The sequence below is a fragment of the Sceloporus occidentalis genome, unplaced genomic scaffold (genome assembly GCF_023333645.1).
Source record: "Sceloporus occidentalis isolate IW3139 unplaced genomic scaffold, rSceOcc1.0.p SCAF_25, whole genome shotgun sequence".
Taxonomy (NCBI): domain Eukaryota; kingdom Metazoa; phylum Chordata; class Lepidosauria; order Squamata; family Phrynosomatidae; genus Sceloporus; species Sceloporus occidentalis.
In genome coordinates, this window is record NW_028317005.1 from 8,361,916 (window position 1) to 8,506,094 (window position 144,179).

At 41.0% G+C, this 144,179-nt stretch overlaps 6 protein-coding genes and 1 non-coding gene across 7 annotated transcripts; 2 read left to right on the forward strand and 5 right to left on the reverse strand.

The window, feature by feature from the left end:
- Positions 1 to 14,460: 14,460 nt before the first annotated feature.
- LOC149300364 (acrosin-like) lies at positions 14,461 to 17,295 on the reverse strand. The gene is made up of 5 exons (XM_089485315.1): positions 17,223 to 17,295; positions 16,734 to 16,851; positions 15,570 to 15,835; positions 14,977 to 15,122; positions 14,461 to 14,658 (listed from the first exon to the last, which is right to left on the reverse strand). The coding sequence occupies exons 1-5, from the start codon at positions 17,293 to 17,295 to the stop codon at positions 14,461 to 14,463; spliced, it is 801 nt and encodes a 266-aa protein (XP_089341441.1).
- Positions 17,296 to 18,824: 1,529 nt separating this feature from the next.
- Positions 18,825 to 19,406, forward strand: CUNH3orf80 (chromosome unknown C3orf80 homolog). Its single transcript, XM_089485316.1, has one exon. The coding sequence runs from the start codon at positions 18,825 to 18,827 to the stop codon at positions 19,404 to 19,406; it is 582 nt and encodes a 193-aa protein (XP_089341442.1).
- A 9,674-nt stretch (positions 19,407 to 29,080) lies between these two features.
- On the reverse strand, positions 29,081 to 67,419 carry LOC149300366 (intraflagellar transport protein 80 homolog). Its single transcript, XM_089485317.1, has 19 exons — positions 67,383 to 67,419; positions 66,326 to 66,547; positions 65,638 to 65,748; positions 64,040 to 64,108; positions 63,169 to 63,278; positions 62,794 to 62,883; positions 60,289 to 60,426; positions 43,403 to 43,582; positions 42,473 to 42,591; positions 41,364 to 41,438; positions 38,254 to 38,417; positions 37,691 to 37,755; positions 36,660 to 36,795; positions 35,969 to 36,116; positions 34,623 to 34,794; positions 33,040 to 33,129; positions 32,781 to 32,953; positions 32,071 to 32,194; positions 29,081 to 29,194 (listed from the first exon to the last, which is right to left on the reverse strand). The coding sequence occupies exons 1-19, from the start codon at positions 67,417 to 67,419 to the stop codon at positions 29,081 to 29,083; spliced, it is 2,337 nt and encodes a 778-aa protein (XP_089341443.1).
- Positions 67,420 to 71,315: 3,896 nt separating this feature from the next.
- Positions 71,316 to 91,693, forward strand: LOC149300367 (structural maintenance of chromosomes protein 4). Its single transcript, XM_089485318.1, has 23 exons — positions 71,316 to 71,433; positions 72,271 to 72,449; positions 72,693 to 72,884; positions 73,892 to 74,068; positions 79,428 to 79,592; positions 80,524 to 80,651; positions 80,789 to 80,929; positions 81,018 to 81,168; positions 81,260 to 81,424; positions 81,549 to 81,782; positions 84,266 to 84,451; positions 85,026 to 85,187; positions 85,771 to 85,996; positions 86,095 to 86,174; positions 86,274 to 86,426; positions 86,609 to 86,735; positions 87,395 to 87,584; positions 88,110 to 88,254; positions 88,653 to 88,826; positions 89,537 to 89,719; positions 90,731 to 90,963; positions 91,121 to 91,304; positions 91,517 to 91,693. The coding sequence occupies exons 1-23, from the start codon at positions 71,316 to 71,318 to the stop codon at positions 91,691 to 91,693; spliced, it is 3,870 nt and encodes a 1,289-aa protein (XP_089341444.1).
- A 3,832-nt stretch (positions 91,694 to 95,525) lies between these two features.
- On the reverse strand, positions 95,526 to 96,680 carry LOC149300368 (tripartite motif-containing protein 59-like). The gene has a single exon (XM_089485320.1). The coding sequence runs from the start codon at positions 96,678 to 96,680 to the stop codon at positions 95,526 to 95,528; it is 1,155 nt and encodes a 384-aa protein (XP_089341446.1).
- Positions 96,681 to 105,119: 8,439 nt separating this feature from the next.
- Positions 105,120 to 116,587, reverse strand: LOC149300369 (importin subunit alpha-3-like). Its single transcript, XM_089485224.1, has 17 exons — positions 116,519 to 116,587; positions 111,834 to 111,878; positions 111,607 to 111,696; positions 111,110 to 111,139; positions 110,978 to 111,030; positions 110,568 to 110,663; positions 110,089 to 110,174; positions 107,890 to 107,976; positions 107,627 to 107,796; positions 107,154 to 107,198; positions 106,933 to 107,064; positions 106,555 to 106,683; positions 106,280 to 106,384; positions 106,124 to 106,195; positions 105,778 to 105,940; positions 105,493 to 105,587; positions 105,120 to 105,218 (listed from the first exon to the last, which is right to left on the reverse strand). Exons 1-17 carry the CDS (start codon positions 116,585 to 116,587, stop codon positions 105,120 to 105,122), a joined length of 1,566 nt encoding a protein of 521 aa, XP_089341350.1.
- On the reverse strand, positions 107,279 to 107,574 carry LOC149300370 (small Cajal body-specific RNA 7). Its single transcript, XR_016272320.1, has one exon.
- Positions 116,588 to 144,179: the final 27,592 nt, after the last annotated feature.

The following is a 144,179-nucleotide window of genomic DNA, read 5'->3' on the forward strand; positions in this document are numbered from 1 at the left end:
GAGATGCCGGCACCGCAACGGAGTCACGGAGAGTAAGGGGCGCCGAGCGGCTGCTGAGAACTTCACGAGCAACCGCTCGGCGCCCCTGCCCGGGACTTAGATTAAAGTATCGGGTTATTTAACATGAATGATGTTAAATAAAGTTTAAAAAAAAAAAAAACGATGTTTCAAGTTAAGTCCCGGGCAGGCGCCCCTGCTACCATGGCGCTCTGTGCGGTCGCACAGGTCGCACACCCCTAAAGCCGGCCCTGAGTTTTAGTGAAGAATGGCAAAAATGGTATAATGGTATAAATGGGATATTTGTCAACTCTAACCAACAAGCCTGTTGTATTTTCATCTGCGTACATGACCATGGCATATGTTAAGATTTCATATCACACTGTAATAAGGCCCATCACTTTATCAGACAAGACCATCTTTAAAGTATCAATTAATGTGTGGTTTGTTTTGGACCACTAGAGACAAAAATGCTATTATTTCACGCTAACCTTTTCCTACCCTTTTCTTCTTAGCCTCAGTTTTATGTGTATTCTGATATAGCTTGCAATTTATTGCACGTCTGGGGAGGAGGATAATTAATATTTAATTACTTTAGGTTACTCAAACTTTTGTGGAGCAATATGCTCCCCTCTCATGAGTCTGAATCTCTGCCAGATGTGAGGGTTCTGGATGTCACCCAAACAGAGACTGGATCTCCCCAAAGGGCTTGCACAATCCTGCATGCTCACATGAAGGCAAAGAAAAATGGCATTGCTATTGCCAACAATCACTATTGCCAATAGGCTACTAAACAATGCTGAACAAGGTCACAATACATGCTAAAGAGTCCGTGCTGATTGACAATAAACAGGATCTCATTATATTAATTTCGACTGTAATAACACAAAATCAGAGGGCTGACATTTCATCCGCCTTTGGGTTGAAGGTATTTACTATCCACCAGGCTGCATCTGATTTGCGATACCAGACAGTCTAATGGGAAATCTGCACATGACTAGAAGTGAATTGAAAGCTTCCACTTTCACCATTGGTTCTGTGTATTTCCCAGTTCAGTGGAATATATCTATGTTCCAGAGCCCACAGTCCCCAGGAACGAGTATGATGCACAGATACTTGACATAGGTTTCAGTGCTGCACAATAACGTAACCGGGAAGTTACATCACAGACCTCAACAAAGCCACAAATTACTTGCTATGCATGGCTTGCAAAATCTTTCCACTGACTTCATGAGCCGATGGTCTAGCTCTTAAAATTGAAATTGTTAAAATAATTATCTGGCCAAAAAATTCTTCTTGAGGACCCCTTTACGATTGCCATTGAGGTCATCGGAGTAACAGCATAATATTTTTCCAAAATTGTACTTTTTGACAAATTGTATATATTATGACAATACATATATCACATATATTATCACAATAACTATTTAAAACAGTATAGCATTAACCAAAGCATTTTCTGTACATACATTATAAAAATACTTAACAAGGTAAAAGACCTTGCAACCACAAAATGGAAAACTAATAAAAAGCTAGCCAAATAGGTGAGTCAGTACAAACATTATGGAAATCTGAGAGAGCGAAAATACTAATAAGGGAATTAAAATGTCATCAAGTAACAAAATATAATAATAGGGAATAATTATGATGAAAGGACATATGCATGTTAGCAAAAGGGCAGTTATTTTAAGGCAAAAATACATTTTCTCTCTGAGACATGGGAATTTGTCAATTAAGTGCTGAAAAAAATCATAATGTATTAACCATGTGGCCCAGGTTCCTACTTTTCAGGATAATATCTAGTCCTGGAATGAAAACGGTGAGATCTGAGCAGGGATCTAAAGAACACACTGACAACAGAATATGGATGGGAAGGAAGGAGGGCTGTGTCGCGGAAGCCTCTGGGCCCTGGGCTCCTGGAGGGGCCTGAAGGCCAGCCTCCTCCCTACAGACTATTGGCCTTGGAAGGGGTTCTGTTTTTGAGAAGGTGGGTTCCGTTTGGACTATTTCTTCGCCCTGGTACAGAGTACCACATTTTCCCGGTTACCAGAGACTCTAAAGACTGTGGAGCTCAGACACAGAGTTGGGGTACCTTCAATTTGGGAGGGGTTTTATGTGTGGTGTTTTACTTGCCGTCAGGTCAGGACATGCAGGACAGAGACCTCTATGGCCAGTATTTGCACCAGGATCTGATATCCAGCAGGTTTCTGCCAGAAGTCAGGGAGCTGCCCGTGTTTACCGTCCACCCACAGACTACAATAGCGACCCCCTACTGGGCTGAGGTGGGCTAAGTGCAAAAACTAAGCCGTGTGCAAAGGAGGGCCTGATTGAGAATTACCGTATTTGCTCGATTATAAGACGAGGTTTTTTTCAGAGCAAATGCTCTGAAAAATACCCCTCGTCTTCTAATCGGGGTCGTCTTCTAATCAGACCTCAAATAGAGGTCTGATTAGGAGACTAAGATCCAGATCCCCCGCACCGCTGCAGGGGACCTGGATCCTCCTGTCTCCCCCCCACACACACACACACACACTTACCGGTGCTTCCTGCTGTATTGCCGGGGCAGCGGGTTGACGTCTACGCGATCCGCGTAGACAACGTCCGCTGCAGCCGGAAGGAGGTGTGGCTAGCAGCGGGGGTTGTCTGCGTCCGTCGCGTAGACCTTCCCCGACTGTCAGAGATCAGTGCCACACCGGTGCAGGGAACTCTGATCTCTGACAGCCGGGGAAGGTATCCGCGACAGACGCAGAAAAACCCCCGCTGCCAACTCCACCTCCTTCCGGCTGCAGCGGAAGGCGACGTCAACCCGCTGACCCGGCTGGAAGCACCGGTAAGAGAGGGCTGAGGGGAGAGAGGGGGGAGAGAGTGTGTGTGTGTGTGTGTTAGTTAAATGGGGGTATAGGGTGTGTGTGTGTGTTAAATGGGGGCATAGGGCATTTCTGGAGTGGCGTTAAGGGGGCATTTAATAGAGCACTCTGCCTCCTGAAATGCCTTATACCTCCCTATATGCCACTCTGCCCCATAATATGCCTTTTAACCCCCTAAATGCCAGAGTGGCATATAGGGGTATAAGGCATTTCTGGAGGCAGAGTGCTCTATACAATGCCTTTTAACTCCCTTAATGCCATTCTGCCTCCTGAAATGCCTTATACCTCCCTATATGCCACTCTGCCCCATAATATGCATTTTAACCCCCTAAATGCCAGAATGGGATATAGGGGTATAAGGCATTTCTGGAGGCAGAGTGGCACATAGGGGGTCAAAAGGCATACCATGGGGCACAGTGGCATATAGAGGGTTAAAAGGCATATCATGGGCCACAGTGCCATATTGGTGTGGCAAGCCTGGGGGCAGATGTGCGTAACTGGGGGACAGGTTGGAAAATACAAGAAATAAAAACAAAAAAAATATTTTTCTCAATCATAGCTTTTATTAAAAAAAATAGTTTACATGAATTAACATTTACTGGTAAAACTTTTTTCCTTTGGGGTCGTCTTATATTCAGGCTTTTTCTTTTTTTCCTACGTTAATATTCAGATTTTGGGGGGTCGTCTTATAATCAGGGTCGTCTTATAATCGAGCAAATACGGTATGTGTGTTTGGCGGTTACTATCATATCTAAAATTACACCCTTGTACTGTTTAAGTACCAGTGTGTTTCCTATTAAATTCAGTCCCTGATTTTACCCTTGTCTCAGCTGATGTTTCTTGAGGGGAAGGCAGTAGGGTGGACGATAATAAGCAAGAGGTTCAGCGATTGGAGTAGCGGAGTAAGTTGACTTTAGCGGATATACCCATTCAGGGTACCGTGATTCTTTACAGGCTGGGCATGAGAGCATTTGGCCCCTGGGGTGGTTTGAAGTAATGATGTTGGGCCACTACCCAAACCTTTTCCCGGTGTTTGGGTAGAATTCTACATCTAGCCAATGCGATATTTAAAATAAGAAGTACTTTTAGTGGCATTTCTGTGTGAATAACCCCCCAGGCTTAGATGTAAAAGGAACACACTTAGGTCTGATATAGTGTGTTGAACCATTGAAAAATGTTGGCCACTTGGGTTGGATATTGAGAATCAATGATGGTTAAAATTTTTGTGATGCTTCATTTCAACCATATATTTTATATACATTCCTTACATATAGAAGATACACAATATAGTGAACTTGCATGTGAACGATAAATTATTTTCTTGCGGTTACGTGGTGTAGAGTGGTTTGTGTAGAGAGGCGCTGACAGGTTGAACATTTCTTCCTGCTTCACTAACTTCTACAGCTGGAGGAAAAGAGGTTTTCTACATCTTCTTGACACACACAACAAGTGGCTGAATCTTGGTTACAGAAGAATTATGATGTTTCATCTTAAATTGTCCTTTTGAGCCACAATTTGGAGATTTGTTTCATCTTCTTGTGTTTATGTAGAAAAAAAAGAGTAGGATTCAGACAAGATCACCTCTTGGGACAGTTATTTAGAATGTCAGCTTGAATAGTTGTAGAATAATTGGATAGGCTGGGCAATACATTTGCAAAGTAGTGATGTCAATTTTTTTGCACACTGTAGCGAGGAGGTTCCACTGAACAACAGATGACCTGGAAAATGTTTTGACTTATTATCCCTCAGTGAATCATGGAAATAGTATATATTTTCTTTTCTCCACTTAAAATTAATCAATTTTCTTAATTTGATACAGATGGTAGAAGTCTTTATGGCAAGCCCACACAATGTGGATATGTCACAGATAGAAACTAAAACCACGTGTGTATGTGTTCTCACATCAACACAAGAGAATTGTCAAACATAATTCAACAACGTTTCATACATTGGCTGTACTGATGTACAGTACTCCCCGCTCACTTCGCCTCCAACCGTGCCAGTTGCCTGCAATGTCAGTGAGAGTGACATCCAACATCAGCAGGACCACCTACCTGCATCCTGAGATGTGAAGGCTCTGGGTAGCTGATAGAAGATAAGCTCATGTATCTTCCCTTAACAACTGTATCATACTTTATCTCACAGTACTTACAAAGTGATAACCTATATACTCTCTCGCCCATATTCATAGTTACATTATCATGTTATTAATCCGGGATGTAGATTAAATATTGAGATATAAAATCACCATATTTTTTACCAGAGTAGAAAAATTATACTTGGGCAAGGATAGTTTAAATATGAACAGAAATTATATATATATATATATATATATATATATATATACAGTATATTTATATATAGTCATTCATTTACTGCCCATATAAAGCAGTCACGTTACTCCATCTCCTTGTTTGCGACTTTGTGTGGGTTGTTAAAAGGAAATAAATGGAAAAAATAAAAAAATAATATGCTTCTATATTTGATGCAGAATACAAAGAGTAGGCTGCGAGTCGGGTTATGCTGTAAATAACAGTGCAGTGAAATCATACACAAGAAACCCATGCCTGTGTTATTACTGTGTCTTAAGAGAGACTGTGGTTTGGTATAAAGTCTCGGGGAAAAATAATTTCTTCAAATTCTATGGTGCCTGATGCATTCGTTATTGCTGTAATGTATTAACCCTGGTCTACAGTAGATTGGCCTACTTTTTTATTCCCTGACTTCAAGCTCACATTAGAGAGATTTCGGCCCTGGAGCAATCATACAGGAAGGGCCTCTTCTCTGGATTTCTTGACTTTAGCAACCATTTTTTCCCCTGCTTTTTCCCGTCTTGTCTTTTCTCTTTTCTGTTCTATTATTTACTCTTTTTTGTTTTAGTATTTTGTGCTCCATCTCTTTTTTTCCATAACACTTGCTGACATCTTTACTCACTTTTTTCTATATTCTTCCCCTTTTTCTTGCTTTTCTGCCTTTTACATGATTCATCCTCTTTCTAACTTCTATTCTGCCCCAACTTACACATACATATACACGCAAACACACATACACAGGAACAGGCGAATATTCGTGGAATACGAAGATTTTTTTCCCCACGAAGATGAACATGAAGAGTTGACAGGCACCCAAGTTTTATATTGTCAGGGTTTAGTAGATGGAGCCCTGGATGCAAAGCTGGATATAAAGGTAAGAGTCAGAAGTGAGGTACGGGTAGGGATCGAGCGTAATCGTGGTCAAGACTAGCAGAGGGTTGTAACTGGAGTAACTGGAGCTTGGCACTGAATGGGTTAAGGCATTTGACTGATGCTAAGTCCAGTAACATTTGTTCACACCTTTCCTTTTGGAGCCAGAACCCAAAATAAAACTTGATTACCCCATGCTGGGTATTGTCACCTTGGACAGGAAGGGATTCCTGTGGAAGAGTGAAAGGCCAGACATCCTGGCAACATCTCCCTGGGGTGTGGAGACAGGGTATCAATAGACACAGGGTAAAATTATTAAATGTATAATGTCCAAAATATGATGGGTACATAACTTTAGGGCCCCATCGTACATTGCATCCTTATGCCTGCGACGTGCTGGTCTCAGGGAGACTAAACACGCCATGCAGGCATGACCATAACAAGTGTTATGCGAACGTGTCCTTGTGCCAACTGATACAGGTGCGGAGTTTGGTATGAAAATGATCACTAGGACCAGAGAATTATGATGATCCTGGTGTCATAATTATGCCACGCTCAGCCGGCGTCATATTACATATTTTATGATCCCAGACCAAAGATGAGAAGATATAACCCCGCCTTCAGAAGGTCATAGTTCTGAACCCCCTACTCCCATCCCCTTGCTCAGGTAACAGGAAAAGGGCGGTCTTGGGGGGGGGATAAAAAGGTGGGCAATTGGTAATGGAGAGAGAGCCTGTTTTTACCATCTCAGAGACAACATCAAGGCTCCAAGGAAGTATGGTATGATACTCTGTTTTATCCCTTTTATTTTACACTGTTTTGTACTATCTATGTCTATGTCTCTTTTTATATGCATTTTTATGTAACAGCACTGTGACCCATTTTATACTCAGATTAAACATTTTTAATCAGTTCTGTCTTTGTTCTCTAATCGAATTCAGCCTGGAGATAGCCTTTTGTATACATATAAATACGTCACGTTACTAAGCGGTTAACTATATAGATATCAGTTTGGGGATTGTGTAGTTATCGCGGTCTGATTGTTTTTGGGTAACCTAAGACGCCCGGTTTTAAAGTTCTTGGTGGTGGCAGCGTGGTTTACACTGGGAGTTTTGGGGTGACTGGTTGGGGTTGGTGGTGGTTGCTTGGTGCCCTGCGGGGAAAGTGACCAAACGCGCCGGAAGTCTGGTTGGCGTTTAACCCTTGGTACACCCATACTCCCACGTCGCGGCTCGGCCGATAGCCCTGCCCGTGACAAGGGTCAGTTCAGGCAGCGTAGGTTCACAAACGATATTCAAGCAAAGGGTCAGAATCCATGGAGACAAAAAAGACTGCATAGAATGTCACAGTAATTAGTATACTGAGAGCACAGTACGTCTGAGCAATTTGGGTAAGGAGAGACTCAGTTTTATAAGGGGGAGGGAAGGGCACAACCCTCTGACATCATCATTGGACCTAATTACCCCATCTGGAGTGTCCCACCTACTGTCCCTTTAAGAGGCCGTCTTGCGTGCGCGCACGGGCACACAAGGGGCATGTGAGACACGGAGGGCATTCCTCCATCTCTGCCTGGACGGCCCCCCTTGTGCTCCGAGCGACCCCGGCGTGGGGTAGAAGGTCGCGGCACCGCCATCGCCCAGAGGGACAGCATGGAGAGGAGAACGCGGCACGGGAAAGAGTAAAGCTTGGCGGTGGGGACCTGTAGTGATGTCCGGATCATGAACGAATCGTTCATTTGATCCGGTTCTTTTTAGTGATCCGGATGAATCAGTTCAGTAGACTGAACGATTCATTTGTAGCGGTTCAGTCTGTGAATCATTCAGCTGTAACCTGATCCTAGAGCTGTGAGTCATCTGCAGAGCACTCAGACACAGACTCTGGGGTCAGGTTACAGCTCATTAATTCACAGAGGAACGATGACTCATAGAGTCAGAGAGTCGTTCAAAGATTCGAATGATCCGAAGACTCGAATGATCCGAAGACTCGAATGATCCGAAGACTCGAATGATCCGAAGACTCGAATGATCCGAAGACTCGACTGATTCAATGATTCAAATGATTCGAATCTTACAGGGATCCGGATCTTACAAGGATCCGAATCTTACAGAGATTCGAATCTTACAGAGAATGTTACTGATACCATACTTTTATAAATAAATACACACTGCCCCCAGGATTTAGATTCCCCTGAGTTTGCCCCCCTTTACCTATAAGTGCACCTACAGTTAACTTTATTAAATTAATTAAATTAACCCTCAGTCATCAGAATAAAATTAACCCTTATACCCCATCAACCATAACTGCCCCTGAAATTAACTGTAAAGATCCCATTAACCATAACGGCCCCTGAAATTAACCCAAAGACCCCATTAACCATAACGGCCCCTGAAATTAACCCTTAACACTCCATTAACCATAACTGCCCCTAAATTAATTGCATGTACTCCAGATAAATTACCTAATAAATTGGTATGGTTGATGGGGTCTTTAGTGTTAATTTAGGGGCAGTTATGCTTAATGGGGTGTTTAGGGTTAATTTAGGGGCAGTTATGCTTAATGGGGTCTTTAGTGTTAATTTAGGGGCAGTTATGCTTAATGAGGTGTTTAGGGTTAATTTGGGGGCAGTCATGCTTAATGGGGTGTTTAGGGTTAATTTGGGGGCAGTTATGCTTAATGGGGTGTTTAGGGTTAATTTAGGGGCAGTTATGCTTAATGAGGTGTTTAGGGTTAATTTAGGGGCAGTTATGCTTAATGAGGTGTTTAGGGTTAATATGGGGGCAGTTATGCTTAATGGGGTGTTTAGGGTTAATTTGGGGGCAGTTATGCTTAATGGGGTGTTTAGGGTTAATTTGGGGCAGTTATGCTTAATGGGGTGTTAAGGGTTAATTTTGGGGCAGTCATGGTTGATGGGGTGTTAAGGGTTAATTTTAGGGGCAGTCATGGTTGATGGGGTGTTTAGGGTTAATTTAATGGTGAGGGTTAATTTAATTAATTTAATAAAGTTAGTTTAAGGTGCAGTTGCAGGTAAAGGGGAATGTAAATCCTGGGGGCAGTGATTATTAATGTATTATTTATAACAGTATGGTGATATTATCTGACTGATTCGAATCCCAATGAAGGCAGAGAGTCGTTCAAAGATCCGGATCTTACAATGATCCGGATCTTACAGTGATCCGGATCTTACAGTGATCCGGATCACTGTAAGATTCGGATCCCTGTAAGATCCGAATCTTTGAACGACTCTCTGCCTTCATTGACATCACTGGAGGCAGGGGGGAGGATTCATTGAGTAATGAAAGGGGCGGGGCCCATCGTTAGTGTGCCTGCACGGAGTTACTAGAAAACAGTAACTCCTGTGAGTCACACTGAGTGATCCGAAGATTCGGATCATGAATCGGATCATTTCAGTGAACGAATCGAAATGATCCGATTCACTTTAATGATCTGAACTTCCCATCACTAGGGACCTGGCAAATATATACACACAAATACATACACACACAAGGGGGCGTAACAATAGTTGCGACCACTTGTCCATCCCTTTAAGGCCGGGAGAGCAGTGCTAGTGAAGATAGATGATTGCCACATGTTGTGTAACCCGATCGAATCGCTGCTTTCTCCACTAATCTATCCTGAAAGAACCTGCCTTGGGGCGACAAACTACCCCTCATATGAAAGTGCCGCCAGGTTCCCATGGACCCACTAGGACCCATGTAAACACCTTGGTGCATCACTTGTCTAATCTTTTTTTTTCTTTTTGCCTTTTAGAGGTTGACAGACACACATATGATTTTACTGTAGACTTTGTGTAGACTTCTACACAAAAAGGCTTAGAAATGATACCTTTAATACTTTTAAACATTCCTATTTCTCCGGGCTTAGCTCATTTTTATAAATACAACTTTATCTTGACTTTACCTCTCTTTTAATCGATCAACATTATTTTCTCCCAACAACTTGCGGGTACAGGAAAAAGCAGCACTGATTTCATTCCAATATAGATCAGTAAAGAAAAATATTTTTTTTCATTAAACCCTCAAATTAAATATTCTGTAAACGACTTTCCCATTAAAACAATGTATGGAAAATGCATTCTGCAAGGCTGCTCTGAAATAACTGTTGAAAACATGGTTAAACATTTCATACATTGTTTTTAATTATCCCTGAAGATTGTAACTACTGGAGAGCAATGTGGAGCATGATAGTGTTATATGAAATCAATTTATAGTAATAAATAATAGGATTCTCCTGTTAGTCCAAGCAGAAAGTTTTAATGGACTCTGCCGTGTTTTAGCATTTTCCTTATTACTCAGTTCATCTATACGGCTATAATCACAAATGCCAGCTTCACATGGTAGGTGTCCTGGTTTAATAGCTTTCACTGTATTCATCAATAAAAGCGCTGCATATAGGTTATGCATAAATCAGGCAACATCAAAATATTAATAACTTTTTTGGGCCGCTACTATCCATGTAGACTGGTTAATCCCATTCTAGAATTTTATGTGTTTTTTTTTTTTTATTTAAGACAAAAAACATAGTTTAACATAAAAAACACAGAAATAAAAAAGATAATAAGAAACCGAAACACATAGGAGCTCCAGGGCTTCCGCATCTGAAGATTAACATTTATAGTCATACCTAGCCGTGTCATTATGCGTAGTCTGCAGTGTTACTGTCAGTGAGAAAAGATCGGCCTACTGAAGGGCAAACAGACTACAGACATCAACATAATGAAGAAATGGCAGGAATACGTTGGATTAATGCCAGGCTGTACAGTACGAAATTACACCAAAGAGTACACGGAAACCACAGAGGCCCAATACTGGCAGAACAAGGCTGTTTGTGAGCTTTCTAGCTGAAGCAAGCATTGGTACATACAGTATACCTACAAACAAACATTTTTTGTTTTATAATCTCAATAAGATTATGGAGGAGAGGCCATGACTGGTGCCATCACTCTCCCATTTTGGTAAAGACCGGTGATATGTCTCATGCTTCTTGCTGGTTTCTTAAACCAGTACTATAAAATGAGCCTGGGTCAAACTGGGTCAAAGGTCTATACCCTTCACATACCTTTTCTTCTTCATCCCTGTCCTCCGGTTTTTTTGGCCTTGTATTTACTTCTGTCAAGGATTGTTATGGGTCAATACCAATGGGCCAATTCCACATCTCCCTTGCTACTATTTCTATAGAGTAGCAAAAAAGCAGTAACATTACGTAACCCTCTTAGTGCTGCTTTTATGATTACTCTATATTCTTTTTTGGTGAACGTGTTGGTGTAGAAGATATTGAAAAGAGAGGCAAAGCAAATAACATAAAGCCCAAAATCTCCTCCATGTATTTATTTTGTGTTAAATTTGAATAGGGGGCTTCTTACTCCTATACCTGGCCATTAGGCTTTTCACTGTGGCAGAAAGCTATGGGTCCTTTTTGAAAATAACAGTAAAAAAAATTCTCTCTCTAGCGCTTTCTACTGTCAGGGGAGGGCTGGCAAGAGGAGCATTGTCTGTTTGCTTGTAATTCTGCATATGGCCACCAGGTCTATAATTTCAAAGACATTAACCAGAGTTTAAATGAAGACTGGGTCCTCTCTGTGCTCCTTGCATGGATTTTCTACTCAATTATTTTCTGGAAATGTGTTTTAAGCATTATTGGATTGATCATATAAAAGTTTTGGGATGCTTTATTACCAGTAAAATTGCACCCTCCCGCCACCTCTACAGCTAACGCACAGATGTGTGGCTCTGTATATCTAAAAGTGAACATTTAGAACCAAAATGGGAACCAAAGTAAACATTTGGCTATAAATACTCGGAGGGGTAACTGATTACCCATGCTTAAAACTGTACTGTGATTCAAACCCCAGGACACCCCTGTGACATGTACATATACAGCTCTACATGAGTTAAATCTCTAATGGAAGAAAAGCCGCATTAAAACCATTAATAACCGTTCAATGGCCTTCATACATTTTTAATCAGCAGTGAATCCGAAATACTGAAAGAATATCCCAACATCAAAGTATATTTAAATCGTGGCCACAGGGAAAGCAAATAACAGATCAATTACTTAAGTACAAAAAAAAGCTATTGAATTTGTTTAAGAAAGGGATGTGATGTATAAGTTGATTACAGTTATACATGTCTGTGATAGAGGACTATAAAAGAATGAAGTTATTGAAGTTATGTTACTGAAAATATATTCTGACGGGTTGCTACTGCAAAGACCTACTGCCCTTTAAAGAACTATCCTCTGTATACAACATAATTAACAAGAGCATTGGTGTTTCTTTCTATTTTGCGTGTTTTGTGTTTGGCAGGATCTCCAACACATCTCTTACCCTACAATACTGATGTATAAAGCAGCTGCCTAGTGATCTGAGATGGTAGGGGCATCATCACCATGTTCTCCCAAGTATTAGCAAGCATGCGCATCATGCTCCCCAGGACCAGTCCTTCTCCAATGTACATATAGGAGCTTCTATAACACCCAAAGCCCCCAATATCTGCTTCATGTCAGCCAGTCATTTAATCATGTAAATCTCCCCCCTAGATTTAGTAGTTTTAATCCATCTTTTCAGCTTCACCTATTTTAGTTTACCTCCTGAACCTTTTTTAACTCTCTTAAAAAGCTTTACAGTTGTAGCCAACCTCCTAATCCATAATTGAAGCCACCTTTTTAGATCCACCTCTATGTTATCATTTGCCTTTCTGTTTGTTTCGTGTTTTTTTTTTATTTGGATTTCTAACAGTAAGTAAAACAATACGCATCCAAAATTTATTTTACTTACTCCAAATGATATCAAAGTCCAAACACTGAATTATATGGAAAAGATCAGTCACTTTAAGAAGAGAAAGGTACAGCGGTGCTACCGGCAGTTGATAAAGTGGTATTAATAGGGCGGATCTTAACAAGCATTTAACATTGAACAAGGAGGAAGGACACTATACTGTAAGAGAACAGCAACTAAAAGGAATTTTCCCCAACTTTAGGGAGAACTCCCGCAATAGGTTTTTACTAGTATCATTGAAACCCAGTTTGAAATTTCAACTCATTTTTGGGAAATCGTTAGTCCAGCTTGACACCTTTTATTGGGCTAACATTAAAAAAGATGTAAGAAATACATCTGAAGTTACCGAAGCTTCAAGGGACCTCTTGTCGATGGTGAGCGTTAAGCTGCATAGAATGACTGGAGTGTCCCTTTAAAATGTTTGATTTTTAATGACACTTTTCCTTTAAGTGCTGTGATATAGGGTAGGGTATAGGTTTATGACAGCACACAATTTAACATTGCTCCCACCAGGCTGCTGCTATAATATATATATTATTTCAACTTAAAGCTTTCTGAATTTTGCTCTATATATTCCAAAAAAATAAAGCAACCCATTTGGACAAAGCAAAGGTATTTTGCCAACAAGCATACACGTGATCATTTATGTGCCAATAATCAAGGAGAACAAAAACACCTTTAATAATCCCTGGACCATGGAAGAAGCAAATGCTATTTTGTGTAGAAGAGTGTAGGCTGCAATAATTTGCTGGGACAATCACCAAAGTCATTCCAGTGCTGAGATCCAATTGCAATAATTTCAGACTGTGTCTACAAGTGGTGAGTAATGTTAAGAACAATCCTGCATACAAATATACAGGCGTCTCATACCACGTCCTTTGCGGTAGCTCAGAAGGCAATCCAATAATATCCATGGTCATAGACGGCGTTTGGACTGCTATCTCCTCTGGTTATTGGAAAACATATAGTAATGAAGAAAACCCATAAAGTTAAGAGATTGGAATAAATAAGAAACATGGGTGATTTACTGGAAAACTTTCTTACTATATTAGAAATTTCTTATTATTCTAGAATGCTCTCCTTTTGAGAACAGGTGGATACATGCAGTAGAAGAGAAAAGACAGAGTTGAACCATCTAGTCTCCCTTTTTTGAATCACATATGTATTTATTCTAGAGGTGAGCCTAGTGTCAGCAGTACCCGGTTTCAGTGCAATAGCCCTTGGGTGTGCCTAGTGTGCCTAAATTCCCTTCATTTGGAATAGCTAATGTGGATGAAAAGAAGAGCAGCCAGAGTGTAACATTTCAGTAGCCAGCCGGTACCTTGCTACTTCACAAAATCATGACTACCACTAATGCCCCTGCTTGATTCTCTTATCCTCTTAACATTTTCTGTTCATCACAAGTACACGCATTATCGATGCATTTCTATTTATTGTTTTGCTAAGCTATACAATATATAACTGATTACTGACATGCTATACTGTTCTGTCTTGGAAAGAGATTGCTCCAATTTGCTGAAAAGTTCTTTCTACATCTGGAGCACTCTAGAATGGACCAGTTTTGCATTTTTTTTGCTGATTTGGGGCGATTTGGCTGTTTTGTCAACGAACCTTCACATCCTTATTTTTTATAGTTTTTAGATTTAATTTTCGTGTTGTCTGAGATACGTTTAAAAATCCACTTGAGGTAATACTGAGTAGATGTGTAAACGCCAGGACGTTGCTTCTGACCACAGCCAGAGCCCCAGCTGGTTATCCCGACCACAGTGTAGAACTTAGCTTTCCTTCTTTTGCACATCAAAGGTCCTCCACTGTCACCCTGCGTGAATCAAAGGAAAGCAAGCGATCCTTAAGAAGACTCTCGATAATTACTATACATTAATTGGACAATAATTAGATCCAAGAGATCTCTTTTGTTGCTGCTCCTTCCTCTGTTCATATCCTATCTTGCCCCACCTGTCTAAACTGACATCCATTCCTCGCATTTCCTTTAATGATAATTAAGAAGTCTTTACTTCTTTTCTGACCCATGTGACTTGTGAAAACAAGCTATATTATCTCACAGCTGTTTTGTGAGACATGTGCTGTCCGGGGTGTTTAAAAAAGTATCATCACTGAGTAAAAAAGAATTGATTACCTGGCATGTATCAAAAGTTCCCTGTTCATATCCTGCACATAGGTTGTAGTTACCCACGGCTCCATTGTACCAGTTGGGCTTGTTGCAGCGTTCCACTGGAAAGAAATTCACTGGAGCCTCGTGAAGGATATCTGATGGTTTAATGGCTGAGAAGAAAAAAATACATCAATTGTATGGCTGCCATCAGAAATATTGGGGCCCAGTACAAAACATAAAAAAACAGTGCCTTTTCCTCGTCCTACTCCATGCATCTCCAACAAACTTCAGAATAGGGCCACCAGGCCCTAAAGCTTGCATTGGGGCCACCAGACTCAAAAATCCAGAAAGGGAACATCTGGGCCCCAAAGCCCCCTGTCTGCCCTGGCCATATTCATAGGTAATGATGGAAGCCCATATCGAATAATTGGATACAAAAAAATCAGAGTAACTGCAGTTTGAAAATATACCAGAATAATAAAAAATGGGCGTATCTAGAAATATAGAATTTGACAAAGAATAAAAACCATTCAGTCCATTTTAGTGTACTAACCGGGAAATAAATACACAGTTCTAGAAAAGCAGAAAGTCTATACAGATGTATATAACATGCTTACATGTTTCATCACGAGCTCCCCAGCCTGCGACGTAGCAGTCGGCCATTTTGCTGAGAACGGCTTGTTCGGCAGGAAGGCACGCTGGCTGAGTGTATTCAACAAATACGATTGGCTGATTCAGCCTGAGCAAGGCGATGTCATTCTGTTCCAGTTTAGGGTAATATTTCTCATGTTCAAACTTTTCTTGTATAGTTCGTATCTGAGTGTTTATTTCTTTACTTGAGAGCTGGTTGGCGCCAAACACAAGCCTCCACGAATAATATTCACTGATTAAACCAAAGAAAAAATTATTTGTGATCTTTCTTTATTGGGTATTAACATATATTAAAGAAATTCTTCAAATGAGTAGCGAAACTCTTACCCGTATGGGCAATATACTGTGAGATTTCAAACGGGTGCAGTCGTGCAAGTCATGTCTCCCCCCTTTTTACATATACATATATATATATATATATATATATAAATATTCACCGTCGATGGAATTTACAATCAGTTGGTTTTTCATTTATCTTTTGTGATTAATAATTAAGGCTAGTATTTTCAATATCGGTTCCTATACGGCAATCACTTGTCTATGATTAAGCCCATATTGGTGAAACGCGTCAGACGCAGATTCTCAGTCTTATGTCTGCGTAGAAGAACAATAAAGCTTTGTGGTTTTAAAGGACGTATTGGCGTCTTTGCGTAATTGTCATTCGGAGTGCGCTGCATAATCTGCTCACGTTGTTTCTTTCATTAACATATATATTATGCCATGTTTTGGGGGATTTTTTTTGTCAGGACTCAAAAAGATAAACTCCCATTAGTTTAATGGGGGGAATAAGAATAGTTAAATCCCTATATTCAATATCCTGAGCAGACAAATGAAGAAATACACTAGACGGCTAATTCCACCCGGCATCCCACCATTGTTTTTGAGTGGACCCTGTGCTCTATTTTTGTGCTCTGATTATTCTGAGAATTATATGAAATGTTTCTATAAAAAAATCCTAATTAGTTGTAATACAAAATGCGCAGGTTCTCCATCTCCTAAACTGTTACAACTCTGCATTGTTTCTCCCGTAAAACAATTAAGTGACTTACTTGCCGCGATCCTTGAAACAATGGGCAGCTGTCAGAACCCACAAATTATTCAGGACGACACCGCCGCATAAGTGAAAATACCCTTCTTCACTATGCTCCTGAATACTAACCATCCAGGGCCAGTTACCGGGCTCCGAATTCTTTCCCCCCACCACGCGGGAGCCACGGAAATCCTCCACTAGTGGTCTGTTTCCACAGACTGAAATAAAAATAAAATGTTTTAAGGTAAAATAACACATGCTGCGAACAAATACAATAGAGGCAGAGAGAATTTTAATACAAAGTTGTTTTATTCTTCCCATTTTTTCTTTAAGTTACATTGTGACAGATGTCTGGTCCCATCCTCAAAATCCCAAACACAAGCAGAATATTTCACCGTATAATAAAGAAACAAAACAGAAATGCGTTATCGCATGTTAGACATGTAAGATATTATATATTATTGTGCATAGTCTTGGTTTACAAATATCAATTACCCATAAGAACAAACATGTTATTTTTCTCATTGTTAACTTTGATGTCATGTTAAAATAACACGCACTTTCCCTCTGTAATGAGAGATATACTCACCTGCATGTTCAGAGCTCTCGGAAGCACTGAAAAGAACTCTTACAAAAAGAAAGATCAGGTATAGCTGCTTCATGCTTAGACCATCACATTGAAAAGCTATGTGCTTATTAAACAGAATATAGAGAACATATACCTGAGCGTATTATGACATCATTAATGCAGAATCAGCTAGGAGGCCACAGAAAGATGTAAGCGTGAAACACGGGCAAATACTTTGTAGGAAAAATAAAGGAATAAAAAAAAATCACAGAACTGTAGAATACCACGTAATATTAATAGCACACAAACTGCTTCTTGAGCAAGTCTAATAAAGCATATGTATTTTTTTAGTATAGAACATGTAGTGGATCGTATATGTACTGGCAACACACACTTTAACAGCAATGAATTGCTATAAGGGCACTCAGGATTTCTTGAATATGTTTACTGTGTTTGTCTATATTACTATTTCTGGGAGTCTGCTTCATGTATCCACTACCCTTTCTGTAAGTAAGTAAGTGGAGCATATCATTTACATGAATGTGAACGCGTGACCTGTTCTGTGGCAGGGGTGCCTGGGACTAATCCTGCTGATTTCATCTTTTTTATTCTGCAAATGCCCGTCACTCATTATATATATATATATATATATATATATATATATATATATATATATATATATATATATATATATATATATATATATACAGTATAATGTAGTACATGTCCCACTAAGCTCTGCTAGCCAAGGCTTGTAACCATGACATTTGAGTCAGGACCCCACTGTTTTCATGAGGCAGCAGTAATGCCCTTTGGTGCCCGTTGTTTAAATGCACTAACTGCTGGATCTCTCCTGCTCTGCACTAACTGCTGGATCTCTCCCCACTCTGCCCTAACTGCTGGATCTCTCCTGCTCTGCACTAACTGCTGGATCTCTCCCCACTCTGCACTAACTGCTGGATCTCTCCCCACTCTGCACTAACTGCTGGATCTCTCCCCGCTCTCCACTAACTGCTGGATCTCTCCTGCTCTGCACTAACTGCTGGATCTCTCCCCACTCTGCACTAACTGCTGGATCTCTCCTCGCTCTCCACTAACTGCTGGATCTCTCCTGCTCTGCACTAACTGCTGGATCTCTCCCCGCTCTCCACTAACTGATGGATCTCTCCTGCTCTGCACTAACTGCTGGATCTCTCCCCGCTCTCCACTAACTGATGGATCTCTCCTGCTCTGCACTAACTGCTGGATCTCTCCCTGCTCTCCACTAACTGATGGATCTCTCCTGCTCTGCACTAACTGCTGGATCTCTCCCTGCTCTGCACTAACTGCTGGATCTCTCCTGCTCTGCACTAACCGCTGGATCTCTCCTGCTCAGGGTGAGCTGCTCTCCACAACTCCATTCATAAGACGATCAAGTTGTCTGAGTCCAAGGTCACTGGAACAAAGAACCCTAATGTGAGATGAGCCTCATCCTCCGCTCCTCGCCCCAGAAGGTAGCAGCAGCAGCACACGGCTGGGGGCAGCTATCCCGTGACAAGCTCCCCTCCCGGAGGGCTCATTAAGAGGATGTGATCTGGCTGGTGGCACCTCCGAGGTGTGCGGGCTGCTGCTGCAGTGGGGAGGATGGTGCGCTGTTTTCGGGAAGGGTCCCTGGTGATCACAGGGGTGCTGGTGTGGTGGGATCTCCTGTCCGGGTCCCAGGCCAGCTGGAGCTGCGGGGATCTGCTGTGCGGAGAGAAGGAGGGCTGCTGTGTGTTCGGGAACGTGAGTCACACCGAGATCAGATGCTGCCAGCTGCCCTTCCACACTTTCCTGGACAATGTGGGCTGGTTTGTCCGGAAGCTGTCCGGGCTGCTCATCCTGCTGGTGCTGTTCGCCATCGGCTACTTCCTGCAGCGTATGATCTGCCCCAGTCCCCGAAGATATACTCGGCGGCAGCAGCAGCGGGGACGCGACGGCCCGGGACTCCTCAACGAGACCAGCTCGCAGGACTCGCTCATAGACAGCGTGCGGCGGCTTCCCGAGCACGAGCTCCGCGTCATCTCATCGCCGGTCTTCCTGCAGCTGCCGAGCTACGAGGAGGTCAAGTACCTCCCCACCTATGAAGAGTCCATGAGACCCGGACAGGTCATCCTGCCGGTATCGCAGGTCCCCGTGTACACCGCAGAAGACGACAGGGGGCGAGGATCCCAAACCCCCCACTGACACGAAAGGGACCGGGACCTCTGTGATGAACAGCATGCGAAGGTGATCGCTAGCACTAGCACTCTCATCAACCTCAGCCAGTAAGAGCAGGGCATGATAGGAGTTGCAGTCCGCAGCAGTTGGCATGCCAGAGGTTACCTATGGCTGATTTACACTAATTCTTCCTTTGGTACCCCTTCACCCCCCCCTATATACTCTGTTTACCCTCCTCTGCCCCAGGGCTTTCTCTGCCATCCTGCAGACCCCCTCCCCATCTCTTCCCTCCATTGTCCTGCATTTCACCCAGTTCCATATTACTCCATATTGTCCTGCGATGCCCTCTGCTCTCCTCTGCTCTGCTCTAAGGCTGGTCTTTATGGCAGATTCATGAGTACATCTCAAAGGGTTAATGTGCTGTAAATGAAGTCATCTTTTGGTTGGTTTTGTGTGCCAGGCGTTGCATGTTCCAGCGCATTCAAAAGGTACCTTGCGTTTAAAGGGGACCTATTTAACCCGAATGAATTGAATGTGTCATTCGTAATATAGCCGAGACCCAACTTGCTTCTATTTCCCCGTTACATGTCTCTGCTGCAGTGCTCTGGCCAGTGGGCTCCCTACTCTTTGCATCATTCTGCTGCAGAATCCCCGTTCCCCACTTTCTTCTGCATTCTCTGCGTGCTCCACCGGCGTTCTATGATGAGCTTATTTTATGGCGCTCGGCCTGCTTCACCTACCCCGTTATACCTTGCTGTAAAAACCCTTACAGTTCAGGGCACTGATGGCTCCCGCAATGCTGCAGAGCAGGCAATTTCATCATTTCATGCTTTGCCTCCTTCCCCCTACCATTAAATACATGTAATACCCTCCAAATGCTCTTCCATGAATGGACTGCCAGCCTTGGGCAAGAGTTTTTTGCTTGGTTTATTGAAAAAAAATCCTTGGGCAGCAAAATATAGAGAAGCCCTTTGAGTTTTCCCCCCATCGGGTTAAAGACCCAGCTTCGCAATACCAATTGCTGACAGTACCCTGTGTCAGTGGGAAAACTATACTGGACTTTGATGGGATAATCAATAAACTCTTCCTAGAAACCTGGATGCTGACTCCGGATAAAGTGACAGTGAAGAACATACTATCCGTCATACTACACCTTGAGTGTTATATACAACCTATATCGCAAGTGCCTGATCAAGATATGCTATTCCGTCTTGTATATAAGCACTAACCTTATTGCCCTTCATCAGGCTGGACAGGAGCTGTGGGCACTGTCGACTAAGTGCGGGATGCAGCGCAAGGTACTTCGGATCCGTTTACTAGCATCACACCCTAAGTGAAAGTATGATGGTAAACGCCTCTGTGCCTTAAATCCAAGTTTTCTTTCTTCAGACACAACACAGAAGCCATAACCTTTGCAGCATGCGCGACTAACAGCTGTGACAGATAGGATATAGACCATATTTACACTTTCTAATGCCTAATATTTCGCACTTTCAGAATTGTTTATTTTTTATTTGCATCGTTAGAACAAGATTCGTGATTGTCAGATGTGTTTCTTTGGATAGTCACACAGAGAAGCCAAATGTAGGGCAAATATATTTTCTTGTTATGCAGCGTTCAGATGGGATGACCGCAGGACCTGTATATGTCACATTACTGACCACACGTGGAACATGCTCCCCTGTCATATACATCCCGCAGACTTCAGGACAGAACTTTAGATTTGCCGGACAGCTACATGTGACATGTATAGGTTAGTTGGAAAAAGTACCAGATTTGGTCACCCTGGCAGACTCTTATGCTTTGATGACCGGACATCCTCTGTCTCCTACGCGATATGAACTCTGAAGGGTTGCCCGACGGCTGATGTTGTAAGAGATTCTGTTTATATAGAAATTATCAGCAGCAGACGACAGAGAAGGTTATCAGATCAGCCAATTAAAGAAACATCTATGAAGTTTACATGTTACAGTGCAGTGAAACAAAAGGATTTGCCTTTCCTGACTTCTTCTATTTTTGCTTATTTGTCACATTTAAATGTTTCTGATCATCCAACTCATTTTAATATAATACAAGGATAACCTGAGTAGACACAAAATGCGGCTTTTAAATGATCATTTTATTTATTGAAGGTAAAGAGTTAATCAATACCTCTATCACCCATGTGAAAAGGTAATTGCCCCCTAAACCTAATAACTGATTGCTGTTGTTGCCTCCAAGGACAACACAATCAAACGGCAATGGGTCTTTTTTATCGCTTGTTTTAAGTCACCAACTGGTCGGGAGCAGAATTCATGGTTCCATCATTTATGGCCAATTGACCAGGTCCTGAAGCAGTAAAGCAGCCCCAGAAGATCACACTACCACCACCATCGCGTTTGACTGTTGGTAGGATGTTCTTATTGTAAAATGCTGTGTTAGCTTTATGTCAGATGTAACAGGACCCGTATCTACCAAAAAGTCTACAGCAATGGTTTTCCCCTTCCAACTCTCCCATGGATGCCGTTTCTGCCCGGCTTCTTTCTTATTGTTGAATTGTAAATAGAGACCTTAACTGAGGCAAGTGAGGGCTGTACTTCTTTACATGTCAGTCTGGGTACTATTGTCACCTCCAGGATGAGTAGTCCATGTGCTCTTGGAGGAATTTTGGTAGGCCGACCACTCCTCAGAAGGTTCACCATTGTTCCAAGTACATGGAACATTTAAAAACTGCGTTCTGTGTTTGCTCAGGTTATCTTTGTCTAATATTAAAATTAGTTGCATCTTAAACATTGAAGTGTGACAAATATGCAAAAATAGAAGACATCGGGAACGGGGGCAGATCATTTTTCCCAACACTGTACATTCCAGCCCTTGACAGGTGCTTCCCATTGGTATGTACAGAATGGGGTCTCTGGCCTTACAAAAGCTACTTAAGAAGCGTATGGAAAAAACAAGTAGCATTAGGGATTTCTATAAGCGTTTTAGTCATGTTTGTTTATGTTTTGAGCATTTTTCTCACAGATATGGAGTGTGCCAGCGACTTGAGAGATACTCAATGGTAATCAGAGAGCTGCCGGTAGCTTGAGAGTCATCTGTTAGAGACCCAAAACTGGGGTTACCAGCGTTTCCCATTATGGAAAATGCATTCTGTAGGGTTGCACAGAAGCAATTGGAGAATTGTTTAAATATCTATACTATGCAAGTTTTTTAAATGCTGCTTCAAAGATGACTTGCTCCAGAACCCCCAAAATGTAGTTTTTTTTAAAAATTTGTTCATACCGAAACAAGGAGCTATTTTGTGAGCACAATGGTTTTTAGAATGACCGTAAACAGATTGCGAGTATTTGGAACACAAACACAAAATGGTCTATTCACTAAAGGGTGAAACGTCTTCAAAGTCTACTTACCCGTTGAACTATACATTATACTGGGCCAGCTTGGCAAAGGCTGCCACTGTTGGCCCTTCATAATGTATAGGGCCGAGAAGAAGGGGTTGACACACTACTCACCTGCAAACTCTCCTTTTAGTGAATAAACCCCAACGTGCTAAATGTGGAAAAAAGCTGCTACAGCGATTGCTCTATATATTAAGAATTTTTTACAGTGTTGCTTTTAATAAATATGGTTAATATTCTTTTTCATTTATGTATAGAGAGTAATATAAATGATATTCATATCAAAAACTGTTATTATGCCTCCTCCAGCTCAAACTAATGGAACGTGATTAGATACTCTCAGTATTAAACTTGTCACTTCGCCCTAAATGCTTTCACTTCTTGGGATATGTTCTTTTTAAGTTATTTATACCCAAATAGCAGTTATGTGATTAGGAGTGTTTCTTAAAGATGTCTGGATTTCTGTGAGGATTTTTTTAAGTTATTCTTTATTCAGGTGCCCTGCTGCCTTTTTGATCCCCATCTTGTCAACCATCTCCGTATTGTCAGGGCGGCCTTATGTTTCAGAAGATGGAAGATAAAAGATCTATTAAGCACAACATCCAGGTTACAACAGTAGTTGTAGAGCAGAATGATTATATTGTTTAGTAGGTGGAACAGTACCTTAAATTCCACCCAAAGAGAATGAAATGTATTGGAAAGACTATCGTACTGTTTCCATGTAATTGATGAATGACATGGGCTCCTGTGGACCCTTAATGAAAATTCCCCCCCTGCTTTATGGAATAATATATATATTGAGAAGGTGTTGACCTGTCTTAGCTACTGTGTTTATACTCACAGAGGGGCATTAACTCATTAACTACAGTGGTCCCAATAACGTCCTAGGTGTGATGAAGTAACTGATTCCTTTGGTGGCGCCCAACCAACCACCAGGTTGCTAAAAGTGTTCAAGACAAGATGGCCGATGCATAGACAACTTCCTGAAGGATTGAGTTACGCGGGACAGATTAATCTTTAGTTAATGAATATTAACTATCCTGTAGCCGACAGGAGAACATTTTAAGATAAAAAGTTAATCAGATTTCTCTCCGGTAATAGGATGTCATTCTGTTTTGCTGGGTATTGTAGTCTGCGGTAGCTGGAGGAACATTTTGATGGCAGCGGTTCTATCAAGTATAAGGAAACTCCAAATGGCTTTTCTAAGTCACGGCAAACATTCGCACAAACCTTGATAAATGTTTACGGAAACACTGGAGACCTAACCACTAATCAGAGCTACAAACCCTCTGAACGTTGTGATACGCGGCTGGCTAGAGCGATTTGTATGATTTAATTTAGGTGCTTACTGCATAATATGCGATCTATGGATTGACCTAAGGGTGACATGATGTATTTAACCCTTGGAGGATTGTGACCTTTGCTGCACACCGTTACCACATTTACATGTCAGTGATGCTACCATTAGAAGGCCAGCTATTCGTTGAGATCTATTCGCTAATAGGAGAGTTGGTACGAGAGCTGTGGTTTTAACTCCTTCCCTTCAATACTCATAATGACGGGCCAACACCAGCAGCTTTCTCCAGCTAGAATGGCTGAGCTGGCCCTGCACAATGCATATTTTAATGCATTGGAGAACTTTCATTGATTTAACTATATATTGTACAGGGCCGTCCAAGCAGTCCTCTTCAACCACCAACTAGATTGCAAGCTCACGAGAGCTCCTTTTGTAACAGTTTGTTACTGTGTGTGACCTTGAATTATTCCACTGATTGTAACCGCGCTACGGAATCTGCTGGCGCTATATAAACTAATGTAATGAAATAGCGAGCCAAATGCTTCCTACAGCAGAAGCTCACTGGGCATGGGCCCTGATAATGTATGAGAGCAGAAACACCTCTTTCCTGCTGACTCTCCCTTTAGTGAATAGATCCAATCTGTTTATTGTCATTTCTTGGTTTTGAATCTGTCTACAACAGCATTTACTGCATAGCACCAGCGAAGCTGGACACTCGCATTTCTCTTGCTACCATGCGTACAAGCGGACTTCTTTGCGACATTAGAATTAGGACCATTTTCAATATAAGACTTATAAACGGTAAAAAATGGAATGCAATGTTATTTGACTTTTTTATATGTTGGCCACTTTTTTTATGGCTTCTGTTTTTGTGCATGGAGTAGCGATGAATAATGATGGTCCACAGCATAAGAAGTGAATACATTTCAGCACAAGCTGCAAAATCAATGAAGCTTGTGAATCAGAGATAACAATCAATCCATTATCACCTGATATTATAATTTTAAAATAAGAAACAAAATATAATGTCTTTATTCTTGTGTCATACAATAATCTATACGGCTGCACTTTTAATGGTTTCAGAGTATATTACAGACTGACTTAACAAGTAACATTTCAAGGTTGTGGGCAAGTTTCGTGGCTCTCGGTAAGCGTTGATGCTGATAAGCGTGGCATCTTGGTCCTTAAATCATATCTACTATTTATCTGATTCCCTTTGGTGCTTTAGAAATATGTCTGATTAATGAAAGAATATAAAATGAATTATGCGCTTCATCACTTTTATACGAGTAAAGGTTTTCCGACAAATGTTAACCCTGAATGAGCTAAGGATGGATGAGCATGGTGGGAGTTAAACACTGCCGCAATCAGATTGCAGCCAGAGGATGCTTATGCATTGTACTTTGTAAAGGAAAAGAGATTGAAGTGTAATAATGCATGTATTTTTCTACAGAAATAAATTCAAATGAAATCTAACTAAAAAAGCCTGTTGACATTTACTCTGTGTTTTCACAATGGAAGAAGATTTGTACGGGAACAATGAAGACAACATGGTTAATTAAAAGTTAGCAATCATATATGTCATATGAAACCAGCTGGGAGCTCAGGCGCTCCAGATACAGTACCGTGTGGAGAATGGTTGGAATCAGGAGCCCTGGATGCAGCACTGTATGGAGTATGGGTGAGAGTCAGGAGCTCTTGGTACAAGACTGGATGGAAAATAGATGGGAATCAGCAGTTGTTGATATCGGACTGTACGGAGGTAGGCTGGAAATCAGATGCTCTGGATACAGGACTATTTCTAGACATGCAGGAAATCAGGAATTCTGGATACATGTCTATGTGGAGACAGGAGATAGGAATCAGGAGTTCTGTATGGGGCATGCTGGGATTCAGGCGCTCTGCATACAGGTCTGCACGGAGACTTGGTTGGATGCAGCTTGACAAATCCCAGAATCCAGGTAGCCATGGTTCCTAAAACTTGATTTACAGCACCTAACTTTTGTACTATCTTCTATTAATTATTATGAATGTAACCCTCCTTGACTCCTAAGATTTTATATCTGGCTCCTGTTGTTTGTACAGATTTGGAGCTCTGGCTGCTAGACAGTATGGTGGCTAGTTAGGAATCAGGAGCTCTGGATTCAGGACTGTATGGAGGCCAAGGGAGGTTTGCAATGAAGGCAATTACGTTATATACTGCTAATTTAAGTCATTTTGTGTTAACTTGCCAATCAACATCTGGCCCTCAGGTCTAGAGTGACATGATGTTTACCTATTTCACAATGACTGGATTCTTTCTGAGTTTTCTATTCAGCAAATGTTACAGGACAGGATCTTTCTTCTGCCAAATGGGCTTTATTATTTTTAGGGGGTTGGCATGAGGAGCTGATGGATACAGCAGAATGGGAGCTCTGTCTGAGAGTCAGACAAACACAAGATAGAACTATGCCCTGATCAAACTCTATGCTGAAATTGTTGGCTGAAAATTTTAACCCAGTGAAACAGAACAGGGTACCACGCGTTGGTCCCAAATACCCTCAGCAGAGGAGGTTTTCAGGATCTCCTGAGACGAGCTCTGTTGGGTCATTCGGTGTCTCTGTTGATGCGGCACTGTTGATGGTATTGGAGGACCACTGCCGAAAAATTGCACAGTAAGATGGTAATTGTTCAGTTTAAGAGAAATAAGTCATTTCGAGCCAAAGAGTGCATTACAGAAAAACGCTCGTATGAACTTTAAAACTATTTATAGCTTATTATATTTCCATTTTGTCAGCTTAATGTAAATAAAATACATAGAGATTAAAAAAAGATTGATTTTTAGTGGAATGCTTCCCTTTATGAGTAATAAGGTTTAAATTCATCTGTAGACACGGTTAAGGCGTAGTTGCATAGAAGTGCAATACATATCCTGTTCTTACCTATTTGTACGGAACTGGAAAACCAATCGGATTTTTTATGGAAGGTGCTGAATTATTTCCTGCCATGTATGTATAATTAGGTTCTTTGAATAAAAATTTAATGAACACACTTTTTCAATTCCGATGGAAATTAGACTGAAGGCAGCCAGTAACAGTCACTTAAATACCATACAGTGGGACCGTTTTTTTTTGTTACCAAATGTTCCCGTAAGAAACCTAATGATTTGAACCAGACCTCAGTACTTTTCATGGTCAGAGCTGTGCTTCTAACTGGGTTTATGTGAGTCACAACTAAAAAGCCACAATCGTATGGCCTTCACATGACCCACTCACTATAATTTCACATGCGCTTGGCTAAACACCGAGTTGTAGAGGAGGTGAACCATTTCTTCTGATCTCGTAAACTATGCATTATAAATGGCATGCTAAAGAATAAAAGTCAATGAATAAATTTATATTAGTATCACTAATATGGATGAATACTACATTCATTCTTACACCAGGAACCCAGAGTTCATAGATTTCATCTCTAGACCAAAGGATGAACAGTCGAGGTTGTCCTACTGAGCAATGTGACAGGGCTGTAGAAGAATGGATCATTTCTTTAAAATTGTTTACCCTAAATCATAAATTAATTTTATACCTGCATATACAGAAAGGTGATGCTTACAATAAAAAAAGGGAATATTTTTAGACCCAATGTTGCGTCTGGTAAGACCAAAGGTGCACATCACCTAATATGTACATACCATTGAAGCCCCGAGCATTGAAGAACTTGGTTGTTGAGTGGCCAGCATGCAAATCTAGGTATATAAATGCCTTTAAAAAATCAAGGGGAAACACCCACTTTGCAGCTGCACCTGCAACTTTAGAGGTATTCACCTCCATGGAGGTTGACAAATGAGTTAAACATTTCACCTGCCCAATTTATCTATGCTTTATGAAGGATCAACTACATTGAGCTGCTTCTATGGAAATTGCTGAACGGGCTCTGCATATTGCACCCCCTGCAATGGTTCAAAGGGACTGGCCTTTTACAATATAGTGCGAGGTCATGAAGTTGATACATTTAGCTATGATGCAAATTCACTATTGTCTTTCTTGTGGATCCACTTCTAAAAATTGTGTTCAATGCGCAACAAAAGTTTAAGGCACAGACATCTTTAAAGCAGTTTAGTGAACAAAAGATTTTATTTTCAACACTACAAAAATACTGCTAGTGTATATGCACAACATCATAAATATATTTTAAATAGTATTCATTGAAAGTTACAAAACTATTTATTTAAGAAGGTGTAACATACTGTACAGTATACATACAGGGAGATGTTGGTTCTTGTGTTTGCTTAAAAACCGCAGGATCACACAAAACGCGCAAATGTTTTGGCTGCTTTTTTTATGTATTATGTATTATCTATGATATCACGGGCCAGCTATTTATGTAATAAAACCCGTGTGTGATGATATTAGCTCAGAATGTAAAATTATTACCTGAAGCAACAGCGAGCAAGAATATTGCAATATTGGTCCCAGAGGCACCATCTTCGGAAGTCTGTGATAACTTTTAGCAGGTTGTCATTTTATAGGCTTTGATATAATGTTACACAAGTTTTAAAGACCTTTGAGTTAAGTCTGAAGAAGGAACCTCTGAGCTCTCAAGAACTACTGCAACTCGTATTGCGTTGGTCCACTAAAAGACATCACAAACTATCCGAAGCTTTAAGTTGAATAGCATGATTGAAGTATTGCAGACCAAAGTTAGTTCCAGCTAAATGGAATCTATTTTGAACAATTTTAGTTGATCAATATTTTCTTATTAGTATCGCAACTGATAATCTACAAAAAAAAAACTTTGGCTTTACTGTTGAAATGAAAAGGTAGTCCATTATTGCATATTTTATTAAATGCAATGATGACATATGTTTTATAATATGATTAAAAGTGAGAAGAGAATGCTAAGGATTATTTGCTTAACGTACCAGACTGTTCAAAGAATGCTCTGGCTAAGTGGAACAGCAACTTTAAACCTGCTTTCTGTTATAATTGATCCTTTGTCTGGTTGATAGTAGCAGGTACTTGGCCATTTGCGTGTCTGTGATAAGCTGGTTAGGAACGCGATGAGATGCTAGTCCTGACGGAGGTTCCGGATGTTTCCCTCTGTCTCTCTTTAGCAAGCTCCATCTCAATTTTGGCGTTGATTTTCTCCCAGTCTACCTCAACCTGCGCAACAGACATAAAGCAATCAATCAGACAATTCCTTAAAAGAAACATCTTACCTAATCGCTGGTATATGTGGCAGGACAGAAACGAATAACTGGCGCATGAACACAGCTCTTATCTTAACCGTGTTTATTCAAATTACCCGTCGCTTGAACCTTCTTGTTATAAATCAATGGAAATGTTTTGCTGTAAGAGTTTATCTCGGCTAAACTCCCAAAACTCCCTTTTTCCGCAGTCTTCATTTACAAAGGCTACAAAAAAGGTCCTTAAAGGGAAGAAACACTAGCGTGGAGGAAAAATAATGCCGAGATGAGGAAATTAAGATTGCTGCTCCCACTGTATGCGCATAAAGTGGGTTTCTGATACATAGATATGGCTTTAATCTCTAATCTCCATTACACTGGTTTATTTAGTGGACTGGCAGCAAAAAGCAGGGTTTGTGAAATTTAAGATCTACTTTAACTACTTAAATCTGCAAAAGGCAAAAAAATAGACCAATAGCACCCATGCTTTCTCCAACATGCCTGCTTTTTTTGCCGGTGACATTGTGACATTTTATTTATCATTTAATTACACTTGCATTGGGATTTTTGTAATAGGTATATTTTGGCTGATATTTTTGCATTTTGGACCTATTTATATGGCGTACAGCAACAATATATATATATATATAATGTAATAATTTACATAGATATTGTCTTATTATAGTTAGAATAATAATATATATAAATACTAAGTTTTATTATTTGTAAAAGTTACTGTAGTCTTTACATATTGTTTTCCTAATCAAGAAAGATATATACACTCGAATAGTTAATCCTCTACATTATGTTTAAAATAAAGCCTTGCTTTTTACACGCATATGAACAAAAACATAGAATAAACATAGAAAGGGTAAAGGATGTATAAAAAGTAAAGTAAATCTGTATTTGTGTATTCAGAATGGATGTAAAGTGATGTAATGGACAGTTAGGAGAGAACGCCCCAGGGAGATGCGTCTTGGCGACATGAGGGAGGACTTCTGGAAAGTGAATAGTTAGCAAATCGTTACCGCATTCAGCACATTGAGCTGAGCATGCATCAAACTGATATCTTCGAGAAGGACTCTGGAGAGGAATGGAGACTTTATTACAGATGTAAGATTAGAACAGTATGAATGTGAGAAGTACAAACGGATAGAACGAAAGCACTCTGAAGGGCACGGGAAGACAATCAAACATGACTTGATGAGAAGGAACAATGATGTGGAGCCGAGATAAAGATAGCAGTGTGTGGAGACCACAGCAAATGGGCATTAAAATGGCATAAATGCCGTCATTCATCGGATTTACATTCATTATGGGTTCTGCAGTTAACGGCAGGGCAGGGCATATTAGGGTAAAGGTAAAATAATAATAATAATAATTTAATGCAGATAGATCGAATTAATTGTTAGAAACTTAGTATTAGATTTATGATGTCCCCTTTTCCTAGTTTTTGCCAGGACTCTACAAAGCGATCATCAAACACTATGCACCTCTTGGCAACTATTGGCTTTCTCTTAAATATTAAGAATAATGCAATCCATGACCACAAGATTGGTATTCTGATACATACACTGTGTGTATCTCTGCTATCAGGCCATGAATTAGTGAACATTTTCCTTTGTCAGAACAAATGAGGTTGCATTTATCATTTGCAGCATATATCGAAACTTTTTCCTACGTGACTGGGCAGTATTACCTAGATATATAATGCCTTTATATACACGGTATATATATATATATATATATTAATCCGGGCTGTGTGTAAATTGCCATACAGGAACATGCATACAGCGTACAGCTATGCATTTGCCATAAAGTGTATTATATTGCACATAGCCAAAGAATAACGAAACTGGTTGTGCATGCCCTTGATACTAAAATAAAATGTTAATAGATGAAAATGTTTGGTCCTTAGTGACTGAAGCTTTTGGTTTTTGTGGCCACTGTGGATCCAAATAAATGGTCACTGATAAGAAATGCACAAATAGGAACACGGTAATTGATTCTGAAATAGAAGTTGGGTTCCAGCAGCATTACCAGCCGAGGCTTTTATTCACCACAGGATAAAACAGTAATCGTGCAGTGACTGCGTAACGGACATACTTGCGGTGCCTGATTTCTACCCGTACTACTGTTTAGGGAAATGGTCAATCCTCACAAATTGGACCCTTGCTCTTTAACCAATAGAGCATATTGGTTAAAGAGCAATTCATCCTTTTTGTTTGGTGAAGCCCATCTGGAACTCCTTTAGCATTATATAAACTTTCTATTTGGAAAAATAACTAAGTTAAATGAATAGCATACTGCCTATATTATCTATTTCAGTTTTCCATGCTTTTAATATTTTTTCTTTTTCTTTTTTGAAGGGGAAGAAACTATTTTTCTCTGTGGTTCCTTTGATCTCTCCTGTGCTGGTCACACTGTGATCAGAAAGCAGGGCTCCATGGGCCTGAAATGCTGATTGCAATGTGTGCCATCAGCCAGCAGGACCAATCAGAGATCCCAGCAGGCCCCAGATAGAATCTGCTGGGTCTCTCCTCCAAAGACCTTCCAGTAGGAGTCAGCATTCACACCTACTGGAAGGGAAAGCCTGATCACACATTCTTATTATCAGTGATTGTACACGCAGGGGTCATCAGAAAACCAGCAATGCTCTCAGGGGAGTCCAGGCTGATCTCCATGCAGCAAAAAAGTCAGGGTGTACAGGTACCCCCTAAGGAGCATCTTTCAATCCTTTTTATGGATGTACCCGTCCGTCTAAGGGCACCAAGGGGTTAAAATGTAATTTTGCAGGTCGCTTATCCAGCTTGATAGCAAGGATAAAATTGGCAAGTCCACGCAGTTACTTACGCCTTCCGCATATTGCAGGAAATGCTCGTTGCCTTCTTTCTTGCTAAAGTCGTTCAGATACTTCTGTCGATAAGCCAAAACAGTATCGACATGCGTCTTGTGTTTCACGGCTAACTCCAGTGCTCTGAAAGAAATGCATAAAGTGTCCTTTTTTTAGCCAACAAAAATTGCCACATTTGTTTTATTTATTTGTAGCCATTACAGTAATAACTCCTTAAATTCAATGTTGCAATTCGGAGACTCAGAATAACACTGCTACGGCTTGGGAAACTTGATTCAAGATGCATCCATTCAAACAGGCATTTCAAGCAATCAGACTCCTGATTGTGGCCTTAATCCCTAAAGTTTGAAATTCTTGGCACTTAATATGCAAAAACTCATCACGTTATTGCCTAAAGTTTATGCAATTAAACGCAAACCTTTTTGCACATTAATGGTTTAGTACAGCAATAGAAAATGCAGATTAAACTGGGAAATGGGAGAATGGAAACCAAGCTGAATCAAGTAAAATGAGCAAACAGACCTAAAGTGAACCAGTGAAGAAACTCTGGAAAGCCAAAATCAATATAATGGACACTGCCCTTTTATCCTCTCTTGAGCCTGCACGGCTGTCCTTGAAATCTGCAGCTTTGGTTTAACCCGTTATACTCAAAATATTAATGAGGAAATGTAACGAAGTCTTTGTTTAAATAACACGGCTGTAAGGTTACCTCTCCCAGTTGAAGGAGTCAATGTTGAGCTGTATGGCTTGGTATATGAGACCGGCCTGTAGGAGAATGGCTTCAGCATCTTGGAAGTTCCCACTGAACAGCTGGATGTGAGCCAACCTCGACTCTTTCGACGGCTTATCGTTGATTGAATTTATGTACTGAACTTTATCAATCTGTAAAATAAAAGACACTGCAGAAAACAGAAAAGCACATCAAGATAAAACTGGTATTTAAGGAGTAATTATGCATGTCTCCGTACCTTGCCAATTGCTGCGTATGCTACTTCTGCTGTCGTCATCTCCTTAGCTGCAATAGCCATGGCAGCTAGACAAGACCACATACTCTGCTCCTGAAAGTATTCAGGCAAATAGAAAAAGTTAACCCCTCGGACAGTACATAGAGATTGCACCAACATCAAACAGATCCATTTCTTGAAAGGAGTTAGAACTGGCAAAAATATGAATTGATTCCCAATACTGCTTAGATTTAGTTTTTGCGTCCGCTTTAGTGTGACAGCAACAATAAGAACCAAAGACTGCAAACTATGAATGATGTTCGGATGCATGGGTGGTGGGATGTGACACAGTGAGTATTGAAGAAACTACTGTAAAAATACATAAATGGGCTGGAAAGCAACTACTTCTTCATTTATTTATACAGTGCTAATTTTTTTTAATGGGTGAGGTATGACATACTGAAAGGACACCGCAACCGAAGATCAATATGTGTTTTCTTCATGGTTGTGCTCCACTGCTTCCAAAATATTCCACAAAATAATGCAAAGGGGGGGGGGGGGCAGCAATAAATAACATAAAACAAATGCATTCACCATATCATCACAAAGACACAGTTGAGAGGGAGAAGAGACTAAAGCAACTTGTGGACCAAAGGAATGCCTACACAGTGTTGTAGTGAATAAAGTCGCTGACACACATTATATGGGTTGGTGTTCCCTCTTTCTCCCATTAATCGTAAATAAAATGGTCCTACTTTCAAGCTCACAATGTACAGATGCATTCCATTAAAAAGATGTCTCATGAGAAAAACCCAATTACCGTATTTCAATGCACATACTTTTGTTATAAAATACATTGAGTCGGCTTGTATTTAGATAGTGAAAAGCACAAATGATTACAGCATTGAACCTGCTGCCAAGATAGGAATACAGAATGTGCTCATTTTGTCTTGTTCGGATATTTCGGATTTACAGGCTAGTCCATGGCCTCGGAGAGACCCAAGACCCATTCCCTTTAAAATGACTCTGCCGAGTACTATCAGCAGTGAGAATACGAAATGACTCTGGTAACTAATCTTCTGGACAGCGCATCCTCAAACTTAGTATAAAGCTATTTAAGTAAAAAATGGTCCCATGCACAAAGTTAAACAAAAGAGCTCACATCAGTCAATACTCTATTTATTAGTGTTGCTGTATAACGTCAAACATGAATACACACAAGAGAAGTAAGTTGTTGAAGGGAACAACAGTGGTAGTTTTAAGCCTATTGTGTTTTTATTAAGAGTATTAATCTCATATTTTACAGTAGCCTCCAAAAAAATGGATAGCAGGTAACACAACTGTGTGTGTCTAGGAAACCTTCTAAACAACGTGTTTAACACCTGAGGGACATACTAAGGCACTCGATGTGTTGTCTAGCCATTCTCCTCTGACCTCTCTCAGAAATCCCAGGTCAGCTGTGTCTAAAACCCTGGGACACCTCATCTGGTACCAACAATCATACCACGATCAAAGTCACTTGATGTCTTCACTATGTGATAGCGAGCAGGTGTGACCACAGAGTATTCATGATTTAATAAGACCTTTACTTATAATGATGTATTTACCTTGACAAAACGACATAGCCTTAGTGCATCATCCCACTTGGAAGAATTGACATAGTCATGAAGAATTGATGGGTAGGGGGGGATAGTGATGTGTACAAGCGAGCCATCACTTCTTCTGATTGTTACCCTGTTACCAATAAAACTCACAATATGGGGAGTTTTGCTGTACTCGCTGAAAAAGAAAGAAAGAATACAATTTTAAAATGCAAAAACACCTACAAAAAGTTTACAGGAATATTTATTGCACATATTTGTAAACTGCTTTATCTCCTCTGTTTCTGGACTTGCTTAATTGTTCTCTGGTGATCTAGTATGGCGTTTTCACGAGGGTACACATGACGACACTCTCACAGTCCAGCTAGCTAGCAGTGCACACGAAGGATACACTATGCACCAGAGCATCAGCGACATTCAGTGTGTCACCCAGGGTGCTCAGCACTCGCCGCTCCACAACATCAGCACACACTGCCACGCAGACCGAGCGCAATGCTCTGCAGCGGATGCACATATACCTGCGAGTCCGTGACGCAGTGGCAGGACTGGAGGTCACCATCTGGAGGCAAGGGTGTAATATTACCTCAGAGCCCCCGACTTCACCAAGCAACATGTCCCACAGTGTCACCTTTCCCCCTAAACAGCTTGTCTGTGCCATCTGTGCCCAAAAACAGTTGCCAGTGCCCCTAAGCAGCTTATTTGTCCCCAAATAGCATGTCAGTGCCCCAAGTTGTTTGTGCCATCTTTGTCCCAAATCAGCTTCTCATAGCACAGGAAAGCTGAAGGCATGCTTGTCAGTGACCCTAAACAGCATGTCTGTGCCATTTTTGGCAAAGTTTGTCAGTCCCCCACACAGCTTGTCTGTGACATCTTTGCCATCAAACAGCTTGTCAGTGTCCAAACAGTCTACACAAACAGCCTGCCTATGGTGCTGTTTACACCACTTACCTGCAGGAGTGGTGTGTCTCTTTTCCTGCATACAGACTGCTTAAGCATGCAGGAAGAAGATGTGATGTCACTTCCTGCCGCTGGTTTAGCGTGCAGGGAGAGAGTGCGAGAGATCATCTGATAGGGGGATCCTTACTCTCTCTGCATCACTAGCTGGTCCTTAAAGAGGCGACCATGATTGTTACGGCCCTGGCTGGAGGTCTGTGTCCCTGATGAGTGGCACCTGAGACAGACCCCCCAAGTATGCCAAAGCACTGGATTTTTGTACCAATAAAAGATACCTAACACATGAACCTCTAGGAGTCATGCTGTATGCTGAACCATGAGTGCTGTTAAAAAATAATTTTTTGCAAAGCGACATTCAAATCACTTGTGGTTGTATGAGAGAAACATGCACACTATACCTTCCATCTTTTTCAAATATTGTTTTTGGTAAGAGCTCTTTGTCCACAAATGCTACATTTGGATAGTACCAAACGGTGAAACGATTATCCTGAGGTCCACAGAGCATGTTAGACACATCATTCCAGGCTACAGTGTGCACCATGGTACCTGACAAATAAACATAAAAGTAAATATAGCTCTTGACAGTTTTTGTACTTTATGGAGTTTCATGAGTTAATGTTAAAAATATTTCACCTTAGGTTGCTTTCAGACAATAAGCATCATGCCACCTTTCTAACTTTAATGCTAATGCTTTTTACAGCTCCACAGCCCTAAACATCCCCCTATTCTGTACTCTCTCTGAATGTACATGCCCTTGTTGCCCCATAACTATATATGCCCCTCTATCTTTATGTTCAGCTCACCTACTGATGTCTAAGTGAATTGCGGCTAACTTAGGGCAAAGGGCATGGCACAACACTTTAAATTGGAACTGTCACAGCATTCGGCATACGCCAAGATGAATGTCCCAGCCTGGAAGACCCAGCATCGCTTGATCAATATCCTGTCCTGAAGTTCACCACCTTCACCTCACCTACACTTACAAAGACTATCTGAACTAATCAACAACACTCACCAATTTAACAACATGGACTAATGGAATAATCATGCAGAGCCCGAGAAAAAGGATAACACATTTACAGAACATACCAATTTTTATTGCACTCTGTTCTTTCCCAAATTTTCTTATAGGAGAGATATACAGATCTCTGTTTTTGTCAACAAATGCAACTTTCCGTTCATTAGCAGGTCCACCGTGGTCTAGTGCGATTTCGACTATTTCAATCTAGAGCAAAAAAGAAAATAATGGAGTAAAATAAAAATTTATGCAGGATTATTTCTGCCAAGCATGAAATGGCTCAAGCCATGCTAATATGAAAACCAATTGGTTTCGGTCTAGGGACAAAAAATGGCCCATCTCTTGCCTCTTAAAATTAATTTCACCTGCCTAAAGATGGTGTTGGGGTTCCTGAAGCTTAATGAGCGTTAAGAGCCATAATTTCTAGAAATTTTTATATTGCTTCCTTAATCCTTAAAATTGAATTGTCTTAATTTTAGTAAATAAAATTAAACTTAAATATAGTAATGTTTTACACGTCACTAATCAGGTGTTACTAAGGTGGTCCCTCAGACACTTTCAGCAACTTTTTTGGAGCAAACATTTATTAATCCATCTATTGATCGGTAATAGAAGGGAATTTTAACCCTTTATCATATTTGTTGAGGCAAGCAGCTGGTATGTACAGATTTTCAACTTTCACAGTTATTTGTTTTTAAACTATAAAGCAACAAGAAATTGTAGAAACTGAAAATAGTAAGGGAACACTTGGCGTAGACAGCCTGCTGACAAAAAGCGAGTTAAAATACATAAAAACTGTACGTAAAGAATTCTGAAAGCTTATTAATGTCTTAAAATTGTGCAAATTGGCTTCCTAGAACTCATTAATATTTCAATTATATATTCTTTTTTCATAAATGTGTGTGGTCCAGCAAAAAAAAAGAAAAAACAGACACAATGCTCCAGTTAACAGGAGTTGACCTTTTCTTCTGCAGTGTGGGACATATTTTTATGTCAAAATGCTACGCTCGATAGTTCATGAACAACTCGGCAAAAAATGGACAAAAGACAAGCCATTCTTTTTAAAACATAATACATTGGAAAAAACTATTGTAAGTATTACCTTATGTGTGAGAGGTTTCCCGTCTCCCAGTGCTTTTCCTGATAATGCATCAAACAAGTAGATAACTGAAATTGAAATACATACATTTTAACTAAAACACAAGTTCTATTTTTGTGTGAATAAATAAAGTGGTGAATAAACATGTTATTAGTTGCGCATTAGAGTTATTCAACCCATATAAAGTGGCTGGATAGCATTAGAGGAGGTCTAAAGAGATAACGTTGACCTGTCTGGCCACTTTTTCATTGGGGTTCTTTTTGAGAAGCATGAAATTCACTAAAAGAAGAGCATGGCTTGATACGACATTCAGGTGAAATAACAGTTATAACACAGTTAATAAACTATAAAAATTACCCAACCACCTAGGAGTAAAAAAAAATATAAATAAATAAATGAGTGAAATCAGGCAATGATGTCTCAACATACACATCATTTTTATTCCCCAAACAGTCGGGACATTGGAAGCCAAGGGCGTTTGATCCAACCATAGGAACAGTGCCAGCCACATGAGTAAGCTATCAGTGAAATAAAATGACGGCATGCTGTTACAGTAATGAACTTACACTTTTCGTCAGCTCGGTCTTTAATGGCAATGGTATCATTGCTCAAAGACACAGTCTGTGCATTGAGATTATCTGCCCTCATTCCTGGAAGCTTTGGTGTGCAGATGAGACGACCTTCATAAGAGTATAAATACAAACTTCCCCCATCCACCAGAAGGAAATGCCTGCAGGAAACAAGGAAGGAAGTGATCACGGTGAAGGTGCATTAGGTGCAGGCCTAGGGGTCGGCCAGACAAGGAACTCCACATTACACATCTCACATACCTCTAAAAAAAGCCACAAACCATGTTACAACGTACAGTATACACCTATGATGTTCTCTACATAGGATAATATATTTCTATGACTTTACTGACCGGAAGTGGAAGCTCAGAGCTTCTTCTAACCCACAAATGTTTAATGAGAACATTAAAACATATCTTCTGTCCACCATAAAAAAAGTAAAGCAATACTTTGACTATTAAAAAGCAGTGTCTTTGAATACCACCACATTTCCTTGTCCCCGTGCAGTGTTGAAGGCTCCCCTCTCATATTTTTTTATTTAATCTATTGGTTGGGCTACGGTATGATGTCATAGGACGCCCTGTGTCAAATGAGCAGTCACTGGTTGCTGACCAGTAATTCAAGTAGACTGTTGCCCCTTCCATACCGGAGTAGCAGGTAATTACTATTTTGAAGGGGAAAAAAACACTAGATGGAAGTTGCTGGATTACTTTAACGTCAATGGTTTTTCACTTCCATTTTTATTTTTTTGAGTCATGACATATCCGATACAATAACTTAGTAACATGGAAACCATGTTTATAGATAGTTTTACAAAGTAACAGGAAATATACTACAGTCTATTCCATGTTATGCAGATTGTCTCAACTGTGTATAGAAGTATCTCTATCCTAGAAAATTGAAACAAAAAATACAGAAATAAATATAAAAAAGGAAATAGCATGAAATGGTATAAAAATTGTATCAGTACTTTATGTGTACAATTATTCTGGTGTTTAGCCCTAGAGTCAGGGATAAGATTGTAAGCTGGTTTGAGAAGGGCCCTCCTCCCCTGTTGTTTCTGTAAGTTAAATTGTTACATACTACATGTTATGCCCTGTCTACCCATTGTACAGCGCTTCAAAATATGATGGCGCTATAAAAAACAATAAATAATAATAAGATATAATCAAGGTTCATTTATTTAGCCAACCCATCCATCTCACTTGAGTTCCTTTCCGTAAGTATGATATAATTTATTATTAGTTATTGACATCACATATCATCAGTTTGGATTCGTGAAGCATTTAGTAATGAATAACACACTGAGATTGCCCTTCAGATATTTGGGACCTCTAGGAAATAACCCCTTCAAGGTGTCCAAGTCTTTGGCAATGAATAGGACAGGACTGATGTCTCTGTTATTATTATTTTTTATTCTTTTATTTATATAGCGCCAACAATTTACGCAACGCTTAATACAATACATAAATTCAAGGGGTACAACAAGACGAGAATTGACAGACTAAGGCAAACCGATACATTAGGTGGAGAGAGCCCTGCTCGCAAGCTTACAATCTTGAGGGATAACCAGATGTTTAATTTCTAATTATTTATTAAAAAAACATGTTTATTAATAGCGTATTGATCACATAATTGCTGAAAAGAGAGAAATACTCCCTTACTAAACAAGTCTTGCACGGTATTTGTGTCTTTGTCCCTCTGGATATTAAAGGAGAAGTCCGGGGTGACACAGGTGAAGACAACGTGAGGTGGTTGGCAAGAAGTGCAAAGCGGTAGGCCTCCTGTGAGGTGGTGTCCACATTAGTGTTTAGGGTGACATTAACACAAGGGAAGGTAATGTACTGTTCTTGGAGAATTGTGGAGGAAAGACTAATTCCACACCAATCCATTACACTTATAAATACCAAAAGGGGGTCTGTTGAAACCGGTAGAATGTCATCCGCAAAAAATGTTTCCGTCCCATCAAGTAAAGGGAAACCTTGGAAGTTCCTCTAATGGTTTTAGTAAATTAGGACATATAGTAAAGGGAACATCGGCAGTCCCGCCGTGTGCCGCTGGCTATGCACAGGGTGGTTATTTAAACCGGGAAGTGACTGAGGGTGGACTCCGCTGTAATTTCAGTCCATGGAGAGTTTTGAATCCAGTGCTTTCATACACACTAGAGCGTAAGGAATGTGGAGAGGAATTCCATTCATTTGTTAGCAAACACTGAGCATATGGCTTATTGAAAGGGATGCCTTAACAGTGCTTCTGATTCAAATTAGCCATGTGCATGTTGGAGTATTCGTTTAACCCCTGCAATGCTCAAAACGCTAGAAATGCCGGAGCTATGTAATATTTTATTGACGGCGCGGTTAGCACATAGTGCAGCCAACGAGAAGTGAACACAGGACTGGCAAAAATTGTTGGCTTAATTTATATACATAAAGGGACAAATATGACACTGATCTAAGAGTCTTATAATAAATCAGTGGGTTAGGATTCAATTTGAGGGGGTATATAAAACTTTAGTTTGGATTTAATCATAAGAATAGGATTTCTGGTTGCAGAAACTGCCTTCGATGTGCTTTTATATTGCTGCTGTATAGGACAGCAAGTTACAAATTCTAGAGACAGCTTCTGATATAGCTTTCTGATATAGCTTTCTGATTTAAGATTCAGTCCAGGGAATCAGGACGTGTGTAATATGCGTAGAACACATATCTATACATATACACTAACTGTAAGTTTATCAGGCCACTGTACCCCTTGTTTCTGCTACATAAATCAATACATAATAACATAGTAGGCCATGACTAGCCAAACAAACACTATTCCAGAGAGATGCATTGAAGTAAGAACGTGAAGAAAGTGAAGAAAGTGTGCTTGCCTCATGAACCCCTTTCTTTCGCTGTAACTCCTAGTAGAAGGGTTCGGGACTGAAGTTTGTTTTACACAAAACATGATTTTTGTTTTGGATGCCCCCGTACAGGCATAATTAGACTTTTTACATTTGTGTCCCTCATTTACAAATTCACCCCCCCCAAAAAATATAAAAAGAAAGCCGAAGATATTGAGTACAAATTGTAATAAAATGTTCCTGGATAAAACGTAAGATACTTTACCTTTCACATTGTAGAATTAAGGTAACAGCTGCGTCTTTGAGGTCAAAAATCAAAGGTGTATTCCAGTTCTTTGTACTGCAGCAGAACAAAAGGTCAGGTTAATAATTTCACACAAACATTACTTTTTGCCATTTATGATCGCTTTCTCCCCCTCAATCTCCTAATTATATATATATATATATATATATATATATATATATATGTATGTATGTATGTATGTATGTATGTATGTGCTATATAAAAATGGCAAGGCTTATCATCAACCCCAGGTTTGTGCTTCTGATCGACCGTGTCCCGCCAAGCAATGATAATGCTATAACATGTCCACCGTTATTGCTTTTAATGCTTTATTTAGTTGTTGGGAAGCTCCTACAGTATCTGTGCTAACTGGCATCTATAGTATAGATGTGAAGCTGGATGCAACAAAAGTAAATATCTGAAATGACTTGGGATGGGGTGGTGGATATAATACGGTATTATATTTCATCATAGATGAACTTTAGAAAGCACACTCCAAGTTTCCACTCCAAGTTTCTTTCCAAACTAAAGGCTTTGAAGGCGTCTCGGTCTTGATTGTTACTAGAAACTCCTAGTATTAAGCATGATTAATTAAATTAGCACTGTCATTTTTATTTAAGATGTGTATTTAACAAAGATTTAACGTGGTATAAATCAAGCCAAGGAATGGCTGCTGCCGGACTTATATCTTTTAAATAGCTATTACGGGGAACAAACGAAAACAAAAGTACGTTTATCTCACAGCTATACCCGAACGTGGAATTCCAAATCAATTTAAAAGCACCCAGATCATGAAGTTATAACAACAAAGCTGGAACTCTGCAAAATAGGTGACTTTACTTCGAACGAAAAGCTACAAAAACAATTACTTGAAAGGTTTTTCTTGGCACCGGTGCAGATGTTTTGATTCTTCGACTTTTCAGCACTACAGAGTGGATTAGCTGTAATATTACCACCTGCTTCCTATGGCAGTATTTTAACAAAAAAGGAGCAGGGTTTTGTATTGTGGGGCATTAAAAGACCTTCGTCCTGAACATGACGGAAAAGCGATGAATATAAGGAAACACAACACGGATACGCAGCCTACTTACCTAAACACGTAACATTGTAGTGAGGTGGAAACGACTAAATGTCCGTAGTTCAAAGAAGCTTTAATTACTCGGTCACGGAACTCCAGTAAATCTACGGCGTCGTTAATTACGTTGCGTACCTGGCAAAGAAAACGCTGTCAAGCTTTCATCTTGGCTCACATCGGCATATTTTCCCTATATCTTTCCAATTATTTCCTCTAACCACATATTTTAATTGGAGAGCATCCAAAAAGTAGCATTGCTCCAATACGGGCGCTGACAAATGTTTGTAGAATTTAGAAAGCAGGCAGACATAGTTAAAGACACTGGGATTTCTTCTGGGAAACCGGGTAGGGTTCTATACAAAATACTCAGATGTTTGGTCCCGACAGTAATCACTTGAAGAGTTATAACTGGCAAGCTCCTAGGATCTCTCAGAGATACAGTTAGAACAACGATGTCCGGTTGGGACATACAGGCATTGTTGTGGATCCGAATGAAACATTTCAGCAAATTCTTATCAATCAAATCAAAGCACAGACCTTCATTAATTTTTTACCTCCCTGGGTTGGTCAGGGTCAGTCAGAGGATGTCCTCAACTGACCCACTGCTTGCAAAGGGGAGACAATGGGGAAGCAACCTGGGGCAGTACTCGAAAATCAGGACTGTTCTGTGAAAACCATGCTTTATGATATTCTTAAAAGGAAAGGTTTGCCTGGAGGTTTCAAGTTCCTCTCTCTCATTTCAGTTTTGTGTTCCTTTATTACAAATATTATTATTATTATTATTTATTGTTTTATATAGCGCCATCAAATTCTGTGGCGCTGACACCTACTTTTCACTTACCGCCTTATGAATTTTTCTCTTTTATAAAAAAAAATGTTATAGAGAGAAACACTAATTATAAGAAAAGCCTCTAAAAATAAAAATAAATAACAGATTAAAGCAAACCTGCATTGCTCGTCGTTTTATTAGGGTCACTTCAAAATTATTCCATTCCCAATGCTGTTCCACAACGTGTGCAAAGATGACCTGGCCGTTTCCACAGGCGCCAGCCAACTGAGTGCCATCCGCGGACCAGGCGATGTTAAAGATGCTGCCTGTACTTGGCTTTTCCAGTGAATACGACCACTGTGAAATTAACACAGAAAAAAGTGTTTTAGAACGAAATGCTGCATTTTAGACTGCCTGGCATTAGTATCAGTAGTCTGGTGAATTCTGACGGTAAGCAAATGGTTAAAAAAAAAAAAAGAAGCACTGGATTTTACTTAAACATGTTAGTGAAAGACTCCAAGATCCCCGAGGTGCCTACAAAAATAAGGAGACACTGCTAGCAGCGCCGATCTGGTGAAATATTAACAATCCGCACAAGACTGCTAAGATTGATGTTTAATGTCTAAGCAAAAAGGGGATGATGCAAGTTTAATAAACTATGCCGACATGCAAAACTTAATTAAAACGCTCATTAATCATACCCTAAAAAAGGAATTTTATCCAATAACTACAGTGAAAAAGAAAAACAACTCCCCATCTGCTGAAGGTGAAATATGTCCAAATCCAGAATTCTGGATCCGTTCTCCTGTGCTTTAGGGAAGGAGCATTTAATGTTTTTGCCATATTTAATGCCGTGATTTCTTTTGCAGTACACACGAGCCCATGCAATACCGAGCTCCAGGGACGCTTGTCAACAGCCGACATATAAATATATTGCGGTAAGACAAGCATAGCAGAAGGACTCCTTTAAAATACTGCTAGTCAATTACTTCGGTACTTTGAAGAGGCATTTAATGCTTTGTACATTCATGTTTAATTACAGCGCACAGCGAGTTTAGTGTCATGAAAACAAAATATATTATGCCTTTTTTATATAAAAGTCGATTAAACTAAATGCTTTCTCGTTGGTCTCTTTAATTACTTGTTTTAAGAGGGTCCGTTTGGGTATAAAATTATGAGGCTTGATTATTCCACCATTTGTTGCAGCGAAGAAATACATTTTGGAGAAAACAGATAATGAGGATAGCATGGAAGAGAGGAAGAAGAAGTCCAACACGTCTATAAGCACGCCTCTGCTTCGCTTATTCATGTTTCTCTAATGATGGGATAGCTAAGTTTCAAATAACCGTCACTGACCAAAAAGCACAACTGAGAATAAGCTAAGGAAATCAGGGAATGTCTGTTATTTTACGTTATCATTGTATCTTTTAAGGATTAGCATTCAATGAGTTCCTGACCAATGTAATTTCTTCTTCACCTCAACCGTCTATACGAAGCCTACTCAAAACCTATTTTCTGGATATTTTGGCTTAAGCACCTGAAACTGCTCCCACTTCTTGTTAGAACTAGACAAAGGGCTCTGACTTTTATTACGGTTCAACTTTTGTGCATTACCGAAATCTAATTTCAGTTAATCCATAAAAAAAAATCTATAACCTACATATTAATTGATTAATGATAAAGGGGTTGTTTAGAAAGAAAAGTTGTTCCAGGTTACATTCCAAGCTGTTAAACAGATGTTGGCTTCCCCGTCCATGGGGTGGCTGTATGTGAACAGTCTGTAGAGAGGGCATTCTGCGTACGATCGCCTACTACAAGTAAACTGCTCCCGGGTAATACTGTTTGAAAGCAGTAAAGCTTGCCTTGCATCCCATGTGCCTACGAGAGGATTTCTGATCAAATAAAAGGTACTTAGCACATGGTTCACAATGAATTCTGCAGGATCACGGAAACAGTTACAACCACCGTACGATTCTTAGGATATTCCCAGGTGTCTCGGAGTGTTTAGAAATAATGTTGTTAGCAAGGAAGCGTTTGGCTGAAAAGTCGGAAACATTGGTCATAATTTGAATGTCTCCGTTACATCACAACGTAAAGCTATAGGAATAAAAGTATGCTTGTCATTGACCCAGATGAAGACATAGAACATCGATACAACGATCTCATAATCATTAATAGTACAAACAAGTTTTTAAAAAATAGGTTCAACACATATGTAGGTATGGCTTGCTTTCTTTAAAAAAACAATAGTTTAGGTTGAATTATTCTTAACCCCTTCTCTTTCCTCTTATCGTGCAGCTCCCTACTCTATTACATGCCAATTATCTGTCACAAAATAAAATATTTCAGTTTTAAAGCAAGCAGGAATACTAAATATCTATACAACCCTTGGGTGGAAACAGTGTTAGAACTTGGCAGGTTAAGTATTAGGTATTGTAGAGCTTTTTGGAGTTTTTTATTACAGTGAGGCAATTTAAACATGCATGGGAGAGGCGTAAAGTTGTTCTTACATCAGAAACAAAACGTTGGCAGACTAGATGGGCCGAATGGTTCTTATCTGCCATTAAATTCTATGTTTCTTAATTTTTGCATATTACTAGAGAGTGCCTGTTCTCTTTGTGCAAATACAGGACTGCTGGCTTTCCTTTATTATATATATATATATATATATATATATATATATATATATATATATATATATATATATATAGTAATTCACCAAAAGTGAAAACTGTAAAAAACAAAACAAAAAAAAACAACATTTTTTTACTATATTTCCATTTGATGTGGTTAAACTTTTTTATTTACTGGTTTATTCATAATTTAATGCATGAAAACCCATATGAGTGCATTTACCAAAAGGGCTGCATGAGAAGAATATTCTTTCAGGTTGCATATTCAGAACAAGCTCTCCCAACCAAACAAACCTTCAAACTGACAAGAAAAAAAATAATAATAATAATCATAATAAAAATAATTAAAAAAAACTGAAGCACAAAATGATTTGGACATTTCAGATCACGGTAATATGTTACGTACTTCATCAAATGCCAATTATAAAGGTCATGTGAGATTTAATCTCTACTTTATGAAACAAATGATTAATATACATTTCAGGTTCTTGGATACAAATGGGTACCCCCCCCTTCTTTCTTTCTTTCTTTCTTTCCTTCCTACTATTTCTAAAGGGGAATTGCGACTAGTTACACAGATGATCATATGGAAATTTCTATTCGGACAGAGAAAATTTGTGGTTGTGTCTGGCATTTGACAAAGAATGTCAGATCTCTCGAAATATTATCTAATTTAATGCACATATGTGGGTTCTAGAATATTTAGGACAATCTATCATTTCGAGACAAGACTCAAATGCTTCCAAAATTGAATAGGGAAATAAAAAGAAAACTTGCCATTCAATTCTAGATTAATATGTGATTATTCCTTAGCAGGAAAATTTACAAACTAAAAGGGGGAAAGTTACGGATCTATGCAACGGAGTATATTTAATAAAACAGCTCGCTGATGTTCGCTATGCATTACGAAGGGCAGCCTACAGTAGGTTTCTCCTGCAAGAAGAGCACATGATCCCTGCTTAATGCATTGGTAGATAAGAGAGATTTATTGAGTCTACTGAATTACACATTATATAAGCCCTCCTTGCAAAAGCAACTTGTCGGGGTAGTCCCCATACGCATAATGAAGTTCCTGCACATTAAAACTTCAGTGCATTAAACACTTGTGATATACATGCAGAAGGGAAAAAAAAAACATTGTGACTTTGTCCAATTAAATGTATTATTAAGAATATTTCCTCATTGTAAAAAAAATGTTTTGTATGTTTTGGTATTGCTGGTCTTTCCAAACCCATACTAAAATATCAGTCATATATTAAATGTATCCTTTTGCACAATGTAACTAACTTGTAAATTACTTTGCACTTTTTTTATCATGGGCTTTTGTCATTTTATTTCCACAATATATTTACCGGTATTTAATGTATTACTTTACAGTTTATGCTTTTGACTAATTGCTAGATCTATGGTAATAAACCAGATACATACACACTATCGTTATGTATTTATTTAAATATTTTATTTGCATTTTTTATGTATTATACGCATTTATGATATTGTTTGTGTTCTACCATGTATATATTTTTTATATAATGTTTTTTTATTTGGTCCTTTATATTTTTATATGTCATGCAGCTAAAGAGAAGTTCAGAAGTTATCAAGTCTATTTTGTCCTTTTTTGTTCATATATTTATTTTGCAGGCATATTGATTTTGTATAGTTTGCACACCTCCATATTTTAAGAGCATTTCCTTTAGCAAACTCTCTCATTTAAGGATCACCAATTCCTTTTATGTCTATGATTACACTGGATGTTATCTACCATGTTTGCCATTGAATATAATTAGACATTAATTAATGTGGTTTATTTATTATTTTTAAATTAAAATCACATACATTGAGCATTTTTTTCTATAAGATCATTGTACTTTACTCTTTAGTATAACGAAATAAATGTTTAAAAAAAAATACTAACGCGTGGCAGTCAGATTTTTTAGGCACCTCATTTGAGAAGGTTTATGGGGCTGGAAATACATAATCCTACTAAGAATTGCTGACATATGCAGCTTGGGCAATTTGGAACATGGGGCCTACATGTGAAATGTTGCTTTCTCTTAAAAAAGATCTGGTTAATGTAAAAAGGAGCCTAAGATAAGGATCTGGTGCCCTATTAGCTACTTAAACATATGACCGGGCATACATCCCAGCTGACTTTATTATTAATGAGAAACCCCGGCAATTGTTCATTTAGCAGCATTTTGCTGTAGGAGGTTATTGTGGCGTATACAGCTCCAACCTGAAGAAGGGATCTGAAACTGTCAAAACAATTCCACAATAATACTTTCGTAATAACGTTTGGTTTCCATCACGTTTAAGAATGATGGACACATTTTCCTAAAATGTCAACAACGGTATAGTGAATTAATTGGGGGGGGGGGGGAATCAATTCTTATTACAAAATCCCACCGTAGCTCTTCATGATTTCTGATCATCGTGTCATTTTCACATTAACAATAACATCACAACCGCGTGCCATATTTTATATCTTGTTATTGTGCTACAAAATACCGTTTTTTTCGATTATCTGCATGGTGGACAAAAAGTAGAAATTTGAAGTTTCGCAGACAATAAAATAAACTATAGGACATAAAATCCGATTAGATTAAAATAAAAAAAAAAAGAAAAGAAATAATCTACAGCTCGTCTGCATGTCTGTGATGTTCCTCCTTGATAAATATGAGTATCGCCTACAGCTCTGGACACTTTCCTCGCGTAAAGGATCCCTACGGGTGTAATTTTATTAAGTTATATAATGAGTTACACATGTAGGGGAAGGGTTAATGACATGACTAGTGTTTTTGATCAATCCCAGAGGAGCAATTTGCTGAATAAGCTGCATTACATCAGAAAAAAAAAAAGCGTGTTGAGCAGAAAGGCAGGTCTGGCTCTTTTCATGGACTAATCGCTGTGGTGGCATGTGACTCCTTTTCACTCAAGCTGAACTCCCTACCACTCCTATAAGTCATCGAGTGCCTGTTCCTTCAGCCTCTGTTTACATTAGGTATGGGGGGCAGTACGAAGGAGCGAGATTTGGAAGGAAGCTCCTTTTCTAAATAGCTGTTTCTGACTGTTTAGTAGAAGGGCACAGCTGGCTTTAGTTAAGTGTATCCCTATGTGCCTGGAACAGTTTGACCCATTACGCATACTGTATATCTCTCTGTGTTAACATTGCCTTATGGGTGCTGACACCAACATTTTGCACATGGTTTGTAAAACGCTTATTCATCAAATTGTGGCCTTCGGTCCTTCAACACTCAGGAGTTCCCTTAAAATAAGACCGTGCCCGAGCATTCAGGAAAAAAAAATGTATGTATATACTCAACCGCACTCAACGTTTACTATGCCTAACACCTTAAAAGTACACAAATATGGAAAGGTATATTTAAAAGAATAACGTGTAAATATATTTGGGAGCGTAAAATGTACTGGAGAAACCAGAATCTTAGTAAAGAGATGAAAGCTGGTTCTATTATCTAGAATTAATATTCTTATGTTAATATTCTTGTACTAATATACAAAATATTAACTAGAATTTAATTTAAAAAATAAAGCAAATACCGTATTTGCTCGATTATAAGACGACCCTGATTATAAGACGACCCCCCAAAATCTGAATATTAACTTAGGAAAAAAAGAAAAAGCCTGAATATAAGACGACCCTAAAGGAAAAAAGTTTTACCAGTAAATGTTAATTCATGTAAACTATTTTTTTAAATAAAAGCTATGATTGAGAAAAATATTTTTTTTGTTTTTATTTCCTTGTATTTTCCAACCTGTCCCCCAGTTACGCACATCTGCCCCCAGGCTTGCCACACCAATATGGCACTGTGGCCCATGATATGCCTTTTAACCCTCTATATGCCACTGTGCCCCATGGTATGCCTTTTGACCCCCTATGTGCCACACTGCCTCCAGAAATGCCTTATACCCCTATATCCCATTCTGGCATTTAGGGGGTTAAAATGCATATTATGGGGCAGAGTGGCATATAGGGAGGTATAAGGCATTCCAGGAGGCAGAGTGGCATTAAGGGAGTTAAAAGGCATTGTATAGAGCACTCTGCCTCCAGAAATGCCTTATACCCCTATATGCCACTCTGGCATTTAGGGGGTTAAAAGGCATATTATGGGGCAGAGTGGCATATAGGGAGGTATAAGGCATTTCAGGAGGCAGAGTGCTCTATTAAATGCCCCCTTAACGCCACTCCAGAAATGCCCTATGCCCCCATTTAACACACACACACACACACCCTATACCCCCATTTAACTAACACACACACACACACACTCTCCCCCCCCCCCCTCTCACCCCTCTCTTCCCTCTCTCCCCTCTCAGCCCTCTCTTACCGGTGCTTCCAGCCGGGGCAGCAGGTTGACGTCGCCTTCCGCTGCAGCCGGAAGGAGGTGGAGTTGGCAGGGGGGGGTTTGTATGCGTCCGTCGCGTATACTTTCCCCGGCTGTCAGAGATCAGAGTTCCCCGCACCGGTGCGGTTCCGGTGCGGGGAACTCTGATCTCTGACAGTCGGGGAAGGTCTACGCGACGGACGCAGACAACCCCCGCTGCTAGCCACACCTCCTTCCGGCTGCAGCGGACGTTGTCTACGCGAATCGCGTAGACGTCAACCCGCTGCCCCGGCAGTACAGCAGGAAGCACCGGTAAGTGTGTGTATGATGGGGGGGGGTGAGACAGGAGGATCCAGGTCCCCTGCAGCGGTGGGGGGATCTGGATCTTAGTCTCCTAATCAGACCTCTATTTGAGGTCTGATTAGAAGACGACCCCGATTAGAAGACGAGGGGTATTTTTCAGAGCATTTGCTCTGAAAAAAACCTCGTCTTATAATCGAGCAAATACGGTATATTAAAGTGGTCACTGAAGATTTAAGGAAATTATAAAGGCCTATACATTTTTCTTTTCTTTTTAGGTTATATTATTTTAGTTTTTTTCTTTTTAAGTTATATATATATATATATATATATATATATATAATTTTTTTTTTTTACTTTTACAGATATTGAATGTTTAGGTGTATTCAAATAACTCTAGATTGTAAGCTCGTTTCAGCAGGGCCCTCCTCACCTGTTGTCTCTGTAAGTCAAACCGTTATGTTACATACTACTTGTTATATCCTGTCTACCCATTGTACAGCACTATGGAATTTGATGGCGCTATATAAAACAATAAATAAGAATAATAGTTCTTTTGGCAAGAAATGCCAAGAAAATTGTTGGTAATGGAATCTTTAGATTTTAGTAATTAGGTACCATAGGACAGGATAACTGAATTTTATTGTACCTTCAATTTTGATATAATTACCACATCAGTCATTTTTTCCAGGACAAATTTATACCATACATAGTTGACTACGCATGTAATGCATGGAGCAGCTCGTTAGATGTATTATGGAACTTATTGATTCCCTCCTGTCTAGTAAAGCATCCCACATGCGTAGACAGGAGTGCTGGACTGCAACATGTGAAATGTATGAAATGTATAAAAAGGTCAATGTGGTGTTCAACCATAGCTCCCATGATTCAAAGCTTGAGTATAAGGGTCACCTGATCAACAATAACAGAGATTTAAGCGGCACTTTAGCCATCGTATGCATATTAAAGCTGTGTGGTCTCCTTAAATTTTTGTGTGGTCCTTTTGCAGATGCAAGGGGGTAGTTTACATACAATCAAATGCATTTGCCCCTTTCCCCATCCCCAGGTAAACGGGCTGCATCTCCCTGCATGTGATATACTCATCTCCAGTCATCTCCAGTGCTGGCTTGAGTAAAGGCTGTGGGCTAGAGTAAAGGCTGTAGGCTAGAGTAAAGGCTGTGGGCTAGAGTAAAGGCTGAGGGCTAGAGTAAAGGCTGTAGGCTAGAGTAAAGGCTGAGGGCTAGAGTAAAGGCTGAGGGCTAGAGTAAAGGCTGAGGGCTAGAGTAAAGGCTGAGGGATAGAGTAAAGGCTGAGGGCTAGAGTAAAGGCTGAGGGATAGAGTAAAGGCTGAGGGCTTGGTCGGTTCCGACCCCAGTGTGCATGTGTGGAAGCTCTTCCCATTGATTTCATGGTGAACACTTTCCTGCCACTGATTGAAAGCTTCAAGCAGCCCATTAGTGGCAATAAATGTTCGATCATGGAGAAAGAGGGCAGCTTTTGCAGCAGGACTGCACTTATGTGTCAGCAAAGTGCTTTTCTTCATCATTTTGGAAGAATGTGTATGAAAATAGGTAAGAATGCTTTAATTTGCATTCTTCTTTAGTAGGGGTGTCAGGGACATTTAAACAAATTAAAATTTGCCAACATTTGCCCTATTTCCTCCACAATGAAAGAGTTGGTTTAAGTAGAAGCACCTGCACCATGGTTAAGTTGCAGATTAATTTAATGTTCCCGCTGGACACAGAAATTCCGTTCTAAGACCAGCACTGTCAGAGCACTTATACTAATGCATATTATACTAACGCCAAGCACACTCCTTGGCTTCAGTTCAGCAGAAGTCTTCATTTTATTTGGCAAGTCTTAAGGTAGGTCAACATTAGGGATATAAGAAGCAATCTACAAGTGAGCTTCTAGCTAAAATCCAACATTAGGCTCTTAATTCATCATTGTTACCTTGTTTAGCATGTGCTTCAATTTTGAATGCATGTGGCAAGTTAGTCAATAAAATGCATTTATATCTATCTATCTATCTATCTATCTATCTATCTATCTATCTATATATATATATATATATATATATATATAGATATAAATGCATTTTATTGACTAACTTGCCACATGCATTCAAAATGCAGGCTAAACAGATAACCTTCAACTACGAATCATACATTTTGTTGGTATTATGCTATTTTGGCAGGTTTTGCTAGAGAAGTGGGGAGATTGTAAAGCTTTGCTAATAAGACAAGCACAGATAATTTTAATTAAGACTAGCTAGGTACGAAACAACAACAAAAAAACAACAAGGCCATATCTCTTCATTAAAATGAAGTGGAGGGGAATCATCGGAATTTCTGCTGTGTAAAGCTTGTTTGTGTACTAAGCATATCCTTGGGTAATGGTCATCAAAAATGTTTGTAAAAATGTAAAATGTATTTATGATGTACTTAAATGAACAGTAATGCCCTTATTAATACTGCTGTCCCTTTATAAAAATCATTGGCAAGTGGCCTGGCTGTGCTCTTCATTCACGGCACGTTACCCCAGTGTGGCCGGCTATCATGCCGCTGGCACTGACCGACGCAGGTAGAGTTCAATCTCAATCTTTACTGCTAAGAGAAAGAGGATATTTACCCACAAGCAGTACGGCACCATTATTTAAAGGAAAGATGTCAGATTTCATTAAAACAGTAATTTATGGAATACTCTCATACCACAGTATTTTTATTGTATATACCAAAAATATTTGTACTCAGGTTTATTAATTGCCTGGTAAGTAAAATATTTTCTAACCTATACTTAGAACCTAAGCTCTTCGGGGCAAGCAGTGACCTCCTTTCCTAAAATATTGCTTTCTATTGTACCTTAGGTTACTATAGCATCAGTTACACACACACATATATATATACCGTATTTGCTCGATTATAAGACGAGGTTTTTTCAGAGCAAATCCTCAAATAGGTCTGACTATGAGACAACTAAGATCCAGATCCCCCGCAGAGCTGCAGGGGACCTGGATCCTCCTGCCCCCCCCCCCCCCCGCCCCACTTATCGGTGCTTCTGAGTCCCCGGTGTGTAGCTGGGGTAGCGTGTAGATGACTACGCGATTCGCGTACAGCTCTACACGCTGCCCGGACTAAGCACCTTCTGCCTCCAGAAATGCCTTTTACCCCTATATGCCACTCTGGCATTTAGAGGGTTAAATTATATTATGGGGTAGAGTGGCTTATTGGGAGGTTTAAGGCATTTCTGGAGGCAGACCGGCATTAAGGGGGTTAAAAGGCATTTCACAGAGCACTGACTACAGAAATGCCTTATGCCCCCCATTTAACACTCCCTTTGCTCTGAAAAAAACCTCGTCTTATAATCGAGCAAATACGGTATATATGTGTGTGTGTGTAAAGTTATGGTGGGTAAAGGTGATGGAAAACCCTTAGTTTTTATATATAATATATATATATATTAAAACAGCTTAGCTTTAGCAATGAAAACATGTGATCATGTGATTTTGGAAGGGGTGCCATTTAATAGTGACTCTTTAATTAAAGCCTCATGTCTGAAGTAAAAGCTTCTATGAGTGTCTGGTGTCACAAGACCCGTAGATAGTATAATAAAGAAACCGAATCTGGCACAGAAAGAGAAGCTGGGCTCTCTGGAGCACCTTTGTCTTGTCTTAGCAGATAATGATTTAATGGCTGAAAACTAATGACTCTGCCAGAGGGCCTGTCTGAGGCCCTTCAAGTCAGACAATGGCATTTATCTCCTCTCATTTCATAGTCTGATTTGGGAATATGGGAAAAATAAGGGAGAATAGTATATATAACTTCAAACAGATTACAGCCCAACATGTTTCAAAAACGCCAAATTAAGGTAATTTAACCCATAATTTCAAACGTTTTTAGGATTGTACATTTTTGTACTCATCTTAATTTATTGGCTTTTTCCTTAGCCTTGGAGCAGGAGATAAAAATCCTGGCCTGTATTTTGCCTGAAGGTCAGATGAAAAAAAGTAAAAAAAAAAAAAAAAAAAGGAAGAATTAGAAGAGAAAGAAAAAGTGCTAGCTTCTGCTGACTCAGGAATCTGTTTGGACTCAGCTCTATTAGCCTTGTCTCAACCTCCATCCTTCAACAGACTTCTGCTACTTTTAGAGTTTGATTTTCTAGTTAAATCTCAGTTAGTTTATTTTAGTTATTCTGCTAGCTGTCAGCCTTATATTTTACACACATATATCATGTATATGATACGCGCTTCCCCCATACAAGAGGCTGCCGTAGATAACGTTAAAGGTGATGTTCGAAGTGACTGCATTTCTTTTTTTAATCTACTCTGTTGAGTATCAAATGGAATAAAAACATACTGCCTACTACTTCTAAATTCACAAACAATATCCATAAATAATGCTCTAATCAAATAGTCAAATGTTTACGCATCCACATTTTGTCAGGTATTATTTGTAGGCTTCAGACGTGAGAAGGTATCGATAGGTTGAAAAGCTGTGTTGCCATTGCAGCAAAAGAAGCATCTGAAATGTTTGTGTGCCATTGTTTTAAGTGTTTACCAAATAAAAAGTGTTATTTACTTCTTAAAACTATATTGAATCGAGGGTAAGACTGCCTCTTAACTAGCAAGTGGGGGGAAAAACCTACAATTTGGCATCATGAAATGTTACAGCCCTTAAGAGAGCAATCTCTAAAGAAGAATTCATATTAAAGTACTACGCGAGTACTTTAATCTCTTTGCAACGAATGGGACGTCATGAAAAGAGGTCCATGACTTACGACTTAGTCTAACGACATTTACAAAATGGGAATTTTTTTTTTTTTTAGTCCTGTGTCTTTAAGGAATAATTTTTTTTATTTTTGAACTCAGCAGTTTTCATTGTTAACAGGTAATATATGCCTGTTTGGGATTTTTCTTTTTTCTTGATCTATACGATGGCTTGAGGCACCCAGGACGCAACGACTACCGCAGTGGAGTTGCTACACTTTGTTGGTTCTAAACGCAACGAGAGGCAAGGTTAGAGGACCTTAAATAGTGGTATAGGTAACATTATGTTCTGCTCGATATTATATTTTTGACCTGGAATGTGACACTTGATAACAGTCCTGTCCAATGTCATAACAGATCGGCACTTCATTTGGCTGCATGTGCACAGTGCCTGTTTTACAGTGAAACGTGCAGTGTCTGGGCCTTAGATTACGTGGGACATGGTGTGATGCCAATGGTGAATATAAACAGGTGTGACATCATGAAGGAAAGTAGAGGGATCTGCAATAACCTGTTTTTGTGTTGACATTACATGAATTCTATGGTGGGAAAATGGTTTGGCGCAAGAAAAGAGGAGTCTTTTTTGTAAAAGTGGGCCAGGGCCCCAATCACCTTAATCTGGCCTTGTTTGCCCAATCCAGTTTTACAAATAATGTGAAATCGCAGACTAAAACAGTACTGACAATGTGAAGATAGACAGTACATGCTCTTTTACTAAATTATAGTAGAAGTCGAAGAGCCTGCGTGATGTCCAGCAGAGGGAGTGTGAAACTCATTCCCAGAGATTTCCATCCGCCACCCTACACAGAGGCTTCAATACTCTTAAAATGCCTTTGGTGAAGTGTTCTGTAACCCACAAAGACATGAAATCATTGTGTTCACCTTAGAATAACTGAAAGGGAAGATACACACATGCTGTAGATCAAGAAAGGTTTATGTTTAACCAATTATTACATAGTTGTCATAACAATCAGAAATGAAGGGCTATATAGCTTGCTGATTTTGCTGCTGATCAGCTACATTGGGGATAAAGGAGAAGAGGGAGAAACAGAGTTCTAAGGCTAGGTTTCCACTTGGGTTTTTGTCCTGCGTTGTTTTCTTGATGTAAAACGACAAGAAAACTGCCACTGCATTCTCCTGCGTTTTGGCGTTTTTTCTGGATTTTTTTCTGGCGTTTTAGCCTTTCTGTGGAAATTGCTTTTTTGACCTTAGGCAGTTTTTCCAGCCTTTACACGTTAGAATTGTCACCCAGCTAAAAGGGATTAGGATAAATGGCAAGTATCTGCCCCCTCCTGATGTCATTTCCTTGGTAGAGTTCTACTTAAACTCGCCCCGGCGGACCCTTTTTTCTCTTTTCTGTGGTTTGTACGGCATGCTTTATTCCGAATGTCTGCTCCTCTAGGAAGATTGGCCCCAAATGATGGTGCAAATTGTTTGCTGTTGCTTTTGGCGCGCAGGATCCAGTTGGGTATGTTTGTTTGTAATGGCATGTTTGTTCCAAATGGTGTAAAATTCAATATGAACTTTGTTTTGTGTGAAACTGTTTGTTTCCAGCCTATTTCTCGTAGGACACACAGATACTGGGTCCATCCTCTGCATTGTAACTGTGGGGAAAAAAACGCCATAAAAAACGCCAAGGCAAAAAACCCACACGGCTTTTTCATGGCGTTTTTTCTCTCCCATAGACTTCTATTGGAGAAAAAGGCCAAGATTTCCTTGCAATAAACGCCAGAGTGTCAACATGCTGCGAGTTTGAAAAACTGCCACAGAGCCCAAAAAAGCAGAAAAACGCCAAAAAGGACTGAAAAAACGCCAAACAGAAAAACGCCAAGTGGATATGGCATTGTGCGATTTCCTATTGAAGAACAGCTAACATCTGGCCGCAGCGTTTTTTTTCACACAAAAAACACCGTGTGGCTGAATTGGCGTTATTATGGGCGTTTTTAGCAAAAAAAAAACAAGCGGAAACCTAGCCTTACCCTCTTTAAACAAAAAGGAGAAAATATATATATATATATATATAAAAGAAAAAACTATTAAAAATATATAAATACACAGACCCTAGGGATGCCACCACAATATCATCATTGATTGCAAACATAGGTATTACTGTACTCAGATGATGTTTCTTATGAAAATAAATTGGCATCTGATCCTTTTCCCATTTGTTTTCTCTATTCTTTAATACTGTAAGATTTTGGGTATAATGCACGCCTGTGTATAATACCTGCCCATGTGGGTCCAGCAACTGGCAACTGCAGTCTTCTCACGCCAACGCTATCGGTGAGCACAGCCACCAGCAAAGTCATCTCCTTGGGCTTTCCCTCAGTACCAGCATGCGGCATCTAAGCGCTGGAATATGATGTCATTTCCTGGCGCTCAGATGCGCTCAGATACGCACTATGAGTAAATTGTGCCTATTTTACCAAATGATGGACTATACATGTGGGTATACTAACTACGAAGAAGGAAATTATGGTTAAATAAACCTATGGTTAAAAAAGCTCCTGCCTTCAAGGTGGCTAATGCATTTGTCATGAAGGGGTTAAGAAGGCAGGCTGAAGTCTGACTTGTTTCATGCAGTGCTTCAGACAGCTTGTCCACCTCCTGTTAATACTTGGCAACAGGAATCCTTCCAGATTAACTGGCAGAAGGTCTCCCTCTTTCTGGCTTTTAATAGTCTACAGAGAAGATGCATTAGAGTTTCACATAGGAGTTCATCAGGTCATCTTCTAGGACATGAGTTTTTCACAGCTATATCAAAACAACGCCACTCAGAACTTACTATAACCCATAACCACATCTCCCGACACGCTATGGTCTATATTGACAAATCTACTCTTCTATCTATTTACCCCATATTTGTTTGAAGCACTAAGGAACTTGATGTCTGTATATAAATCGATGAAAAGGAGTCATTTATACACCTGGCGTTCTAACACAATAACGCGTCAAAGCAACACAACTCTATACTGCTTTGAAAGACATCCAACCCGAGGGAATGATCTAATCCTATCCCCACACGTTTATAATAAATCTAAGCCTGTCAGACACAGTGATGTTCTCTGGTGTAACCCCCACTCCACACCACCAACATTCAGGTGCTCTATAGCTCGCTGGATGTTGGGAATAGCCTCCGACTGGTGGACCTGCAACTTAAGGGTAAAAAAGCAAGCCTATTTTTTCCCTTTTCTCACAATCGCATCTAAGATGGCTTTTTTTCAACCCAATGTGTTGGCAGAAGCCATTAAATTTTTGTTTACTGTACATTACTACACTTCTGTGTTTATTCACTAACATATGATGTTGATGAACCTGTCTGATTCTGGCAGAAGGCGGTAAATTCTTCTTTTTGACTTCCCAGAAGTCACAATACACAAGGGCTTCCCCACTCCAGTGTCCCTGGAAGGGATATCTGGTATTGCAACAATTACTCTGAGCAATTGATAACTCTTGTGGCTGCAAAATTAAAGATTGTTTTCATTTTAAGATTGCTGTTATTTATTCATTTACATGGAGCCATCACATTGTGCGGCGCTGTACAATGGAAATAACAAGTAGTCACTTAACAACTTGGACTTCCAGAAACAAAAGGTAAGAAGCAGAATAGCTCGAGTTTAAACAGGGGACAAATGAAAGGAAATGGTCACTATCTACAAGTATATTTAAAAAAAAATACAAACGTCTTTATACAGCAAATATACACCCCACACAATCAGAGATATTACTGGAGTCCAGCTTGATTAGAACTCTCACTCACTCTTTACTTTACTCAGACTCGTGGTTATTAAAAGGCTGAGTAAGGTGATGAGTAAGGGCACTTTAATGCATATGAAAACTGTATGGTTCCTTTACATTTCCACAGTGCCCAGCCTGCAAATACTTGACGGAGGGGGGGGGGGGATTTGCAGAATATTTTGCCCATTCTGCCATCTTCGGCCAAATACCCTCCTTGAATGAGATATACCGTAGTTACCTCCAGTCAGCTACAGAACTAGCTTGGCGTACACAGAAGGCAGGAGTCTGACCAGACCCCCATGCACATACGTGGTAAGCGTTCCCGTTGATAACAATGTCCTGCAGGCAATCAGTGGCGAGAATTGTTGGACCATGGAGAAAGAGGGCAGCTGCAGCTTTCACCACAGGCAAGTGCTTTATTTATTTTTTCATTTTTGAAGAATGCCTACTAAAGCACTTAGAGTAGTTTAACTCCTTAACAACCGGTGGTGTAGAGGATATGTCACAAAAAACTGGTCCTTGAGGACGTATACCTTACCTGCTGGTGAATGGAAGCTCAAGCTGTCAAACTGAGTGCAATTACATTCTGCAGGGATTTAAATGCCCGAACGGGAATCCTCTTTATGTAGCAGGGAGTGGTGCCACAGTATTTCCCTGACTGATCGAAGTGTATGCTGCCAGTATGATGGAACCCTATGTTATAGGTCTACACACAACGATCATAGGGGTTCCCCATATGATTCCCTAGATTGCTGTAGAGGGGAACCCTATAAGCAAACTCCCTGATTGCTGTGCTGGGGAACCCTTACAGGTAATGCGCACCCCGCAGTGTATAAAAAATGTAATAGAAAATTACGTTTAAAAAAGGAAAAATATACAAAAAACACTTTAGTAAAAAATGTAAAACTCTTTTTCCCACTCCCTACAAGGCATCCCAGTCACCTAAAAAATATGAAATATACAAAAATACACTTTGTTGACTCATTTTTAGGGGATTAAAAATGGGGCAATTTGAATTGGGGGTAAGTTGATACTGCTGAATATATGATAGAGTTATAATGGTAAAATGGTTCACTGAAAAGTATCAAAACGGCCCTACAAACATACCCTTGGGTGTCTTTTTTTTGTTTGTTTTTTTTGAAACGAATAGTTTTACAGGGTGGTTTTGATATTGGAGTCATTTTCCCAAACACAATTTATTATATAGGATTAACTGAAATTTTGCTTAGAAATATCACTTAATTGTGCATACCCGCCCTGCTCTACCCGCAAACTGTTACTTACCCCAGTTTTATCGCACAGACGTAATGTATGGAAAGATCCCACAGCGAAGAGTTCTCCGTCGGGCGCCCAGGAAATAGCAGTTATCGGATACTCATGGGGAGCTGAGCTGTATCGGAGACGTCCATAACTGTCCCATACCTTCCAAAAATAAAATATACACACTTCCAAATTTGCAAAATCAAAACAATTCTTACTGATCTGATATCACTTAGGGGATGAGAACGTTTGGGATGAAAAGGTGTTCAAGGCTTTTTACGAACACAGCGACAGGTGTTCTTCGACTGTAATTCAAATCACTTTAGGATTTTGTTGGAGACTTTTAAACGCTTGTGGGAGAAGTAGCCCAACAACAGCTGCAGGGCTGCCGTTTAACTGCCCTAGATTATACAATCCAGTTCTGAGGGCAGATAGCATTACCAGATGTGCTCTCCCAACAGAGGTCACAAGAAAATAAAAATGGTGGCACACATTTATTTTGGCCTCCTTACAAACAGATGTGCTAAAGGCAACATATCTACACATGTGATTCCTCTTTAACAAAGAGAAAATCACATCTTTATGATCAAGAAACAAAAACAAGTAGTACTGGATTACATTCACGGACTCAAACAGATTATAACTGAACACTATTCTAATATTGGTTTAGCTCAAACATTTTTTATTTTAAAAAAATGGAAAAACCTGCATTTTGTATGTTACTATGCCACCTGTAATTCAGCTATTTACATCCATGCAGAAGGACTGAATACAACTACAAGAATTTCAACTTGTCATCTGTTAAAAGGGAATGTAATTTATGTTTCAAATTAATGAACTATGATGATATGCACTATAAGTGATATAGTAAATGAGAAATTGTAATTGAGAAATATAATTAATATAGCAACCCATTGTTAAGAAGCTGAGATTGCAGGATCCTCCATATTATTTCTGCTATTATAAATACAATATGATATGAGCTTCATCTATGTAACAATAATGAACAAACACAATCTCTTAACTAATACATATAAATTATTGTATTGTTCTTGTCCACACTGAATACATCATTCGTACATTCACAGTGTGGGTTGGAAAAGGTATGTGAACCCCTAGGCTAATCACTTCAACAAAAGCTAATTGGAGTCAGGAGTTAGCAATTAATGAAATGGGATTAGAGGTGTGTTTTTGAGCTACTTTGACATACGCATCTGCTGATGTGAACCATATCTCACAAAAAAGAAATCTCACAAGGCCTACTATCAAAAATTGTTGATTTGCATATTGTTTATAAATTGAGATGATTGCTACTCTCCCTAGAAGTGGGCGCCCAGCCAAGATTACTCCAGGGACACAATGCTAAAAACTCATTGGGGATAAAAAGAGAACCCTAGAGTAACAGCTAAAGGCTTCAAGGAATCACTGGAACCTTTTAACATCTCTGTCCACGAGTCTATTATATGCAAAACACTGAACAGGCATGGAGCCCACGGCAGGACATCACGGAGGAAGCCACTGCTCTCATCGCTGTTCACCTGAAGTTTGCCGAAGAGCACCTTGACAGTCCACAACTTGGCTGTCAAAGAAAACTTGGCTGTCAAAGAAACCTTACTGTGGCTGATTGGAAAATGTTTTATGGACTGATGAAACTGAGGTTGGATTATTCCAGAAGAACTGGAAGGCATAAAAAGGGCTACAGCTGAAAATATTGCTATGGTAAAGGAAGCATCATTATTTAGGGCTGCTTTGGGGCCTGGACAGCTTGCCATCATCAAGTTTTTCAAGGTATACAGGCTGTCTGCCAATAGAAGTTGGGTGATGCAGCAGGACAATGCCCCTAAAATAAAAGTAAATCTACTACAGAATAAAAAGCCGCCTTTTGCAGAGGCCCAGCCAGAGCCCAAAATGTAACCCGCTAGAGGTGCTGTGGAATGACCTTGAGAGCCGTTTGCACCAGGCATCCTAAGAATATGGCAGTTCTGTAAGGAAGAATGGCCTAAAATTCCTCCTGAACATTGTGCTGGTCTGATTGGCAGCTCCTGGAAGCGCTTGTTTGAGGTTATTGTTGCCAAATGAGGTTCAACCAGTTTAAAATTACTTTTTCCACCAGCACTGTGATTGTTTAAATGTTGTGTTCAATAAAGACATGAATGATTATAATTGTTTGTGTGTTATTAGTTTAAGCACATGTTGTTTTTCTTACTTGTGACTTAGATGTAGATCAGATCACATTTCATGAACAATTAATGCAGAAAACCAGCTAATTCCAAAGGGTTTACTTACATTTTTTTGCTTTTGTGCTTTGTCATTTGTAAAACTATCATTTGTATCTCACAAATTTAAAAATTGCTAAAATGATTCAATACATAGAATAAAAAAAAAGTATTTAGTAATTTAATCCATATTTATGGACAGTATGGTCTAAATGTTCAGTTCCATCTGGTGCAGTACAAGATGGAAGCAATAACCACAGAACAAGGAAAAAAAAAAAAAGACAGAAAGACAGACTTATGGTTTGTTGCTCACCTTATATTTACAGTCCTCACCAGCTGATAGGATGAGATCATTTACTGAGTTCCAATCAACATTTAAAATGACTCCATCGTGGGCTTTCCACTAGTAAAAAGAGAATTAAGGAAAAATATATGTTCTTTTAGTTTGTTTTTTTTAAAATCACAAAATACTATTAGTAATCTCTCAAAAACAGTGAAATAAACTAGGATATTACATAAAAATGATGAATTATTTTCTAAATCAAACTAACATTTGACACTACAAAATCTAGATGCCTTTTTCTAAAAACAGTGATGTTTCCGTTTATTTGTAGCCCTCTTGGACATAGGAACATAATGCATTACAGGGTTCATCGTTCTTGGTGCACAGTGAATACGATTATGTTACCTGGATAACTTTGGAATTTGGCTGCAGTGGTTTGATTATCAGTTCCTTTCCTACTGGGAAGAGCACTTTCTCAGAATCAGGGCTCCAAGCTACTGAGTAAACTGGTGAACCTAAATACACAGAAAAAAAACAATCAATAAATGGGTAAAAAAAAAAAAAAAAAAGTATGCAGCACATATACCTGCCCATAAAGAGATCAAAATAATATCACTGCAAATCAATACAGGTGAGAGAGACAACACATGCAATGCAAAGATGATGCATCAGTCCTAATGTATATGTGAACGGATGGCGCAAGGACCAAAATACTAGAGGAGAGACTTTGCGTCTGATTGGCGCATGTTATCACTTTTTGACTCTCGGCGAGCTGGGCATTGGATTCTGGCCCACATAGATTTGCCTAGCTAAACAAATTAAATAATCCAATTGTTCTTTTTCTTGTAACACATATTCTATTTTACTTTATATTTTTAAGTGTTGTATTATATATATATATATATATATATATATATATATATATATATATATATATATATATATATATATATATACACATACACACTCATGTGTCTTGTGTTTTGTGAATTTGTCCACATTAACTATCATGATAATATGATCGGTATCTAGTTTGCTATGAAACAGAAGTGGATGTTTGAACCCGAGCATGGTGAATGCACTTGGGAATAGGAACATCAATAACTTTTACAATGCATTCCAACAAGTTTACTCCCCTTTTATGATTTACGATATAAATTATATAGTACATTGACTCCTATGTATTCTACTGACTAGTATGTTTCAATACTGTCTCACATTTCAAGAGTAAAATTATGCATCTGGAAAAGAGGTCTACATAGGAGAAGTCTCTTACCATTCTGTGATAATATGGATCTCAGCATACCACTTTTAGACCAAATTTTTATATGGCCATCTTCACCAGCTGCAGACACAACAAGATGTAAGAGATTAGAAACCAATTTTATCTGTTTTCATTCTGTGTAGATTCTATATACAAATAATGGATGAAAAGCCTCAGAGCATACCTCGCAGTACCGTACTTTAGGAGGGACATTGAACCATAGTGGTGGGGCAATAGCATCCTGGGTTGCTCTACTTTAAAAAAGATGTGTGTATGTATATATATATATATATATATATATATATATATATACATACATACTGTATATACCATATGGATAAGAGGACACACCTCTTAATTATTGAATTCAGGTGTTTCATTCCGACCCATTGCCACAGGTGTATAAAATCCAGTACCTAGCCATGCAGTCTGCATTCACAAACACTGTAATAAGTCAGTTTGTGAAGTTTTATCCCTGTTAGATATTCCATGCTCAGCTGTAAGCGGTATTATTGGAAAGCAGAAGCATTTAGGAACAGCCATGAAGCAGAAGTCCACGTAAAGTCACAGAGCGGGGTCACTGGGTGCTGATGCGCATGGTGCATAAAAGTCGCCAACACTTTGCTGATTCCATAACTGAAGAGTTCCACACTTCCACTGGCATTAATGTCAGCACAAAAACTGTGCGTCGGGAGCTTCATGGAATGGGTTTCCAAGGCCGAGCATCTGCATGCACGCCTCACATCACCAAGCACAATGCCAAGCGTTGGATCAAGTGGTATAAAGCACACCGTCGCTGGACTCTGGAGCCGTGGTGACAAATAGTCTGCGGAGTCGCTGCTTGATGGGCGAGTCTGGGTTTGGCGGATGCCAGGAGAACGTTACCTGCCTGACTGCATTGGGCAAAGTTCGGTGGAGAAGGGATAATGTTATGGGGCTATTTTTCCTGGGGTTGGGCTCCTTATTTCTAGTGAAGGAAGATCACTCTCTTTCCACAGCTAGCATGGTACAATACTCTGCCTAAACACCCATATAAAAACACGGCCGTTATTTGAAGCTTTTGTGTGTTTTGCTTGCATTCCTACATAAAGCTACCAGGGTGTTAAGAGACAAGAAGTTCGGTCAGCATTTGATGTTCCTTCTACAGGTTTCCTTTCTGTAAATGTGTTTTAACCGGGACTAGGCAGTGCAAATGACATGCTAAATATGTTCTGCTGCTTTATTACTGGGATAGAAGGCCAGATGAGCTACCCTTAGACTGACAAGTGACTGTCCTCTCCTGCTCTTTTGTTGTACATACATGTACTCTTCCCATGAAGCGCATGTAAGTGATAACGGCCATACCTATGCTAAAGAAACTGGATACCGGCATAAAATAGGTATTTCAAGCAGGACACCTCTTTTCAATCATTAGAGCCGAGGGTTCTGGGAGTTGTAGTCCACAATAGTTAACAAGCCCATGTTTTATTTATAAAAAAATAAATATTTTTACAAAAACTGTTTATTTTTAGTCGGGGGGACATGTCATATCACGTGTGTACATTGAAAGAAAGTGATACCTTTATAAAGGGCTGATGAAGAAAAACAATTAACTGGAGACTACAGCTTACCTGTAAGCAGTGCCGTTCCTTCATAATTCCAACGTCCAGCAAGCACTGCTCCAGGATGGGCCTCCACGCTCTTTTCTACTCTTCCAGACTTAGAAATTAAATGGAATTTTCCTAAAAAAAACAAACCAAAAAAACCCAAATTGTTAATTACACACATAAAAAGTGAATAACACATTACAAAATGTTATGTTTCTAATGTATTTCACAAATGTTTACCTAATACTTACTTTGTTGAAATGTATGAAAGAAATAACAAAAAAATAATTATAATCAGCAGCCAGCTCCAGCACAGAAAGGGCTACTATTAGTTTTAAATAAAAAAGTATTTATTTATACAATTTATTTATTCTAATAGGTTTCAAAGAAGTATCCTCTTTCAAGATTGCCTTTCAAGTTTACAAGGCATTTCTGATTTTTTATTTTATTTCCTTGTACTGATTTGCAACTCTTTTTTTTTTTTTACTTCAAAGCTACTGATGCAGAAAAAAACTCAACTAACGTAAAAAAAACACGCATAGGACTTCATGCAAATCAGATCCCATTGTGCATTAAAAATAAAAAAAAATTAAAAAAAAACAGTTTTGGGAATGACTGACCCTTTAACTGATTGAACAGTTTCGAGTTTACTTAGTTTGAAATATGTTGAGAAACACTGGTGTAAAAAAAATAAAACAAAAAAAACACTCACCATCAGAACTGGTGAGCACAAACATCTCGGCTTGTGCTTGCTTCTTGTTGCCAATATTCCTGGGGAACCAGTGAAGGTTAATTGGATATACGTCATCGGGGAGTTTCACCACCAAGGTTGTCTCGCCATTTAATAAGTTCCATTTCAGAATCTGGTGGTCATCACCGCAAGAATACAACTCATCAGCAGAGGTCCACCCCACACAACTTACTAGCTCCTTATGTACAGAGGAATTAAGGAATCATACACAGTCATATAAACATAAACTGTAAAGGTAGGTGATGGGAAAAAACATAAACCAAGTGACAGCAATCTGTTCGTCACATCCACTTTGTGATTTAGAATACATACACACACATTATATAATATATATATATTACAAACACACATATACACATATATATATATATATATATATGTGAACACACGTTTTTTTCTATTTGCGAGGTCTGTCGAAAAACAGTTTTAATGCAAGTCGCTATAAGTTCTTACTTTAAATAAAAAAAGCAGAAAGATTAGCAACTCAGGCTCTAAAGAGTGAGTAATAGGCAAATAGGAGCGACTTTAGCTCTCACCATAATTCTACAACACAAGGTAGGTGCTGTTCCTAAAGTTCCCTGTAATTTAATGGGGACTTCATTCAACCATCGTAAAATGTGTCAACAGGTCTGACACATGTTAGTCCACATGACATATGTGGAAAATGGCTAGTGGGCCAGTGACCCATGGCACTTCACACTATCTGTTCATTCCACTGGGGCAGCTGGCAAGATACACATTTCTGGATAACACAACTGGGTAGGTGCCTCTAATGTCATCATTCAAGTTATCTTTAGACACATTAAAAATAATCCACTGGAAGTCGTTCTATTCAACCTATTTGTCAATAATTCCTTTAATGTACAATTTAAATATGCCCCATGTTTTTTTTTTGTTTTTTTTACACAACCCGTCCACCATTCTGCAGCAGAATTTTCCATACAGTTACTTGTTGTGAATTCAAGTTCATATCTGAAAGGTGGTATACTAAAACATGGGTTTCTGTAGCAAAGGATATGTTTTGATTCTTTTAATAAAGATGTTGTTAGTCTCATTTTGTGATTTCTTCCAATTACAAGGAAAAATGAAAAACAGAAGCCAATCAGTCAGTGTCTTAAAAAAAAAATGTAGGCTTTTCATCTGAAAAAGAAAGAAAGAAAAAAGGTCAGAATAAAGTATGTATTTTTATATAAGCCTGAGGTTTACACTGCTTCCCTTGTAATTATATTACTACACTTTGGAGAACATAACATATGAAATCAGTCTAGGTGTAGAGGAATCCAACCAAAGGGATCAAAGCATATATGTCAGCTGGAAAATGCCACAATAAAGGAGTAGGTACCCCAGGACTCGATAAATTCCACATAGATGTAAGAGCCAAACAGAAAACACAGAAGCCACCAGCAGCTACTATTGCATGGTCACGTTGACCTTCATGGAGCAGCTGGCAGCACATTGAAAGAATAAGCTGTCTTTCTATAAAGTTGGCTCTGATGCCGTCAGAACACAGTGATCCAAAGTAGCATTACACCGCATTCAAAAGACATTCTTGAAAACCTATGGGAAAACAGATGTGGATGTACTTTCAGTCTTGAAACTGCAGGCTTTGAAGCTCCAGCGAAGCACTTACAGAGCCATATTGAAAACATGGAGATGGGACAGTAGTGAATCTTTTCCCAAACTCTCTCAAGGGGCAATCATTAAGGAAGTCACATAGGGTTTTTTCTTGGACAAGGTTGGTGATCCCATTAGAGTACCAATGGCAGTAACAACCACTCTTTGAGAAGTACATGAATGATCATCTTAATAGCGCAAAAAAAATGGATCCTCCTAAAGCATTCTTAAACAACCATCTATGGATGTTTAATTAAAATGTGGAAGCACCATATAACTATGGCCAAGTATGGTGGAGTGGTGTCATGGTTTGGAGATGTCCTGCATCAGGAGCTAGACAACTTGTTGTAATTAAAGAAACCATGAATTCTACATTGTACTACATTGTAATAGTTAGAAGAACAAGAAAAGTAACATTTTGAAACGTAGCCAAAGTCCAGATCTAAACCCCACTGAAATGTTGCTGCAGGACCTGAAACAAGCAGTTCATGATCAGAAACCCACAAATGCCCCGGACTGGCCCCAAATTCCTTCAACGGGCTGTGAGAGACTCATCAATAACTACTAAAGGCAGCATAAGCAGGTTCCGAATCTAAAGGGGCTATTCCTTTTTTCTCACATGGCCATTGATTGTTGCATACACTTCTCTGGCATACACTTTACCTTATCTAATGTTAGGTAAAGATTAAGACCCAATAACTTTTAATGCTAAAAACATTTGACAGCGAGAGGCGAGTAGATGCTTTTTCACGTTTGCCTGTGAGTATGTATCTTGATTTAGTATTCAGCGACACTGTCATGATGAGAACATTATTTTACACGATTGATAGTGAGCGGCAGTAAGAATGTTACACGTATAATAAAAATACTTTTTTCGTTTCTTCATATTGTTTCTTACGATACATTATCCCAGGGATGATGATGTATGGAACCAGATTAAGTAGGGGCACGCAACAATTATTTCATAAACACAACCAAAGACATTCTATAAATACCACCGTGTCTGAATAGACGGATACATAGATAGAATATTAGATAGAGAGATAATAGATAGATGGATGGATAATATATGATAGATAGATAGATAGATAGATAGATAGATAGATAGATAGATAGATAGATAGATAGATAGATAGAACCCATGTACTGCATTCATCGTGCATTATTACTTATAAAAGCATGCATGTTATTAATAAATATAAGCAGACTATTTGAAGTAATTAGCACCTTAAATTAAGAGGCCTCACCGGGAATACACCACCATCACGCCGCCAAGAGCCACGAAGGCCTCCCTCACCCAGCCTTTCACGAAACGGTTCCCCAGCCCTGAATCTGCGTTCCGTTTCTATGGATACCTATCGCGAGACTACCGCGGTATTAAGCGCTGAATGCCTGCCACCAAAATACATAGTAGTAGCGCTACGCAGCATGTACTACCGCGAGATCAATTCACGCCATGCAAGAAAACTATTTTTCGGTTCTCACTGGAACCCCATGTGGATATTTTGTAAACGTTGTACATAAAAGTTATTCGGTAAAATAAAGACATTTGCAGCATAGGTTCCCAGGAAGCAGCAGCGCCCATGTTTGAATGGGGAGATGTTCATACATGATAAGCGCTCTCCTTTGTTTTGTGACTTGATTATACATTTCGGTGTGGCGTATAATATCGACCTCAAAAGTCAGAGCTTTAGCCTAATAACCCGCGAACGATCGTGTATTTATCACGGAAATGTTATACATTTTGCTAGCGTCAAAGAAGGCAGTAGGCTAACTTCACATAAACATCACGTGCCGCAACCCTGACCAATCACTATGCGCATCCATTCGGCTGGGAAGGAGTAGTACTCGGTCAGCCCACAGTGGAGTGCTTTCACAGTGGAACGCCCACAACTCCACCTATCTTGGTTGCTCCGCAACGAAGTTACACCCCTTTCAAACCGCTGAATTTCGTTCTTAACTAAGTGTATTTTATTACCGGTTAACGCGTATAATTCCTACTATTAGTGAGTCTGTCAATAAGTGACAATAGCGGAAGGTTCAGTGGGGAGCGGTAGTCGGCCCGCGTCACTAGCAGCGCTCCCTTACTGGAAAATGGCAGCCGGCCCTTATTTTTTTCAAATCTGATTGTGACTTCCCAGAATCCAGTGCGCGTTTGTAACGAACTTCGGTTCGAGTTTGGATTTTGGGCGCCATTTTCGAGTGGAGTAGCCGAGCTGGAAGCAGACAGGGTCTGTGCATCCCGCGGAAAAACAGCCGCTCTTACCCCTAAAATCCATCGTCAACCCCTTGGGACACCTCGAAAAATCGGCAAAAAATTCAGGGAACCTCCTAGAGAAAAGGCGGCTCGATTGGAGCGATTTTCAGGTGATTTTTCCTCCGAGTTCGTGTTTTTTTAATTTTAGCGGGATGAGGACTGAGAGGGCTCGATGTGACAGTGAAAAGATGGGGATTGTAAACAGCTTCACAGAGCAGTGCCTCAGAAGCGCTGCCCCAGCTGTCACCCCGACACCCTTAACCATTTATTTGCCATTCTATAGCTCTTCCCTAAATTTCCTTTTTTTCAAAATTTTAAAAGAACACTTTTTCGCAGTTTGACATCTTAAAAGGAGATCGCCACTGACAGGGGAGATTCCTCCCAACTTTTTCAATGATACCTAATGATCAAAGACCTTTTTTTTATATATATATATATATATATATATATATATATATATATTTTTTTTTTAATGGTGTTTTTTTTCCTATGGATATTTTATTTTTATTGCAGGTTTTATATGCAGTTATAGACGTTTTCATCGTGATTGCTATGTATATCGAGTCTACATTGATGCTGATGGCTTTAAATAAGAGTTTTTGTGAATTGGAATACACTGTATAAAATGCATTCAAGAATGGGGCTCTCCAGATTAAACGGTGTTGTTCTGATCTAATTAACCCATTTGGTGCCACCATCCTCTTTTACGCTACAGTGGAATAGCTTTGGCCAAACCAACACTTAACGGGTTAAATGCGATCACTTAAAATAGGGTTCTTTGTGGGTATTGAAGGCTCGGTCCCATTATTAAACTGAATCGGTTCCTCCACAATGGAGTGACATTAACGGGGCTGTCTTATTGTCCCGTTTTACTGAATTTATTACTTGCCTTGCACTTGTGCCGCATTTTATGAGGTTGAATCGAGGAGATTACTCCGTAAAGACAGGCACGATCCTTTGGATACGCCGTTGGGTTACGCGGTACAGGCCTGGCCGTGAGGTATCTGCTGGTGTGGATCTGCCAACATGTGGGTTCGGGGCTTTTTTCTGATCTGTCCTTTCCCGGTTACCTAGGTCATCATGCCGCCTAAAAAGACAAAGGTGTCCACAGCGGTGGCCAGAGAGGAGCCCATGGAAGAGAATGACACAGTCGAGCCTGCTGGGGAAGCCCAAGGAGATGGAGAGACACATCCACAAGGTATTGACATTTGGTGGCGGCGTGTGATTGACAGCAGAGTCTTTGTGGCTCGGGCCTGACACTGGATGCGCTCCCTGGCCGGCTGCTCGGTGATATCCTTGCCAAATTCTGCCTCTGCGACGTGTCTCGGAACCATGGGCATTTAACCTGTTGTTGCATCCACAGCAATCACCCCAAGACACTAGTGCAATTAGTGGTAAAGTTGCCGTGCCAATATAGGCAATTGTGAAATGGTGAAAATCTGGCCACCGAGGACCTGTTATTAACGGAGCCCTCAGGGAGACTGGGGCTGGAAGGAGCCGCTGCGATCAGACGATGGGTCGGGGGTTGATACACCCTCCGCCCTGCCTGCCGTAACCCTTGAGGAGCTGGCACTTGGCGAGCCATGGGGTGCCCTTTGTCAGTGTGAAAGCAAAGCCCCTCACGTGCCTGGTGCACGGGCGCTGACACCGGTGGGCAGCGAACACGATACCGGGAACGGGCTTTTAACTCTTTGTGGACGAGCTGCTGCTAGATTCTGGGCTGTCCACGAACAGTTGGCACTGAGCGAGATTTATTCGTATTTTTGAGCTCATTACCGCCTGTTTGCCTGTGTTTTCGCTGAGAGATTAGTAATTTAGCTTGCTTTTAGTAATTGGCTCGATGCACGCGAGGGCCACCGGTGCTGTGCGCGGACCGATCAGAAAAGTTTGTGTTTGTTAGCAGAGCCCGTGAGTTGGTGGAAGTGTCCGTATTATTGCAGGAGATGGGGGGCGTTTACAGGGCATGGCTAGTAACAATGTAGCCGGCAAACCTGTAAGCTCACAACCACTGCTGAAACCTCTCTTTGTGTTCTAGAGCCCCATAATGTGGCTGTCGATAATCGAAGTTTAGAGGAGATTTTAAGTAGCATCCCTCCTCCCCCACCACCAGCGATGACCAATGAAGCCGGAGCTCCTCGTCTCATGATAACTCATATTGTAAACCAGAACTTCAAATCGTATGCTGGGGAGCGAATTCTGGGCCCTTTTCATAAGGTACAAACACGATCTCACGTCCTTGGCAAGACTTTTCTTTTATGTGCATGAAATGAATAAACGTGCTTTATTTGTAAATAGGTTGCGAAATCACTAACTACCATACAAATGAAAATTTATCAATTAGGTTTCATGGTATTGTAAAACAGTATTAACATTTTAAAGCATTGTTTGAATTAACTATGCAATTTCTATATTTCACATTATAGAATTCACTTATATTTGTATTTTTCTAATGGGCAGCGCTTTTCTTGCATCATTGGACCGAATGGCAGTGGAAAATCCAATGTTATCGATTCCATGCTCTTTGTTTTTGGCTATCGAGCACAAAAAATCCGATCCAAAAAGCTTTCCGTTTTAATACATAATTCCGATGAGCACAAAGATATACAAAGTTGCACCGTTGAAGTTCATTTTCAAAAGATTATTGACAAGGTAAGTCGCACCTTTAATTCTGATAACTAGGTTTTTATTGGGATGTATGCGTACGGATTTAATCTACCCTCTTAATTTTTTTTTGTGTTGAGATTATCGCATGTGGATAAATTAAAATACGTATATTCGTATATTTTTGCATGTAGGGTTAAAATGATGGCTATGATTTTTGTTTTTTAAAACAACTCGTTGGACAGGTGAAGCTTCTTTTCCTGAGAAAAACTATTGATTTCGGAATATTTTTGTTATTTTTTTTTTTTTTCTCGATTTTTCCACTCCCTGTTTTGTTTGTTTCCTGTTTGCAGGATCGTGTCCTCTCCTTTGTTGTCTAAAGTATTCCAAATTAGTCAGCAGCATATTTAAATTATAACGTTCGAGTGACTTAGGGGTAACATACTTAATATCATTAGGATCTTAATGAAAGTGTTCTGTTTAAAAATAAAAAAAAAAATAAAAAATCAATCACTGGATGCATTAAAATAGCATGTTTGCTCTGCTAAAGGAATTTTTGGGGACTGTCTTATATTGTATATAAAAAGTAGGGGTTTAACCAACAAAAGGGCATTTTTTCTCAAAAGGAAACCTTTCTGTTCTGCGTTTTTGTATAGCTTTCTAGGAGTTCTGTAAACGCTATGTTTTCTGATATTAATCGCAGAGTAGTAAGTGTACGGTTAACCTATTTTGAGATGTGGGCAATGTTATATATTTTTTTTCTATATATAGATTAGATTTGAATGTGCTGGTTAATACGTTTTATGGCTTGCTAGTTTGTCTATCTTTCCTGATGACTCTGTGGGCAAGCACTATCAAGACGCAGTAGGCCTCCCCCCCCCCCTTCTTCTTCGTTCCTCATCACTTTTGGAGCCAAAAGAAAAAAAAAAAACATAGCTAACTTTAATAAAAATAAAGAACAGGCAATAGTCCCTAATAACTACATATCTCAGCTAAAAAATATATATTTGCGAACAACGAATTGACTGATATTTTGGTTTAAATATTCTTAACAGGAAGGGGATGATTTTGAAGTTATTCCTAACAGCAATTTCTACGTGTCCAGAACGGCTTATAAAGATAACTCTTCTGTGTACCACATTAGTGGTAAAAAGAAAACGTTTAAGGATGTTGGTATTTTACTGCGAAGCCATGGAATTGACTTGGATCACAATAGGTTCTTGATATTGCAGGTGAGTTTTTGAACATAAGACGGCATTAATATTGTGCTATACTGCGTTTTCAGAAGTGTACAGTGTTAATTCCGCAATCTGTTGGGCTTCTTTTGAGAAATGGCTTTAGAAGGCCCTAATAATCTGTAGCAGCACATCATGATTTGCATGCTCTATTACAGATACTAATCGTTATTTGCTGCTTCAGGGTTTTAGGGAAATTATATGCGATCTGGCACTTTTTTATTTTATTTTTATTTAAATAAAAGTAGATGGGCTCTTTGCTCCGCCTTAGCAGCACGTAAATATTGGGTGGTATAATCGAGAACCCCAATATTATTGTGCTGCTTAAGTGTGGCAAGGATTGTGCTTCTGCCTTCTGAAACCTGGTTTTGGTTTAGTGTATCTAGTATGGCTGAATGAGCAGCTCAAGAAAATATTAACCAGGCTTCACTGGAACAAACAATCTACATTTAAATATTAAGTGATTTTATTAATTCAAGGGTAATTTTAATGTTTTCATGATTAATACCATCAGATACATCGGTGTTTTGTGTATGGCCATATTACACAATTTGCAGGATATTTCTGTGATTAAATAGTTAATCCCCTCTGCCTAAGAAAAAGTACAGCCTGTAATATATTTTTTTTGTTTTGTTTTTACTTCAAGATAAATTATACTTCTTAGAAAACTCTTGATACAGCCTTATATTTAAAAAGGCTGAATCAAGCATTAGTATTGTCTCAATCATTAACCTTCCAGCTGCCAGTATGGCTTGTCGGTTTGGTCTGCTTTATGCCATTATTAACCATTGACGTCATGGTTTGCAATTTTACTATCTTTTATTTTATTATATTAAACCGTATCTCCTGCTGCATTAAAATGTTGTTTCATGGCAGACTATATTTGGCCATATAAAAAAAATATTTTTATTACAAGTTGTTGCTCCTGTAAAAAATTGATTTAGTTACATGAGTTTAAAGCTTAATTCGGATCTTCTCTCCTTGAAGAATGAAAGCCATTTGGCCATACGTTAATTGTGTACTTATAATAAAATGAGCTTTTTTCTGTTTGGTGATCTGATTAGTGTGCAGTGATGTCACGTGATGGTGAATTAAATCATTAAAGCTTTTTTTTTTTATTATTATTATTATTTCTGGCAATTCTATTATATATGTATAATTTGTGTGTGTCTGACCCACACACACCAGATTTGTACTGTTTTTGTGGGGTGTGGCGACATCACAAATCGCAGTAATCATTTTCATAATTAGGTTGACATTATTTTAAAAATGTATCAATAAACGAGACCCAACAATGAATGAGCAACTTTGTGTGATTTTTAGCTTAAAAGGAGCACACGTAACCTTAAAGCTAAAGCTTCCGCTGCAAATCCATATCAGAAAGGTGCAACCCCAAAGCAGGTTTATATAGTTTGTAGCGTTTCTGTGGTAACCAAATCTGTAAAAAAAAATAATAATAATAATGTATTTGGGTTTTCAATACCGTAGAGCCTTATCTAATTGATTAATATTGTAAAAGTATACTTTTTGGAGTTAACAAATATAAGTTAACATAATTTGGTTGATACATTATATATTTAATTGCAGATAAACTGCCTTTTTATTTTATCCCCCCCCCCCCACACACACACACACTTTTTACAAAACTTTTTATTTTATTTTTTCTGGTGGCTGATTAAAACCTTTTTCTTTCACATAAGTGTGTGTGTGTGTGTGTGTGTATATGTATGTGTATATATATATATATATATATATATATATATATCTGTTCTCGTGGCCCGTAAATAGATCTCATAAGTAAAAAAAAAAAAAATTGATGATCAGTGATGAGATGTAACATGCGAAGCCCAAAAATGCATTAACTGAGTGCTGCCCTGAACAATTCCTTTCTAGCATGATCTGTTCCAATACCATTCACGACTAATATCTGTCCTCCTACATGCAATAGTATGACGGGCGGCACAAGTAGTTTATCCCATAGGAAGCTTTAAGCTTTGAATCTCTCTAGTGAAATGTTCCTGTACATAAAGGAGTAAGATCTAGACAACTGTGGGTTTTTGTTTTTTTTTTGTGTGTGTATTTTTGCGCATGCACCTGATCCTCTACTCTTCATTGGGCTGTATAATATGAACCTTGCATGATGGAAGTTACATGATAGTAAGAGGCCAAATGTTCCTAGTACCAAGTTAAGTTATTAACATTTTAAGTCTTAATCTTTAGAACCCATATTGACCATTTTGCATTGCTAACGTAAATCTTTATTTTGTTCCTAAATGACTATTCTGTACTTTATGTAACCATAATGTGTTTTAAACTCATGTAAAGTGGTTTGCAATCCTCAATTTAACCATTCATCTGCTGTGTACTTACACAGGGCATGGTGGGCATCAATTTGTCAAAAAATATGCCTTCTGTGAAGTGCTTAGCAAGTCATTATGATATGAGGCAAATGTCAAAATGAAATGATGCCCCCCCCCATGTTTCTTTGTGTATCCACCCCTGTAGTCTGTATGGGATGGACTGGTACATTGGTACGTTGAGCTCTCTGCCCTCCTTATTTCCTGTGTTCAATGCCAGACCCAAGCTGGAAATTATTTTTTAAATAGACATGTTTTGGTGTTTGTTTTTTTGTTTAAGAAGCTATGGATGTCTCCCCTCTACTGGCTCATAGGCTTTATACCGTGCATTTCCCCATTAATAAAGCTCCTGAAGGTTTAGTGGATTTTAATTTTTTTTTCTTACCAGTTATGTATCAGATCGCAAATATGACAATTGAGTCATCAGAAGCTCCCTGTAGATCCAAAGTTTCTATAAGAGCAGTGTGATGTGCAAAAATGTATGCAAAATATTCTATGGAACTATGTAGCTACCTCCTGGCAGCAATATAAAGGGAAAAATCATTTTTCTGATTAAGTGTTATGTCGGAAGTGCCAGTGTACCATTCCATTACTATATGAATGCCTGATTGCGCTGGATCTACCCCCAGGCTTTTAAATACAATATAGGGTAGTATGTTCTAGAGGGCCGCATCCATACCTTGGATAACAAAACTATCTATTTGGGTATAATAAATATAACCGAGGAATGTGGCCAAACGTAAATTGGGTCGATGTTCAGCAGTGTTGCCTGTTGTGTAGGAAAAATCTTGGAATTGGAACTGTAGATGGCTGATTCGTCCGGGTCGGGGAAAGGAAGGGATTTTGATCAAATTGCTTGTTGTCACCTGCCAGAGATCACACCTTCACTGACTCTAAATACAGCCCTGTGGTTCATTGTTGGCATTGTAATCCTGTGCTATGTACCATGTAATCTCTGCCACACAGATGTCTAAAGCATAGCTGGGCTGCCTGTGTTTAAAAACGGGTGCTTAGCGCTTACATTTAAATCCTGCCGCTCCATTTGGGAGGCAAAGATGATTTTTTTACTTTTTTATATTTAGTATTAAAAGTTGCGTTTTCTTATTACGGGTGGTCCCATCCACTGCGTCTTAGGGGTGATTAGGCAATACCACTCTAAGCCTGTATGAGATTTTGTTTTCTTTTGGGGGGGGTCCTGTACTCAGGAGGCAAGAAATGTTCGTGGAGTTGCGGCACTCCATTGCAAAAAAATCAGACATGCCCTTTAGGTGACAATTGTCTGATATTGTTACCTGCTGCTGTGACAAGTTGTAGGGGGGGGGGTGCATTTTGGTAACAGGTCTGTTCTATGCCCCACTCACTCATTAAATATAAACCCAGGTGAATATAGATTTAGGTTTTATTTTTGCATTAAAAATGGTCTGCGTTTCTGTGGATAACCCCTGTGACTGATGGTGATGGGATTTGTGGCTTTTTTTTTTTTTATTTCATTTGGTATGTCAAAATAATGGGGGTGTTTTGTTCGTGTATTTTTACCATTATCATGTGATAGTTTAGTGTTTAGCTTGGCCTGAAAAAAAAAAATGTTTCCAAAGTTTTACTTAAATTTTTAACCATAGCAGCAAAACTATTACACTTACGACAGCAGATAATTGTATACTCCCTACATGTGAGCTAAAATAGGCAGTATTTCTACTTTATTGTAAGCAATCCCACGTGCTAAATGTCTGAGTATTCCAATTAATAAGCATATCGTTTTCCATTTAAGCCAGACTTAACAGCTAGGTCTACAAACTGCGTACCTGTATGTGGATATCTTATTGCAGAACAACGATTCTGCGTTATTGCTGCAAGATGAACAGGACAATGGCAATTAAAATAAATAAATACATTTAAGCTGTAAACTGTTTTTTTAAAGGACCATTTCCATAAGTGGGCGAGAAGACAGAAGTGGTACATGTACACAATTTCACAAGACACACACTTTTCCCCCCTCGTGTAGACACTGTTTTAAAACAGCACATAGCATCTTCTTAATTTTCTTTTTTTCTGCTTCTGCCAATACAATTTATTTTGTTGGGTGCACAGTGGTTCATTTCTTGTGTTTTTCTGTAATTTTTTTTTTTGTCGTTTAGGGGGTTATCTCTGTGTGCCCCCCTTCTATTTGGCTACATAATACATAAATGGTCACTTCACAAATGCATTTTTATTATACCATATCTGTTCTGTTATTGGTTTGTTGAAAGCTCTGTGCCACCCCATGAAAGTGTAGGGGTTAAAAAAAAAGAAATTTCTTCATATAAAATAGAAATTCTTCAATAGTGGGGGGGTGGTGGAATATATATATATATATATATATATATATATATATATATATATATATATATATATATATATATAATAATATATTATTTCAGAACTGCAGGCTATTTCCAGCTCATAGCAGTTTATATTAAACGTGAGTTTTATTTCTTTACCTATCTTACAGTTAATGTTTTCCTGCATCGTGTTTGTGTTTAAGATGTGCCTGGCTACAATAGTTTAATTTGTAACACCTTTGTTTCTATTTTAGCCAAATGATTTGTCATTAAGCCAGTGGACACCATTATTGTTGTAGTATGAGATAGTATTGTGTTAGCTTTAATGTTCCGGTTGGGTAACAATGCATTTATTTTATTTATTTTAAGTGACCGTTATTTATCGATGGGAATATATTGCATTACCTTCAGTGCTTAACTTATATGTGGAATCACATCCGTCCGATATCAGATAGGAGCACTCGTGTTATTTGCTGCCAATGCATTATTGTGCTGTACAGATACACATTTCTCAATGGTAGAAGCGTTGTTGAAAAGGCAATCTTATTTTTTCCTGTGCAGTTTTTATTTTATTATTACAATATCATTTCAGCTCATGCCGTAGCTTGTTTTTGATTTCTATGAAAAATAAAATTCTGAAAATTAATTGGTAGCTTTTGTTCAACATCGGTGTACTGTTAGGGTGAAGTGGAGCAGATTGCAATGATGAAGCCAAAAGGTCAAACTGAACACGATGAGGGGATGTTGGAATATTTAGAGGATATCATTGGATCCGAAAGATTAAAGGAGCCCATTCAAGTTCTGTGCCGCAGAGTTGAAGTCTTAAACGAGCAACGAGGAGAAAAGGTAACAGTCGTTATTTGTGTTTGGTGTTTGTTAAATAGTTGTGCTTTTCTTATTTTGAGGATTAAGATGTGTACAAAGTTTCTTGCACTATTGCTTTCAATTCGAGTTGTCTCAGTGTGTATACAGTGGTACTTGCTAGATGCAAACCAACATACATATTTTATTTTTTTTCACACTTGCTCTGAATTTATGGCTTTTATAACTAAATGCCGCCTTGGGAACACCAGCACGTGAGATGCACACACGCATTGATAGGTTTTATGTTATGTGATAGGACTTATTAGCTTTATTTGCAAGAGAGCTCAATGTTTTGTCTGAGTGCAACAGCAGAAATGTTAGGTCGGAACATGGAACTGCTAAGAATTAATATAAATAAAACCCAGTGATGACGAGGAGGTCCGTTTTTATACTGGGGTACATAAACTCAGCGGAGGGAACAAGTCACCCCACCTCCATGGTATGTCAAGTAAAAGCAGGTTTTATTTGTGGCTTAATGAAGAGCTGTGATTTAGGGATCCAGTCAAGTCCTATCTAGTGTTTGATTGGGAAGACTTAGAATATTAGAATATTAAACTAACACAAAATATTGTTGTACATTGGCTCCTGTATTTATGTCTTGACTCGGCATGCTATACATGGAAAATGATGCAGTCACTGTCAAGGTAACGCTCCAGGGATTGTATGATCGCTGAGCGCTCTCGTTTACGTGTTTGCAGTGTCTGTAGCAATCCAGTATCTGTATTTGTCCCTTTTCTCAGCCATCCCACCCCAACCTGTCAACCATCTCCTGATTAAACGTTAATTAAACGTGGGTTTAGTTACTGGTTGTTAATATGCTGGCCATTTCGAACAATGGCTCTTAAACAATCCTGGGCAGTTAATGTCTTGTTTTTTTGTGTGTGTTTAACCAACTGTGTATTCACCTTAACAGCTTAATAGGGTTAAAATGGTGGAAAAAGAAAAGGATGCATTAGAAGGAGAAAAAAACAAGGCCATTGAGTTCCTTACGGTCGAAAATGACATTTTTAAGAAGAAGAACCAGATATGTCAGTACTATATGTAAGTCCAAGTTTGCATTTATTTATTATTTGTGCATAAGTGTCAATGATCCAGAAATTACTTTGTTTGAGCTTTAGAAAGGGAAACAAAAATATACAGTAAGTTTTCGATGCATAACATGTATTGTTTCCTATTAGACACGACTTGCAGAAACGTACCCAAGAAATGGAGTCGCAAAAAGAAAAGATCCAAGAAGATACTGCGGAAATCAATGAAAAAAGTAAACTGCTATGTGAGGAAATGAAGCTGAAGAATAAAGCGTTGAAGGACGTGGAAATGTGTGTCTCGCTTTTAATTCACTTGTTTTGCATGCAGCTTTTGTTTTTCGGGGGGTTATCTTTGTAATTTGTTTTCTTCATTTTAAAGGCAACTAAATAAAATTACAAAATTCATTGAAGAAAACCGGGAAAAATTCACTCAGTTGGATCTGCAGGATGTTGATGTCAGAGAGAAACTGAAACATTCAAAGAGTAAAGTGAAGAAACTTCAGAAACAGCTGCAAAAAGACAAAGAAAAGGTACAGCTTTATATAATTTGGAAATGCATTCAGCAGTCTTGGAATTTTACCTGCTTCACGTATTTGCTGAACGCATGATACTGCATTTTAGGTGGAAGAATTACAAAGTGTGCCAGCCAGCAGCCAGAAGATCATCGTGGAGGCCACCAGGAAAAAGGAAGTGCTGGAACAGGATAAAGAAAAGGAAGAAGACAAGCTTAAGGACGTTATGGATAGCCTTAAAAAGGAAACCCAAGGTTTGCAAGAGGAAAAAGAGGTATGGTATGGGGCTAAACATTTCAATGTAGTGTAAAATACGTACAAAATTCATAGACCGATGGCTTTATTTTTAGTGACAAAAAGTGAAAATACTGTAACGTTGTGTGTCTTGGCTTGTATAGGGGAAAGAGAAAGAGCTGATGGAGTTTAGCAAAGCGGTGAACGAAGCACGTTCTAAGATGGATGTGGCCCAGTCTGAACTAGATATCTATCTCAGTCGCCACAACACTGCTCTGGCGCAGCTTAACAAAGCTAAGGAGGCTTTAAACACTGCTTCAGCTACTCTAAAGGAGAGGAAAGCTGCCATCAAAGAACTCGAACCCAAGTTACCCAAGTGTGAAGAAGATCTGACGAAGGTTAGTTGCATTTCACCAATGTGTGTTTCTTATTGTTAAGGTAAAAATGTTAGAACCTGTCCGTTCTGCCTACTTGTACCCAGCAATCTCTGATGGGCAACGTCTGGAGCCTTGATTACCTCAAATCCCTCGATGATGGACTGGAGAGAGCATTATCTTCCAACTCAGTTATCCTTTTTTAACTCCGTAGTTATTTCTACATAATATTCCTTATTTCTTTATTGCCTACCTGTGTTCACTGCAGGCTTAAAGATTGTACACCCATTTCAGCTTTGACTTGCTCATGGGGCAGGTAGTAATATCTTGTGTACCACACATTTACTTTATTCCAGCATTGATAGGATGGTCCACAAATGTTTGTACAATAGGCGACAGTTTATCATGTTTCGCACACAGGGCAGCTTGACAAAGCACCTTGTGTGAAAAGCGCAGTAAGTGTTCACCTGGTCTATACGTTTGTGGACCATCCTATCACTGCTGGTTATTTGTGGATGTTTTTAATGAAGAACTATGGATAATAAGGAATAAAGTGAGTTTTTGCTTTTAACTCATTACGCCTGCCTCACTTATACTCGGTGCCCATGGTATTGTTTGCTGCTTGCCCTGAGCACCGGTGTGTGTGTGTGTGTGTGGGGGGGGGGGGGGGGGGGTAATCTGCACTTATCTGGACTGAGCCGGCTACTTTGTGTGAAGTTGGTCTCTCACCAATTATGTTTTGTAGGGCTGCAACTAACGATTATTTTAATAATCGATTGGTTGGCCGATTATTTTTTCGATTAATAAAAAATGCTATTTTTTTTATTTAAAATAATGTCATAAAAAATTTACAATTTACACTTTCATCTCTTTATTGCAATGGCCTCTCGCTATTCACCTTATTTTACTGACAATAATAATAAAAGCTACAAGAACCCAAACAGTGTTTCTCAAACTAGGTTTTAATACAAAGTTACTAGTAAATATTAATTCATGTGTTAAGTATTTTTCATATTTAATAAAAACTGAGAAAAAAGCCTCGTTTATATATTTTTTTTATTTACCAAACTGCCCCCAGTTATGCACATCTGACCCCCAGCTTGCCACTCTGCCCCATATATGCCTTATACCTCTTATATGCCAGAGTCCACTGTGCCCCTGATATGCCTTATACTCCTTATATGCCAGTGATATGCAACTGAGCCTCCTGATATACCTTTTACCCCCAGATATGTCTTATGCCCCCCTGATATGCCTTATAACTTCCAATATGCCACTCGCCCCCATTTATGCCTTATACCTCCCTAAATGCCACTGTGCACCCTGATATGCCACTCCACTCCCCATAAATGCCCCGCACCACCCTGAAATTCTCCGATTCACCACTCTGCCTCCCCCAGATATGCCACTCTGAAATTCATTATACCCCCCCATACACCACTCTGCCGCCTCCCCCCTCCCATACACCACTCTGCCTCCTCCCCCCCCCCTCCCATACACCACTCTGCCTCCTCCCCCCCTCCCATACACCACTCTGCCTCCTCCCCCCCTCCCATACTCCACTCTGCCTCCTCCCTCCCCTCCCATACACCACTCTGCCTCCTCCCTCCCCTCCCATACACCACTCTGCCTCCTCCCTCCCCTCCCATACACCACTCTGCCTCCTCCCTCCCCTCCCATACACCACTCTGCCTCCTCCCCCCCCTCCCATACACCACTCTGCCTCCTCCCCCCCCCTCCCATACACCACTTTGCCTCCTGCCCCCTCCCATACTCCACTCTGGCTCCTCTCAGCACAAGACACAAGGGAGCCGGGTAGAGAGGCAGAGTGGCGTATGGGAGGGGGCAGGAGGCAAAGTGGTGTATGGGAGGGTGGCTCCCATACACCCCTCTGACTCCTCCCCCTCCCATACGCCACTCTGCCTCTCTCCCGACTCCCTGGTATTTTGTGAACCTCCGTTGCTGACAGGCACTTCATAGAAGCCTCGGCGTAAGTGAAGGGCAGTAACGGAGGCTGTCTGTGCGATGCAGACCCCCACCGGCTGACAGAGAATCGAGGTCTGCTGCAGAGGATCATCCTCTCTGTCAGCCGGCGGGGGTCTGCACGATGCGCACAGACAGCCTCCATTACTCACCTTCACTTATGCTGAGGCTTCTATGAAGCTGCAGTGAAAGTGCCTGTCAGCAACGGAGGTTCACAAAACACCAGGGAGTCGGGAGAGAGAGGCAGAGCAGTGTATGGGAGGGGGGAGAGAGACGGAAGTGAGAGACCGGCCGACAGTGAGGGGAATCCAGGTCCCCTGCAGCGTTATAATCCGATCTCTGTTTGAGGTCGGATTATATAAGGATAAAAATCGATTCGACTATTTTCATTATCGATTTTTATCGATTAGTTTCAGCCCTAATGTTTTGTATAGTTGCTGCTGTGTTTGACGATAGATTGGGTTAAACAATGTAAAAGAGGTGTTAAAGCTTTATAATTTAAAAATGTTTTTTTGTATATGTAGAAGGAAGATGAGCTTGAAAGTCTAGCGCAAGACGAAATTAATATTAAGAATCAAGTGCGTGAGTTGCGACAAAAAGTAGAGGAAGCAAAAAGTTCTTTATCTGCAAATCGAAGCAGAGGAAAGGTTCTTGATGCCCTCATTCAACAAAAGAAATCAGGAAAAATTCCTGGAATTTATGGGAGACTGGTGAGTTTTAATTTTTCAATTCCATGGTGGACTGATACAGGTAAAAGTAAAATAAAAAATCCTAGTAATTGCGTGTGTTTGCCTTAATACGAGGAGATTTACCAGGCTGCTCAGTGATTTTTCAATGCGTTGTCCAGTGCCGTATTGGCTCTCTATAGAAGCTTTCTAGCCTTAGTGAGTCAAACCGCAATTGTATCTTGTCCACTTTAGTGAGCGAACCACGTGGTTGCTGTCTTTTGGGAGTCTTTTTAATGGCCATTTTGTCATCCCTTTTACTTCATCTTCTAGGATTTAGATATTGAGCTCATGGAGCCCTCAGTATGCCATCCATAAATGAGCATTTCTTGGAAACCGATTAATTTACAAATAATTCAAGTGTATCTTGGATTTTAATTTGATGAATAAGTCTTGTGAAAGAGAATGTCCTGAGTAGATATTATTTTCCATGCGCCCGCCTCCTGAAGTTGAATGAGTGCATATGCAGTTTGTGAAAGAGAATTTCCCCGAAAAATGACTACCTATGTGGTTTTTTTGGGTTTTTTTTTTTGTTTAAATCCTGATTCTTTTTTTTCAGGGTGACCTTGGAGCTATTGATGAGAAGTATGATGTTGCTATTTCATCGTCATGCGGTGCCTTGGATCATATTGTCGTTGACACTATTGACACCGCTCAAGAATGTGTCAATTTTTTGAAGAGACAAAATGTTGGTGTTGCCACCTTCGTTGGTTTAGACAAGGTATGGTTGGCGATTTGATTTTAGTATTCCATTATACAGAATGCAGCTCCGGTCCTCAATAGTTGCAGACAAGCCATGTTTTTTTTTTTTGGATATCCCAAATTAAGTGCAGACATATCAAGTAATAATTCATTAAATTAACTTGCTTTCAGACAAGAATACACACAATTCCTGTCCTGTTAATTAGCGGCGTTGTGCTCTCAGATCCAGAATGCGACTGTATAATATATTCCATATAAACAATAATGCAGGTGAATGATACTTTTCATGCTCAAACAGCACACACAGAGGTCCATTCCTCCATAGACTCTCATAATTCCGTGTCCCGCTGGGTGATTACGTTTCAGCCGTTGGCAGGCTGATAAGGGGTCAGGGTGTTTGTGTTCCAGCTGTTATCTACTAGCAAATAGCTAATATTTAATCTGTTGGAAAACTTACAAAAACTAGAACTGTCTGGGGGGTGATGCATGCTACTTTTGGAAACTTATTTTTCTTTTGCACTGGTTAAAAAAAAAAGCCTCTTACATTCATATACTAAATACCTTAATGTTTTAATATATATAAATTGTTTGTTTTTCCCTAGATGAAAGTGTGGGAAAAGGGTCTGGATAAGATTCAGACTCCTGAAAACATCCCACGATTGTTTGATAAGGTGAAAGTGAAGGATGAGCACATCAGACCAGCATTCTACTTTGCGTTGAGAGATACTCTTGTGGCTGATAATCTGGATCAGGCAACTAGAGTTGCGTTCCAGAAGAATAAGAGATGGAGAGTTGTGACTTTGCAAGGCCAAATTATAGAGCAGTCTGGTAAGTAACTTTCTGTAATACCCCTGAAGTATATATAATCTCTTTCCTGCCCCAGATCTGAATTGTAATAATTTGTTTGTCTCCACCCCCCATTCTAGGTACAATGACGGGTGGCGGTGGAAAGGTTATGAAAGGCAGGATGGGATCATCTGTTATGGTGGAAATTTCAGATGCACAGGTTAGTATTGCCTGTCACTAATGAAATACACAGTTTAGTGTAAAAGTGCTGATATAAATAATTTCTTATCCAGTTACGCATATTCTTTTTTTCATTCAGTTGCAAAAAATGGAATCCAAACTTAGTTGTGATTCCGAAAAGGCTGCAACCGTGCAGCATCGCAAAGGACAGCTAGAAGAAGAGCTAGCTAAACTTCGACCAGCAACTCGCGACATGAAGAATACATTTGAGAAATACACTGCTAGCATACAGGTACATAAATCATGCGTGCTAATGGCCCTCATACCCCAAACATAGCTTCCGCTATTGTAACAAATCTAATAGGTGGATAACCCACTGCAAATCATTTAGGTGGCTACATTGAATAATAACATGACTTGGCTATTTGTAAAGGTAACCTGACAAAAATGCCATGCGCCATTGTATTTCTTCAGAGTCTCTCTGAGCAAGAAGTTCATCTAAAAGCGCAAGTGAAAGAGCTGGAAGCTAATGTGGCAGCTTCTGCCCCAGACAAAAAACAACAAAAACTCATGGAAAAAAAACTAGAAACTTTCAGGAAAGGTATACCAGTTTTGTACTTTTTTTTTTTTTTTTTCCACTTGTTTCAATAATATATATATATATAGATATATATATATATAGCTAGATATATTAAGTAGAGCACCTGTTGTTGTTATGGTGGGCTAATCCATTTAAACCGAATGCACTGGTATGACCACCAAACTTTTTTTTTTTGTTCACTTAAATGCTTCTGATATATGTATGTAATGAGCAGGCTTATTACAGGAGACTCGTGTTCCCAGCAGGCCTAGATTTGTCAAGATTTTCAGGATGTTTACCTAGTCTGATTGGATTGTTCTCTCTGGATTATTCCTCCCCATTGCAGACTTTATATTAGCGGGGGGCAAGAAGGAATATAACATCAAGACAGGACATTGATTACATACGGTTTCTGCTGCACAAAGCCGGAAAGTTTAACTACAAAAAAAGTACAACCTCCGAGACTGTAGTTTCTTATTTATTATTAAAGCTGTGACAGCGATGTTTATTTAATGCTTTCTGATGAGACAGTAAGTCCACAGTTTCTACAGATCAGATACATGTGCATTTAGTTTCTTCGGAGAGCTTTACGGCTTCTTCCACCTGCCAGACTTGGATTATATGCTGTTTGTAGGCTCCCTGATTGCTCCACAACTAAGACGACTTTATTTTTATCTCAGAGTATGAAAATGCCGCAGAGAAATCTGGAAAAGTGGAGCAGGAAGTGAAACGTCTTCACAAGCTCATAGTTGATATTAACAATCACAAACTGAAAGCTCAACAGGACAAGCTCGATAAAATCAATAAAGAGATAGATGAATGTGCATCTTCTATAACAAAGGCGCAAGTTTCAATCAAGACAGCTGACCGGTACGGAGATACAAAAATATACGCAATATCTATTCTGACAAAATATGGTGACGGTTAAGCTTTTGGGGGTACAGTGTCTGTCTTGGCAATACAAATGTGGGGTCCTACATATTCTGAATAATGTAAATATGGGTTATTGATATGTCTTGACTGATACTTCAATGGTTAGAAAGAGAGCAAACTATTCAAACACTTATTCTGCGGAATGTAACACTTTTAGAACTAAATGCGGTATTACAAACCACATTCTTAGAACTGTTGAATGGCCAACTCATCCAGAAATACTTCAAATTTAAAATTATGACTGCATACATTACATCACATTGTGTAATGGTTTAATGTATGTGTGTGTGTGTGTGATATATATATATATATATATATATATATATAAATTAGTAGCCGTGTGTATTTGTATGTTTTTACATATGGAGAGATGGCACACCAACATGTAACCACTTGATCCATGTAGATAGCCGTGCGTGGGTTATTATAGGATAACTGTTTATAATTTCCATTTTGTTAAAGAAACCTCAAAAAGTCAGAAGATGCTGTTGTCCGTACTGAAAAGGAAATTGTAGACAACGACAAAACTATCGAGGAATTGACTGAGGAGTTAAAAAACCTTGAAGAAAAAGCTACTGCTGTAATGACTGAATGTAAAGATGCAGAGGTATACATTGCTGTTTTGGGGAAGGGCAATGCCATTGAGATTTCGAGTAAAATGTCACTTTCTTTATAGTTTGTATAAAAGTTATTCAGAGCGCCTTTTAACAACATCCATAGTCTGACCCTTTAATTTTGTTGTCTTGCAAGCTTTGAGCTTTGGTTACTAAACCAAGAGCGTTGACATTGTGTTGAGCCATTGTGTTTTAAGAAGACGTGTAACACATGGTTGAGTGGAACAGAGTGATTGTCTATTACGTGGATCTTGTAATGGCCCTTGATAGCCCTCAATAACAATTTCCTTACTAGGCAACTAACTGAGTTTCATATATAATTAATAAAAATGACACTGGTGCTTAATAAATCATATTAGAAGGTACTGAGATACGTCTTTTATGTCTTTAGAGTTCTCTCCCAGATGTCCAAGAACAACACCGTGGCTTGCTTCAAGAAATGAAAGCTATTCAGGATAAAGAACATGCCCTCCAAAAAGATGCTCTCAACATAAGGCTCAAAATTGAACAAATAGACAGTCACATATCCGAACATCAGTCTAAAATCAAATACTGGCAGAGAGAGGTAATACACGTTGTTGGTTCTACATTCATTTGGAGACTTTACACATAAATATTTATTTATTATACCATGGGTTTCTGCTGGAAGCAGGAGACTATTCACATGTGGGTATCACAATAGAAGCTCATAGTTTTAGCCCCTCTCTGAGGCTTTTACCAATAGAGATAAAAGCCTCAGAGAGGGGCTGAAATCTTGTTTCTACTGTGAGACCCATGATGTGTAAATATTTTCCAGCAGAAACTCTTGCGGGCCGGTCAAGTTCTTCCACACCAGACTCATCCAACCATGTCTTTATGGAGCTTGCTTTGTGGTCTGGTGCTCAGTCATGCTGGGACAGGAAAGGACCTTCCCCAAACTGTTCCCACAAAGCTGGAAGCATAGAATTGTCCAAAATCTCTTGGTATGCTTTCAATTTGACCGGCCACACGGAGCCCTGACCGCTACCCCATTTAACACCTTTGGGATGAACTGGAACGGAGATTGAAAGCCGGACCTTCTCATCAGTGACTGACCTCACAAATGCTCTACTGGATGAATGGGCAAAACTTCCCCATAAACACTCCAAAATCTTGTGGGAAGCCTTCCAAGAAGAATGGAAACTGCAAAAGGGGGACCAACAACATATGAATGTCTTATGCATATGCTTTGTAAAACTTTTGTCCATGTAGTGTTTATAATTTTACCTACATGTTTTTTGCATTTACCTCATTTAGATATCAAAGCTCACGTTACACAGAATAGAAGACAACCCGGAGGAGGTTCTTCCAGTACTAACACCAGAAGAACTGAATGCCATTAAAGATCCAGATCAAATAAATAACCAGGTTGCACTTCTAGAGGCAAAAAGTGTGGAAATGAAGCCGAATCTTGGTGCTATTGCAGAATATAAAAAGAAGGTAAAAAGCACATCTAAGACCATCTAATGTCCTCCAACTGCAAAGCATTTTTTGCTCCATAAGGTTTCCAGTTATACAGATGTCTTCTACAGAAGATACAATTTAAGGTTTTAAACTGACATGAAGAACTTGTATTTTTTTATATGGTTTTAACATCGAGCAGTGTTTCAAAGCTTCATAAGCAGGTATTACGGAGTTAGGAGGTAAAGAAAAGTGTTCTCAAGGTGGTGGTGTCTCTTTGGTAAATGTAAAACAGATGCTTTAACCCCTTCAGTCCCTTTAGGACATACCTGTATGTCATGTGTTTTTCACGGTGCCAGGGACATCTCCCTGCCACTGCACAAGAGATCGGGCTGTCTGTTGTCAGAAGCCTACGTGGGTACCGATCGCATGTAATGGCACAAGCACTTACTGTGTGTTATAAAGTGGAAAAAATTGAATAAAAATAGCCTTGACATCCTGTTGCCCAAAAACTACATGTATAAACTATAACCCCCTGTCCCTTTACCCAGAAGTCTTTAAAATAGTACCCTATAGTACTATTTAAGGGATGTATGTGACCCTCTAGAACATAAAAACATGTATGTAGGCTATATCCATGTTGCTGAACATAAATTGGGTCATCGGTGGCACCTACTGGGTAGAAGAAATTTAAAAAAAAACAAAAAAACATTTTTTATATATAATTTTACATACCAACACTCAATTATCCTTTATTGCCTGTTTCTATGGTTCCAAATGAAAGCCTTATTTTTCGGGGGGGGGGGGGGTGTTATGTATAATTTGTGTGGAAAAAAATCTTGATTAAACCAACACATGGTAAAAATGGCAAAAAGTACTAAAAACAATCTTGGTATGGAAGGGGTTAAGGTTATTTTCCATGATATTGGTTTTATTTCCTGTGTAATCTTTATGCTGTAGCTGTAATTCTGTAGAATATTGCCGTTCTCCGGCATCTCGTCGGTATGGGAATACATGTGATCCTTACGAATGTGTTGTTTTGCTGAACAGGAAGAGCTCTACTTACAAAGAGTCGCGGAACTGGATGAAATTACAAACGAGAGGGATAACTTCCGCCGAGCGTACGAGGATCTCCGGAAGCAGAGGCTCAACGAGTTTATGGCTGGATTCAATGTCATAACAAACAAGCTGAAGGAAAACTACCAGATGCTGACTCTGGGAGGGGATGCGGAGCTGGAGCTGGTGGACAGCCTGGACCCGTTTTCAGAAGGCATCATGTTCAGGTACGTCCTTTCTTCACTCTGCTTCTGTGTGACGGGGGCTCTGAAGATGATGAGATCTGGGTATCTGGGCACAGGATGTATGTGCAGTTGGATAAATGTGAAGAAAATTTATGATCTCTACTTGCCTTCATTTCTTTTGTGTTTCTTCTTCACTTAGTGTGAGGCCACCAAAGAAAAGCTGGAAGAAGATATTCAATCTCTCGGGCGGAGAGAAAACCTTGAGTTCGCTAGCTTTGGTTTTTGCTCTTCATCATTATAAACCAACACCTCTTTACTTTATGGATGAAATCGATGCAGCCCTGGACTTCAAAAACGTGTCCATCGTGGCATTCTATATTTATGTAAGTATTAGGCGCACGCACTCCAATTCTAATGCAGTCATTTCAATATCACTGATAGCATCTAAGATTCTGGATATGTTTGATTTATTACAATAATGAACACATTTATTGAATCAGTAAACGATAATGCAGTTGATGTCCAGCAATTACTACCCAGGAAACATTGATACAAAGTAATTGGAATTAGTTTTATTTTTTTTTTCTTATTTTAGGAACAAACAAAAAATGCCCAGTTCATTATAATATCTCTCCGCAACAACATGTTTGAGATCGCTGATCGACTTATTGGAATTTACAAGACTCACAATACCACGAAAAGCGTCGCTACAAATCCAAAAGTGATTGCTGCAAAAGGACTTGCTGAAATGAATGCTGTCGGATGTTCCTAAATGATTTCATGGACGTTTCAGACATTTGACTGTGTTTTCTAATGTGATCTGTTATGACCGGCTTCGAAGGATTCTGGTTATCCATACAGTGCTGCTATTACTTTAGATATTGTCCATCTTTACTGCAGTGTAAATATTGTTTCATTGTTCACATACTTGTGCCTTTTTTCCCCACAGATCTACCTGTTTGTGTTGAACATTTCTATAAATGTATATTTTACATGACATTTTTCAATAAAATATAAACTATTTTCCAATATATCCTTTTGCTGCTGTACATAAATCTCACTAGAGGTGGATAAGGAAATTCTTTGAAATACTCCCTAGATGTTCATCAGGTAATCTCTAGCAGTAATGGAAGTCGTGCGCTCCAGCATTAAAGGGTTAAACCTCACACCCAGCCTTCCCATCTGCTTCTATAGACTGGGGGGGGGCTTGTGTGTTATATAAACCCCAGGCCGTCCATAGAGCTCTGTGGCAGCTGGTCACATGGCAAAGCCTGCCCTAAGGATGGTCTGGAAGATGACCCACCCGGACACTTCTCAGAACAAAGGGATCATCGTCTAAAGGCTGTGCTTTAGATGTAATGCAGGGATGATTTATTTTACCGACAGGGTAATTAACGAGCACAGAACAGCCTCCCATCAGAAGCTGGTGAGGGAACTTTATAGAAGGAAACAAACACGAGCAGACGAGATTGGCTGAATGGTTCTTGTCCGATTTCTAACGTGTTTCTATGGAAAATCCTAAAAGTACTAATTCCAGCTCTATTCATAAGCCACGCCGAACCTTCGAGCCGTTATAAAGTGAGGTTTCACAATACAAGTGGCCGTACACCGTACATACCGCTTGATTCAAAAGAGATTTATCTAGAGGTTCTCGGTTCAAACAACTACGCGTCATCATTCCTTCAAATCCTACATAGGCGATGACATCGTAACGGAGAAATGGTGGCTGAGAGACGGGCGCTCGAGGTAAAGGCTTTACTCTGGGATTCTCACCAAATATTCTTTAGGCGCCTTTTAATATAAAAATCCTTAAATTTAAGGACTTAAACAGGCTGCAGGTGTTCTGAAAAATCACTGCACTAAATAATATAGAAACACTGCAATGATTACCGATCATTGGCTTTAAACGTAGAAATCTGAATGAACGCCGTCCACCAAGCAGCCACGTCTGTAGTCTTCATCTCCCCTGTGGCACCATCCATGTTTATAGGATAACACGTAAGAATCAATCATTGTCTAGCTTGTAGTTGAAATTGCATCCGACTAGATAATATCAATAATTAATACACATAGCCTTCCAGCTGAAACATCATTGTCAGATTACTTCTATGTCGCGTGTCCACAACCACCTCATTTAAGCCTGTATAGAATAAAGCTATCCACAGAACATCATAGAAGTAGGTTCCCAAGTTAGAAATTTCTAAGATACATATATATATATATATATATATAATATGTGTGTGTATATGTAAATGTACTCATTGGGAATTATAAGCAAGTCTAGCCTTAGATAATATCATTTAGTCATGTAAAATTCTCTCCGGACCATACCAAGTCCACAGAAACATGAATCTCCGCTGTGTTAATTCCGCTGTAGCCGGGGCTGCGCAGAGCATTTTGTTGTCTCCATCTTGTGTTAAGCTGTCATTGTTGGGGCACAGCGGTTACCGGGAATGCCGGTGCGGACACTTGAATGTGTATTCCCAGAACACAGCGCGTGGCATTGAACGTTCAGTGTACTCCCTGGTGGCCATATTGCAATTTACTGCAAGATTACCGGCACTGGATTTATCATCATCTACTTTGGCCATTTATTTTTTTTAACGATTATTGATCAGAAGGCTTACTTTTCTTCAGAGATGTGTTTTCTTTGTTTCTAGGGAATCGCTGTTGCCTTCTTAAGCACTGCAGCTACTTCACTTCTTTAATAAAAGTTATATTACATTTGGGGGGCTTAAAAGTGACCCCTGTACTATGCTCACACAGGTGTGTTCTTGTTGTAAGAGTGGATTTTTTGGTTCTACTGGATCAGATATTACTTTCTTAGTTTTCTCATTTTTTTTATACACGGAGAGATTTCTCTGCAGATAAAAACTATAAATAAATAAAACTTTTCTTAAACAGGCATACGAAAAGACACTGTAAAAAGTTTTATATGCATTAATTAGCCTGTGGCTACAACAGAAAAAAATGCTTTCCTTATGCAGAAGCTGCAGCTTCTCTCCGTGGTCAGATGATTCTCACCACTGATTGGCTGCATTTAATGTCCATTTAAATGCAGCATATATACCATACAATCAATTAATTTATGAAAAATAGGAGGGGGGAAATATGCCTTTTTTTGTATTTGGAATATTTATCCAAAAAATAAAGTCTACAATTTTTTTAAAGTTTTAAGTTGTCTATTTCTTTAGTTTTGTATCGTAAGCATTACATTATATAACACGCACTAACAATAGCGTGGATCCAGGCAAGATTGACAGTGGTTGTGTTAATGTGTATAAAGTATGTTGGAAACCATGCGCAGGTGCCCTGCAATCACAGTTCTAGCAGACTTTGATATGTAATATTTTTAATCCCAAACCCTCTAATCCTTTACAATTCTGCTTCCAATTGTACATATAATATCATATATATATATATATATATATATATATATATATATATATATATATATAATCTGTCAGTTTCCTGAAAAAATTTTCTATGAGTTCTTATGAACAGGTTCAAACTTGTGTTAATATTTTGTTAAAAAAAATTAATATATTTATAATGTTTTATTAAACTAGATAACCATGAGAAAACTCTAACAGATATAGTCAGTGATTTATTTATCTTGCCCTGAGCCACCCCCAGTACACTGCAGTGTGACAGGGTATGATGTCATAATCTGATGCTTTGCCTCTTAAGGGCACGCCGCACCGGGTACCGGCTAAAAGGACTCACTCAACAGCGGCAAAGTAAGGAGCCTGATCGGCCAGCAGGACAATCTGCCAAGTTTGTTGCCGTCCTAGGCCAGAATACATCACTAATGTACTTTTACATTTAAGTGTGCAAAAAAATAAGAAACTAGTTGAAGACGTTCTCAGATTAATGAGTTTCCAATATAAAGAATAAGATATTATTCTAAAATGAATCTCACTCCCCAACAAACAAAGAGCTACCACTGGGACTAAGCATAGTTAAAATAATTATGAGTATAGTGTCCCAGAAATATAAAAATATAAAGTATCATATATATTATATATACATATACACACACACACACACACTATACGGTACAATTTTGGTAGCGTATATATATATATATTTATATAATGCCAAATTTGGACTATATGACCTGGGTAAATCTCAAAAGGGAGGTGTGTGGAGGATGGTTAGGTATAGCGGGAGGCGCGAGAAGGATGGTTAGGTATAGCGGGAGGCGCGAGAAGGATGGTTAGGTATAGCGGGAGGCGCGAGAAGGATGGTTAGGTATAGCGGGAGGCGCGAGAAGGATGGTTAGGTATAGCGGGAGGCGCGAGAAGGATGGTTAGGTATAGCGGGAGGCGCGGGAAGGATGGTTAGGTATAGCGGGAGGCACGGGTGGGATGGTTAGGTATAGCGGGAGGCACGAGAAGGATGGTTAGGTATAGCGGGAGGCGCGAGAAGGATGGTTAGGTATAGCGGGAGGCGCGAGAAGGATGGTTAGGTATAGCGGGAGACACAAGAAGGATGGTTAGGTATAGCGGGAGGCACGAGAAGGATGGTTAAGTATAGCGGGAGGTGTGAGAAGGATGTAAGTGACCTACCATTGTAGTAGAAATAAATTATTTCTGTATATCTCAGCAGAGCAGGTCCTGAAGTGCACGCGTTATGCTACGATAAGCAGGCGGTACATTATACATGCTGTCACACAAACTGTCCACAAGCCGCTGCATTTCTCCAGAAAAGTAGCCATCACGCAGGAAGGCCACATTACAGAACATCAGAATGAGAAGACCACAAATAACTATAAGTAAAAAGCACATAGGTGTGATACTGCTTCTTCTGGGACTAGCAGTGTCTTTTTTAAAGCGGATATTTACTTTAGGCGTGGGAATCATACCGATGTCCCCCAAAGTTGTCTTCAGGTATTCATTAGTTAACACATGGCCAACTCTGGGGTAGATTTCAGCTGGCTGGCGAGAAATAAGTTGCTGTTTTTTTAACACCTTCATTCTTTGTCTGATATTGTGAATGTTTTCAAGGAACGCCAACGGGGACGGCTCTTCCTTGGTGGAGCTGCACAAGGAGACGAGATCCAGCTGCTCGTCTTCTATCTGCTTCATTTCCTCAATCAATGAGCCGTACACATCGGCAACTTGCTGGTTAGCGTCATTAAGGGCCGCTAGCAGGTCTTGTTTCTTTTGCTCCAACATCTCGCTGGTCTTTTCAAAAAAAGACAGCACCTCTTGCTTATCCGTTTGAATAATGCTCCTGCAATGAGCCATTTGCTCTTCCAATGCCTTTATTATGGTGGAAACCCCTGTAAAGTTTTTATCGCTGAGCACAGCCAGTAGTTGAGGAGCCGTTTCTCTCTCTTTTAAGTAAGCGCTTTGCAGGTCATCGATGGGGTGGCCTCGGTGCTGCCCTACAGTAAGACACTGACCACAAACTAATTTTCTGTCTTTCAGGCAAAACACGTTCAATGGCTGCTTGTGGTGCTCCGGGCAGGTGGCCACGTTGTGGCGGTCTTCCATTTTATACTTTTCGACGATGGATTTTAACGCAAAGTTTCTAGGCAGGGCATTGACCCCTCCTGGGGACAGCTCAGTGATGTTCCTGCAGGAGGGACACTTGAGACGGACTATGGACAATCTGAACACGAAGCTGTCTAAAGAATTGATAACATTTTCTAGACAGCTTCGGCAAAACGTATGGGAGCAGGGGAGGATCCGGGGGTCGTCAAAGATGTTAAAGCAGACGGAGCAGGTCAGCTCTTCTTCAAAATGATCCATAATCTGGAAAGTAATGCAAAAATTAGAAATAAATTAGAATTTTTTTTTTAAAGGATTTGCTACTCATTCAATACGTTATCCCTCATATCCCTCAATCCTAAAATAGATCAACAAGGAGCTATGGATGTGAAGATTAAAGGTGCTGCAAAAACATTCAACAAAATGTCATTTACTTTTTGCCTTAATCATGTAAAAAAAAAAAGAAAAAAAAGACAGCAACTCCCCCCCCCAAGCTTTTTACATTTCTTTGTGTCACGCGACAATGAAGTGTTCTCAGCAATAATCCTAAATAATGCAAAACCTTTGCAAGATTCAGCAATTATTTAAATAGTTAATATAATTGGCATAAAATGAGGGTAACTAAACAGAAAGTTGATATTTTCTAGGACACTAAATTATAAGAAAATGTGTTGGCACATATATGTATATATTTAGAATTACCTCAAACTCTGCATTTTTGTTTTTTTATTATATATATATATATATATATATATATATATAAATAAAATATAGAATTTGACGCAATTCTAAAACCGGATTGCAAAAAAGAAAACAAAAAAAGTTTCACATTCTTTTAACTGGTGTACAGTTTATTGCCCTAATAAATAATGTGCTTTGGCCAGAAAAAAAAAATAAATAAAATAAAAACAATCCGAAATCTACTAAAAGCGAGTTCCTCATCTTGCCTCCATTCTGTTACAGGAACCATTTGCTATTATTTAATAAGGGCGAAAATAAAGGTGGTAGCGACCCTGTGAACTGGACGGCCCAAAATTCACTTATTACCCCCCTTTACAGAATATTATATACCGGTATATTATATTACACACACTATGAAGGGGTTTCTGCAGTTATAGTGGTACCATTACTGATACAAAACGGTTAATCTTGTTTTCAGCAAGAATAAAACTAAAGTGTCCCCAAAAATCAAAAGCCACGTAAGGTACATTAGTACATACAAAAGAACTATTCTGTAGCCAAGCGTCACTGTTTGTGAACATTCTTCAGGAAGCACAGAATACTTCGCAGCCGCAGGCCTTCACAGCACACGGTGCAACACTGCGGCCACAATATGTACACAGTTACATGAACCATAAACAATAGGGACGAGTTCAAGCATGTTTCCATCTCTGCAATACAGCCATATACACAACATCCGCCATACAGCCGTATACACGACATACAGCCATACACGTCATCCGCCATATACACGACATACAGCCATATACACGACATCCGCCATACAGCCATATACACGACATACAGCGATATACACGATATCCGCCATACAGCCATATACACGACATCCGCCATACAGCCATGTACACGACATCCGCCATACAGCCATGTACACGACATACAGCGATATACACGACATACAGAGATATACACGATATCCGCCATACAGCGATATACACAACATCCCGCTTACAGCCATATACACGACATCCGCCATACAGCCATATACACGACATCCGCCATACAGCCATATACACGACATCCGCCATACAGCCATATACACGACATCCGCCATACAGCCATATACACGACATCCGCCATACAGCCATATACACGACATCCGCCATACAGCCATATACACGACATCCGCCATACACACACACGACATCCGCCATACAGCCATATACACGACATCCGCCATACAGCCATATACACGACATCCGCCATACACACACACGACATCCGCCATACAGCCATGATATCCGCCATTTACACAACATACATATGATATCCGCCATGCAGCCATATCCACAACATACACCATATACACAATATCCGCCATACAGCCATATAAAGTTCAGTTATTGATTATCTCTAAAAGCCATCAAAACACCTGAGATTCCTCACTGACTTTAGGACACATTATGTGCACCTTCCCGATGTACATCTTACCCGGTGCCGGCAAAACATTAATAAAATCTATTCAAATAATGCCTAAAATGATCAAAAGCTGAGATCTGTATCTGCCAAATGTTAATGGTACATAATACTCATCAAATGCAGCACGTGATTATATATATATATATATATATCAGCTGCCTGAGATATAATACGTTAAGCCGGGTGCTGCTTACAACCCCCATCATGCACAGCTGGGAATCGTAGTTGGACCCGATAACTCCTTAAGGCATCCGTAGGCTCAGTGTCACATGCCAATGCCTGTGGCTCTTCCGGGTGCTATAACCCACTCCCTGCCCCCACACCGGGCACTTTTACGCCCTGTTAATAACTTTGTTCCCACTTTTGGGCAGCCGCCAGCACTCCTGATGTTGCGGACTGCAACTCCCAGCACGCTCTGCCGGTGGGAAAGACCCGGCTCTGTGTCCGGTCCTAAAACGCAGCCACTGACCTGCTGATACTTGGCGTAGCCGGTGCTCTGGTAGATTAGCAGGCAGCCCCGGGGTGCTGGGGACAGGCAAGGCAGCCCCGGCGCACTGCGCATGCGCGAGCATTCAAACCGAGCAGCCGGCGAATGGCGGAACAGCCGTGTTTCAAAAGTAAACAGGGGCAGAGCGCCGAGCACTAAGAGCGGCTCCCTGCCGGGGCAAACGGCTCAAACTGCCTCCAGCAACCGCAGTAACCCTTCAGTGACGGAGGCTCATAGTCATTTCCTCCGGAGCTACAAGCAGTGGCAGCTTTAAGGGAAGCTAATAACCCAAATGGAATTAGGACGGTTGTGGCGAGAAAAGGCGCCAGAGAGAGCTTTTCAGGAGAAAACTCACGCTGTGTGACATCCCTCCAAAGTGTCCTTCTGCAGGAAGGCCAGTCCCTCTATTATACCACATCACTGCTTCTTTCCCTCAAGTCTCTGTAAGAGCATGATTCAAAAGTCACGATGTGTATAGAAACAGCAGAAAATGGGTTTATAGATTACATACATAAAAAAAATTCTGTCCACATCCCTAATACCGAACCAAAGACCCGCTTGGGGAAGGCCCTTTCCTGTCCCAGCATGACTGCACCCAGTGCACAAATCAAGGTCCACAACACGGATGAGCTTGGTGTAGAAGAACTTGACTGGCCTGCACAGAGTCCTGACCTCAACCCCATCGAACACCTTTGGGATGAACTGGAACGCAGATTGTGAGCCGGACCTCCTGATCCAACATCGGTGGCTGACCCCATAAATGCTCTACTGGATGAATGGGCAAAAAATTCCCACAGAAACTCTCCAAAATCTTGTGTAAAACTTTCCTAGAAAAGAGGAAGCTGCTATAGGTGGAACCCAAGGTTTTGGAAAGCGATGGTCCACAAGCTCATACAGGTGCGGAGGTCAGGTGTCCACATACTTTTGGTCATACAGCGTACGTCATTTTTGCGGCCACTGGCCTTAAAGTGCCGGGCTGCTTTTGTTCCTCAGTCTGTCTCTGGCGCACATGATCTGGTGCTCAGCCCAATAAAAATCTTACTAGACCCGGGGCATGGATAGACAGGGTCTAACGTGCCACAGAAAGCACTGAAGTCTCAGCACTGATTCACCTTCGTGCAGCAGTCATACAATGTTATGGGCCCTGAGCAAAAAGATGAAAATGGCCAAATATGCATAAACTAAGCAGCGTAATACATATAATCACACATTCATTAACAAGACGCATTATAGTGCTCGGGGGGGGGGGCGTTAGACCAGCGGGGGCTCTGAACAGCTTCTTAATCTGCTGTGATAGTGACAGCCTTACTTTTATGTACTCCAGCTACAAAAAAAAAAGGGAAACATCTGAATAACAAGCCCTGCAAGGCACATACTGCTGAGCCTGTGGGGTCCCGGGGGTAGCCACACCAAACAGGGCCAGCACTACCTAGAGACAAGGTAGGCACTGACCTAGAGCATACACAGCCGGGGGGTGGGGTAGCCTCCCCGCTGCTGGTTGCATTCATACCCCCCAAACATTCTGAGCTTCTAGGGATATGGACAGAATGGAGACAGAGGGCCGTGGGCTGCCACCACATTGTACCTTAGCAACGTAGACGGGTCATTCTGCTGCAGCTCTACATAAGCTAAGGTTTGAAGAACGTGGCTACTGGGGTGTACTTCTAAACATTCCAGCAAAGGAATGAGGGAGCGCATCTACTTCAGTGGTAAAATCAGGTTCACTCAGGCATAACTGCCACCGGAAAGGCAGTTGGAAGGGAGCAGGTGGAAACCAGGGGGGAGAAGGTAATGGCAAACCTATTCTGACCGTTGTCAGAATAATAACGGGGATGATACATTATTGTAAATGAGCCAGAAAGTATTGCTTAGGTTATTCTTAAGGCTAAATAACATTTTAATTCTAGAAGTGTCATTTATGCTCCATTATATGAAGTCAGCAGGAATTCACGAGGCAAAGACCATGCAGCTACCATATGTATAAAACCGACGATGGCTGGAGTGTCCCATTTAAGTCACACATCTTGCACGCCATTGTTTCTGTAAGAGGAATTAAATCACAATTTTCTATTTTAACACCATGTTTACAGGGGAACTTTTAAATCGCTGTGGTTAAAGCAGTTTTGGCTCTTGTTAAATGGGACAAAGAATATCACACTGACTCACATCCTGTGTAGCTCCATGAGACCTGTGCTATGGGGATAGGGGACTTAACAAGAAGTGCACCAACCCCCCCAACAAGCATGAGTGTACTGTAGAGCAACATATACTTCTGGGAAGTGTCAGCCCCCAATTGGGCTTTCTTCCACGTGGTTCCAATAATGGGGGAGTCGCCAACAAACGTCAAATGTTCATGCTGGTTTCTCCCCTTACTAGCGAGGGGGTTTCTCAATTCTACATATAGGCGTGAACTACACCCTATGGCCAAAAGTTTGCTTGTTATCATGGTTCTACATCTTGTTTCTTCTGGTTTTAAACACACGTGACAGAGCTCTAAGTAACTTAAAAGGATGCTCCAGCCATTGTTTGCACTTTAATCTATATGATACCTATGGGACCCTTTAAAATTTTAATCTGGTCCATTTATCAAACACATGGGAGCATTTTGTATAACCCCTCCAACCCTAAGTAGCATTTGGCCACGCACACTTTAAAAGAAGCTGTATACATTCATTTACCTTTCATTTGTATAATGAACTAGGAAGAAAGCCCTTTCTATGTGTGAAGTAACATCTTCCAGGTACTTTTGTTTGGTCCAACTGTATTGTTCATTTTACAGAGGGGGGGGGGGGACACATCCCAAAAAACTGAACTATTACACGCGCGCATGGTTTACATCCCAATTTCATTCACACACAATCGCATCCCACAAATAAAAAAAAAACCACTTGACAAGAGTTTGGGTTTTAGGTGAAAGGGATTTTATTTTCCAAAGTTGGATGTTCACATTAAGGATTGTTCTTGAAAAAAAAGCCATACCCCACTATTTTCAAATAAAAACACATCTTTGTGGGTGCGCCCAAATTAAAGATTGTTTGAAAGATCTGGAATAAAGCCTGAGAATATATCACTAGCTTGCCACTTTGCTTGTAAACGTGACCTGTTTGCAATGCTATTGCCTCACGCACATTATTCTTTTCCTATATTAAAATGGTTATATTCCTTCAGTCCCCATGCAGGAAATCTAGAAAACAAAAAGTGTTAAATAGGGATTTCGGGTGTTATTGCCAATGACATCTGTAGCTTTCATCCCGGGGGAAACCATCGGGGGAAGATACCAGCAGGATCCCCTATGCAACGTAAAAAACATTCACGAAACAGAGGTTTTAGAGGACATGGAGGGACTCTCCGACTCACCCGAATCCTGTGTGCGGAAGAAAAAAACCCAAAAAACCAAAGAACCCCAGTTTGCCAAAACACAATAAATGTTTGTTAAAATCCAAAACACGAAGCCTTAACTCTATGGTCTGAATATAATAACCTCTTTGCCTTAGGTAATCTTGCTATACGGATAAAACCCCCAGGTGTATTTTTAGTAGGGAAACACTACAAACACAATTTGTATGAACGTTAGCAAAGCCAATCCCTAAATATATTTTACCTTTATCACACAGGAAGCATTAAAAGTGATGAAAAGTTTCAAATAATTAAAAAAAAAAAAACACCTCCGACATTTCCAATTGTAAGGCACCCCAGGATTTTTGTGATTCCCATGTAGTGAATTCATTTGGATTAATCATCCCTGTATTGTATTTATACCCTGAAAACCCAATGTGTCCGTACCCTTTTAGTAACATTTTCGATAAGTAATGTTGCCCGTTTTTCAATAAACCAACCCATTTCAGAATTTAATTTCATTTTTTTTCTTCTCCTTTTTACACGAAATTTTTTTTTTTAAAAGTTTCCCAACACATGAGGAGACACGGTTGAACTTTCAACAGCTGGTAAATACTTCTTCGCAGGTTTACTTGCCTATATACAAATTCACATTATTGAAAAGAAAAATAATATATGTAGCAGGAAGATAAAATATTAGAAAGGAAAACAAACAATACTTAATCCTGGTAGACAGACGGCAATCCCCCCAAGGAACACCCCCATATCACGAGTGAATTTAGGAAGCAGAACAAAATAAAATATGCTTGTCTTAAGGTTTACGCTTTATTTCCCCACAACAGCCTTAGCTTGCCGTCTACATTAATATGTTAACAAGCTAGCGTTATTCAGTCTCGTTTTAAACTTGAACCATGTTTCAGATGACAAGGAATGCTGCAAAAATACTCTAATCCAACAAAGAAATAGGATCACAAAATAATCTCCATTCTACAGTGTTTCAGAATCACCAGTTAAACTTTAAACACAAGATATAGATATCGATGCTAATGGCGGCTAACTTTTAATGTCTTTAATAGCAAATTGCAAGTTCATGCAACACTTGTGCTCAAGAAGGCACAGCATTTCCTACAATGAGCCACCTTATAAAGAGTTTCATTCCACAAATTATCTTCGCTTTTAATTTAGTGTTTTGTGTTTGTTTGTTTTTTTACCTCGGACAGAGGCTAAGCCTTCGAATTAAAAAGACCCTTGCATGCAATTAATGCAAGTTTTTTTTATATATATATATATAAAAAAAATTCTCCCTAAAGTGGCTCAAAATAGAGATTGTTCATGGCTGCCTACATCTAAGATAATAAGAAAAAAAAAAAAAGAAAAAAAAATTCTAAAACAGTGGAACTGCCCAAGCGTGATTAACCCTCCGTGTGCCAGTAGACAATTCTTAAGACCCCTGACACTCAGACGGCTATTAAGTGTGTTGAAACCCATGAACTGAGTTATATATCTAATCACATCGCCTAACAATCCAAGCGTAGCAGTACATATGCACCAAATTTAAGTTCAGACGTTTCCATATCATTTTCATAGAAAACAAAGTTTGAAAACAAATAGGACTGAAACACAGCACAGTTTCTACCACAACTGAAAACGTATGTACAGGACTCAACAAAATGTTCCTAAAAATTAAACTATGCTGTCGATAAACATGCAAATATAAGTCATGTTATCTTTGAAAATGAAAAGGTGGCCTAACCACTAACTTTCTACTTTTTTTATTATATGGGCAGCTCTAGTACTGCGAAAAACAGTCAATATATCTAGCGATGATCCTCATTTGTCATGCAGATTCTTTTTATACAATTGATGATATGGAACAGCTTGCATAGCATCAACATTCATCTGGTGCAAATGCACAGGGTTATTACCTTCATCAGTTTCCTTATTTTACAAGCAACTTAAAAAAAAAAAAGAAAAAAAAAAAGCTAGACTTGAAATTAAAAAGGAAAAAAAAAAAAAGAAATAAAAAGTAAAATAAAGCACACAGGCTGCAGGAAAAAAAAATCTGCTGCTAAACCGGTCTGTTTTCGTGTCCAGTGTAAGGTTAACACTTCGAAACTTGTTGTTTTCCAGATTTAGGATCAACGCCCTGAAGGCGATTGAAGCTTGCATGCGTTCACATACAGCACCCACACCCACACTCTCGTACACACGCCACTCCTTGACTGGGAGTCTGCTTGGTGAGGGAACAACCTCACAGTCAGAAAAATGAGCCTGGCTCCACAACGCTGTGTCCAGACATTCATTCAACGCTGTCCATTCATACGGAGCTTCTCAGCAAGGCCTGGGCTTATTCTCCTCTGTGGGCATTCTACCCATAGGTTTCTTTTATGCTTACAAGGCTTGATGATGATAGTACTGCATTTCCTCATTTACTCTGGTAGATCAATGTTCCAACTCGGGCACTGAAGATCTTTGACCTGTAGCCCTTTCCTGCACAACCTATATAAGCATTCGGAGTGAAGTTTTCATTACATATGCCACTCATTCTCACTCGCACCCACTCGCCATCTTGACTTCATTTGGTCTGTACTGTCTTCCAAATGAAGTCCGCACATTTCTTTCTCCGATTTAATGCAGCAGCAGATCCCATGAGCCAAGCTTGATGGATCAAACCAGTTTTCATTGCTGCGCTGTACCAAAACTTCCAACCATTCCTCCTAAAACTGGAAACCTTCCGCTGGTACGTTGGCAGATGAATTGAAATTGAATGTTCCTCCTTGTATTGCTTCTGGGACAAGGCTAGAATCTTCATCAATCTGGAACAAAGACAAACTGCTATTAGGGACACTATAAGTTGTCATGGAAGCCTCTGTGCCTTGGGCTCCTGGAGGGGCCTGAGGGCCAGACTCCCCCTACACACTATGGGCTGTAGGAGCTCAGAAACAGCATTTGGTCGATAATCAGCAAGAGGTTTAGTGGTCGGAATAGCGGAGGAAGCTGAATTTAGCAGATATGCCCATTTGGGTACCAAAATCAGCTACAATCGTATATAAAATCCTCCTCCAGCATAGATAGATTTGCACAACTTACATCATCTGATGAGAAGAACTGGTCAATTATTTCAAAAGCCAACTTGTAGATATCCTCATTCTCATGGCTCTGTAGTTGCTCGATCTTTTCCAGGCCTGATTAAATGACAAAAGTAAAGAAACTACTTTATATACTTTTCCCTTAAACATCAACGTAGGAAAAATAAAGGTACAAAAGTAAACATTCAAGCATCAAGCTTATCTAAAAATACTTTTTACAGAAAACTTGAATTCATCAGCAAAATGCAGTAACTGCAGACAGCTTATATTTGGAGTGACATCATACCTCCACACTCCTCAATAAGATTCGCTATGGTTTCAGCCTCGTCATCAGCCATTTTTAAAATGTTGCTTAGTCCATCCAACACTACTTGTATGACTTGAGCATCTTTTACAGTAAGCAAGCTGCAGAATGGAGGGATAACATTTTGCTGGATAAGATATGCAACCTAAGGGAGAGTGGAGAGAAAAAAAGAATCTTAAAAGCGTACACCCCAGACACAGGTCATTAAAATTACATACAGAAACAAACTATGCCTGTTGCAATTGCGACACATTTACTCTTCCCCAGCTGCCACAGCCCACCTTTCATAAGCAATCGACAACTAGAAGACTTTGCAAAAGACACTCACTTGATCTTTCCTCCCACTAATCGTTAAGTTGCTTATCGCCCATGCAGCTTCTTTCTGCGTCCCGAAATCACCCTGGAACAAAACATATATATATTAATGCCAAATATATAAAATCTTCTCCTTTGCTAAACACAAATAGACCTCAGAACTGGTTACCTTATCCAACAGGTGAATTATCATCGGAACAAGGTTGGCATCAATTACCGCCTGGACTTGTTGTTGGTTGCCAGCAGTGATATTTGATAAAAACCAAACAGCCTCCTGCAAAGATAAAAGAAATCATGTTCACGTCTGAAGATGGCATTTTTTTACCCCATTATGTCATTAGCATCTGCATTTTGAACATATTTTAGATCTGTGCGGCAGAATACCATGTATTGACTTGAAACCCTTCCAAACCACCAGGACGCTGGCAACCCCAGGGCAGTTACCTTGTTAATCTTTTCCTTGACATGTGTAAGCAGCGCAGGGAAATGCATGAGAGCTTCACAGTTCAGAACGACCTGCGTCTGCTCGTCTGTACCGGTAACAATGTTTCCAACAGCTCTCAGGGCAGCGGTCTGGAAGGCACAAGGAATCAAAGAACGGTTTATAAAGATTTTACATCACAGCGTTTTATAGGTTAGACAGAAAGTTACAGCTCAGCTTCTCCAATACTGCCCATCAAACCCGTAGGTGCTTGGGAGCGGAATCATTAGTTCCCTTTGGATAACTCAGCACAAATATTAATAACAGCGGCACGTAGGAGAAGGCAATAGGAACATAAATTACTATGTTTAAAAAAATTAAATAAAGAGAATACAAATTACCTGCACTTTTACTTCTGGGTTGCTTAGAAGAGGAACCAAGTTTGTGACTATTCCAGAATCTATTACCATTTGGATTTGCTCATTTCCGGCATCTGTTAGATAGGACAATGCCCACACGGTATCCACCAATATCTGTGGGGAAAATGAAAGGTTACACATGCACCTGAAAACAGAAGAAAAAAAAAAAAAAATAATAAAAAAAAGATTTTAACGTAACTTACATTAACATCTGTATGGTGAATGAGGACACACAGCGCTGGGAGGATCTGCAATAGACATACATAATAAATAAAACTGCTAAATGTAAAAAAAAAGCAGAAGTGACTTTTTGCCCACAAAAGTACTCTGAGATCAGATCACAGGTACATGTAATCATGCACTTGTTAGAGATACAGGGATGTTCGGGTTATTCAGGGGATCCAGTTTAGGGCCCTAATCACTGGCAATGCTGCAGTAAGGCCCTTTGCTGCGCAGCATTCCTCAGATGCACTCCGAGATCAGCAATATATGTTCAGGGTCCCCTTGTAATAACCATGGGTAGAACACACACACACACACACGCTTACTTAATACTACGAAGTTAAATTATTTACACTCACACCACATTCTCACCTCACCCCAATCTCAATGTCATCACTTCAAAGAGACATTTTCATTGGCTATGGATCCATTCTCAACACCCTACAAGACTTACTTCCTGAATCGTCTCCATAGGTGGTGGTGGATCTTTATGGCGGCACAGATTCACCATTACCCAGGTAACATTTCGCAGGAACGTTATTGGAATTGATGGATTGATGAAAGACAACAATGGCTTCACCACACCAAGGCTGATTACGTAATCTCGGCACTGAGGTCCATCACCTGTTTGGAGAAGATTTAATCACAATTGATTACATAATGCTGTTGGCCAAGATATGTGCTACGCCGAGAGCTTTGTTGACCTGAAACACTCACCAATTATATTCCCCAAGGCCCACACTGCCTGTTCACACACATTTTGATGAGGAGAATGCAATAATCTCAAGAATAACGGCACAGCATCTAGGAAAAAAGCACCCAAATTAGCAAGAGGAACGTGCATAAAATATAAGTATTTTATCAAAGCATTATGGTCAAATGTAGAATACAAACTTGTTAACCCCGCTTTTCCAGCAATAACCTTTACTTTCCCCAGGTTGGATCTTATGACCGTGCAGAGCAATTTGTGATGAAAACCGGTTTACAAAGCACCAGTATACAAGGTGCAGTGACACATAAATGGTAAAATGACAATGACTTATGGGCAGTTTTTTTTCTTTAATATGCTATTTGGACTCAAACTTATACTTCAGCATACTACAAGGGATCGGTCCTGTCAAACTAACCTGATCAGCTTTTATGAGGAGGTGAGCTCAAGACTGGATCGGGGTGAATCGCTGGATGTCGTATATCTTGATTTTTCCAAAGCATTTGATACGGTGCCACATAAAAGGCTCGTACATAAAATGAGAATGCTTGGGCTGGGGGAGAATGTGTGTATGTGGGTAAGTAACTGGCTCAGTGATAGGAAACAGAGGGTGGTTATTAATGGTACATACTCTGAGTGGGTGACTGTTGCTAGTGGGGTACCACAGGGGTCAGTTTTGGGTCCTATTCTTTTTAATATATTTATTAATGACCTTGTAGAGGGATTGCATAGTAAAGTATCAATCTTTGCAGACGATACTAAGCTCTGTAACGTGGTTAACACAATAGAGGACAGCGCACGATTACAAATGGATCTGCATAGGTTGGAGGCTTGGGCTGGGATGTGGCAGATGAGGTTCAACACAGATAAATGTAAGGTTATGCACATGGGGAAGAAAAATCCAGGCTGGGAATATGTATTAAATGGGAAAACACTGGGGACGACTGACATGGAAAAGGACTTAGGAGTTTTAGTTAACAGTAAATTTACCTGTAGCAACCAGTGTCAGGCAGCTGCTGCTAAGGCAAATAAAATCATGGGGTGCATCAAAAGGGGCATAGATGCCCACGACAAGGAAATAATTCTACCCCTGTACAAGTCACTAGTCAGACCACACATGGAATACTGTGTACAGTACTGGGCACCAGTGTACAAGAAAGATATAGTGGAGCTGGAGAGGGTTCAAAGACGGGCAACCTGAGTAATAAGGGGAATGGGAGGACTACAGTACCCAGAAAGATTATCAGAATTGGGGTTATTTAGTTTGGAAAAAAGACGGCTTAGGGGGGACTTAATAACTATGTATAAATATATAAGGGGACAGTACAGAGATCACTCCCAGGACCTATTTATACCCAGGACTGTATCTATAACAAGGGGACATCCTCTACGGTTGGAGGAAAGAAGGTTTCTACACCAGCACAGACGGGGGTTCTTTACAGTAAGAGCGGTGAGATTATGGAACTCTCTGCCAGAGGAAGTGGTAATGGTAAACTCAATAAAAGAGTTCAAAAGGAGCCTGGACGTGTTTCTTGAAAGCAATAATATTACAAGTTATGGATATTAGATTAATAGGGACAGAACGTTGATCCAGGGATTTATTCTGATTGCCATATTTGGAGTCGGGAAGGAATTTTCCCCCTGGTATGGGGCAATTGGCATCTGCTTCATAAGGGTTTTTTGCCTTCCTCTGGATCAACACAGTAGGGACACAATATGTATATAGGTTGAAATTGATGGACTTTGGTCTTTTTTCAACCTTATGAACTATGTTACTATGTTACTATAAAGCCATTGGAGCCACACCTTGGTGCGCAGAACACCTAATACTGCTTGAGTGTCAGGGCAAAGAGTATTTCAGCAATATGAACACATTACAAGATCATCTAAGATCCAGTTACTCATAGCAGGGGCTTCTAGGACATGTATAGAACATGCTTCCATAAACTGTGTGTCCAAACTATTTATCAAGAGTCAATGAAAAAACAAAACACCATCTGTACCGTAGTGACAAATTCCGTACAGGAGAGAGCGTGTAACTCCAAGGTATGTGTCACCAGCGGATACAATTACAAGTGACCCCACATGTAAGAGGAATTTTGGAGAGACTTTCTCCATGAAATGCCTTCCTGACCGCACCACACCTAGCACTCTGAGTCAGAAAATCTCTTAATACAGTACATAGAGCTTCCTAAATATATACTTACTTGATTGGACCACTGCTTTTGTCTGTTCAGATGTTCCGGATGCAATGTTTGTCAGGGCCCAAGCAGCTTCAAACTGAAGAGATGGACTAGAAACAACGATTTTAAGAGTTAAGTCATTGAATCAATTTTATTTTGTAATTCCAACTTTCAGTCTGAAATGTAGGCTACATTATATAAACACATATAAAGCCTAAAACAAATAGAAAAACTTGATTTTTAGTACTTCACTCCATTGAAACCTGTATATAGACCTGTCATTTTCTGCAGCCCCATATAACGGGGAATAAGCAGTGCTTCATATAACAAACGGGCTTATGAAAAACAATAGATAAAAATATGTTCGCTCAAATGGAAAAAAAACTTGCAAAACCATAAAATAAAAGTCAGTGGCCTGTAAGACGTAGCTGTAACACGCATCTGCAGAAAGAAACCACGCCGCATGGCATGGAAAAGAAAAACAATCAGCAGAAAGTACTTACTTATCGTCCCTTTCTAGACAGTGAACCAAGATCGGTAAGATACCAGACTTTATCAGATCATCAATGGGTGGATTGCGATCACTAGACAGGAGCTTTCTGTTAATAAAAAGAAACACGTTTTATTTTTTAGAAACAGAGCATTTTAAAGTACGCTGCACCAAGTGATAGATGGGCATTTGACTGTCACAAATTGAGCTCAGAGGTCTCTTTTTAAAGAACAGGTGATCGCTGAGGTCCCTAAAGCCCATGTGACTACCTTTTCCTGCATTGGCCCAGTAAAGGTATTTTTTTAGGGAAATTTCACGAGCAGATTTTTTTTTTTTTTAATTATAAACAAATTTGCATAAAACTGTACTTCCTATGAACTTTCCATAAAAGTAGGTTTGCAGGTTTTTCTTTGGACACGTTACCTTGCAGCCTGTACAGCACTAAGCTGAATACCCTGATGATCACTGGATGCATTCTGTGGAAGAAAATAAATATAAGTATTCTAATCATTGAAAACATCTCATGGAATACGATTAAACGGTTAAAAGTATTACCTGTACAATTGCTTCAAGAGAGGTATTTTGCTGGAATAGAAAGGAAACAAATGTAAATACAGCAAGACAAACATAATATGCACACAGAATACCATACTGAAAACCCCCGACAGTAGCACCAAGATCACCCGTAGTAAATGCAAGTACATATTTAAATGTAAGCTCCCACCTCCACCGAACATGCTCTGACTTGTTATATGTCACACACACAATAAAATAGACGAGGGCTCTTGGTTACGAAAAGGGATTATATATTCACGTACACGCTTACAGGCCAACAAGCTGATCTTCTACTATGATAAACTCAGCAAGAAACCTTAGTCTGCGTTTTTACATGGACCTTGGTTTGAAGATGCACCCAGGTATGACTACTCTCCTGAGACCGTGTGCAGGGTTTACTTTGGATTAATATATCATCCACAGGAACCCAACGTATACATACAAATGCAAGGCACCCAGAACATATTGTCTGCCAAATGGTCGAGAGGGAGACTTACCACTCTGAAATCTGCATCAGCATCTGAATCTTCACAGACATCATCATTAGGAACATTTCTTCTTTTTAGCAAGTGTTCATCCCTTTTAGTCTATAAAAAATATTGAAGATATATTAAACACAAGAACAGGCGCAAAAACATTCTGATGTAGTAGAGATAATACATTCATTAGGAGCCCAGAAAAACAGACTATTTTAGTAAATACTTTAGAAAAATAAAGATTCTACCTTTCTTAATTCGACAACTACTTCATTCCTCTGTCTTCGCATACTCTATAAGGGGAGAAAAACAAATCCTGTTAAATCAAGCCGTTAATACTTTCAATACATATATGATAAGTAGTGAGAAGGCTATAAGTAAATGCCTAGGGTACTTGTCACTCCACCTGAATTCCACGTAAAAAGTATTTATTCCTCAATACTGTTAATTTCTTCTAATACACAAAGTATCATTCTCATCATTAAACACATAATTTCACAGCTTCTCGACAGCGATAGCTCTGAAAATCTGCCTGAAACTCAAGCCATTGCCCTGTTTGCCATACAACAAATGTAATCGTCCAGGTTCTAGTCCTCTTCTATAAAGAAGGGTTTCAGGTCAGCTGAACATCTCAAATCAGATTTCCACTACACATTATGAATGTATTACGGAACCTGCCTTCTTTCCTGCCACGAGAGCTATGGTGGGTCTGCATTGAGTTTAATTATACTGCAGGTTCATCTTGGACCTTCAGAGTTTCCGGTTGCTGACGCTTTGAGGAACAAACCTCAGAGAAGCCTCCCTCCCTCCCTAGCAAAAGACCTGTGCCAACAGCATCGTTTTATACACCTTATTCACGCTAAGGAGGTTCATAAAGCTTGGCTCCTGCCAATGCTCCCTACAAGCCAGTATTATTTCTACCTCCATAAACGCAGAAGAAAAAGGTGAGGAATCTCTTAAAGGAAGCCACAGATGGCTTTATTTCGTGTTCCAATGGTCTTTGGAAAGCCTATCACAAGAAGTGTCAGAGAATTAGGAAAGCTATAAATTTAATATGATACAAGTGCAACATACGCTCGGTTTATGGAATTAGTCTGAGAAAGCCCACTAACGTGTGTGTGTGTATTTATATACATTAAAAAAGTGACCGCTACACACTTTTAAGAAGCAAACACTAGTGGTATTTATCAGAAGATATAGAACAGATTGGGGTCGGTATTGCCAAGGTACAAGACCATGACACGTCAGTCCAGAAGCCAAAATGGAAAGATCAGCCTTAACTGGTTAGGCCATCTAAGGTGACAACCAAAAGCAAGTCAGTTCAACCAGTGCCAAAGACCACTTCACAGGAGAGTTCACTTCATCCCTTCTGTCACCAGCACAGTGGCCTTCTGGTCAGGCTATGAGGTGAAGCAATGTGCCCAAGCGTTATATTCAGAGTAGGTGGAAGAGATTTCAGTGGGATGTCTTACCGTGCGAATTGTGTACATTAGGCTACATCATACCCAACAGGTACAAAATACTAATACAAGTCAAACATCTCCTGCAATGATATTAATTGTGGTCCCCCTTGCATAACCCACCAGCTAGAAGGACCTCTTGGCTATCATATACACTTTATCTGTTTATCTCTGCCACACTATGCAAAGCTGAATCCACTCCCAATGCAAGTTTTGTATTTAAATGAAAATTGTTACTGCCACATCCTAAAATAGAAGACCAAAAAGCGTTAGCGCTGTGCAGAGAGTTGGTTTTGTGAACTGGTGTTCCTTTCTACATTACTGGATGGAAGCCACAGTCCCAAGTACACAGTGCCCTATAAAAGCCACCACACCGAGTCCCAGGAGTGTGCAGTATACATTTACAGGGCTTTAAAATGAGATAACAGCATCGTTTTAGAGGCTAATAGCTTTAGAATCGACAATTATATATAAATAATCAGCGTTTATAATGTTTGCACTGTAAGTCAAACACCTGTTAAGGCATAGTTGACGGCATCTTAGTGACCACTCTGAACTATTCAGATGGAAGCCTAGTGCGTCGGTACATGAATTGAGTGACATGTCACCAGAAATCCTGCACCTGCTGTTATAAACAGAACACTGGAGACAGATCACCTAGTGAGACAAACAATTCCACATTCCTAGACCTGCCAAGTGTTCTTCTAGCGAGGGGTCTCCATGTTTGGTTTGTAAAGTTAAAACCCGCAGTCCTAGAAAACTGTAGATACACACACACAGTGATCCAGACCTATGCCGACCTGTCCAGGGGGTGCCCCTGGTAGAAAACCTCTCAGGCGATCAAGCCCCCGTGTCCTGTTGCTCAATGGGCCGGTTCCAGGGAGATCCTTGATCCGGCTCGGCACGTCCTCCATAGACAGCAGTAAATGACTTCATATCTGGAGACCTGTTTCTTAAAGGCTACTCTAGGTCGGCCCCAAATGTAAATACATCGCTGTATAAACATACGTCAATAGGAGGGATGAACATAACCCTACGCAATTTAGGAGCCAGTGTGGGAAATTGCTTGATATTTTTGTAGAGGGCCGGATGTTACACCATTTTATATACTGTTCCAATACGTTTTCACAAAACACAACGTCAGCATCTGTACGGAGGTATTTTCTGTGTGTTTAGCTCTTTCACTAGGCAAACACACGCTACTTGTACTGCTTTTTGATAAACAGAATATCACCTAGTCACGGGGGCCTCTTTGGGCAAATAATTAAGGGGTATAGGGAAAGACTTCATTGGCCTTCCCATAAAGAATCTGGTAAGTGTGTTCCAGTTTGGAATGTAACCCAATCCCGGATGTTTACGGGAATAAAATGGGGTCTTAACATGAATAGATGTCCAAGTCAGAAATATTCTTACCAATGCCATACTTTGATCCGAATGCAAACACGTCAGTGTTTAAGATTACTGCCTAGCACAGGTGAAGTCTACAGATAGCCCACCAAAAACTCTTACTAACACGCTAAGCTATGGGATCTTCAGTTATCTACCGTTCATAACTCATTAGGCCATTCTCTGCAAGCTCTTCAAAATACGTTGTACCTTAAAAAATAGGACCCCCTACAGGTCTAAACAGATCAACAGGAGCACCAAATGCAAGACAACTTTGGAGCTGGGTAGAGGAGATCTTCTGTTTTTAGGGTACAGTTCAGGCTGTTGTAGCTCGGCTATGTAGACCTCGATCATTGATGGCACTATGTGCGACCAGCCGGCAATCAGAAAGAGACTGACGGCAGATAGGAACCAGTCGGTACATCTAGCCTGACAACTCTTCCTTCTGCTAAGGAGACCCACCTGGGTCTCAGCTAAAGAGATTCAACATCCAGTAACATTTGCATCAACAAAAAAACTAAACCTGCTGAAATAAATGGTACCAAATGTGCTCGGGGTCTCCTAAGACCACCAAGAAGTCTTGTGCAAGTCAGCACTGACCAGGAGATGTGTTTCGGTAAAGGAGCCTCGTACGATACAGACACTACATGGCATGAACGTGGCACCGCTGTCTATCCGCGCATGCAGTTCTATACAAATGGCAGCCCTTGCAGTCAACTCAAAAATCATTCAAGCTATTTCAATGCTTAAATATCAATAGAAGTTGATCACTAAGATTTACAGATGTTAAGCAATTAATAAATCTTAAAACACGATGGAGGCAGCGCTCTTACCATCCTGTTCCCAGGATCTGCAGTGTTACGGTAACGTGTTTTTGGGGGCACAGGGCGTAAGATGGGGGTACAGGCAGTTGATTACATTGGTGGCCAGATGTGCGCATTGAAACTTCCTCTCTGATATCAGTCCCTTTAAACCAAATGACACTGAACACAAACACCAGCTACTTTGTAACAACGTGAGAACTTTTATTAATCAGACAAATACTTTGGAGAGCACGCAACTTCTAAAGCGCTTCATCTAGAAACTCAAGATCACGAGAAGCCGGCAGCCTTTGTATAGCAAGTCATTGTTAGAACCGGACCAGGAGCCACCACTACAGGAAACGTCCGGCCTTCTCCATAAGATACGGACAGGTCGGCTTCCTATAGACCTCCAGCATTCTGACTGTGCTCCAGGAAACCAGGGAAAGCCACCAACCCTGCTAAGGAAATACTCTGCTGTACAGGAGCCATTATTCCTGATCTAAAGACTCAGTCCTTGTTATATTCCACACATGTTTCAATCTACTCATTGTTTTATAATCTACCACTTCTGATGGGAAGCTGTTCCATTCGTCAACCTCATCTCAGTGAAACATCCTTTCATTACATCTAAGACTTCCACCTCCCAATCTATACACATATACACATTAAGCGCAGGGCACATGATATACTCCCTGCATACAAGTAGCATGCGTCCTCTTTAAATGCACGCGAGGCCGGCCCCTTTAAGCTCTCCATTCACTAAGGGATCATGTGCAGAGGGCGCCGGGGGTGTGGCGGCCGGCATGATAAGGCAAGCCCCAGTACGCAGATAACGCTTCCATATAGGCCCAGTCCCCAACCATAGGGAATGTAACGGTGACCCGACTCCCGGTGCGCCCACAACTAGCCACACGTCTGCGGCCGGCTTCCTCAGTAAGACAGACACCCGATCTATTTTGCCCCGATGAGGGTAGCTGCGGTATAGAGGCACACGAGACGGGAACAGGGCGTATAAATACCGGATACAGGCCTTTCCTGTACAGCGAAATCAACGCGCTAACACGATAAAAAACATCCCGCTAGCCGCAATGATAACTAGGCCCGGCGTTCTAAATCCCCCTAAAGCCCGCCACTCCCCGGCTGCACTGCTAGGCCCAGCCACGGGGCCTGTCGCTCCAGGAGCACTGACGTCACAACTGGCTCCGATCGCAGGTCAAATCGACGATTACTGGGACTTCGCGCTTGGCCGGACACGAAGGGCAGCGGAGCGCAGACGGGGCTCACCTCCAAATCGCGGCCTTTGTTCTTGAAATTCTTCAGCCGCTGGTTGTCCAGTTTGTCGTTGTCAGCCATGATGGGAGCGCACGGGGCCTTTCGTCGTCGCCTGGAGATCGGAGAGGTAGAAGCGAGAGTCTATGGACGTTTCCCGGGTGCTGGGGCTTCGATCCTCCTAATCCGGGGAAGTCAGGAGAAGACCGCGGAGCGAGGTAAACTGGTGAAACCGCTGAACTCTCCAACCGCTCACCAGTATGGAATGCCGGTAACAAGAAAGCCTCGAACTGGGAGAGACTATCACGCCCACTTACAGGGATCCCCGACGCTCATTGGCTGACACCCCTCTCTAGGGCGACAAGGATTGCGCAAGGCTTCCGGCTGCTTTGTGGTCTTCCAGCCAGTGGGGGGGCAACGTACTGCTGATGCGTGTATGCTTTGGCGGGTGCACTGCCGGAGGAAAGTGCTTGAGGGGCTGATGGGACTTCCACTAGTGACGTCAAAAGATACGCAGTGAAAATTGGGCTGCTTTTGGCGGTGTTTTGCGCGCAGTAGTCACTTACTGAAATGCGTTGTGTAAACGGTAGCATGCAATAAAGTAGAGCGGAACGTAAATGCAGTTTGTGGTAAAGTAGTCATTGTGCGATGGGGTGATCGCATTCAGCCATATTTTTATTGCTCGTAAACGTGTCATAGGCTGCTGACCAGCCCGTGTAAAGCGCTGCCCTACAGTATGTGTGACGTATAAACTCACACAATGCTATCGTGGAGCCCTTAAACCGAGATAGTATACAAGATCCATCCATCCATCCCTTGGTTTCAGCCAGGGAGGGAAGAGGCAGCGTGCCCCCCTGTAGGGAGTGCATTTCCCCCCCGGAACAAGAAGTTTCCGCTTTGGCCCTACCATTTTAGAGTCAGGAAATATTTTCCTTTTTTGGGGCACAGTTGGGAATTCCACACAAAATATTTTTTTTCCTCAATCCCTGAAGGGGAAACAAAAGGCATTACTGCACCTTTACTTCTCTTGAGGAAGCTAACTGGGCGAAACGCGTCAGAAGGAACACACAGGACATTTCTCCGATCGAGTTCTGGTGGACTTTTTATCTTACAATTTTATATGCACTTTGTGCATGGATAAACTGTGAGTGCATTCTTATCAGCTCCAATTGCTTTTATTGAAGATACTGCACTATTTTCAGTTTTGTTTTTATAGATTCTATATGAAGACTAATTAAAGACATTTTTTTCAACACACTTTGATGGGCTGGAAGCATCATATCTGTTTGTGAGTGCAACTACAACATCACCTATTTAAATCAGCATTTATACACTTTACACTATATTTATTTTTTTCCTTACATGTACCTGCGCCCCAATCATCTGTTCATCTGCATATTTACACCCTGAGGAAGAGCTGCGGTCAGTAGGGAAGTATCACCTTTTATTTATTTTGATTAACACTTATATACACGAGAATTAGGTACACTATTCTTTTCTGTATTAACCCCCACATGCCCCGATTTACCGATGCATCACTAGACTTGTCCCCCATGCTTCAGACTCCCTGGTGTCTAGTGGGGGCAGCCGGTGGAGACAAGATCCGCTGCTGCTGGCCGGTACTTCTGCCTGGGCTTCTATGACTGAGCACCGGAAGGTCATGTCACACCGGTGCTCTGTCATAGAAGCCCCGGCGGAAGTGCCGGCAGCAGCGGAGGTTGTCTGTGCGCATCCCGCAAACGTTCACTGGCTGTGGGATGCACACAAACAACCTCCGCTGCTGCCGGCACTTCCACCGGGGCTTCTATGATTGAGTACCGGAAGGTCATGTGATGCCGGCGCTCCGTCATAGAAGCCCCAGAGGAGGTGCCGGCCAGCAGCAGCAGCAGTGGTTGTCTGCGTGCATCGCACAGACCTCCACCGGCTGCTAGAGAGGAGGATCTGTGTCCCCTGAAGCTCTGCGGGTGATCTGGATCGTAGTCTTGTAATCAGATTATAAGACTGCCTTGAATATAAGACGAGGGATATTTTTCAGAGCATTTGCGGTATGTATATATATATATATATATATATATATATGATATATATATAGAGATATATATATATATATAGATATATACCTGTATATCAGTATCATCGACACAGCTTGGTTTTATTTTGTTTCAATCAACTTTGTTTATCTGTACACCTAGAGGCTGCCATTGTCAGTCTGATTTTTTAAAAAAATTTGGGTAACATCTGCTTACGTGCCATACTGAAGCGATTCTTTATAGCATTGCTACTTAACTCCTGCTTGTACAATGGGATTCTTTCTTCCGCCACTCTGTTTCCCACAAGGCAGTATGATAGGGAGTTAGCCTGTTTGTCTAATAGATGGTACAACTAGAAGACATACAAATGGCTAATTTGTAGCTGCCTGAAAACATTACTCAAAAAAACTAGAACTGTTTCATTTGGAAATATACAGATATTAAGAATTTTCACTGAGGGACCTTCAGGGCATACATGCATTGTCCCTGACCAGAGCCGGCCTTAAGCGTTGTGGCGCCCTGTGCGGACTATTCCTCTGGCGCCCCCCCTCACTACCCGCCCTCTCTGCCCCTTCAAACTACCCGCCCTCTCTGCCCCTTCAAACTACCCCCCCATGCCCCTTCAAACTACCCCACCTGTCCCTTCAAACTACACCCCCACCTGTCCCTTCAAACTACACCCCCCCTGTCCCTTCAAACTACACCCCCCTCTGCCCCTTCAAACTACACCCCCCCTCTCTGCCCCTTCAAACTACCCGCCCTCTCTGCCCCTTCAAACTACCCCCCCATGCCCCTTCAAACTACCCCACCTGTCCCTTCAAACTACACCCCCACCTGTCCCTTCAAACTACACCCCCCCTGTCCCTTCAAACTACACCCCCCCTCTGCCCCTTCAAACTACACCCCCCCTCTGCCCCTTCAAACTACACCCCCCCTCTGCCCCTTAAAACTACACCCCCCCTCTGCCCCTTCAAACTACACCCCCCTCTGCCCATTCAAACTACACCCCCCCCTGCCCCTTCAAACTACACCCCCCCTCTGCCCCTTCAAACTACACCCCCCCCTCTGCCCCTTCAAACTACACCCCCCCCCCTCTGCCCCTTCAAACTACACCCCCCCCACTTACCTTGTTGCCGGAGTCCTGCGGTGAGAGCGGGAGGCATCCGTCTTCTCACTCTGCCGCGGTGCCGGCATTTCATGTTGAGAGCCGGAATAGTCCGGCGCTCAACATGAGATGCCGGCACAGCGACGGAGTCACGGAGAGTGAGGGGCGCCGAGCGGTTGCCGAGAACTTCACGAGCAACCGCTCGGCGCCCCTGACCGGGACTTAGATTTAAGCATCGTTTTTTTTTTTAAACTTTATTTAACATGAATGATGTTAAATAAAGTTTTAAAAAAAACCACAAAAAAAAAAAACGATGCTTTAATCTAAGTCCCGGTCAGGCGCCCCTGCAACCATGGCGCCCTGTGCGGTCGCACAGGTCGCACACCCCTAAGGCTGGCCCTGTCCCTGACACATGGGTACATAAGTCTCCCAAACACAAATATATATGTATTCCCTCAGTGGAACCTCGTCCGTAAACCAACCCTTGATTCCTGTCCCTTTGCTGCCATGTTTGTATTAAAGGAACATTTGTGTACAAAGTGGTCTTATCAAACCAACAAGACTATCTCATTGTTTGCTATGTTGAGAAGACTATTTTGTATACCTTGCACCAGAATCCCGTTTTGTTTGTAACCCCCTCTCTGTGCAGGATAGAGTACAGAATAGGATTGAAATCCCATAACAAATAGTAGAATTAGGATGGATTTATTTATTTAAGTATAGAGAGAGCAGATCCACAATCCCAAGCACGTCATTTAATATTACAATTATCATTGTAAAGCAAAGTATTTAAAGCAACTCTAAATAGCGATTGCTATATTTCTTAAAATATTGTCCCATAATATATGTTCCCATAGGTCACATCAAGAGAAGCTGTTGATTTGGTTAAAGAAAAACATTTATTTTTTTAAATTACTTTGAGAAAAATTATACTTTTGCAACCACCTCTAGCTTTTATGTACAGAGTAAATAGAAATGTTTGTTTTAGTGTGTCCTTGAGCAATCAGCAGATCCATTGTTGTGAACAGCCCCAGATAACTTCATTAACATACAGAATGTTTACTGTGTGTTTGTTGCAGTGACTTTTCTCAAGGCTGTTCAGAAGTTTTATATGATGAACAGGACTCATTGCCCAAGAGCAGCAGTCTTAAAAAGACTCCCAAAAAATGGTGTAAAATCTAAAGCAGAAGCGGAGGATGAAACCCCCTCAGTCTATATAACTCATTGGGGATAAAACTAGAACCGTTTCAATACCACCCTATGAATTACGCCAGTCATTCAAGAATGCAAAAAAAAACCTACCAGGAAGGGCAAAAGTATCCGATGCATGGTAATGCAATGACTTTTATTGGAGGAGAAAACTCCTGTGTGTTTGGTTCCACTTTAGCGTGCCCTCTACCAGCCCAGTTCACACTTTAGCTTACTTGTTCCCTTGTAGGACTGAAGGTCCGTCAGGACCACAGAGCCCTTGTGTGAAAATTGCCCTCACCCAATTCACAGTACCAGGTTTGCCCCAGTTTGTCTGTGCCATCGTTGTCTCCAAACAGCCTGTCAGTGTCCCTGCCCACGCCACTTTCCTGCAGGAGTGGTGTGTTTCCCTTGCTCCATGCAACTGGCAGACTGATCCAGTAAGCAGAAAGTGGATGTGACATCACTTTCTATTTTGCCCGTTTTGCCCAGGGAGCAGGTAAATCCAAGTGGCCCCATCGACCCTTTGCAGCCCCCTATTAACCCACTGGCACACATTTTACACACGCATATATAAAACACTCATTCTACAAAAATGAGTAAACTAACTCACTTTCATTTTCACACTTGTGTTAAATCACACACACAAATAACACTTGTGCTAAGCTACACATACCGTCACATCGCCAGAACTTGCTGTTGGCAGAAGGGTGGCTGCCATCTGGTGTGAGACACACACAGATACAGTACACACAACGCTAACACACACACTGATGCTAACTCACACAGGGCCGTCCTTAGGGGTGTGCGACCTGTGCGGGCGCCACGGCAACAGGGGGGCCAGCCCGGGACTTCAATTAAAACATAGTTTGTTTGTTTTTTTAGCTTTATTTAACATTCTCCATGTTAAAGTTTTTGTAACTTTATTTATCATGGAGGATGTTAAATAAAGTTAAAACAAAAAAACCCCGATGTTTTAATTTATGTCCCGGGCAGGGGCGCCAAGCGGTCGCTCGTGAAGTTTTCAGCAGCCGCTCGGCGCCCCTCACTCTCCATGACAGCGTTTCATGCTGAGCGCCAGGATCACAGCTGGAGATTTGCAGAAGTTAGTTGCGTCTTGGGGTCAGAGAGTCTCCAAAACTACAATGCAATGTCACCTTCATTACCACAGCTTGTTTGAGGGGTTTCAAGAAAAAAGCCTCTAGTCTCTAGAACTTCAAATGGGATCGGGTTCTACGGTCAGATAAAACCAAAACAGAGCTTTTTGCCAATAGACACCAGAGGTGGGTTTGGTGCACACAGAGAGCTAGCCATTTGGAAAGGTACCTCATGCCCATTTTGGGGCTGTTTTTTCTGTCACAGGACCTGGACATTTTGTTAGGACACATGGCATCATGGAATCATATCAACAGATATTAAATGAACACCTGGCTGCCTATGCCAGAAAGCTTAAAGCAGACTGTGGTTGGATCTTCCAGCGGGGTAATGATCCAAAACATATAGAAAAATCAACACACAAATGGTTTACTGACCACACAATCAGGGTCCCCCCTTTCTCTCACATCTTCATCCTCTCACCCTCCCACTTTATCTTCCTGGAGACTTCTTTCTCACATACGCTTTGCGAGCAGCGGCATTTTCACCACAAGATCACGTGACTACGGCACTTTCTTGTGAACCCAGTGCTTTCATGCTTCTATGAGCGGGCAGGTCCAAGTAGGACTAGCTATTTTTTTTTGAGTTTTGGAGTGACAAACCTGCCCCTGCTCTCCATGCCACTATCTGCGTGCATCAGATAAAGCTAACATTAAAGACTGCCATAAATAGGGCCTCATGGTCACAGAACAAGGTGTATACTAGACTGGGGTACCAGCCAAGTCTTTGTGTAAAAAAAGCCTTCGTATTCCAAGAAAATTCGCTATGCCCGTATTTTTTTCGGGCGAATATTCGCGAACCTTCTTATTTGTTTTTTTTAGCAGGGGTAAATACAGGGTTAATGCGGTAAAAATACGCAGCAGCTTTGGCGCCAGGATTTTAAAGGTCCGTTAGAGCTACTCTATTGGTCACCAGCAGGAGCCTCCTCTTGTATCAACCAAGGAAGGGCACCTGCTCTACATTGGTTGATGCAAGATGAGCCCCCTGGTGGTGACCAATAGAGCCGCTCTCACAGACCTTTAACTCCTAATGTCGAAGCCGTTAGTCTCCCGAGGCCAAGTTGCTCTGAGGTGTTACTTGTCCTGCGATTTGCCAGGGGACTTAAATTCCCATCCCTCCGAGGCCAAGTTGCTCAGAGTGGTTATCTCAGACTCAGACAACAGTTCTGAGCAACTTGTCTCAGGAGGAACAAGGATTTTTAGTCTTCCTGGCAAAAGGCAGGGCAAGTTACAACTCAGAGCAACTTGGCCTGGGGAGACCATTGGTCTCCCAGCTCCAGGAGTTAAAAGTCCACATGAGCGACTCTATTGGTGGCTGGCAGGCAGTGGCGTCGCTACAGGGGGCAAGGGGGGGCAATAAGGCAGGGGCGTCCAACATGCGGCCCACGAGCCAAATGCGGCCCGCAAGACCTCGAGCCCTGCTACTTACCTGTGGGAGGGTCTTCTGTACTGCATAGAGGAAGCGGAACCTAGCAGAGTTCACGTGACAGCACATGACTCTGCTCCAGTCCTGCTTCCTCTGTGCAGTACCAGAGAACGCAGAGGGAGGCCGCGCCCTCTGCTGAAGTCTGTGAGCGGCATCAAGGAGCTGCAGTACAGGTAAGAGGGTGGGGAGGGTGTTTGAATGAGTATGCGTGATTGAGAATTAATCTGTGAATGAATGAGTATATGAATAAATGAGTGTGTGTGTGATAGCATGGATGTGTAAGTGCTGGAACCTAGGCATGATGGGACTGTGATTGCTGTTAGCAATCACACTCCTATCATGCAAAGTCAGCCAGTACATGCTGAAACCTAGCTAGCTGCCCCCCTTGTGTATTGATGCTGCCAGCAGTATGGGGTCTGCACATCACTTACAGCCACCATGTACCAGCATGTGCTGGCTGACTTGGCATGATAGGAATGTGATTCCTAACAGCAATCACAGTCCCATCATGCCTAGGTTCCAGCATTTACTGGTTGGATGTTTACGTGCTGGAACCTAGGCATGATGGGACTTTGATTGCTGTTAGCAATCACACTCCTATCATGCCAAGTCAGCCAGTACATGCTTAAACCTAGCTAGCTGCCCCCCTTGTGTATTGATGCTGCCAGCAGTATGGGGTCTACACATCACTTACAGCCACCCTGTACCAGCATGTACTGGCTGACTTGGCATGATAGGAGTGTGATTGCTAACAGCAATCACAGTCCCATCATGCCTAGGTACCAGCATTTACTGGTTGCCTGGGTATGATAGGAGTGTGATTGCTGTGTGAGCAGTGTGGACGCCAGGGCTGGCTTTGGGGTGTGCAACCTGTGATCTATGCCTGTAATTTAGGGGGTTTTAAATATACCTTTTAATGACGTGTTTTTATGTGAATTCCAATTGATCTATACCTGCAAAGCTGGATTTTTGCGTTATTCTGTAGATACATATCTATGTATTTCCATACATCATTTATGTATACCTGCAAATACAGTGTTTGTATGTCTTATTCGGTTGATTAATACCTGCAATGCTGTTTCCATGTATTTATTTGATCTATACCTGCAATGCTACATTTCATATACTATTGTATACCTGCCAATACAGGATTTGTATGTCTGATTCTGTTTATTTGATATATACCTTCAGTGCTGAGATCACAAGTGAATTTCAGTTGATCTACACATGCAAAGCTTGGTTTGTGTTTTAATGTGTTGATCTATACCTGCTATCGGCAACTGGGGCTAATATTAATATATATGGGCAGCAGGGGCATCAATACACAAGGGGCAAAAACACTAAGGGGGGTATAAACGACAATTCAGTGTGAAAAATCCATCCTGATGTAGACGTCTGTGACGTAGATTGTGTCCTGTTTGTGTGTTTTTGGTTATCAGTGTAGCAGAGCCTGTCCTCTGGTGTGTGTGTATAGGTGTTGGTGTGGCAGAGCCTGTCCTGGTGTGTGTTTGGATGTGGGTGTGGCAGAGCCTGTCCTGATGTGTGTGGGTGTCTGTGTGGCAGAGCCTGTCCTGGTGTGTGTGTTTGGTTGTCGGTGTGGCAGAGCCTGTCCTGGTGCGTGTGTCTGAGTGTCGGTGTGACAGAGCCTGTGTTGGTGTGTGTGTTTGGTCATCTGTTTCCTGGCACTTAACTTACAGTATGAATTATTTAATTTATATTTATCCAGAGATAAAATGCCCTCCTGAAGTTGTAGTGACTTCAGGGGACAAAACGTTCAAGGCCCTGAAATCATTTAGTGGAAAAGTTATTTATTGTGTTATAATATTTATTTCAAGAATTAGTCGCACTCAATTGTGGCTTCAGGCTTCCTATGTTGAATGATCAAGTATTATTTTAGCCCAATAACCAAAGTATAATTCCATAGCACATTACTTTTGGAAATTATGAATGCCCCCCATCTTGTGTCCCCCCCCTATATATTGTTTCTAGTCGCCACTGCTATGTTGGCATATTTGCCTGACAAAGTTTACCATCCAGAAAGAGGAAATCTCTGGCCCACATGTTCGTTGCAGATGTTGCACAAATATCAACTTTGCGCTATTACATCAGCAGCTGCCTATCTGGCATCTCTTCCTGGATGGCCTCTCACCACCTCAAGATAAATATGTCTGAGACTGAGCTCCTTCTAATCCCTCCCTCTATCCCTCCCTTTTATCCCTCACATCAAATCACTCTCTAAATCCTGCCACAACCAACTATGCAACATTTCCAAAATTCGTCCATTCTTGACTGCTAGCAGCGCGAAACAACTAGCCCACTCCCTTGTAATCTCCCGTCTAGACTATTGCAACAACCTACTTACCGGCCTCCCTCTTTCCCGACTACCCCCCCTCCAATCTGTCCTCAATGCATATGCCAGACTAATCCATCTCACCCGACGCTCTGCATCTGCCGCACCTCTTTAACTCTATCCTACAAAGCTCTCGCTAACACCACTCCTCTCTACCTATCCTCCCTCATCAGCAAATATACTTCAGCCCGCCCTCTAAGATCCAACAATGACCTGCTCCTTGCATCTTCACTTATCACCTCCTCCCATGTCCGCCTACAGGCCTTCTCTCGCGCAGCACCAACCCTCTGGAACTCTCTTCCCCGTGCTGTCTGACTCTCACCAACTCTACCCTTCAAACTTCCCTAAAAACTTTTCTCTTCAGGGAAGCCTACCACTGACATAAACATCAAAACTTCCCTCTCACCCACTTACAACCCTTACAATACCCACCTTCATGTTCCCCACAATCAACTGAAGCCCAAGCAAACCTGCATACTTTGCTACAAGCCCTCACAACCTGCAATACCCACCTTCATGTTCCCCACAATCAACTGAAGCCCAAGCAAACCTGCATACTTTGCTACAAGGTATACAGAGTGGACCAAGAGATCTCCTTTATTATCTGTTATTGTTTTCTGTATTGTTATTATCATTTTCCTGTTTCTGTGCCTGAATTGTCTATTACCCTTTTTTTCTGTCTATCTATGCTTTATGGCCTAGGAATGCCCTTACTGGGAGTTGCAGCATTTTTCCACTGATTGTTTTATTTGTTTTTATTTGGTAAAATTTATGTCATGCCTGTCACTACTTAAGTGTGTTATATTTTACTTTCTATCTTTCTGCTCCACTAACCCCTTATCTCCTATATCTGCCCTCTTACTGCCCCCGTCCACTTTAACACTATTTAACACTCTCTATTACAGCCCTCACAACCTGCAATACCCACCTTCATGTTCCCCACAATCAACTGAAGCCCAAGCAAACCTGCATACTTTGCTACAAGGTATACAGAGTGGACCAAGAGATCTCCTTTATTATCTGTTATTGTTTTCTGTATTGTTATTATCATTTTCCTGTTTCTGTGCCTGAATTGTCTATTACCCTTTTTTTTCTGTCTATCTATGCTTTATGGCCTAGGAATGCCCTTACTGGGAGTTGCAGCATTTTTCCACTGATTGTTTTATTTGTTTTTATTTGGTAAAATTTATGTCATGCCTGTCACTACTTAAGTGTGTTATATTTTACTTTCTATCTTTCTGCTCCACTAACCCCTTATCTCCTATATCTGCCCTCTTACTGCCCCCGTCCACTTTAACACTATTTAACACTCTCTATTACAGCCCTCACAACCTGCAATACCCACCTTCATGTTCCCCACAATCAACTGGGGTTTTACGCCCGCCCTCCCTGCCCCTCTCCCACCCGCCCCGCCCCTCTCCCACCCGCCCCAGTGGTGTTCTAATCCCGCCCTCCCTGCCCCTCTCCCACCCGCCCCAGTGGTGTTCTAATCCCGCCCTCCCTGCCCCTCTCCCACCCGCCCCAGTGGTGTGGCATATGTGGGAGGCAGAGTGGCGTGGCATATGTGGGAGGCAGAGTGGCGTGGCATATGTGGGAGGCAGAGTGGCATATGTGGGAGGCAGAGTGGCATATGTGGGAGGCAGAGTGGCATATGTGGGAGGCAGAGTGGCATATGTGGGAGGCAGCGTGGAGTGGCATATGTGGGAGGCAGAGTGGCATATGTGGGAGGCAGCATGGAGTGGCATATGTGGGAGGCAGCATGGAGTGGCATATGTGGGAGGCAGCGTGGAGTGGCATATGTGGGAGGCAGCGTGGAGTGGCATATGTGGGAGGCAGAATGGAGTGGCATATGTGGGAGGCAGCGTGGAATGGAATATGTGGGAGGCAGAATGGAGTGGCATATGTGGGAGGCAGCGTGGAGTGGAATATGTGGGAGGCAGCGTGGAGTGGCATATGTGGGAGGCAGAGTGGAGTGACATATGTGGGAGGCAGAGTGGAGTGACATATGTGGGAGGCAGCGTGGAGTGGTATATGTGGGAGGCAGCGTGGAGTGGTATATGTGGGAGGCAGCGTGGAGTGGCATATGTGGGAGGCAGCGTGGAGTGGCATATGTGGGAGGCAGAGTGGAGTGGTATATGTGGGGGGCAGCGTGGCATGTCTGGGAGGCAGCGTGGCAAGCTTGGGCTCAAACGTGCATAAATTGGGGGGGGCTGGTTGCGAAATAAAGGCAAGAAATGCATTTTATCAAAGTTTTTTTATTATGCTGTTTGTATTTAATATAATTTGTTTATTACATTATTTTAAATAAATGAAAAATTTACATTCATTTTTTTTATCCGATTAATCGATTAATCGAAAAAATAATCGGCCAACTAATCGATTATGAAAATAATCGTTAGTTGCAGCCCTATTCTCCACTCTCATATCCTCTCTTTCTTCCAACCCACGACGCCTTTTTCTACTTTCAACTCCCTTCTCTGTCCCTCCACACCCACACCACAAACCTCTCTCACTGCCCAAGATCTTGCTACCCACTTCAAAGAGAAGATCGAGACTATTAGAAAAGACCTCTCTTCCTTACAACTCCCTCCTACACCACTCAACACCACTCTCTCCACTCCTACTATACTAACTGCCTTTTCCCCTACAACCGAAGAAGAGATAGCCACTCTTCTTTCTTCCTCTCACCCAACAACCTGTCCCCTCGACCCCATCCCTTCACACCTCACAAAGTCTCTATATCCATCCCTTGGTCCATCACTTACCAACCTATTTAATCTTTCTGGAACTGTACCATCTGCCTTCAAGCATGCGCTAATCACACCAATTCTAAAGAATCCTTCCTCAGATCCCGTCTGTTTGACTAACTACCGCCCTATCTCTCTGCTTCCTTTTATCTCTAAGCTGCTTGAACGGATTGTGTACAACCGCCTCATTAACTTCCTCTCCTCTAATTCCCTCCTTGACCCTCTACAGTCTGGTTTCAAACCCCTTCACTCTACTGAAACAGCTCTAACAAAAGTCTCCAATGACTTGCTCTCTGCCAAAGCAAAAGGTCACTACTCTATTCTAATTCTACTGGATCTCTCTGCTGCTTTCGATACTGTTGATCAGCACCTTCTTCTAGACTCACTTGTTTCTATAGGCATTCGAGATACAGCTCTCTCCTGGATCTCCTCATATCTGTCTAACCGTTCCTTCTCTGTCAACTTCTCTGGCAAGACATCATCACCCCTTCCACTTTCGGTTGGTGTCCCCCAAGGTTCAGTCCTTGGCCCTCTGCTGTTCTCTCTTTATTCTTCCTCTCTTGGCAAACTAATCAACTCATTTGGCCTCCAGTATCACCTATATGCAGATGATACCCAAATCTACATGTCTTCTCCTGATCTCTCTCCATCTCTCCTGTCCCGTATTACCAATTGCTTGTTTACTTTTTCTTCATGGATGTCACAACACTACCTGAAACTTAATCTTTCTAAAACTGAACTCATTATCTTCCCTCCCTCCATCTCCACTCCACTACCTGAATTCTCTATCACCATTAACAACACGACTATCTCTCCTACTAACCAGGCCCGATGCCTTGGGGTCATCCTTGACTCAAACCTCTCCTTCATCCCTCACATTCAGTCCCTCGCCAAATCCTGCCGCTTGCACCTAAAAAACATCTCTCGTATCTGCCGATTCCTCACCCAAGAATCCACAAAAACCCTTGTTCATTCCCTTATCATTTCCCGTCTTGACTACTGCAACACTCTTCTGGTTGGCACGCCACTGTCTCGACTCTCTCCTTTACAGTCTATCCTAAATGCCGCTGCTAGGCTCATCTTCCTTGCACGTCGCTCCTCTTCTGCTTCCCCCCTCTGCGAAACCCTCCACTGGCTCCCAATTACCTTTAGAATTAAATTTAAGATCCTGGTACTGACATATAAGGCCATCCATAATACTGCTCCTCCGTACATTTCTGACCTCATTAGAAAATACTCTCCTACTCGATCCCTACGTTCCTCCCATGGGCTAAGGCTCTGCTCCTCACTCATCACCTCTTCCTTTTCCCGTCTACAAGATTTCACTCGAGCTGCCCCATATCTCTGGAATCTACTCCCAAGGAACCTTCAGCATTCTCCCTCCCTCCCAACTTTCAAGAAACATCTAAAAACCCACTTCTTAAGAGAAGCATACCATCTTAGCTGCTAGAACTTCCTTGTCATCGATACAACCCCCACAATACCTCTCACCCTTTCTCTATGCCTTATGTTTGTCACCCCATTTCCCTCTAGATTGTAAGCTTGCGAGCAGGGCTCTCTCCACCAAATGTATCGGTTTGTCTTAGTCTGTCAATTCTTGTCTTGTCATATCCCTTGAACTTATGTATTTTATTAAGCGCTGCGTAAACTGTTGGCGCTATATAAATAAAGGATAATAATAATAATAATTTCGCCCTGCATTAACATCATTCACTACCATGCAGTGCTCATCTCCTGTTTCTCACCCCTTATCCACCTAGATTGTAAGTTCCTGCAGGAAGAGGGCCCTTCATTCCTCTTGTATCTTTATGTCATTTGCTGTATTGTACTTGTCGTTATCTGTAAAATTTTCATCTTCTACAGCGCTGCGGAATCTGTTGGCGCTATATAAATAATAATATATATCAATTCTAAAATCATATAATTTTATTATAATTTATTTCATAAATTGGCTTGCGATTATTATGTGTACATTGTCAAGCTATATTTATTTGTTAAATATTGGATTATTTATTTTATTTTTGAACGTTAGCCGACGAATTTAGATGAAACCTCTACAATTGGACAAGTTTCCAAACAGTGGACAGGTATTGTAAATGAAGCCTTAACAGATGCAGACAACTTTTCTGTTTGGTTTCCAATGGACCTTGATGTAAAAGTTAAAGCAGTCATGCTAGCTGCCTGCTTCCTTATTGTAAGTTTTTAGTGACCCATTAATAGGGTACATTGTTAAAATGAAGTAAACAAGTTTGCATTGTTTCTTCTCTTTCCGTTTTAAAAGGTTTGAGTGAATGTGTTTGCAGATATAAAGTTATATTTATCTTGAAAATGTAATTGACCACCAGCAGTATAACCCATAGAAATGTTTTTTATCAAAATTCTAACAGTAACTGAAAAAGTATTGCTTTAACAAGATTGATAGGTTGATCTGCCATGGTTCCTCTTCTAACTTTTGCCACTCATTGTGCTGCATGACTTTCTGGATGTCTGTAAGTTCAAAAGTAAAGGCACAGTTTAAAGTCCTATAGACAGCTTGACCAGAGAATAATGCATATTAAAGAAATTTGTAAATATTTTAATATGCATTTTTTAAAAATGTAAAAAATAGAAAACAAATCAGTTACTTACTTTTTAGAGAGAAGCTGCAGCTTCCTGTCTCCTCCATGGTCTGACAATCATCCAATCAGTGAAATCAATGGGCTTACTTTCTGTGAGGCATCTCATGAGAACCCTCTTTGCAATCCTTGCCAAACTAGTGCTGGTGCTGACAGATGATGTAGGGAAATGTGTTTGGCTGAAGAGATCTCCTGCCTAGCATCTAGCGATTGGATGGGGAAAGGGGCAAATATATATCCAGGTAATTCCAAATGGTTCATATGATTTCCCTGCAGCTGTACAATAGCTGCATGTTCTATTTAATTTCTACCCCTTACAAATGCAACCAGCTCCAGCACTGGGTCATGTGAAAGCTTCAGTGGTTTTAATGAGACAGAGTCCAATGAACCATTTTACAAAAGCTCTACTGTTCCTGCCTTTTAGTTGCCAAAAGTGTTTTAAAAATTAGACTGGTGATGGGCCATTGTGCTGTAGCAGAAAATCTGCAGTTTCTTCTAAAACTGAGCAATTCTGTTTTTATTTTACCTCTACATGTAAATAATGCATATTCAAGTACTTGGGAACTACTTTACTATGGATTATTTGTTCGTGAGGCTGTGTGGGACTGTTAACCCAGTAATGTATTTTGTGTCATGCTGAAGATTTTGCTATATGTTGCCCTTGAGGACAGGGTCACAAAGTAAAATAGAAAAAATGTTTAATGTTTGTGAACGATACCATACAACTATTACGTTTTTCAATGGACAGTCATGGATTTCAGGCACTGTCCTTCCAAACGTCCACACTGTTCTGCTTTTAGAGAATGGGGATCATGGGCTGGGGAGATCCTCTGGTCTCCCCTGACTGGTCCAGCAAACTGTGAGATTGAGTTCTGTGACTATCTGCAATAATCAAAGCTTGCAATATATTTTAGCTCATTGGCTAGAAGTCCCCTACTAAAGGTGTCTTGATTTGTGCACCTGAAATGTTGTTGGGCATGACCATACAACCTCAGTTAGTTTAAGCTATAATATCAGTTGTGTTAAAACCTTTAAATAGCAATATAAGAAATGTCTATTTTCTTGGTTTCCTTTATATATGTTTTGTGTACCGGGTGTACATGGCTTCCACATATTTAGCACTACCTCTCTATATCTTAGATCTGCAGGTAATTTGACCTTGTTATTTTAGACATATCCCATCCACTCACCGTATCTCTGTTACTCATGTTATATCTTTTCTTTGTTTATACCCAAATGAATGCCACATGGGTTTTATGTTATGTTATAAACATATGCCAAATGATTATATCTATTGGTTATTGGGCCAATGTATACAGATGACAGGAGTATTTGACGGTGCACCCAGTAAAATATTAGCAAGGTATACAATATATATTAGCAGGGTATACAATATGTTGTAAAGTAAGCATTTTCTGTTTTTTTTTATATATAGGAATTGGATACCTGGGAGATCCGAATAATGGCTTGGTAGAAAAGACATCCATCCTCCAAAAAAAATCAACATAATAATAATCTAAATAAACAACCATTAACCCCTTAAGGACAGAGCTATTTGTTTATTTTTATACCCTTTGTGACAATGGCTGTTTTTTTCTGCTGTGCTCATGTTTAGCTGTAATTGTTTTCTCCCCCATTTAGTGAACCCACACTCATATATTGTGTTTTTATGACAAGAAGGGTTTTTTTTAGATATCATTATTTTGATCATTTTGCAATTTACTATAACAAATATGAACATTTTTATTTTTATTACATTTTTATTTTACTATTTTTATTTTTATTTTACTATTTTCATATTTTTTAAAAAAAATTTTTTCAATTGACCTACATGTTTAGCTGCATTACCCGTAATCGACCTGCAGGATTCTCAGAAGAGTCAATGACCTGGGACAGCATGTCTCTAACAGGTGTATTTTTTAACACCTAGGTACCACTATAATTAAAAGGCATCAAGCATTTCGATAAGGTGAACACGACTGCTCTTAGGAGAGATCATACCAGGCCCCTACATTTGTTTTTGGTGTTGTTGGATGTCTCACCAGCTGAGTGAAGAAAGCAATCATTGACAGTGAGCTTAGCAGAGGCTGAGATAATAATAATAAAGTAATAATAGTTTAATTTAGTACAGAAAATGTACTGTTTAAGGGTAATCCAGCTGTAGGGACTGCAGCAGGCAATTGTTACCAATTTTAAGGAAAACACAAAATATTTTTTATTATCTTTCTATCTTATCATATACTATTCTTTATCTTCATTGATAAATATTGGTGCCAAAACTAGGCATTCTGCTGTTCTTTCCGTTGTTTAAAATGTAAAACCTGTTCCTGTGTAGTTTGAGATAGGTGCCCATTTACCCTACCAGCCAAACCTTTAATTTGCGGACAAGTAAATTTTTTCAATTATCTTTTTATCATATTATATATTATTTGTCATTGATAAATATTGAGGACAAAACCAGGAATTGTAATATGTGTAATATACACTCACTGGCCATATTATTAGGTACACCATGCTAGTACCGGGCCGGACTCCTTTGTGCATTCAGAACTGCCTTTATTCTTCGTGGCATAGTTTCTACAAGGTTCTGGACACATTCCTCAGACATTTTGGTCCATATGGACATGATGGCATCACGCAATTGCTGCAGATTTGTCAGCTGCACATCCTTAATGTGAATCTCCCATTCCACCACATCGCTAAGGTGCTCTATTGGATTGAGATCTTGTGACTGTGGATGCCATTGGAGTACAGTGAACTCATTGTCATGTTCAAGGAACCAGTTTGAGATGATGTGAGCTTTGTGACATGGTGCATTATCCTGCTGGAAGTAGCCATCAGAAGATGAGTACACTTTGGTCATAAAGGGATGGACATGGTCGGCAACAATACTCAGGTTGGCGTTTAAACGATGTTCAATTGGTACTAAGGGGCCCAATGTGTGCCAAGAAAATGTCCCCCACACCATGACACCACCAGTAGCCTGATACAAGGCAGGATGGATCCATGCTTTTTTTATGTTGTTTACGGCAAAGTCTGACCCTACCATCTGAATGTCGCAGCTGGAATCGAGACTCATCAGACCAGGCAACATTCCTCCAGTCTTTCATTGTCAAATTTTGGTGAGCCTGTGCGAATTGTAGCCTCAGTTTCCTATTCTTAGCTGACAGAAGTGGCACCCAGTGTGGTGGTCTGCTGCTGTAGTCCATCTGCTTTGGCTTGTTGTGCATTCAGAGATGGTATTCTGCATACCTTGGTTGTAACAAGTGGTTATTTGAGTCACTGTTGCCTTTCTGTCATCTCCAACGAGTCTGCCCATTCTCCTCTGACAAGACATTTTCGTTCACACAACTGCCGCTCACTGGATATTTTCACTTTTTTGGACCATTCTCTGTAAACCCTAGAGATTGTTGTGTGTGAAAATCCCAGTAGATCAGTAGTTTTTGACAAACAATTGAACAGGTGTGCTTAAGAATATTGGGGAAATTCAGTCCTGTTTCAAAGGGCTTCACCTGCCAATGCCTGTTTGCCCGGGTCCAGTGCCCTACTTCTGTTGCTGCTAATCTATTGCCTTCCTTACTGTGGCAAATCAATATTTTTTTCTAACATTGGGTTGTATAAAAAAAAATGTGGCAACACACTGCAAGCTTATATATTGTGAGACTAGCAGGCAAGTAAGGAAAAAACAACAGCTTAATACCTGAAACATGCGGGGATCAGTAACTGTGGAGTCACAGGACTAATAAATGTATTAAAAAAAACAGACTGGTAAGGGTTTGTGGACTAGAATGCCCATCACCCTCAGCCAGTATGATGATGAGGGTGGTCAGAGTTGTAGCTCTCAAAAGCTGACGATCTGGGAGGAAATACTGTATTTGCTCGATTATAAGACGACCCCCCAAAATCTGAGTATTAATTTAGGAAAAAAAGAAAAAGCCTGAATATAAGATGACCATATAGGAAAAAAGTTTTACCAGTAAATGTTAATTCATGTAAACTATGTAAACTATTTTTTTTTTTTTTAATTCCTTTTATTTTCCAACCTGCCCCCCAGTTATGCACATCTGCCCCCAGGCTTGTCACTCTGCCCCATAAATGTCTTAAATCCCCTATATGCCACTGTGGCCTATGATATGCCTTTTGACCCCCTATGTGCCACTCTGCCTCCAGAAATGCCTTATACCCCTATATGCCACTCTGGCATTTAGGGGGTTAAAAGGCATATTATGGGGCAGAGTGGCATATAGGGAGGTGTAAGGCATTTCAGGAGGCAGAGTGGCGTATAGAGGGTTAAAAGGCATTTCTGGAGGCAGAGTGGCATTAAGGGGGTTAAAAGGCATATCATAGAGCACTCTGGCTGCAGAAATGCTTTTTACCCCCATTTACCCCCCCCCCCCCCCCCAAAAAAAACTTACCGGTGCTTCTGACTCCCGGTGTGTTGTCCGGGCAGCGTGTAGACGTCTGACGCCGGAAGGGGGGGGGAGGACCAGGAGGATCCAGGTCCCCTGCAGCTTTGCGGGGGATCTGGATCTTAGTCTCCTAGTCAGCCCTATTTGAAGTCTGATTATAAGACGACCCCGATTATAAACGAGGGGTATTTTTCAGAGCAAATACGGTAATGTCATAAAATCTGGAAATACTCTATATTTTTTTATTTGTTTATTTTGGAACTTAACCACCTTCTTATGTATGCATAACCTGTGTTATATTATGTACCTACACCTACATTTAATGTGTGTACACTCTTCATGCATATATGAGCACATCTATTGGATAAGAGTTAGTACACACACTAGTTTTAAAACCCCCCACACCTCTTCTGGCAAGGTCTTCAACAAGATATTGTTGTGGGAATTTGTGCCCATTCACTGATGTTGCATACGAAGATCTGGCTTGCAATCAGCATTCCAATTCACCCCCAAAGGTGTTCATTGGGTTTAAGGTCACGGCTCTGTGCGAGTTTCTCCCTTGCCATATTTGCAACAAACAGTTTACCTCACCATCTTTGCCACCAAATTGCTTGTTAGTGCAATATTTGTCCCCAGATTGGCTGTGACATAGTTGCCCCAAACAAACTGTCAGTGCCCCTTGTCTGTGTCATCTGTGCCCACAGATTGAATGTGCCATATTTGTCACCACACAGCCTGCCCTCCAGGAAAATTTTAAAAGAAGCACTCAAACGCAAACAGAACTAAGAGACTAAACAAACTTTATTATTAAGGCAACACCTGAAGACAAAAGCAAAAGATTTTTAAACAAATTGCCACCTCTGGACTCACAAAGAGTCATTCTTCAGCACGCAGGAGAGGAAAACCCCTATTTAATTGGGGAAACCTCTGGGGAACCATGTCTGAAGAATAGCCCTTCCCTCTGGGCACTAAGAGGTTGATTGATTACATTTCGAATGTTTTAGAATGCAGTTTTACGTTTAAATTTCCACATTATTACTTCATTATCTCTGTATGCTCCAAACGTCTACTGCTGGTGAAGTTTGCTTTCCTTATTTTCACTTAAGAGAAAGATATGTTGGCAGTATAAGGCTGCCCCTTCGCCTTGAGTGATCCCTGCTGATTTCCTGCAGATGAGAGAAAACTGGGGGAAAAAACAAAGTGAAAACTCGCAGACACCCCCATCTTGGTCACCTTTTGCCAGTTGTGCAGAAAGACCCCACTGTCTTCGGCCAGACTCACATACACGATCGCCTCAGACTCCATACATGATCGCCTCAGACGCCATATGAAAAAGACACCACAGTCGCCTTCGCCCAGTCTCACATACACCTCTACCACCTACAGTCGCCTTAGGCCGGTTGCGCCAACACACACCACAGTCGCCTTAGGCCGGTTGCGCCAACACACACCACAGTCGCCTTCTGCCACTTTAAAATACACACACACCACGGTCGAGTAGGTCGGTTGCGCAGAAAGCCACAAACGTTGCCTTCGGCCAGCCTCACATACACTCATATCAAGGTCGCCTTAGGCCGCATGTGCCAACAGACACCACCATCGCCTTCAGCCAATACCACATACACCGAAACCAAGTTTGCCTTAAGCCAGTTATGTCAAAAGGAACCACCCTCGCCTTCGGCCAGTCTAAAAAACCATGTACGGTTAAAGCCAGTTGTGCCAACGGATATCGCTGTTGCCTTCGGCAAGTCTCACATGCACCCAAGCCACGTTCGGTTCAATGTGCCAACAGACACTACTGTCGCCTTTGGCTAGACTCACGTACACCCCTACCACGGTCACCTTAGGCTGGTTTCACCAACAGACACCACCTCCGTCACCTTTGGCCAGAGTCACATTCACCCACACCATGGTTACTTGCACCAACAGATACCACAGTCGCCATTGGCCACATTGACATACACCCACACAATGGTCATGTAGGTCGGTTACGAAGAAAGACCCCACAACTGTCGTTTTCGACCAATCTCAAATACACCCAAACCACGTTCGGTTCAGGCCAGTCGTGCCAAAAGACACCACCGTAGCATTCGACCAGTCTCACATACACCCAAACCGTGTTCGATTCAGGCCGGTTATGCCAAAAGACAACACAGTTGCATTCATCCAGTCTCAAATACAATCATATCTTCAGCCAATCTCACATACACCCAAACCACGTGGGGTTCAGGCCGGTTATGCCAAAAGACACCACCGTCGCATTCGACCAGTCTCACATACACCCAAACCACGTTGGGTTCAGGCCGGTTATGCCAAAAGACACCACCGTCGCATTTGTCCAGTCTCACATACACCCAAACCACGTTTGGTTCAGGCCGGTTATGCCAAAAGACACCACCGTCGCATTCGACCAGTCTCACATACACCCAAACCACGTTAGGTTCAGGCCGGTTATGCCAAAAGACACCACCGTCGCATTCGTCCAGTCTCAAATACACCCAAACCACGTTAGGTTCAGGCCGGTTATGCCAAAAGACACCACCGTCGCATTCGTCCAGTCTCAAATACACTCATATCTTCAGCCAATCTCACATACACCCAAACACTCAATCTTCAGCCAACCTCACATACACCCAAACCACGTTCGGTTCAGGCCGGTTATGCAAAAAGACACCACCGTCGCATTCGTCCAGTCTCACATACACCCAAACCACGTTCGGTTCAGGCAGCTTATGCCAAAAGACATCACCGTCGCATTCGACCAGTCTCAAATACACTCATATCTTCAGCCAACCTCACATACACCCAAACCACGTTCGGTTCAGGCCGGTTATGCCAAAAGACACCACCGTCGCATTCGTCCAGTCTCAAATACACTCATATCTTCAGCCAACCTCACATACACCCAAACCACGTTCGGTTCAGGCCGGTTATGCCAAAAGACACCACCGTCGCATTCGTCCAGTCTCAAATACACTCATATCTTCAGCCAACCTCACATACACCCAAACCACGTTCGGTTCAGGCCGGTTATGCCAAAAGACAGCACAGTCGCATTCGTCCAGTCTCAAATACACTCATATCTTCAGCCAACCTCACATACACCCAAACCACGTTCGGTTCAGGCCGGTTATGCCAAAAGACAGCACAGTCGCATTCGTCCAGTCTCAAATACACTCATATCTTCAGCCAATCTCACATACACCAAAACCACGTTCGGTTCAGGCCGGTTATGCCAAAAGACACCACCGTTGCATTCGTCCAGTCTCACATACACCCAAACCACGTTTGGTTCAGGACGGTTATGCCAAAAGACACCACCGTCGCATTTGTTCAGTCTCACATACACCCAAACCACGTTCGATTCAGGCCGGTTATGCCAAAAGACACCACCGTCGCATTCGTCCAGTCTCACATACACCCAAACCACGTTCGGTTCAGGCAGCTTATGCCAAAAGACACCACCGTCGCATTCGACCTGTCTCAAATACACTCAAATCTTCAGCCAATCTCACATATACCCAAACACTCAATCTTCAGCCAATCTCACATACACCAAAACCACTTTCGGTTCAGGCCGGTTATGCCACAAGACGCCATCAACGCATTCGTCCAGTCTCAAATACACTCATATCTTCAGCCAATCTCACATACACCCAAACCACGTTCGGTTCAGGCCGGTTATGCCAAAAGACACCACCGTCGCATTCGTCCAATCTCAAATACACTCAAATCTTCAGCCAATCTCACATACACCCAAACCACGTTCGGTTCAGGCCGGTTATGCCAAAAGACACCATCGTCGCATTCGACCAGTCTCACATACACCCAAACCACGTCCGGTTCAGGCCGGTTATGCCAAAAGACACCACCGTCGCATTCGTCCAGTCTCAAATACACTCATAGCTTCAGCCAACCTCACATACACCCAAACCACGTTCGGTTCAGGCCGTTAAGCCAGAAGACACCACCGTCGCATTCGTCCAGTTTCAAATACATACATATCTTCAGCCAATCTCACATAAACCCAAACCACGTGCGGGTCAGGCCGGTTATGCCAAAAGACACCACCGTCACATTTGTCCAGTCTCCAATACATTCATATCTTCAGCCAATCTCACATATACCCAAACCATGTTCGGTTCAGGCCGGTTATGCCAAAAGACACCACCATCGCATTTGTCCAGTCTCAAATACACTCATATCTTCAGCCAACCTCACATACACCCAAACACTCAATCTTCAGCCAGTCTCACATACACCCAAACCACGTTCGGTTCAGGCCGGTTATGCCAAAAGAAACCACCGTCGCATTCGACCAGTCTCAAATACACTAAAATCTTCAGCCAATCTCACATACACCCAAACCACGTTCGGTTCAGGCCGGTTATGCCAAAAGACACCACCGTCGCATTCGACCAGTCTCACATACACCCAAACCACGTTCGGTTCAGGCCGGTTATGCCAAAAGACACGACCGTCGCATTCGTCCAATCTCAAATACACTCATATCTTCAGCCAACCTCACATACACCCAAACACTCAATCTTCAGCCAGTCTCACATACACCCAAACCACGTTCGGTTCAGGCCGGTTATGCCAAAAGACACCACCGTCGCATTCGACCAGTCTCAAAAACACTCAAATCTTCAGCCAATCTCACATACATCCAAACCACGTTCGGTTCAGGCCGGTTATGCCAAAAGACACCACCGTCGCATTCGACCAGTCTCACATACACCCAAACCACGTTCGGTTCAGGCCGGTTATGCCAAAAGACACCACCGTCGCATTCGTCCAGTCTCACATACACCCAAACCACATTCGGTTCAGGCCGGTTATGCCAAAAGACTCCACCGTCGCATTCAACCAGTCTCACATACACCCAAACCACGTCCGGTTCAGGACGGTTATGCCAAAAGACACCACCGTCGCATTCGTCCAGTCTCAAATACACTCATATCTTCAGCCAACCTCACATACACCCCAACTACGTTCGGTTCAGGCCGGTTATGCCAAAAGACACCACCGTCGCATTCGTCCAATCTCAAATACACTAAAATCTTCAGCCAATCTCACATACACCCAAACACTCAATCTTCGTCCAGTCTCACATACACCCAAACCACGTTCGGTTCAGGCCGGTTATGCCAAAAGAAACCACCGTCGCATTCGACCAGTCTCACATACACCCAAACCACGTTCGGTTCAGGCCGGTTATGCCAAAAGACACCACCGTCGCATTCGTCCAATCTCAAATACACTAAAATCTTCAGCCAATCTCACATACACCCAAACACTCAATCTTCAGCCAGTCTCACGTACACCCAAACCACGTTCGGTTCAGGCCGGTTATGCCAAAAGACACCACCGTCGCATTTGTCCAGTCTCCAATACATTCATATCTTCAGCCAATCTCACATACACCCAAACACTCAATCTTCAGCCAGTCTCACGTACACCCAAACCACGTTCGGTTCAGGCCGGTTATGCCAAAAGACACCACCGTCGCATCCGACCAGTCTCACATACACCCAAACCACGTTCAGTTGAGGCCGGTTATGCCAAAAGACATCACCGTCGCATTCGTCCAGTCTCACATACACCCAAACCACGTTCGGTTCAGGCCGGTTATGCCAAAAGCCACCACCGTCGCATTCAACCAGTCTCACATACACCCAAACCACGTCCGGTTCAGGCCGGTTATGCCAAAAGACACCACCGTCGCATTCGTCCAGTCTCAAATACACTCATATCTTCAGCCAACCTCACATACACCCAAACCACGTTCAGTTCAGGCCGGTTATGCCAAAAGACACCATCGTCGCATTCGCCCAGTCTCAAATACACTCATATCTTCAACCAGTCTCACATACACCCAAACCACGTTCGGTTGAGGCCGGTTATGCCGAAAGACACCAACGTCGCATTCGTCCAGTCTCACATACACCCAAACCACGTTCGGTTCAGGCCAGTTATGGCAAAAGACACCACCGTTGCATTCGTCCAGTCTCAAATACACTCATATCTTCAACCAGTCTCACATACACCCAAACCACGTTCGGTTTAGGCCGGTTATGCCAAAAGACACCACCGTCGCATTCGACCAGTCTCACATACACCCAAACCACGTTCGGTTCAGGCCGGTTATGCCAAAAGACACCACCGTCGCATTCGTCCAGTCTCACATACACCCAAACCACGTTCGGTTCAGGCCGGTTATGCCAAAAGACACCACCGTCGCATTCGACCAGTCTCACATACACCCAAACCACGTCCGGTTCAGGCCGGTTATGCCAAAAGACACCACCGTCGCATTCGTCCAGTCTCAAATACACTCATATCTTCAGCCAACCTCACATACACCCAAACCACGTTCGGTTCAGGCCGGTTATGCCAAAAGACACCACCGTCGCATTCGACCAGTCTCACATACACCCAAACCACGTTCGGTTCAGGCCGGTTATGCCAAAAGACACCACCGTCGCATTCGTCCAGTCTCACATACACCCAAACCACGTTCGGTTCAGGCCGATTATGCCAAAAGACACCACCGTCGCATTCGACCAGTCTCATATACACTCATATCTTCAGCCAATCTCACATACACCCAAACACTCAATCTTCAGCCAATCTCACATACACCCAAACCACGTTCGGTTCAGGCCGGTTATGCCAAAAGACACCACCGTCGCATTCGACCAGTCTCAAAAACACTCATATCTTCAGCCAACCTCAAATACACCAAAACCACGTTCGATTCAGGCCGGTTATGCCAAAAGTCACCACCGTCGCTTTCGTCCAGTCTCAAATACACTCATATCTTCAGCCAATCTCACATCCACCCAAACCACGTTCGGTTCAGGCCGGTTATGCCAAAAGACACCACCGTCGCATTCGTCCAGTCTCAAATACACTCATATCTTCAGCCAAACTCACATACACCCAAACCACGTTCGGTTCAGGACGGTTATGCCAAAAGACACCACCGTCGCATTCGACCAGTCTCAAAAACACTCATATCTTCAGCCAACCTCACATACACCCAAACCACGTTCAGTTCAGGCCGGTTATGCCAAAAGACACCATCGTCGCATTCGCCCAGTCTCAAATACACTCATATCTTCAACCAGTCTCACATACACCCAAACCACGTTCGGTTGAGGCCGGTTATGCCGAAAGACACCAACGTCGCATTCGTCCAGTCTCACATACACCCAAACCACGTTCGGTTCAGGCCAGTTATGGCAAAAGACACCACCGTTGCATTCGTCCAGTCTCAAATACACTCATATCTTCAACCAGTCTCACATACACCCAAACCACGTTCGGTTGAGGCCGGTTATGCCGAAAGACACCAACGTCGCATTCGTCCAGTCTCACATACACCCAAACCACGTTCGGTTCAGGCCGGTTATGCCAAAAGACACCACCGTCGCATTCGACCAGTCTCAAAAACACTCATATCTTCAGCCAACCTCACATACACCCAAACCACGTTCGGTTTAGGCCGGTTATGCCAAAAGACACCACCGTCGCGTTCGACCAGTCTCACATACACCCAAACCACGTTCGGTTCAGGCCGGTTATGCCAAAAGACACCACCGTCGCATTCGTCCAGTCTCACATACACCCAAACCACGTTCGGTTCAGGCCGGTTATGCCAAAAGACACCACCGTCGCATTAGACTAGTCTCACATACACCCAAACCACGTCCGGTTCAGGCCGGTTATGCCAAAAGACACCACCGTCGCATTCGTCCAGTCTCAAATACACTCATATCTTCAGCCAACCTCACATACACCCAAACCACGTTCGGTTCAGGCCGGTTATGCCAAAAGACACCACCGTCGCATTCGACCAGTCTCACATACACCCAAACCACGTTCGGTTCAGGCCGGTTATGCCAAAAGACACCACCGTCGCATTCGTCCAGTCTCACATACACCCAAACCACGTTCGGTTCAGGCCGATTATGCCAAAAGACACCACCGTCGCATTCGACCAGTCTCATATACACCCAAACCACGTCCGATTCAGGCCGGTTATGCCAAAAGACACCACCGTCGCATTCGTCCAGTCTCATATACACTCATATCTTCAGCCAACCTCACATACACAAAAACCACGTTCGGTTCAGGCCGGTTATGCCAAAAGACACCACCGTCGCATTCGCCCAGTCTCACATACACCCAAACCACGTTCGGTTCAGGCAGCTTATGCCAAAAGACACCACCGTCGCATTCGACCTGTCTCACATATACCCAAACCACGTTCGGTTCAGGCCGGTTATGCCAAAAGACACCACCGTCGCATTCGTCCAGTCTCAAATACACTCATATCTTCAGCCAACCTCACATACACCCAAACCACGTTCGGTTCAGGCCGGTTATGCCAAAAGACACCACCGTCGCATTTGTTCAATCTCACATACACCCAAACCACGTTCGGTTCAGGCCGGTTATGCCAAAAGACACCACCGTCGCATTCGATCAGTCTCACATACACCCAAACCACGTTCGGTTCAGGCCGGTTATGCCACAAGACACCACCGTCGCATTTGTCCAGTCTCAAATACACTAAAATCTTCAGCCAATCTCACATATACCCAAACACTCAATCTTCAGCCAATCTCACATACACCCAAACCA

Bases quoted from the DNA above. Each gene is read 5' to 3' on its own strand.
- LOC149300369 (XM_089485224.1), bottom strand. From the start codon at position 116,587: ATGGCTGACAACGACAAACTGGACAACCAGCGGCTGAAGAATTTCAAG. The intron at 111,140-111,606 runs GTAAGTCTCCCT...TTTCTATTCCAG, and splicing joins CTGATGCAGATTTCAGAGTG to CAAAATACCTCTCTTGAAGC. The intron at 107,977-110,088 runs GTAAGTATATAT...CTTTTTTCCTAG, and splicing joins AAAAGCAGTGGTCCAATCAA to ATGCTGTGCCGTTATTCTTG.
- CUNH3orf80 (XM_089485316.1), top strand. From the start codon at position 18,825: ATGGTGCGCTGTTTTCGGGAAGGGTCCCTGGTGATCACAGGGGTGCTG.
- LOC149300364 (XM_089485315.1), bottom strand. From the start codon at position 17,295: ATGAAGCAGCTATACCTGATCTTTCTTTTTGTAAGAGTTCTTTTCAGT. The intron at 15,123-15,569 runs GTAAGCATGTTA...TTTTCTTCTCAG, and splicing joins GGGAGCTCGTGATGAAACAT to CCATTAAACCATCAGATATC. The intron at 14,659-14,976 runs GTAATCAATTCT...TGATTCACGCAG, and splicing joins GAACTTTTGATACATGCCAG to GGTGACAGTGGAGGACCTTT.
- LOC149300367 (XM_089485318.1), top strand. From the start codon at position 71,316: ATGCCGCCTAAAAAGACAAAGGTGTCCACAGCGGTGGCCAGAGAGGAG. The intron at 89,720-90,730 runs GTAAAAAGCACA...TTTGCTGAACAG, and splicing joins TTGCAGAATATAAAAAGAAG to GAAGAGCTCTACTTACAAAG. The intron at 90,964-91,120 runs GTACGTCCTTTC...TTCTTCACTTAG, and splicing joins TCAGAAGGCATCATGTTCAG to TGTGAGGCCACCAAAGAAAA.
- LOC149300366 (XM_089485317.1), bottom strand. From the start codon at position 67,419: ATGAGACTAACAACATCTTTATTAAAAGAATCAAAAC. The intron at 60,427-62,793 runs GTGAGCAACAAA...TATTTTTGGAAG, and splicing joins GTGAGGACTGTAAATATAAG to GTATGGGACAGTTATGGACG. The intron at 37,756-38,253 runs GTAAGTTCATTA...TTTCAATTTCAG, and splicing joins AGACCGAGCTGACGAAAAGT to TTATCTACTTGTTTGATGCA.
- LOC149300368 (XM_089485320.1), bottom strand. From the start codon at position 96,680: ATGGATCATTTTGAAGAAGAGCTGACCTGCTCCGTCTGCTTTAACATC.